General features: G+C 37.7%; 1 pseudogene across 1 annotated transcript; it reads right to left on the bottom strand.

Annotated features, from left to right (window-relative positions):
- Positions 1-6,205: 6,205 nt before the first annotated feature.
- LOC309665133 (receptor expression-enhancing protein 5-like) lies at positions 6,206-119,421 on the bottom strand (annotated as a pseudogene). The gene is made up of 4 exons (XR_014268453.1): positions 118,496-119,421; positions 110,863-110,990; positions 48,768-48,901; positions 6,206-6,948 (listed from the first exon to the last, which is right to left on the bottom strand). The product of XR_014268453.1 is annotated as a receptor expression-enhancing protein 5-like (transcript).
- Positions 119,422-123,991: the final 4,570 nt, after the last annotated feature.

Below are 123,991 nucleotides of genomic sequence, written 5' to 3' on the forward strand. Positions count from 1 at the left end.
TGGCACACCTCCTGACAAGGCATAGATCCTCAGCAGCCATCCTACTAGCAGTACACTGGAGTAAAACAATAGTTCAGATATATAATATAATACTTTTTTTCTACACAAAGATGATTTTCAAGGAGCGGCTAGAATGTGATGAAACAAAATTGCATTATTAGATAGATCCTCTGAAACCATCTAGACTTGAATGTTAAAACCACTTCTAAAATATAATCTTCTTTGCTTTTACTTGTCACATGACTAGCTAAGAGGAATTTGGTCTGAATAATTTCATTAATTTTTCACATAGCTACAGTTTGACTAACTAGGTCACTCTTGCCCATACCTTGTCAAACTTTTCTAATACTGTCATAGTTAGTTTTATGTTCAGATTTTCAATATCTCATAAAGAATGTGATTGAAATCTTTTGGCAATTGAATGCTGAAGAAGAAAGCCATCTTTAAAATAAATTATTTTAGAACAAGTTACCTGCTTGCCTAATGATTGCCTTTAAACCTTTAAACAGCTTCCTTATATGCAAAGTAACTTATCAAATTTAGATTTTAAATTTTATTTAGATTAAGTATCTGTAGAACACTAACAAATTTTATGAAACTTTTCATAACACAAATTTTAGCTATTGAATACATGTTATTTCATACTAGTACTTAAAATGTATTTATTCATTCTGCATTAGTTTTCTATTGCTACTGTAACAAATTACCACAAATGTAGTGGCTTAAATCAGCACAAATTTATTACCTTGCAGCTCTTTATATCAAAAATCCAATATTGGTCTTTCTGGGCTAAAATCAAAGTGTCAGCAGGGCTGCGTTCCCTTTTGGAGTCTCAAGGGAACAATCCCTTTCTTTGCCTTACTCATCTTCTAGAGGTCACCTGCATCCCTTGTCTCCTGGTCCCCTTCCTCTATCTTCAAAGCCAGCTGCAGGGGGTCTAGTCCTCTAATTCCATTACTCCTACCTCTTCTTCAGCCTCCCTCATCCATATCAAAGAGTCTCGTGATTACATTGCGCCCACCCAGAAAATCCAGGATCATCCCTCTATCTTTAAGGTCAGCAAATTAGCAAACTTAATTCCATCTGCTACCTTAATTCTCCCTTTCTGTGTAACTTAACTTAGTCATAAATTCTGGGAATTAGGGTGTAGATGTCTTCAGGGACCATTATTCTAATTACCACACCGCTAGCCTTTAAATTTTCTTGTAATATCTAAAATTTGCACCACATTTTTTTCTGCCCAAGAAAATGCCCCCGTCCATTTAAAATGGATAACCAACAAGGACCTACTGCATAGCACAGGGAACTCTGCTCAACATTATGAAACAATCTAAATGGGAAAACAATTTGAAAAAGAATAGATACATGTATATGTATAACAGAATCACTTTGCTCTACACCTGAAACTATCACAACATTGTTGATCAACTGTACTCCAATATAAAGTAAAAAGCTTAAAAAAAAATGCTCCTGCAAACAATTGTTTGCAATTGTTTTTACCAGATTATTACATATTTGATAGTATTTCTGAATTACTGTGACATGTCATTTATTAATTTAGAGGCCCTAATTCTTTTGTCACTATTATGAAACACATTGTTTATAAGCTATATCTCATTTTATAATTCAGTTTGTTCAATTATGTTGCATAAGATGGTAATTTACATTCAGAAAAGATAAGTAAGCAACACAAAGGCATTTAGGTAGGAATTAAAATGTTCATCATAATTAAAGTTAAATAGAGAATTTGAAATGCTGGTTTATGTAATTGTTTCTCAAAATTTGACGACTTTAAAATAGTTCCACTTATATTATTGCACTGCTCCATGAGATAAGACAGAAATTTGAATATGTATAAATGATTTGACTGAAGAGCTAAAAGAAGGATCTATGAGACTGGAATGCCAATCAGAAGGGGTCTAGTGAAACACAGAGTGGAACACAACTAAGGAATGCACTCATAGTATAATTTCCTGTGGTTTCTGGCTAGAAAGAGCTAATTAGCTCTGAGTTAGAGAATGCATAGCTATGCATAAAAGAATTTAGCAGTACATTTATTTATCAGAAATTATGAAAAAGGCAGTGTATCTTTCAAAAGAGAAAGCTTTGCTAAATGGAAAAAAAAAGAAAAAAAGGAATGAAAAGAAAAGAAAGGGAAAGAAAAATAAAAGAAAAAAGGAAAGGAAAAGAAAGGGGGAAAAAAGGGACATAAAGGAAGAAAGAAATTGTATGTACTATATGTTCCAAATACTAAAAGTAGTTATATGTTGAGAATATTGCAAAATCTGATTAAATAGAATGCATTTTTTAATCACAGAACTGGTAAATTAGGCATGGTGTGTGTCTTATTTCAAAGCACTAAGTTTGTTATTACAGTGATATACTCCTGCTGCTTTGCTTATCAAACCAGAAAATCTATCATGCAGAGTCCCTTTTTCAATCAAATCTAAATCTTTTCTCTTACATCACCAGCCATGTCCATGTTAATGCAATTCCTCTAGGCAAAGCTACCCCACTAGAAATACAGAAACCAAAGCAGAAAGAAATAGCCTTGTAACTAATATGTATTCCAGGGCACTAAAGATGCTTATCTAGAGTTAAGTACAAAAGAAGTCTATTTATATAGTCTGAAAACTCCAAAACACAGATGCTTCTAGGAACAATTCTTGAATAAAAATTAAATTAGGCAGTTTAAGCTTAATATTTCATTTCAAATCCTTTCCCAAGCTTTACAAGGCCTCACATTATGCTTATACATCAACACAGAGTTGACTTTTATTCACAGCTTTACGTACTCATGTTTTGAAGAGCTGTTATTTGGTAATTCTGAAGTTATGTATTTTAATTTTCATTGATCTAAATTTTACTTAACCTCACTCAAATAAATCAATGATAAGTCGTGAATTTATCTTCAGAGTAAATAAACTCAGAACCCAAAGTCTTTTGTTGTTAATGTTGTCATCTCAGCAAAGTTAATGAAGGAACAATTCACGTGGAACTTCAGTCAGTGAGCCAGAAGCATATCTAAAATATTTTTCCTCCTATGTGTAAAGATAACATCTTAAATTTTCATGGAAATAATCATTTTCTTTCTAGGAGTATCCCTTTTCCCAGTGTGAATAAAGCTAGAGACCTGAGAAAGACAGGAAGAATTTTGGGTGAACGTTAAAATGCTGGTGTATTAAAAATAGTGCAAGTATCTTAGGAAATAATTGTAACAGAAAAATTGAAATTTTGGCAACAGTAAACAAGCTAATTTCTTATATTTATGCCAGAGAGTTGATATAAATATCTTTAAGGTTTGGGTGTTGTTATTGTTTATTGGCTTTAGAAACATCAGGAAGAACACAAAGAAATGTAGAGGAAACAATAATTCCCTACTCTGGCTACTTATCTTACTTTTTTCCTCCAAATAATGGATGAAAATATACATGACTATCCACATGTCTGACTCAAGAAAGAAGATGTGGAGTGCTCAGTACTCAGTGGCTGAAAAACTTGACTGTATAATCTGGGAACACCCAGAAATGTATCTGGGAACCACTGAAAATTTTACAACTTTTAACACTTTCTTTAAAAGTCAGAAAATAGTACATATTCATCATATAGATTTAAATGGAAAAATGTCAAAATTTATCAACTACAATAACCTCACAACGGTGGCATGTTCCCTCTTCTTCTATTTTCTACATAACATATTTTTATTAAATTTACTGGTACATAATTCACAAAGAATAAAATCAAAAGATTTTTACTATACAGTAATTAATGTATTCTGGCAAATATATGTGTATACCCATATAACTATCACCCCAATCAAGATGTGGAACATTTTCATCACCCCAAAAATTCCCCATGCCTCTTTCCAGGCTATATCTTGCACCCTCAATCCCAGCAGCCACTGATCTGATTTTTACTATCACAGCTTAGTTCTGACTATTCTAAAACTTCAGATAAATGAAATTATATAGTACATATTCTTTTGTGTCCAGATTATTTCACTCAAAATTATGTTTTTGAGATTCATTCATCTTGTTGCTTGCATCAGTACTTTGTTAATTCTTATTGTCGAGTCATGTGTCACTGTACTACAATGTGTTTACCCATTCTTCTAATGATAGATATTTGAGTCCTTTCCATTTTTAAAAATTGTTATAATTAAAGCTACTGTGAACATTTTTGCACAACTTTTTGAGTAGACGTATTTTAATTTCTCTTGGGTTAAAAACTAGGAATAACATTGCTGGGTTGTTTGGTAAGTTTATGATTAACTTTATAAAACATTGCCAAACTGTTGTCCAAAATGACTGCACCATTTTACATTCTTAACAGCAGTTTACAGGAGTTCCAGTGGCTCCCAATCTTAACCAACATTTGGTATTGTCAGTCTTTTTTTAGCCACTCTATTGGATGTGGAATGGTATTTTATTGTGATTTTAATTTGTATTTCCCTCATGACAAATGATGTTCAACATTCTTTCATGTGATTTTTGGTCATTTGAATGTCATATCTTTAACTGTCTGATCAAATCTTTTCCCCCTTTTCATTTGGTTTTTTAAACTGGGTTTTTATTATTGAGTTCTTTATAGAATATATTCTGTATAAATTTCCTTAATAGATATATGTGTTGCAAATATTGATATTTTCTACAAGCGTGTGCCTTACTTCTTATTTCTTTAATTGTCTTTGAAAAAGCAAGTTTTTAAATTTTGACAAAGTCATATTTATAACTTTTTAAAATTATTGGTGCTTTTGGGTTCTAAGAAATCCTTGCCTACATCCAGATTTCAAAGTTATTCTCTCATAATTTCCTCTAGAAATTTTGTCTTTTACATTTATGCCTATAATGTATACTTTTCTGCTTAATTTTTGTGTATGTCTGAGTTAGAAACCAACTTCATTTTTTCTCCAAGTGGTTAACCAGTTATATCAGCTTTAGCTTTTAAAAAGACTATATTTTCCCTTTCAAATGACCTTAGTGCCTTTAAAGTCAATTGGCCATACACATGTGGGTCTATCTGGACACTCCTCTTCTATTTCTTTATACTTAGGTCAGTATTACATTGTCTTGAATATTATAGCCCGAGAGGATGTCACAAAATCAGGTAGTTTGTTATTTTCCAAAATTTGTTTAGTTATTTTAGGGCTTTTGAATTTCCACAAACATTTTATAATCAGCTTGTTAATTTGTACAAAGTAGTCAACTGGGATTTAGATAGAGATTGCATTGATTTAGTAGATAAGTTTTTTTGAGAATTCATTTCCTAACAATTTCAAGTTATCCAACCTATGATCATGATATGCTTGCTTTGTTATTTATGTATTTGTTTATTTTTTTAATGTCTTCTTTAATGTCTCTCTGCAATATTTTCCAGTAATTATTGTCTAAGTTTTGCCCATTCTTCATTTTATTTCTTAGAGTTTTTTCCTTAGTTTGTTTGATTTGGTTTGTAAGGATATTGGATTTTTTTTTTTCATTTTCCTACTTCAGTTATTTATTCTTAGTATTTGGAAATACAACTGGACTTTGTACATTGACACTGTAATCTGAAATTTTGTCAAATGAATATCTTGGCTTTAAAATTTTGTAAATTTCTTAGGCTTTTTCTATGTAAACTATCATATCACCTGTGAGTAATGACAATTTTACTAATTTTTAATTCTTTATTGTTTCTGAAATTTTTATTTTCTTGCCTTGTGGATGGGTTAAGAGCCCAGAACAATGTGAATTGAAGTAGTGTATGGTTGGCACTTAAAAATATTTTTTCCCTTGGATTTTTAATCTCTAAAAATATTGCAAAAGCTTGAAGCATACTCTGATTCTTAATCTGAGCTGAATAACACATATATTAAATGAGATAAAGCTACTTAATACAGCAAATGAAGTGCCTCTCAGGTCTTGAAAGGCAGTTAGAATTTACACATACATGTAGATCTGTTCTTGGCCCTTGCCCTGCTTATCCATCCACAGGATACATAAAACACATTCACTCTACCATCTTACCTTAGAACTACCCACAAAATTTTTTTGGGGGGAGATATATAATTTTATTTTAAGTTTATATTTCCTACAGGATGGTATGATAGGTCTTTTCCTACCCAGAGGCAAAATATGTTTTCTAAAAACTTGGTCACTGCCCATTGCATTAAATTTAAATTTAAATGCTCCCTGGGTATATAGACAGTAAAAGTAAGCAAAAAAACTTACAACACATTCATTTTTTTAATATATCAAAAATGTTTCCAAGGCAACATTATTAAAATGATTATACCACAGTTCCTAATATAACACCAAGCTCTACTAGGAAAGTACAGAGAGGGCAGAAATGTTTCATCCAGGCAGTGGTTTAGGTGCTTTTCTTTTTCTCACCCAGTAAATTCACAGCAGCTTTCTTGACTTCTTTAAAGATGGCATCTGCTGTCTCTTTGGCTTTGTCCTTCAAGTCATTCACTGCCTTGTCTACCTGGGACTCGTGCTTCAGGAAGAAAAGACAGATGATGCGCTTGTAGAGAAGGTCCACTCCATTGACAGGGCTGGGGGCCATGCACCACAACAGGAAGCTGCACTTCAACACGTAGTAGAAGGGGAACCATACAAGGAAGAGGTCAGAGAAGAATTCAGCAATGCTGAACACACCAAACACTGCCCAGTAGGTCAGCCACTGGGTATCATCTTCTTTGTTGGGGTTCTCTATGGCTTTAATGGAGACATAGGCTGGGTAACCAAATCCTATCAGGTTGCAGAGAAGAGAGGCTCCATAACCGAACACTAGGTACAAAGCCACCAGCCCAATGACACTGAGTGCCATGTAGCTCCAGTTCACGCTGGTGTTGGCCTTGGTGTTTGCCAAGAAGTCAGTCACTGCAGTTCTTCTGATGAAGGAATTGGTAGAACCCCTGCCTCATGGCTGCAGACATGGCTGTCACGCTGCCACCCGGGGCTGCTCCTAGTGCCAGGTGGCAGACGGGGCGGGAGGCAGGCAATTCGATGAGTCCCTCCACAACCTCCCCACGGCCCCCTCCTTGCCCTGCCTACCCATGCTGCCCCCTTTCCCTCCCCCACCACGTGCTCTGCGGCCAGTGCCACACCCAGGGCAGCAGCCCCAGGAGCAGCTGCTCCTGGCCAGGCAGCTGCTCCCCTCCCAAACCCTACCCCTACCCACACCCCACCACCCTCCAGCCCACAAAATTTATGGGATGCAGCAAAACCCGTTCTAAGAACGAGGTTCATAGCAATAAATGCCTACCTCAAGAAACAAAAAGAGTCTCAAATAAATGACCTAACTTCACACCTCAAGGAACTAGGAAAAGAACAAAGCCCAAAATTAGTAGAAGGAAGGAAATAACTAATATTACAGAAGAAATTAATGAAATAGATACTAAAAAGACAATAGAAAATATAAAAATAAATTAAGAGCTGATTCTCTGAAAAGATTTTTAAAATTGAGAAAATTTTAGCTAGACTCACCAAGAAAAAAAGATAAAATCAAATAAATTAGAAATGAAACAGGAGATATTACAACTAATATCACAGAAACACAAAGAATCATAAGATACTACTGCCAACAATTATGTGCCAACAAGTTGGACAACCTAGAAGAAATGGATATATTCCCAGACATACAACCTTACAAGACTGAATCATGATGAAATAGAAAATCTGAATAGACATTACTGGAATCAGTAATCAAAACCTCTCAACACAGCAAATTCTAGGACCAGACTTCATTGGTAAATTCTACCAAACATTGAAAGAAAAAGTAGTACCTATCCTTCTCAAAATCCTCCAAAAATCTGAAGAGGAGGGAACTCTTCCAAACTCATTTCACAAAGCCAAGATTACCCTAATACCAAAACCAGACAAAGATACTACAAAGAAAGAAAATTACAGGCCAATACCCCAGATGAACATAAATACAAAAATCCTCAACAAAATATAAGCAAACCAAATTCAACAATACATTAAGATGATCTTACACCGTGATCAAGTGGAATTTTATTCCAAGGATGCGAGGATGGTTCAACACCCAAAAATCAGTCAATGTGACATACCATATTAACAAAATCGAGTATAAAAAGTATATAATCATCTCAATAGATGTAGAAAAATCATTTGACAAAATTGAACCTCCATTTATGATAAAACTTCTCAACAAAGCCAAAAAGAATAAAAGAAATATATCTCAACATAATAAAGCCCATATATGACAACCCCAAAGCTAACATCATACTCAAAGGTGAAAAGCTGAAAGCTTTTTCTCTAAGATCAGGAACAAGAGAGGGATATCCACTCTTGTCACTTTTATTCAACATATTATTGGAAGTTCTAGCCAGAGCAATTAGGCAAGAAGAATAAATAAAAGACATCTAAATTGGAAAGGAAGAAGTAAAGCTGTCTCTTTTGCAGATGACATGATATTATATATAGAAAATCCTAAAGTCTCCAGCAAAAAATTATTAGAACTACTAAACAAATTCAGTATATTTTCAGGATACAAAATCAATACACAAAAATATGTTGTTTCTATACACTAATAGTAAGCTATCAAAAAGAGGAATTAGGAAAACTATCCCATTTGCCATCATATTGAAAAGAATAAATTACCTAGGAATAAATCTAACTAAGGAGGTAAAAGACCTGTACTTGGAAAAGTATAAGACACCAATGAAAGAAATTGAAGATGACACAGAAGGATGGAAAGATATACTGTGTTCATGCATTGGAATAATTAATATTGTTAAAATGACCATACTACCCAAGGTAATCTACAGATTCAATGAAATCCCTATCAAAATACCAATGGCATTTTTCACAGAACTAGAACAAATAATTCTAAAATTTGTATGGAAACACAAAAGACCCCAAATAGCCAAAACAATCTTGAGAAAGAAGAACACAGTTGGAGGTATCACACTCCCTGATTTCAAACTATACTACAAAGCTACAGTAATCAAAACAGCATGATACTGGCACAAAAACAGACACATACATCAATGAAAGAGAATAGAGAGTCCAGAAATGAACCCACACTTATATGTGCCATTAATCTATGACAAAGATGTCAGACTATACAATAAAGAAAAGACAGCCTTTTCAATAAATGGTGTTGGGAAAACTGGACAGCTACCTGTAAAAGAATCAAACTGGACTACTTTCTCACACTAGGCACAAAAATAAATTCAAAATGGATTAAAGACTTAAATGTAAGACCTGAAACCATAAAAATTCTAGAAGCAAACATAGGCAATATGCTCTTTGACATCAGTCTTAGTAATATTTTTTAAATATGTCTCCTCAGGAAAGGGAAACAAAAGCAAAAATTAACAAATGGGGCTACATCAAACTAAAAAGCTTTCAAGTACCTGTTGTGTATCTTTAGCAGCAATAGTGTAAATTCTTAATCTCAAGACACAGTGAGTAGAGTCATCATCACAGTTCTCCTCTAGCATTATCCTCAGCTGACAACTCAGGAATCCCTTTTCTTTCATAGGACATGGGTTTTCTCAGGCTGTGACTATTCTAGCTCCTCTTCCTCTCCCAGTATGGTATGAAGCACAGACTTTGTAATGAGCACAGTAGTCCCTGGATGTTCAGATGATCTGAATGTGATACTGTGCCTTGAATGTACCTTTTCTGTTCATCTAGTAAATCAGCCCATGGGGATATGATTATTCCATTTATTGCACTGTATTATAATTTGACTGTTTATTTCCATATTCATTTTCTTATTAATTTAACTTCTGCTACATGCAAATAACTGGAATAGGTACTTTAGAGATTAAATATAGAAACGCTAATTCACAGGCCTTCCCAACCCACCTACAACAAAATTCTGTGAATAATACCATGAAATACAAATATAATTCACTTGGAGTAACTGAATATGTAATTGTGTCATACATTTTGCCAAATCAGGTGTTGTATTACAAAGATGTGCCAAAGGTTTAATAAAATTATATGTGACAGAGCAAATTTATTATTTTTCTGCTAATGGGGAATTAGTATCCTTAGTGAAAAAGTTCTTTACTTAAAGAAAAAATCTGTGGAGCAAAACTCCAGATTATGGGATCATTTTATAAATACTCAATCCAATCCCAAACCCTGGGGGTAGTGGTGGATGGTGAGACAAAAGACCTCATTTACATAAAGTCCAGAAATGCAGTGACCTCAAGCCTCCCCACTGCACTGAGAGTACCAAATGGAATATATCTTACTTGACCTTGTTATAGCTTCCACCCAGCAGGACTCAGGACAGAGGGGGAGAAAAGTTTCCTTCATGAATATAAGGAGGAAAGAGGGAGGGAGGGACAAAGGAAAAAGAGGGGAAGGGAAAAAATTTAGTTGTTATGGACTTTAAGAGAAAAAAAGACCAACTCATTTAAAATCAATGATTGTGAATTCACCATTTGACAAATATTTCCTTAGTGCTGGAAACAACTCTTCTGCCCATGAAATTCACATTAAGGAGAAAGAAACATAAAATTAATGATACTCTCAAGTAATATGAATTCCTGTTTTAGTAGTAATAAAGTACTTGGGGTGCAAAAAAAAAGCAAAAGACTTCTTGCTATTTTAGTTTTCTACAAGTTATTTGCAAATAGGAAAAAATTGTAAAGTTTAGGAACAAATTATAAATTTAAAGCATAAAAATAGAAAAAATCTTTGCCGAAGGATATGTACTAGTGAGTGGAATCTGTAATAGCCACAGAATAAAGCACAGTCTGGTTTTAATTAAGTTTAAATTAGCTTTACATGAAAATAAATTGGCTTTGAATCTACAAGATTAAAATAATAATATTAACATCTAAAAGAAATGCTGCTTTTTATATCTTCCCAGTCAAACCCAAAGGCTTAGATGAAATAAAAACAGAAATTGTAAATTACCAATTACTTTAATTGTCGGGTTATTTATGTTCATTTGATTCTTTGAAACATTCTTAATAGGCAATTTTAAAATATTAGAAGTTATCAGTTAGGTATATGTAATGAAAATTGATATTAAAATCAAGAGAGTCATTTGAAAGATATGTTGTTTTCTATCTTGAAAAGCTCAGTTCTGCTAAATCAATAGGAAAGTTCATTTATTATTATTAATGGAATACATTTAATAATTTATTTTAACAATAAATTATTGTTAATTATAAAAAATCTACTCTCTATGTGTTTTGTGTTTTCTTTATTCTAACAAAATTAAAAACAAGTTTCAACTAAAGTAAACATTCCTCCATTACCTGTTTTTCTGTCATCATTGTTCATCTTTTTCACAAGCAAAAATAGAATTTATTATTGACACCTTCAAATGCCCCCCAACACACATTTGTAAATAATTATAAACAATATCATTCTTGTTGACATATATTCCTAGGAATGATGATGGGGCAGGTCTCTTTCTTTCTTTCTGAATGTATTTAAAATTCATGACAGATGTTAAACATTCGAGATGTCTCCCTGGAACCTCTCCCTAATGTCTCTCTTCTTCTCCCACCACTCACATTTCTAAAAATTGTACACAGATGCTAATATCCTCACAGAGCTGGGCAAGCTTAGCACTTGAAAAGCCATTAGACCTAAATCTCACATTTCATATATGAAGAAGGGAAAGCCCACCCAGTATGAATGATGTGCCCATGGTGCAGACGTGCTCAGATCTTGGTTCCTGTGATTCTCAAGGAGTTACACCAGTGGCCTTTCCCAGTGGAGCATGTGAGCACTGGACCCAGGGCCTCATAAGTACATGGCTGGAGCAGAGTAATAATTATACTTGAGCCTCAGTTTCCTCCTAGGCAAGGTTGTGAGGATTGAATAAATAAGTATGTATAAAATTATACCCTGATACCTGGCACCAAAAGGAAAAAAAGTGTTAGTTGAGATAACATAGTCTTTTTAATTTCAAAGAAAGTTTCCATTCCTACTTTAACTGTTATTGTGAAGATTAAATAAATTATGTAATGAGTGATATAACTCTTACACATGTATGAGCATTGAACTCTGGCAGTATCCATGCAAGTAGATCCAATTAGCATCAATTTTGAATTTATTTTAGTCAGAGTTAGTCCTAGACATCTATTTTTCAAGGCCAAAATTGCCTAAATAAATGAATTGTAATTGTCAAATGCCTTTCTCTGTCCCTCTTCAATTCCTTAGAATCTATGTTGTCATCAGCTGTTCCTCTCTTCCACCCCTGAATCCTATCTCTTAATATATCTTGTTGTCTACCTAGTTTTTGCTGGTCCAATTCCTTTCTTACCTCCATCCTTCTTCAGTGATACTACTTGCTGCTTTCTCTAACAATCCCATATGGAAAACGTGAGTTCAATTTTCCTAGAAATTGTAAGTCAAGTTACCCAGAGAGCCAGATAAGAAAAAGAGTATACTGTGAAAGAATGAGATTAGTAATGATGTTAGCTGCAGCAGCTTAAAGAATAATACTTCCCGTTTCATGAATGTCAGCTATATACCAGGTAGTGTTCTTAGAAAGTGTCACACGTGAGTTAATTTAAACTCTTGAGAAACTCGAAGGGTTAATATTATTATCCCCATTTTTAAAATTAGAAATTTGAAAAATGTAAGCGGTTTATAAAACCTGCATGATGTACACAGCTGGACAGTGGCACCCCATGTTCGTGATCTCTAAATGTACCATTGAGATGATGCGCATCAAGGTTTGAATCCAATCAACTTAACTAAGGATGGTCCTAGAAAAATAAACTTTTGAACAAAAAAGTTGAAACCTAATTAACTACTTTGTAACATATTCTAAGTAAACATGTATTAGTAGAGGGAGGGTGGTGAAAATTCTCAAAAACCAAACTTTGGCATTTTTTGTCCAGGACTTTTTAGAGGGTAGAGAGAAAAAGAGAGGCAAAAGCATTTTTTTAGAAGATGTATTCTAATGTATCTCATGAATTATCCATAACATTTCAACATGACTCTGTGAACCATCCCACAGAAATGACTCAACTCTTTCTTTGGCAGAACAAATACCTGTCTAATTAAAAACATGTCCAGGGCTTCCCTGGTGGCGCAGTGGTTGAGAGTCTGCCTGCCAATGCAGGGGACACGGCTCGAGCCCTGGTCTGGGAAGATCCCACATGCCGCGGAGCAGCTGGGCCCGTGAGCCACAATTACTGAGCCTGCGCGTCTGGAGCCTGTGCTCCTCAACAGGAGAGGCCGCGATAGTGAGAGGCCCGCGCACCGCGATGAGGAGTGGCCCCCGCTTGCCACAACTAGAGAAAGCCCTCACACAGAAACAAAGACCCAACACAGCCATAAATAAATAAAATTAAAAAAAAAAAAAAAGAACCGTGTGCTCTGACATATCTCAAAATGGTTCCTTTAAAAAACAAACAAACAAACAACAACAACAACAAAAAATGTCCAGTAGTTCACTTGGAAGCACAACAGAGGATATTCCTGACAATGAACTGACAAGATCTGCTCTATAAAATACAGGTTTCCCCACATAAATAAATAAGATTTTTGTTTTATATATCAAAACTGTTATTGTTGATCATCTCAGACAACCAAATCCTTGAGACTCATTGGGTGGATCAAAAATGCTTTGACTTTAGGAGTAGGTTTAACACTGGTAAAGATAGGAGGGAGGTGGAAAAGGTTGGGTGATCTCTTTCCCCAGATCCCTCCTAATAAGACTGCTGCAAACAGACTAACCACGTTGATCAAGGAAAGCTGGACCTCTCCATGTACTCTCTTTCCTGACCCATGTCCTACATCCATTCCCTCTCAAATGGTCGTTAAACTCATGAAATAATGTTTAAACTCATTAAGCACCAAGAAAATGCAAATGAAGCCAGAAGGAGATGTCGTATCATTAATCACAGAAAGGACTAAATTTCCAAAATGAACAATAAACAAAAAAGAAACAAAGACAAAAACAAAAAAGGCAGGAAAACAATAACAATTAGTAAGGCTGTGGAGTCACATGCATGTTCACACACTGTTGGAGGATAAGTAAATTATACAACGACTTTGAAAACGATTTGACATTATCTACTAAAGTTGGAAATACCTGTACCCCACGTGCCAACAATTTCTCTCTTATGTATAGACTAAACAAAAATAGATGCAAATGTGCACCAAGGGGCACATTCAAGAATGTTCAAAATAGAATTATTCATAATCGTCAAAATCTGAGAACAATGCAAATGTACATCACCAGAAGAAGTGAATATAGTAATACGATCATAGGATACTGTGCAGCAATAAATTTGAAAAATTATAGCTGTCTGCAACAACATGGAAAAATCTCTCAATATGATACAAGCAAAAGAGGACAGACTCAAGAGTATATTATGAATGATTTTATTTGTATAAAGTACAAAAGGTGACAAAATTATTGTGTTAGGATTCAGAATGCTGGATATCTTGGTGAGAACAGGAGCATGGTTATTCATGGGGGGCATAGAGGAAGCTTCCTCGGTGCTGGTCATCTTCCCTCTCCTGATCTGAGATGTGAGTCTCCAACAGAGTGTACTCTGTGACGAAGCATTCATTGAGCTATTTATTTTTGAGCTACTTATTATTTTGAGCTATTTTTTATTTTCTCTCAGTGTGTTCTTCTTAAGAAAAAGAGGTTTTTTATTTTTTTAAGGAAATTCAGCAAATAACTGGATATGTTATAGATATTGGGGTATACATACCTACAGGACCAGCTGGAAAAAATTATTAAATGTTAGCTGAATCCAGACATCTACTCCAAAATTAAATTTTCACTGACAGTGTCATTATACAGCTTTAATAAGTGTCATTTCCTTGGAAGGAAACCCTAAGGATAGAAAACTTTGTTAACCAACACAAAAATATTCTCAAAAGTGGTACAAGACGCAATGCTGAAGGTGTCTGCCAACAGTATAATTGTTTTTTGAAATACCAAAGTGGGAAAATGTATTATTTGTAATATTAAGGAAAAAATAGACAATTCACACCCACACCTATAGAAAATGCTTGAGGGTCAATATTGACCTTAGGAAATGCATGGAACTTGTTTCAAGCTATTTTCCCAACAAGAAGAAAAAATATTTATTTTTGAATCAAGGCACTGCTTTAAATCTCACCTAAAGAAATCCTGTGAAGACCCAGCTGGCTCAATGCTATAAAAAAATCACATAAATTTTATACATATGCACACACAGACACGCACACATATTTCAAATATGTCAATCAGTTATCTATAGAAAGCTATTTATTGAATTTCAGTGAATAAATTCATCTCCCAGTCCAACCCCCTTTCTTTTTTTGAATCAGAGAATGTAGTCACTAAATTTAAGCCAAAATGTTATTTGTCTTATATATTCTCTCAATGGAAATAAGCTATATATACATGACCTTGTCTTGTCCCCTCGTTCTGATAATACCAGAACCAGATTGTTGTGATCGTTAATTTTGTCTCAACTTGACTGAGCCACAGCTGCTCAGATATTTAGTTAAACATTATCCTGGGTATGTCTGTGAGGGTGTTTCTGGGTGAGATTAACATCTGTCTCAATAAACTAAGTAAATCAGATTGCCCTCCCCAAAGTGAGTGGGTCTCATCCAACCCACTGAAGGCCTAAATTGAATAAAAATCTAAATAAGAAAAAGTTCACTCTCTCTGCCTCTCTTGGAGCTGGGACATTGTTCTCCTCTTGACACTGGAATTTGTAACACCAAATCTCCTGGGTCTCCAGCTTACTGATTGCAGATCATGGGACTTTCCAGCCTCCATAATATGTGAGCCTATGCCTTATAATATCCTACTGGTTTTGTTTCTCTGGAAAACCCAGACTAATACACACATGTAGAGATTTTTCTTATTACCGTGTTTTCTTCTGGATGTAGCTCCAAGTCCTCCTAACTCCACTCTCATTGAGATCTACTTGCTCTGTGGTTTTTGCTAGAAATCCAGGCCACCTTTTCATTTACACATTCATACATTCACACACTCACTCTCTCACTGAGCATGCATTAGGTATTTGATCTTATGCTCCATGTTTTGGTTGGTGTTGGAGAGCAGGTATAAAAGGCATCATCCCTTCCCTTCAGGAACTCACATCTAGAGGGGAAGCAGAGAGGAAAAGTGCAATCCAGCCATGCTCCAAAGCTGTAGGGATACAGAGAAAGGGCAGAAAGTGAAAACAAGGTGCTGGTGCAGGGAGGGGAGGCCCCTGGAAGTTCTTGACTTGCCTCTCCCTTGTACTTATCACTTTGCCTGTTTCCTTCTTCCACTCCCAATTCTCCAACTCAATCTTTGTTATCGCAGTATCCAAGTCTGGCCACCAAATATCAGAAATGCCCTAAAAGATAATGTCACTAAAATAGTTCTTCTGGGGCTCCAATAAGAACAAATTAGGGTATAAAGTACTTCAATTGACTTTGTGCCAAACATCTAATTAAACAGAGAAACTGTCCCACAAGTTTCTCTGTCCACGTCTTGTTAACATAAAATGAATACTTCCCCAACAGTATTTCTTTTTCCTTTTAGTCAAGCAGATGCCACAGAAACACTCCTGAAGAACCCTGCTCTAATCCCAGCACGGTGCTAATAATGGTTCAAGTAAAACCCAGAATAGCGGTTTGATTTGTTCTCTCTCTCTCACTCTTATTTATAACCTCTGAAGTGTGTTTCCTCTCAAACCTGTTTAAAAAAAAAAAAAATCTGAGAATAGTACTCTAGAGGAGAAAATATGAGTCTCCTCACAGAAGTGGAAATTACAGCTGTTTTCTTTTCTTTTTTTTTTTTACAGCTGTTTTCTATATTAATCTTATGAACAACCTGTCAATTACTATAACATGTTAGTAAACCATGAGAACATTTCAACAGAGCAAAGTAACTCAGGTTAAATTATTGCTATCCATGGCAAGAGGGGATATACATAAGGTTTCAGATGCTGCTTCTACCAACCTTCTGGGCTGTGAACAGCAAAGTATACAGAATTTCCCTGGGTGCAGGCAAAAAGCCTATGTAATGGTTCCCAGTGAGCACTTTTGTTCCTTTGGGCCCTTACAACAAGTGCAACTGCTTTCTACACAGGGGAAGTTATGGGCTAATTACAGGCAATTTTCCTATCAAGGTCATCACAAGTCCACTACCAAGTTATTCTTCATGATTTCTTTTCCACCCCAGAGAAGATTGTTCTTTTGTGACTTTGAGATGGATTATAACATCTCAAATCCCTGGGTACTGAAGAGAGCACAAAACTGCCATTTCTCCCAGCAGAGTGTATTCTCAACCACCTCCTTCTCCTCTTCACCATCCAGGTGTCCATGCACAGTACCAGTAGTGCCCCAAAGTCCTATCTACTTTCAGATCTTCTCCAATTTATTCTAAAAATAGTTATTAGACTATTATCCCTTAGTTGTGATGTCAGTCGCATAAGCTGTCATTCTCAGTTCCATCATGGGTCCCAAAGACCTCTTAAATCAAAGCAAAACATCTAATTCTGAGCTTATGGACAGTCATGCAATTAGGGGAGAATTGGAAGGTGAATGAGATCCCAAAAGAGAAATTTCCATGGAGAGAACCAAGGACTGTACCATCCCTTAATGCTTGAGTGATGCCCAGTGACATTTCCTAGGCAACCTGTTGCAACAAGTTGCTGCTTTGCTGAAAAGGAAGTTCTAAAGGTTGCATTTCTCAGAATGCTTTTGAGTAGGAAAATGCTACTGTGCCATATTGTAAACAGGTCCTTAAAACCCAGGATGTAATTTGCAACAATTATTCTCTAATTCTTTCCTCTAGTTAGATGATAATTATTCAATCCCGTCCACTTAACGTTTACGCCAAGCTATCAGCCATCTCTCGCCACCACTTGGCCTCCGCAATGTTCAGGACCCACAGCCTGCCTTTGTGGGTGCTCCTCCAACTGCATTTCTCCCCACATTCCTGGAATACTTTTCCAGAACTCCACCAACTTGTATTTTTCTTAGTTTTAAAATAGTGTTTCCAAATTATGCCCTTTGTGTAGCCAATCTGAATTGAATGTCCCGACCTCTATTACTGCATCAACTCCCATGACTTTTGTGAGTAATAGACTTGGTTGTCAATTCTATATTTATTACATATATCCACATAATCCAGTTCTTTCCTCTCCTTCTGTCTTTTTTAAACAATGATTTACTCTGCAATTCTGTTTATTGTCAAACTCCTCAGGCAACTTGTAGAGAATTCTGTACATTATGCAAATTGTAAATATTGCTCACCAACATTATAATACCTCAGTGCTGCATCATTGTTTTCCATCTTTTGATCAATATTTAAGTTTTCAATCATTTTCCTTTTTATGTCAATCAAAATAAATTTTGTATTATCTTTTTAACAGTTTCTAAAATGAGCCAGAGTTTCAATGGAGCAAGATAAAATTCCAAAACTATTCCCATCATTTACCTAAAGGATTCAATCAATAAATAATTCAGATCATCTCATTTAGCAGCTGCTGCTAGTTACATTTCTATATGAAAATATTTTTGTAATTCTTTTTTAAAAATTTTTATTGTAATATAGTTGATTTACAATGCTGTGTTAGTTTCAAATGTACAGCAAGGTGATTCAGTTATACATATATATGTAAATATATATATTCTTTTTAAAATTCTCTTCCATTATAGGTTATTACAAGATATCGAATATAGTTTCCTGTGCTATACAGTAGGACCTTGTTGTTTATCTATTTTACAAATGGTAGTGTGTATATTTTAATTCCAAACTCTAATTTATCTCTCCTCCTCCCTTTCCCCTTTGGTAACCATAAGTTTGTTTTCTAAGTCTGTGAGTCTCTTTCTGTTTCGTAAATAAGTTAATTTGTATCATTTTTTTTAGATTTCACATATAAGTGATATTATACAATATTTTTCTTTGGCTGGCTTACCTCACTTAATAATCTCTAGATCCATCCATGTTGCTGCAAATAGCATTATTTCATTCTTTTTCATGGCTGAGCAATATTCCATTGTATATATATACCACATCTTCTTTATCCATTCACTTGTCGATGAACATTTAGGTTGCTTCCTTGTCATAGCTGTTGTAAATAATGCCGCAATGAACAGTGGGGTGCATGTATCTTTTTGAATTATAGTTTTGTCTGGATATATGCCCAGGAGTGGGATTGCAGGATCATATGGCAACTCTATTTGTAAGGAACTTCCATACTGTTGTTGCTATTCACTAAAAGTAAAGCATCAATGGCCCTAACGCTTTCCTTAGCACTGTTTTGTTTAGGATTGATATTCTCTTCATGTGAGGATCAGAAGGAAGCTATGAGCCTGTTAATCCAAGAAGGTTTGGGGCTGTCGTCTTATGACTCATTTCAAAGGGTGTAAGTTGAGTGTAGAGAAGTTAGCTAAACTACTCCATAATATTGCTGCCTTGGCATCCATTTTGTGTGGCTGAGCAGCCTGCAGGGGCCTTGAACTGACACCAGCCCTCCCTCGAGCCTAGCACATGGCCTGTAAAGTCACAGGTAACTGTAAGTTCCTGATATGACTTCTCCAATGCCCTGCGTGATAAATAGTCTGCCATGCCTCCAAGCTCCTTCCCCATGTGCACCCCTTAGATAAGAACCCATCCCAACTGCATAGCCTACCAAAACACTGTTCTTCTTGGTTTGAATTAGCCATGAAATTCCAAAAGCACTCCACGCTTGGACCTTAACAAAGTCATGTGCCCATGGTCAGCTGGGCTTGAGACAGTCTGGGATGTAGGACCTGGAACCCTTTGCTGCAGTGCTTGCACCTGGACAAATGTCTTCTCAAGCAACAAAATACAAAGAAACTATAAGGGACTAAAAATAACTGCATGCATGTGAGCTGGGGCAAATTATATACAAAAAGATACAAAAAGACCCAAAAGAAAACAACTGCCACTTCCAAAGAGCGGGAGCAAAAGCAGGGGATCAGGAGAAAAAGCAGGTACTGCACATGACCCCTGCACACAACACCAGCAAAGGGGTGGGCAAACCACCTAAGCCACCCCTGTGCCCAATCCCTGGACCCGCCCCTACCTTCACCCCATATAAAGAACCAGCTCACCCCTACTCGGGGAGTGAGTAAGGGGACCTGTTACTTGTTCTCACTCCCCCCCTGTTGCAGCAGGGGCCCCAGTAGAGCCTTGCCTGAACTTCTTGTCTGGTCTCTTATCAATTTCTATTGATTAAGGAAGGCCGAGGACCCTGGTTGGTATCAGGCTCTCTGCCTGCACCTTGCCTTGACCTCCCCGGGTTACCGCTCCAGGCATGCCTTGTACCTCCTCCAGGACCTGGACTAATAAATTTCTCTATTTCACTTTCCCCTGTGGTCTTTGTTGAACTGTGGCTCACCATTCAACTCCCCACTTGGGACTCGACTTTACACATGTTAATTTAACAAAATCACAACACTGTAAAATATGGTTTGAATTGCTCTGATATAGTTTGGGCTGTATCATTTTCCAAAATTTAAATTGTCTTTATTAATGATGTACTTTAACCAAAGAGTTGAGCTAGATAGGCAATGAAGTCTCTCAATAGGAAAAAAAATAATACTGCTTCATTGGCCACTGACTGGTCTTGAAGGGTGGGCAACAGGAGTCACGTGAGATAGTTTAAGTAAAAATTAAAAGGTGGGTGTGCAATCAATCCTCTCACACACTTAGTGAGTGTGTCCATTAATGTGATCTCTGGAAAAGGTAATTTGGAAGAACTATCAAAATCCATATACCCTATGATAGAGCCATTTCACTACTAAGAATTTATCTTGCAAAAGTGTGTTTTATATATATATATATATATATATATATATATATATATATATATATATATATATATATATATATATATATACACTACTGGGAGTCCTAAGTTCATAAACTATGAAAATTATAAAACTTGTGCTGTTAGGATGCTTGAAGCCCTTAGGTCCCTGGCACCAAGGGCAGCCTTCCCAGAATCCTGGAGAAGGACCATGATTGCAGTTCCTGGGGATGAGGGTGCGGCAACTATGACAAACAGGGAAACAGATGTGTCTGGGAAGTACAAGCACCGGTGTTCCTGAGGTCATGCTGTCCTGTTGCCTCTGGGGTTCTCACATCTAAATGTCACCTTCTGCCACATGGGTAGGCAAACAACTTCCCAGGATCAGAGGACAGCAGCCACCAGGGTATCGAGCATGCTGATTCAATTCTTTATTCACCCCCCATCTCTTGCACCAAAGAGCCTAAGATACCATATATAAAGGACCAATATATTGAAATTATTAAAAATAACATCACTATTTAAAGGTTAATTATAAAGAAGTAAAAAATGTTTAAACAAAGTAAAGAAATGTCAACTCTTGGGATGATTTTAGTATTTAGATCCTGGTTCTAATTCACTTACAAAGGAAATCACATCAACACTTCAGGGGAGATCAAGTTTTCCTTAGTTCCTAAAACATTAGAAATTTCTCACAAGGGACAACTAAGAATGCTTATGTTTTCCATAGGAATAGGAATTGCCACATTGGAATTCAGGTGGCATTTCCACTTCACAGCATAACTCCAGGCTGAGGGGGGTGACAAGGAGGCCACCAGCTCCAGGGAAATGAAAGCAGAGGTTTCCTACTGGGAAAGCTTCCCCGAGGGTTGGAAAGTCAGTGTTTGTGATGCTGGGTCCCTGAAGGCTTCTTCTGACTTATTCAAAATTCACCTTTTCAGCCGAAGGGGTGGTCAGCCTCCTCTTTCCTCTCATCACAGAAAATCCTGCACCTCTTTCTAGGAGGGGCTGCGATCTGTATAACAGCTCAGAGAAGTGCTGGTCCCATTGGGACTTTGAAACAATCTCAGCAAAGAGGAATGAGCTCTTCACACCAACCTGTGGTTTCTTTTTTTTTTCTTCTTTAAACTAAACAGGTATCTTGTGACAATTTTCTGTTTAGAGACAAATGCACTCCTGTAAATGAAGGTTTTCAAGAAAATTTCACAGAAAAGATTTGCCACCATGCCATTATTATGCCATGGCAGCTCACTTTGCTGATAGAGAAATGTAAGCACCTTTTGGAAGGAAAGAGCTCTTTGCAGGAGGCCCCTTTTGTCCTGTCACTAACCTTAAAGCAGATGCCCCCATGTTTTACTCATTTCTGACCCCAGCACACCTTTCAAATCCTTTGGTCACACAATACATTGCCTAACTTGTTGGTTCTTTCCACAGATCAAAGAAATAGGAATGAAGGATATGTAATTAACAGATGATCAGATCTCTTTGCTAGCTTCCCCTTCAGTAATGTTGTGAACAAACTGTGTGACCAAACTGTGTGAACAAGATAGCACCTAGAGGAAGATCTCGAGGAGACCACAAACCTGCAGGACGAGCCTGCAAACAGTGAGGAACGGCAACGACTCTGACCTCCTGTCTCAATGATTAACTGAGATTACTTCCCTTCTTCCCTTTAAAATTTTCATGGCTGAGCAGAATCTTTGGAAGTGGTTTTGGGGACACTGAGTTCACTGTCTCCCCAGACTGCTGGCATTCTGATTAAAGGCACCTTTCCTTTCTACCAATATTTTTCTCTCTCTCGAGTATTGATTTTTCAAGCGGTAGGCAGCCAGACCTGATTCAGTCAAAGAAATAGCTTTATATTATGCCTCTTTTAAAAAATACCAATTGAATTAAATAACATAAATGATTAGTTTAGTTTCCTAAAGGAATAGAAATAAATGGATTTGTAATAAATAGGGAAAAAACATTGAGAGATTGGTTCAAGATGGCAGAGTAGAAGGACATGCTCTCACTCCCTCCTGCGAGAACACCGGAATCACAACTAACTGATGAACAATAATCAACAGGAAGACACTGGAACTCACCAAAAAAGATACCTCACATCCAAAGACAAAGGAGAAGCAACAATAAGACAGTGGAGGGGGGGGCAACCACAATAAAATCAAATCCCATAACTGCTGGGTGGGTGACTCACAAACTGGAGAACACTTATACCACAGAAGTCCACCCACTGGAGGGAAGGTTCTGAGCCCCAAGTCAGGCTTCCCAACCTGGGGATCCAGCAACAGAAGGAGGAATTCCAAGAAAATCAGACTTTGAAGGCTAGTGAGATTAGACTGCAGGACTTCGACAGGACTGGGGGAAACAGAGACTCCAGTCTTGGAGGGCACACACAAAGTAGTGTGCACATCAGGACCCAGGAGAAGGAGCAGTGACCCCATAGGAGACTGAACCAGACCCACCTGCTAGTGTTGGAGGGTCTCCTGCAGAGGCGGGGGGTGGCTCTGTCTCACCGTGAGGACAAGGTTCTGGGAAGTACTCCTTGGTGTGAGCCCTCCAAGAGTCAGCCATTAGCCCCACCAAAAAGCCCGGGTAGGCTCCAGTGTTGGGTTACCTCAGGCCAAACAACCAACAGGGAGGGAACCCAGCCCCACCCATCAGCAGTCAAGTGGATTAAAGTTTTACTGAGCTCCGCCCACCAGGGCAACAGCCAGCTCTACCCACCACCAGTCCCTCCCATCAGGAAACTTGCACAACCCTCATAGATAGCCTCATCCACCAGAGGGCAGACAGCAGAAACAAGAAGAACTGCAATGCTGCAGCCTGTGGAACAAAAACCACATTCACAGAAAGATAGACAAGACGAAAAGGCAGAGGGCTATGTACCAGATGAAGGAAAAAGATAAAACCCCAGAAAAACAACTAAATGAAGTGGAGATAGGCAATCTTCTAGAAAAAGAATTCAGAATAATGATAGTGAAGATGATCCAGGACCTCAGAAAAAGAATGGAGGCAAAGATCGAGAAGGTGCAAGAAATGTTTAACAAAGACCTAGAAGAATTAAAGAACAAACAAACAGAGATGAACAATACGATAACTGAAATGAAAACTACACTAGAAGGAATCAATAGCAGAATAACTGATGCAGAAGAACGGAAAAGTGACCTGGAAGACAGAATGGTGGAATTCACTGCTACAGAACAGAAAAAAGAAAAAAGAATGAAAAGAAATAAAGACAGCAAAAGAGACCTCTGGGACAACATTAAACGCAACAACATTTGCATTATAGGGGCCCCAGGAGGTGAAAAGAGAGAGAAAGGACCGAGAAAATATTTGAAGAGATTATAGTCGAAAACTTCCCTAACATGGGAAAGGAAATAGCCACCCAAGTCCAGGAAGCGCAGAGAGTCCCATACAGGAGAAACCCAAGGAGAAACAAGCTGAGACACATAGTAATCAAATTGGCAAAAATTAAAGACAAAGAAAAATTATTGAAAGCAGCAAGGGAAAAATGACAAATAACATACAAGGGAACTCCCATAAGGTTAACAGCTGATTTCTCAGCAGAAACTCTACAAGCCAGAAGGGAGTGGCATGATATACTTACAGGGATGAAAGGGAAGAACCTACAACCAAGATTACTCTACCCGGCAAGGATCTCATTCAGATTCGATGGACAAATCAAAAGCTTTACAGACAAGCAAAAGCTAAGAGAATTCAGCACCACCAAACCAGCTTTACAACAAATGCTAAAAGAACTTCTCTAAGTGGGAAACACAAGAGAAGAAAAGGACCTACAAAAACAAACAAAAAACAATTAAGGAAATGGTAATAGGAACATACATATCAATAATTACCTTAAACGTGAATGGATTAAATGCTCCAACCAAAAGACACAGGCTCACTGAATGGATACAAAAACAAGACCCATATATATGCTGTCTACAAGAGACCCACTTCAGACCTAGGGACACATACAGACTGAAAGTGAGGGGATGGAAAAAGATATTCCATGCAAATGGAAATCAAAAGAAAGCTGGAGTAGCAATACTCATATCAGATCAAATAGACTTTAAAATAAAGAATGTTACAAGAGACAAGGAAGGACACTACATAATGATCAAGGGATCAATCTAAGAAGACGATATAACAATTATATATGCACCCAACATAGGAGCACCTCAATACATAAGGCAACTGCTAACAGCTATAAAAGAGGAAATCGACAGTAACACAATAATAGTGGGGGACTTTAACACCTCACTTACACCAATGGACAGATCATCCAAAATGAAAATAAATAAGGAAACAGAAGCTTTAAATGACACAATTGACCAGATATATTTGACTGATATTTATAGGACATTCCATCCAAAAACAGCAGATTACACTTTCTTCTCAAGTGCGCACGGAACATTCTCCAGGATAGACAACATCTTGGGTCACAAGTCAAGCCTCAGTAAATTTAAGAAAAGTGAAATCATATCAAGCATCTTTTCTGACCACAACACTATGAGATTAGAAATCAATTACAGGGAAAAAAACGTAAAAAACACAAACACATGGAGGCTAAACAATACGTTACTAAATAACCAAGAGATCACTGAAGATATCAAAGAGGAAATCAAAAAATACCTAGAGACAAATGACAATGAAAACACGACAATCCAAAACCTATGGGATGCAGAAAAAGCAGTTCTAAGAGGGAAATTTATAGCTATACAAGCCTATCTTAAGAAACAAGAAAAATCTCAAATAAACAATCTAACGTTACACCTAAAGGAACTAGAGAAAGAAGAACAAACAAAACCCAAAGTTAGCAGAAGGAAAGAAATCATAAAGATCAGAGCAGAAATAAATGAAATAGAAACAAAGAAAACAATAGCAAAGATCAATAAAACTAAAAGCTGGTTCTTTGAGAAGATAAACAAAATTGATAAACCATTAGCCAGACTCATCAAGAAAAAGAGGGAGAGGACTCAAATCAATAAAATTAGAAATGAAAAAGGAGAAGTTACAACAGACACAGCAGAACTACAAAGCATCCTAAGAGACTACTACAAGCAGCTCTATGCCAATAAAATGGCAAACCTGGAAGAAATGGACAAATTCTTAGAAAGGTATAACCTTCCAAGGCTGAATCAGGAAGAAATAGAAAATATGAACAGACCAATTACAAGAAATGAAATTGAAACTGTGATTAAAAATCTTCCAACAAACAAAAGTCCAGGACCACATGGCTTCACAGGTGAATTCTATCAAACATTTAGAGAAGAGGTAACACCCATCCTTCTCAACTCTTCCAAAAAATTGCAGAGGAAGGAACACTCCCAAACTCATTCTATGAGGTCACCATCACCCTGATACCAAAACCAGACAAAGACACTACAAAAAAAGAAAATTACAGACCAATATCACTGATGAATATAGATGCAAAAATCCTCAACAGAAAACTAGCAAACAGAATCCAACAACACATTAAAAGGATCGTACACCACTATCAAGTGGGATTTATCCCAGGGATGCAAGGATTCTTCGATATACGCAAATCAATCAATGTGATACACCATACTAACAAATTGAAGAATAAAAACCATATGATCATCTCAATAGATGCAGAAAAAGCTTTCGACAAAATTCAACACCCATTTATGATAAAAACTCTCCAGAAAGTGGGCATAGAGGGAACCTACCTCAACATAATAAAGGCCATATATGACAAACCGACAGCAAACATCATTCTCAATGGTGAAAAACTGAAAGCATTTCCTCTAAGATCAGGAACGAGACAAGGATGTCCACTCTCACCACTATTATTCAGCATAGTTTTGCAAGTCCTAGCCATGGCAATAAGAGAAGAAAAAGAAATAAAAGGAATACAAATTGGAAAAGAAGAAGTAAAACTGTCGCTGTTTGCAGATGACATGATACTATACATAGAGAATCCTAAAACTGCCACCAGAAAACTAGTACAGCTAATTAATGAATTTGGTAAAGTTGCAGGATACAAAATTAATGCACAGAAATCTCTTGCATTCCTATACACTAATGATGAAAAATCTGAAAGAGAAATTATGGAAACACTCCCATTTACCATTGCAACAAAAAGAATAAAATACCTAGGAATAAACCTACCTAGGGAGACAAAAGACCTGTATGCAGAAAACTATAAGACACTGATGAAAGAAATTAAAGATGATACCAACAGATGGAGAGATATACCATGTTCTTGGATTGGAAGAATCAACATTGTGAAAATGACAATACTACCCAAAGTAATCTACAGATACAGTGCAATCCCTATCAAATTACCAATGGCATTTTTTACAGAACTAGAACAAAAAATCTTAAAATGTGTATGGAGACACAAAAGACCCTGAATAGCCAAAGCAGTCTTGAGGGAAAAAAAGTGGAGCTGGAGGAATCAGACTCCCTGACTTCAGACTATACTACAAAGCTACAGTAATCAAGACAATATGGTACTGGCACAAAAACAGAAATATAGATCAATGGAACAAGATAGAAAGCCCAGACATAAACCCACGCACCTATGGTCAACTAGTCTATGAAGAAGGAGGTAAGAATATACAGTGGAGAGAAGACAGTCTCTTCAATAAGTGGTGTTGGGAAAACTGGACAGCTACATGTAAAAGAATGAAATTAGAACACTCTCTAACACCATACACAAAAATAAACTAAAAATGGATTAGAGAGCTAAATGTAAGACCAGACACTATAAAACTCTTAGAGGAAAACATAGGAAGAACACTCGGACATAAATCACAGCAAGATCTTTTTTGATCCACCTCCTAGAGTAATGGAAATAAAAACAAAAATAAACAAATGGGACCTAATGAAACTTAAAAGCTTTTGCACAGCAAAGGAAACCATAAACAAAATGAAAAGACAACCCTCAGAATGGGAAAAAACATTTGCAAATGAATCAATGGACAAAGGATTGATCTCCAAAATATATAAACAGCTCATGCAGCTCAATATTAAAAAAACAAACAACCCAATCCAAAAATGGGCAGGAGACCTAAATAGACATTTCTCCAAAGAAGACATACAGATGGCCAAGAAGCACATGAAAAGCTGCTCAACATCACTAATTATTAGAGAAATGCAAATCAAAACTACAATGAGGTATCACCTCACACCAGTTAGAATGGGCATCATCAGAAAATCTACAAACAACAGATGCTGGAGAGGGTGTGGAGAAAAGGGAACCCTCTTGCACTGTTGCTGGGAATGTAAATTGATACAGCCACTATGGAGAACAGTATGGAGGTTCCTTAGAAAACTAAAAATAGAACTACCATATGACCCAGCAATCCCACTAATGGGCACATACCCAGAGAAAACCCTAATCCAAAAAGACACATGCACCCCAATGTTCACTGCAGCACTATTTACAATAGCCAGGTCATGGAAGCAATGTAAATGTCCATCGACAGATGACTGGATAAAGAAATGTGGTACATATATACAATGGAATATTACTCAGCCATAAGAAGGAACGAAATTTGGATATTTGTAGAGACGTGGATGGATCTAGAGACTGTCACACAGAGTGAAGTAAGTCAGAAAGAGAAAAACAAATATCGTATATTATCACATATATGTGGAACCTAGAAAAATGGTACAGATGAACCGGTTTGCAGGGCAGAAATTGAGACTCAGATGTAGAGAACAAACATATGGACACCAAGGGGGGAAAGCTGCAGGGGTGTGGGGGTGGTGGTGTGATGAATTGGGCGATTGGGATTGACATGTATACACTGATGTGTATAAAATAGATAACTAATAAGAACCTGCTGTATAAAAAAATAAATAAAATAAAATTCAAAAATTCAAAAAAAAAACAACAAAAAAATTGAATTTCAGGTTAAAATTCTCAATATTGTATAGACCCTAGTTCTTCACTAATTGCTTTTCTTCTCTACAGCCCTTGTGTACTTTCTTTTTCCAGTTTGGAAAATCGTATGGACATGGCTTTACTGTGCTCAAAAGATGCGTCTGCCCAGGAAAAGTCATATACATGAGGAAGAACATAGAACACATTGAAGCATGATAAAAATGGGGCTTGCTATTCAGAAATCTCTCACGTGTTTTATAATCCCACTAATGAGATGAGACAGTTGTGGACGTGTGGTCACCAACTCTCCACACTTGCCAGATAGGGTAGAAAAGCCCTGGACAAAAAAATTCATTCACTGAGCTCAGTGTGTGCACAGAAGTACTGCAATTTAAAAAAGAGCTTAAAAAAAAAATCAAGCTAATATTTATAAAATGGAATAAACCACAACACTGCAAAGATACAAAAGCCCTTAATAAATGGAAAAACCTTGGCAGACAATCTAAAATGCCTTCTGTAATGGATATATGTGTGATTCCCCACAATTCCTTAGGTACTTAAGTAAGTAATGAGTTTACATTATTTTGAAGAGGAGCAGTTTTCAAGGTCACTAACAGTATCTGCAAGGGCAGCCTTTATTTTGATACCAAACTTGAATATGCAAAAAGAAGGTCTTGTGTGAGGCTGATCCATTGCAGTATGGCCTGGAGGGGGAGTAGGCCTCCTCCTAAGCACAGCCCTTTGGAAACAGAAACCTGCTCCTTGAAAACCAGCCAAAGCTCAAGGCAATCAATTCTCATAAAGTGCTGAAGAGGTGGGTCTGTCCTGGATGGCACCTGACATAATTCATCCTGCAGGAACCCAGAGCTGGCATACCTGCCGTTGATCCCAGCAGAGAGTAGTAAAAAGCGACACCCTCAGGGACATAGTTCCTCTCCCCAATCTTAGAAGGGATTCTGCTAGATTCCTGTGTGGTCTCTTGGTGCTGCAAAGCTGTTACAGCATATGCAGGGATTCATTTCACAGATAATCCCTGCTCCAAGTCAGGCTGGTTACCCAGGCAGCCAGCCTGGTTTGTTGCTTATGTTTTAAGGGGATTTTCAGTCTCGGCAAATTAAAATATTATTAAATGCCAAAATAAATCTGAATGCGTAGAAACTTCCCTAAATATATTTCTCTACTATAATAATTTTTAAAGTTTTTGTTGCTGTTTTGTTCTTCTTTTCTTTATAATTAAACCCATGGGTTACTGGCTTAGGTTTAGTTTCAGAATGAGGGCAAGGATTTGCCTTTTGTAGCATAACTAATGATTTTTTTATCTTAATTATTTTAAGTTTGTTGAAACCTCTCCCTTTATATAAAAATGTGAACACTTCTAATGTGCACATCTCAAATTTTTTAAATAAAATAATAATAAACTATGATCTTTAACTCTACAGGAGTCTCTGTGCAATTTGAAATGATAACTCAAGGATGTTGGCACTGCGGAACTAATCCCTCGCCTGGAAGACGTCATTATTCACCAGCTGATTTAGAACAACCTGAAACTCACACAAGGCAGTGTGGGGTACAAGCATATAGTATTTGGAAATGCAGTTTGATGAAAATCAAACACAGAAGGAAGAGGCTGTTAATTGTTATGCTAAATAAAATCTAGATTGGGGCAATGGAATTCCAGCCTTAAGATCTTGATTCATCAAAAACTATGATTAAACAGTACATGACAAAATATATTGTACACTACTTGCTGGCCAAATGCAGTAGACTCGCTCTCTGGGTTTCTGTTCAACCTAGCAAACCCAGCCCTCAATTTATATGGGAGTAATTCATAAAAGAAAGGTGTTCTTTTTACATGATCCCTAGCAGCCCTCTGCTGCAATATACATTACACTCTTTCTATATTAGAAGTGCTTTTAAAATTAAGAGCCTTTTTTTTTTTTCTAATTTACTGCCCATATCTGATTTTCTAGAAGTCTGAAGGTTTTGAAGATTGGACAGTGTAATGCAGAGAGCTGCCCCCCACTCCTCCCAGCCCTGCAACTGCCCAGGCACAGTTTCTCACCCTTGGCACTATTGCTATTTCGGACTGAATAATTCTTTGTGTTGGGGGTTGTCCTGTGCAGTGTGGTGTTTAGCAGCACCCCTGGCCTTTACCCACTAGATACAGTAGCAGCAACCACCAAACCCACAATCACCCCCAACATGCCCCCAATATTCCCAACCCTCTAACACCCCCCAACACTCCCCCATCCTCGCCTCCTCAGGTTGTGAGAACTGAAAATGTCTCCAAATTTTGTCAAATGTCCACCTCTACCGCCCTTAGTCTGAGGCTGAAGAGAACAGCCTTGCTCAAGGTCACATGCTCTTCCAGTTCAGGAAAACTCTGAGGGCTCACTCCCAGCCTCCAGCCTCAGAGCTCCCTGGAGGACCAGTGGAGGCCTTGGCTGTGAATGCATCACCTTCTATATCTCCCTCTTTCCCATCCTGCTTTCTCCACTCCTGACGTTGATCCCATGAGCTCACACTGTTTAATAATCTCTATCTCAGGCAGGTTATGCTTCTCCCAGAACCAAATGGGTAACAAAGTATTTTATCAATTCACAGAAGCACATTTTTATCACATTTTATCATCAGTGAAATCAGATTGTTCTTAAATCCGTGGCATGTTATACCTTAATTGGCAGCATGTTTTCTTTCCTATGGTAAATAAAATAACAGTCTAAAAAAGGAATTCCAACTCTCCTACACTGTTGGTGGGAATGTAAATTGGTACAAACACTATAGAAAACAGTTTGGAGGTTCCTCAAAAAACTAAAAATAGAGTAGCCATATGATCCAGCAATCCTACTCCTGGGCATATATCTGGACAAAACTATAATTCAGAAAGATACATGCACCCCTATGTTTATAGCAGCACTATTCACAGTAGCCAAGACATGGAAGCAACCTAAATGTCCATTGACAGAGGAATGAATAAAAAAGAAGTGGAAGAGTGAAATAACGCCATTTGCAGCAACATGGATGGACCTAGAGATTATCACACTAAGTGAAGTAAGTCAGAAAGAGAAAGACAAATACCATATGATATCACTTATATGTAGAATCTAAAATATGACAGAAATGAACTTATCTATGAAACAGAAACAGACTCACAGACATAGAGAACAGACTTGTGGTTGCCAAGGGAAAGGTGGGGGAGGGATGGAGTGGGAGTTTGGGGTTAGCAGATGCAAACTAGTATATATAGAATGGATAAACAACAAGTTCCTATTGTATAGCATGGGAAACTATATCCAATGTCGTGTAATAAACCATGATAGAAAAGAATATGAAAAAGAATATATATATATATATATATATATATATATATATATATGAATCAGTTTGCTGTACACCAGAAACTAACATTGTAAATCAACTATACTTCAATTAAAAAAATAAAAATAAAATTAAAAAGGAATCTCATTTTAGTTGGTTAAATATAATAGATGAAATAAAATTAAAGTTAAAATTTTGGTATGAGAAAACAATACATTAGCCTCAGGTTATTAAATTATTTAGTAAAAACATTGGCTTCCAAGTGGGAATTTAAATTTAATATCTGTGCTAGCTATTTTTCTTGGTTACTAATAATATTTTGGTGCAGCAATAATTTACTACTTTACATGTTAATTTAAATGTATTAATCTTGAGATATATGCATATATATATATGTCTATGTGTATATATCTATGTGTAGCTAGATTGTAAAGTGATAGATAAAAACAAAGCTGCATTATTTTTCTGAGGTATCTATTTTTTCATTAAGTTACCTTCTTGAAAATATGTATAAAAGAGCCAATGTCCTCTGTTACATTTATATCCTCTAGGTCATCTAGGTAATGACTTTTCTTCAACACAAGGCATCTAAACCTATGACTAACCTATATCATGATTTATATTGTCATTAAGTGAACCATGTAGAACTACATTTTGAAGGACGTGTTGTGAATACTGCCTCTGTTCACCTTTAGCAATCCACACTGCATTGGAAGCAGTTCAATTTAATTGCCGTTTGCTGGTATGTAATTGCCTATGATTTGACATTGAGCAAGATATTTTTTTTTCCTTTCCCAGATCAGTAAAGTACTAATATAATGTGCTTTTTTTCCCAGATTTTACAATGATCTCTAATTAAAATAGATTTGGAATTACTTATGTATTAATGCATCATTTACTTTTTTCAAGATAAAACATTTTTGAGCTACAATAGAACTTTATTTTTTTAATAAATTTATTTATTTTACTTTTGGCTGCATCGGGTCTTCCTTGCTGTGTGCGGGCTTTCTCTAGTTGCAGGGAGCAGGGGCTACTCTTCGCTGTGGTGCGCGGGCTTCTAATTGCGGTGGCTTCTCTTGTTGCAGAGCACGGGCTCTAGGCACACAAGCTTCAGTAGTTGTGGCTCACAGGCTCTAGAGAGCAGGCTCAGTAGTTGTGGTCCACGGGCTTAGTTGCTCCATGCCATATGGGTTCTTCCCGGACCAGGGCTTGAACCCGTGTCCCCTGCATTGGCAGGAGGATTCTTAACCACTGTGCCACCAGGGATGTCCCTACAATAGAACTTTAAATGTTAAACTTGTTAAAGGTCTTCAAAAGAGCCACATGTATACACTTTCAAAATGTAGCGATTATTTTCAGAAAAGGCAAAATTTTTAAAATATATTATGCAAAATGTGGGCTATTTGATAAAGCATTTATATTAAGTGGTCATGGAAATATATTTCCAATATGAGGCGAATACTACGGTTGATCTAGAACAAACTGTAAAGTCAAAAACTAGAAGTTAAAAATATAATTTCATCAGTTGTATCTTGATAATCATGTTGCCTAAACATTCCCTTGTGTATAAAATTACTTAGGATCAACCGTTTTACAATTTCGTTGGTGGCGTAAATTAGACATTGTTACACAAGGTAATGTGTATTTTTAAATATTCAGGGAGCCCAGGTCTATCTAGGTAGGTGTGAAACTTCATCTTCCAAAACAAATGACACATACAGACCTGAGATTTAGGAAATTTTTATTCACAAGGTAAATAGTGGACTCTGAATCCAGCATCTCATTTTCTAGCTCAAATAATGACACAATCAAATGCAATTTAATTATCTTTAGGTCATAATCAATCCATGCACATTACATGATCTTATCAGTTGATTATAAAAAATTCCACAAGACAGAGTGCTTCATCATCTTTTTTTCAGTCTGCAATTACGGCACCATAATTTTTGCTACTAATCATATTGATGGGTGCTGTAATGCTTAACTAACCTTCATAAAATACTATCGACATCTGCTCTCAGGTCACATCACACTATCAGTAACAGCAACACCAGCTACACCAGCTACTTTTAAAACTGTTTATATTGATGCTGCAGGTGGCCCTTGTTAGCTCTGTGATAATACTGATTTAATTGAACTCTAGAATGGAATTAACCAAAGCTCTGAAATGTTTTCCCAAATATATATTGACAAAGGGAAATACAAAATAGATAAGAAAATGACATTTAAAGAGCAAGCAGACTTTCCTAAAATAAAATATTTGGCTTTGTTTGATGAAACTATCCTGAAAAACTGAATAAAAGAGTCTTGGCATATTACATTTTCAGTGTATGCCTATTTCATGTAAAAAACAGAAACAAAAACTAATCAGTATGCTTTTGAAAAAACTGCCAAGTTTTGTGTCTTCACTGGTTCTACTTACTTTACAAAGGAAAAAAAAAAAGAATTTTCCTAATAATTAAAAATTAAAGTTAAACAAGTGTGTTCATCTTTTTCTTTCTTTTTAACCGAACAACAAAGGGCATTAGAAATATATGTTGCAGTGAAATCCATCACTGAACGATTTCTATTACAAAATGTAAATCCAGTAGCTGACAAAAAACCCAATATTTCTTGATGTAGCAAATATAGAATATATTTGTATTAGAGGTTATAGATAACATATATGATATTTGTCAGTCTATCTGTTTTGCTTGTGGAGCTGTTCTTAACTAGGTTCTACAATAAGTGATTTAAATTAAGAGCTGTAACTGGCATACAATGTAACAATTTAAAAAACTACACTTGTGAATGAATTTCAATAAACCCCTGCGACAAGACTCTATAGGTGTAAACTAAAAATAATAAGCGTGTGCAGAATCAAGTAGACTGATAAAAAAAATGTATTATCATATTGGTCTTGGCATTTTTCCCTTTACTTTCCCAGTTGATGTTGTTTTTATCTTTCTCATACAGTGAAAATATATGTAATTAGAAATTATATCAGGAATTATTATAGGGGTTCTTCCTGTGAATAATTAATAAACACATTTAGATCATGACTCATGAGCTTTATCAGAAATACAATCTCAAATTTCAAGTGTTTGCTGTGGCACTTTGCTTAACGCAAACTGGCTCAAGCTTTTGAAGTGTTAAGGGGATTCTCAATTCAAATCAACTTGGATTTTGATTGTAAAATAAAACAATATTTTGGAAGACTTAAGGATGATGAGACTTTTGTAATTCTATAGAAGCAGAAAAAAAACATGATAGCATTTTTTTTTTTTTTTTGAGGAGAGTAAAAGAAAAGATTGATCATCCCAAGCAACACACTACAGAAAGGTTTTCTAGAGAAGGGAGGAATGGCTGGTCAAGCTATTTGTTAGTTTGGAATAGTACAAGGTCATAACCACCATGCATTTTCAACTGCAAATACAGAAAGACTGAAGACTCACTGGAATCCAGGAGGCCAGGCTCTCCCTCCACTGGCCCTACTCCTGGGGTGAGCTGTCTTGCAATGCCCACAGCTGACCCAGAGTAGGTGCTCCCACTCAGTGGAAAGTGGTGGCAGCTGCCAGCCATGAAAGCAGGATTAGAGGGTGGTGCTGTGTCTTTCTCTTGACCAATGCTTTTTTTGTGGTTGTTGAGGTTATATCCACAGTAAGCTTTGACATGGAATGACTTCATATATTTGAAAGTAAATCAAGCCACTAAAGTATAAGAAATTTAAATCCCCAAAAGATAGTCTCTTTAATAAATGGTGTTGGGAAAACTGGATATCCACATGCAAAAGAATGAAACTGAACTGCTATTTTATACCACTCACCAAAAATGCACTTAAAATTGATTAAAGACTTGAACTTAAGGACTAAAACTACAAAACTCCTAGAAGAAAACATAGGGGCTAAACTTCTTGGTCTTGGCAATGATTTTTTTGGATTTAACACCAAGAGGAAAGGCAACAAAAGCAAAAATAAACAAGTGAGATGCCACCAAACTAAAAAGCTTCTCCACAGTAAAGGAAACGATCAACAAAATAAAAAGGCAACATATGGAATGAAGGAAAATATTTGCAAACCACATATCCAATAAGGGGTTAGTATTCAAAATATACAAGGAAGTTATACAGCTCAATAGCAAAAAACAAACAATTCGATTAAAAAATGGGCCAAAGACTTTAGATACTTTTCCAGAGAAGACATACAAATGACCAACAGGCACATGAAAAGAAGCTCAACATCACTAATTATCAGGCAAGTAAAAATCAAAACCACAATGAGATATCACCTCACCCCTATCAGAATGGCTATTATCAAGAACACAAGAGATACAAAGTGTTAGCAAGGATGTGGAGAAAAGGAAACGCTTGGCATTGTTGGTGGGAATGTAAATTGGTACAGCCACTTTGCAAAACAGGATGGAATTTCCTCAAGAAAATAAAAACAGAACTGCCATATGATCTGTAATCCCACTCTGGACATATAGTCAAAGGAAATGAATTTAATATCTCGAAGAGATATCTGTATGCCCATGTTCATTGCATACACAACAGCCAAGACATGGAAACAACCTAAGTGACCACTGACGATGAAAGGATAAAGGAAATGTGCTTTATATATATATATATATATATATATATATATATACACACACACACACACACACAAAACAGACTATATTCAACCTTTAAAAAGAAGGAAATCTTGCCATTTGCACAAACATGAATGAAATTGGACGGTATTATGCTAAGTGAAATAAGTCAAACAGAGAAAGACAAATACTGCATGGTATCACGTTTATGCGGAATTTTTTAAAAAAGGCAAACTCATAGAAGCAGAAAATAGAATAGTTTTTTCCTGGAGCTGGAGGGTGGAGGAAATAGGAAGAGACTGGTCAAAGTGTACAAACTTTCAGTTATAAGATGAATAAAGTCTGTAGATCCAATTATATCATAGTAACTATAGTTGATAATACTTTATTATATAATTGAAATTTGCTAAGGGAATAGAACTTAAGTGTTCTTACAAAAAAAAAGGTAAATATGTGAGGTGATGGATGTGTTAATCAACCTTATGGTAGGAATCCTTTCACAATGTATATGTGTATCAAATCATCATGGTGTATGTGTTAAATACATTACAATTTTGTCTGTCAATTATACCTCAATAAAGCTGAAATAAAAAGAAATCAAAACTGCAGAAATGCCAAATGCATATACGTTGATAAAAATTAAGTAAAAATTTTTAATACTTGGAGGGTATAAAATAGAAAAATGACAAATATTTTGGTAACACTTTTTGCTCCCTATTAAAGTGGAAGATATTTAATTCCAGTGTTTTAAGTATATTTAGCATTTTATGAAAAAGAATGATTTTAAAATATCAGTTAAAATATAGGATTGTTTTGTGCTAAAAATATGACAAAATGCTATATCATTTAAAATAACATTAAAAAGGTAAATTTAAGAATGGTTGATAGGAAAACTGATATCTAAGAGATTTCAGTTCTGAAGATTTACTAGCTAAGGATCACAATGAATGTGAAACGTATCTGTCATTTATTGATTTCACTCTATGTGTTATATGCTTTACCTTCTTTTATCTCCAAATTCTCCCATTCTTATCTCTGTTTTGTAAATTAGATTGAGAGAGCCTGTTCTCAAGGTCACAGTTAACTTTCCTCTTTCCTTGGCAGAAAAATATATATCTAGTAACCTAAATTACAAAGAGTAGCACAAGAATTGTGTCCTACGTGACCTTTAACTAGACGGATAGATGTGCCAAGGTAAATGGAAAAATCCATCTCCAAATTTATATATAATCAGAAAGGATTACTGGAACCAGCACTGCTGATAAAGCGTAGGGAAAATTTTACTCACATCTTCACCCAATATTTCAGATGATACAGTTACTTAACAACATTCTAAGCTGCATAGAAAATCATCTTTGCCAGGCTTTGGGATAATTTACCAGGATACCCAGTTCATTCATGGCTTTCTGATGAGATTAGGAAACTGAGAAGGGTAATCTCAGCATGATCTGGAACTTGCCTCTCAGACAGCACTGGTGATTTTTTTGGATATTGAGTGTTCCCTAAAACTTTAGATCAGGAGCACAAAGAGAAACATCTTCTGTCTCATCTCACACAAACAGATTCTAAATCCCTCTAATTCCTCCATTTGGTACTATTTCTGGGTTAATACGAATTATAAAGTGGAGAAAAGAAAAAGACCAAACAACTGCTGGCCAGGCTAGTAAAGGAAGATCAAACTTAGGAGGGGTCATGCCAAGAATCTGGCAAAGTCGGATACAATTGTGAGCGTCTGGTCTGCTGAGCCCCAGGGTAGCCATTCTTACCCTTCTGAACTGAAAATTAAGCCTAGAAGAACTCTAATTATCTTTACAACATATTATAACATATTGACCTATTCAAATTTCCTCCTCTGGGTAATGTTTATTACACATCTTCATATATTACCAGGGCATTACATTTCTCAAAAAATTCTATTTTATTACCACAAAATATCCTTAACTCTTTCACTTCAATCTCATTCTTATTCTTAATTACTTAAAAAATCTTTTTTATCATTTTTTTTCACTAACCAAATCAGAGTTTTATTTACTTCCAAGACATTTTCAGAAATCCAAATTTTGACTCTGATCATATATATTTTGTTCTAATTTCAGCTTTTATATGTATTTATATCTTACTCTTATTTTATTCCAATTTATTTATTTTATTTTGCAATTTCTTAATTTGAATTTTGGCTTTGGTGTTTAATAAGAATTTTTTTTGTATCAAGAAGAATGATGGATTTTTATAAATCCTCTATGGACATAAAGAATGTGTATTCTTTGTTAGAGGGTATTACATACTATATCTTTATTAAATATGACTTGATTAAATGATTTGAATCTTCAACATGTATGCTTATTTTTCCTTCTTTTTCTTTTTAAGTTCAGTGGTTCCAGAACTTTTAAATTTTTTAAATTTTTATTTGTTTTCTATTCAGGTAACTGCTTTGTAACATTATATAAATTTCATATGTAGAGCATTATACTTCTATTTCTATATACACTATAGCATGTTCATGACCAAAACTTTAGTTTCCTTCCATCACCATACAGTTGATTCCCTTTACCCATTTCACACTTCCCTCCATCCCTTCCCTTCTAGTAACCACTACTCTGTTCTCTGTATCTACATATGTGTTTTTTGGTTTGGTTTGTTCATTTCTTTTTTTGTTTGTTGTTTTTAATATTCCACATATGAATGAAATCATATGATATTTGTCTTTCTCTTATTTCACAAGGGCCATTCACACAGTCACAAATGGCAAGATTTCATCTTCTTTTAGTGGTGGGTAGTATTCCATTGTATATGTATATCACATTTTCTTTATCCATTCATCTGTTTATGGGCACTTAGGTTGTTTCCATATTTGGCTATTATAAATAATGCTGCAATGAACATAGTAGTGCATATATCTTTGTAAATTAGTGTTTTTATATCCTTTGGATAAATACCCAGAAATGGGAGAGCTGGATCATATGGTAGTTCTATTCTTAATTTTTTGAGGAATCTCCACACTGTTTCCCATAGACCAACTTACATTCCCACCAACAGTGTATGAGGGTTTCCTTTTCTCCATATCCTTGCCAACACTTGTCATTTTTTGACTTTTTGATAATAGCCATCTGACAGGTGTGAGGTGATATTTCATTGCGGATTTGACTTGCTTTTCCCTAATGATTTGTGACATTGAGCATCTTTTCATGTGCCTGCTGGTCATCTGTATGTACTCTTTGGAAATATGTCTATTCAGATCCTCTGCCCATTTTTTAATCAGGTTGTTTGTTTTAATTTGATATTGTTCATATAAGTTCTTTATATATTTGGATATTAACCCCTTGTGATTTGCAAATATCTTCTCCCATTTGGTAGGTTGTTTTTTCATTTTGTTGATGGTTTCCTTTGCTGTACAGAGCCTTTTAGTTTGATGTAGTCCAATTTGTTTATTTTTGCTTTTGTTTCCCTTGCCTCAGGAGTGATAGCCAGAAAAATATTGCTAAGACCAATGTCAAAGTACATACTGCCTACATTTTCCTTTAGAAGTTTTATGGTTTCAGGCCTCACAATCAAGTCTTTAATCCATTTTGAGTTGATTTTTATGTATGGTGTGAGATAGTGGCCTAGTTTCTTTTTCCTTTTTTCCTTTTTGCGTGTCACTATCCAATTTTCCCAACACCATTTATTGAAAAGACTATCCTTTCTCCATTATGTGTTCTTTCCTTCTTTGTCAGAAATTAATTGTCCATATACGTGTGGATTTATTTCTAGGCTCTCAATTCTGTTCCTTTTAGCTATGTATTTGGTGGGGTGTTTTTGTTGTTTTTGTTTGTTTTGTTTTGTTTTGTTGTTTGCTTGTTTTTTGCTAATACCATGCTCTTTTGATTACTATAGCTATTTAATAGTTTGAAATCAGGGAATATGATACCTCCAGCTTTGTTCTTTTTTATTAAGATTGCCTTGGCTACTCAGGATCTTTTGTGGATCCATGTAGATTTTAGAATTTTTGGTTTTATTTCTATGAAAAAGGTCCTTGGGATTTTGACAGGGATTACATTGAATCTGTAGATTGCTTTAGATAATATGGACATTTTAATAATGTTAATTCTTCCAGTCCAACATCACAGAATATCTCTCCATTCATTTGTGCTTAGTTCAATTTCTTTCAACAACATCTTATAGTTTTCAGTCGTTCACCTCCTTGGTTAAACTTATTCCTAGGTATTTTATTCTTTTTGATGCAATTTTAAATGGGATTCTTTTCTTAATTTCTCTTTCTGCTAGCTGATTGCTAGCGTATAGTAACACAACAGATTTTTGTATGTTGATTTTGTACCCTGTGACTTAACTGTGTTTATTATTTCCAAAAATTTTTGGTGGAGATTTTAGGGTTCTCTATGTATAAAATCATGTCATCCACAAATAGTAACTGTTTTACGTCTTCACTTCTAGTTTGGATACCTTTTATTTCTTTTTCTTGACTAGCTGCTCTGCCTTGGACTTCCAATACTATGTTGAATAAGCCTGGCAAAAGTTGGCATCCTTGTCTTGTTCTTGATTTTAGAGGGATAGCTTTCAAATTTTCACCATTATGTGTTATGTTAGCTGTGGATCTGTCATATAGGTCCTTTATCATGTTGAAGTATAAGGGGAATGTTAAAATTCCCTACTATTATTGTGTTGTGATCAATTTCTCCCCTTAGGTCTGTTAATAATTGCTTTATACATTTTGATGCTCCTATGTTAAGTGCATCTATATTAATCATTGTTATATCTTCTTGATGAGTTGGCCCCTTTACTACTATATACTGTCCATTTTTGTCTCTTGTTACATTTTTTTGGCTTGAAGTCTATTTTGTCTGATATGAGTATGGCTACACCTACTTCCTTCTGGCTAATACTTGCTTGGAGTATCATCTTCCTTCCCTTTACTTTGAACCTGTTTGTCTATAGAGCTGAGATGAGTGTCCAGGATGCAGCATATAGTTGGATATTGTTTTTTAATCCATCCAGGTACTCTGTGTCTTTTGATTGGTGAATTCAACCCATTTAAAAGTAGGGTTATTATTGATAGTTGAGGACTTAGTACTGACATTTTATCTTTTGTTTTCTGGTTGCTCTATATCTCCACTGTTTCCTTTTCCTTGTGTTTCTGTCTGCCAGTTTGATTTGGTGGTTTTCTATGTTTTCCTCAGTTTCCTTTTTTCATGTTTCATGTCTCTGCTCTAGATTCGTGTTTTGTGGTTACCATGAGGTTTTTATAAAATGTCTCATAGATAAAATAGTCCTTTGTGTGTGAGAGCATCATATCTTCATTTACCTACGTGGGTTCTATCCTTTTCCTCTTCCCCTTTTATGTTTTTGTTGTCTCAAATTATCCCTTTTTATGTTGTGAGTTTGTTACCAAATTGAAGTAGGAATAGTTATTTTTTTTCCTGCTTTTTTCCCTCTAATCTTTGTGCTGTAATAAAGTGTTTAAAAACCTATTCTGATATAGAGTTGCAACTTTCTAATTCTGTCTGTCTAGTTATCACCTCACTCAAAGTTTTGTGTACTTTTGCCTTTTTGTTTCTGAGAGAAGAGTTCCTTTCAACATTTCTTGTAAGGCAGGTCTAGTGTTGATGAACTCCCTCAGCTTTTGTTTTTGTCTGGGAAGATCTTTATTTCTCCTTCATATCTGAATAATAACTTTGCAGGGTAGAGTATTCTTGTCTGACAGTTTTTATCTTTCAGTATTTTGAGAATGTAATTCTACTTACCCCTGGCCTGTAGAGTTTCTGCTGAGAAATCTGCTGATAGCCCAACAGGGCTTCCTTTGTAGGTTACCATCATTTTCCCCCTGGCTGCCTTTAAAATTCTTTCTTTGCTATTGATTTTGACAGCTTTAATACAATATGTCTTGGAGAAGGTCTTTTTGTGTTGAGATAATTAGGTGTTCTGTTAACTTCATGGATTTGTATACCCAATTCCTTCCCCATGTTTGGGAAGTTCTCAGCTATTATTTCTTTAAATAAACTCTCTGCTCTCTTCTCCCTCTCTTCTGCTTCTGGGATGCCCATTACTCTAATGTTGCCCTTCCTAAAAGAGTCTGATGGCTCTCATAGAATTTACATATTTTTTTAATATCTTGATTCTCTCTCCTCTTCTACTTGTATCATTTCTTCAAACTTGCTAATTCTCTCTTCTATATGGTCTGCTCTATTTCCAATGCTTTCCTATGTATTCTTCATCTTATTTATTGAGTTCTTCAGCTCCAGAATTTATGTTTGTTTCTTTTTTAGCATTTCAATCTCTTTGGTAAAGTATTCCTTCTGTTCATTAATTTTATTACTGAATTCATTTCAAATGCTTTTCTGAGTTTTCTTGTAGCTCACTGAGTTTCTTGGTGGCAGCTCTTTTGAATTCTCTATAAGTTAGATTGCAATATTCTGTGACTTTAATCTTGGTTTCTGGAGAATGGTCATTTTCTTTTTGTGGTACATTGTCACTGTGTTTATTTATGGTGCTTGATGAGTTGTTCCTCTTCTGGCTCATGTGAAGTAGTGGACACCTTTCTACATGATTCTAATGATTCAACAGATTAGAAATTAGAGGTCTTCTTTTGTCTTCCAATAGGGGCACTATAGGGCATGTTTTTGTTTTATCTTACCTGAGCTGCCTCTGATTATATTTGGGAGGCACTTTCTATCCTCCACAGCCTCTGTCAGAGGTATTGCCTCATGCCCTTCTTATCAGTGCTTGTACCTCTGGGATTGTTCATGCCTTGCTGCTGCCGGTTTTGCTGGTGTTGCCACCTGGGGTATGGGGATGGTGGGCTCTTCTTCTGTCTCCTGAGTTGCAAGACCCCTGCCACAGGGGAAGGGGATGGGGGGAGCCAGCATCTCATGGGTGCCTCTGCTGTGTCTCGAATTGTCAGTTCCTCAGAATCCGTGGCTGTGGGGTTTGGAGGGGAACAGGGGCCCAGAGTCTTGGACATCTCTGCAGCTGGAGGGAGGGGGTATCAGGCCCCACGGCTGTTGTTGCACAGATACTTGAGGCCATGAATGCAGCTGCAGCAGAGTGGCTGGAGTCATGTGCATCACCTACCCTGCTGCTACCAGGTTCTCTGGGGCTTCAGGCCCAGCTGCCGTGCCTAGAGGACCAGGATTGCAGGTATCACCTCTGCTGTTTCACCAGTTTTGTCTCCTCTGTATGTTTCAGTCTGCCCACCTTTAGATGCACAGATGTGTAGGATTCTCCAGCATCCTGGTGTGTTGGGTCCCTGTTGAGTTACTGGATATAGATTGAAGGGAAAAGATAATGTGAGAGTCTCATTTTGACATGATGCTGACATCACTCTGTCTTCTTTTATTCAGTAAGTGCATTTCCAAAAGAGTGTGTACTAACATTTCAGACTATAATTATTTTTATTTTTGTCAAGGCCTATTTGCAATCAGTATTTGGTCACCCCATTGTTTAATGCATGTTTTGATGTATCTTCTTGGTTGATTATGCATTTCTAATTATATGTCTCACTTAGTTCTTCAGGCAAATCTCTTATTATTAAATATTAACATTATACCCTCTATTTTCTTTTCTTTTAATTGGTATATCTTTATCTCTGCTTAACTTCAATATTACTTTCCATTATATGTGTTATTCTAAAAAGGGCATCTTACTGCATTGTGCTTTTTCTTTCCAAACCTGATCAAACTGCTCCCTTTCAACAAGGGAATTCAGGACCTGGTGTTCCTCCCAGGCACCATGTGCAGCAAGAGAGAAGGGCTCCTTCTGTCTGATCCCCCTCCATGTGTTCAAAGTATCTGAGATTACCAGACACAAGGTTCCTACTTGGCTGCTGTGAGAGGTGGTGAGTGAGGCCACAACTGTCTGCCCTAGAGTTTTATGGACCTGACCAGCACATGGTCTACAGGGCACTGTGACTCAGGAAGGAGTTCTAGTCTAAGGACAGACACTTAGAAGACATCAGAGTATATATGATGATTAACACCATGGAAATAGAGATGACAACCTAGGTATACTATGAGGCATGTATAGGAAGAATTATTGGGCATCAACGTTTAAGGGCAGCTCAAAAAGGGGAGCCTGAGAAACATGCCCAATGAGGTGATCATAGAGGTCACAGTAACACCAGTGCAATATGGAATCATGGAAACTTAAAGGAAGAGAGGTCTTCTAGAAGATAATGACCAATGCTATCAAATGCTGCCTGGAGGTCATAACACAACTTAAAATTATCTAATGGATTAAGCTTCAGGGAGGCCATTATTCATCTTGGCTAGAGCAATTTCTGTACAAAAGGAAGAGAAAACAGATGGAAAGAAAAAAAAAAAAAAACAAATGGAAGTGACTCAGGGTGTACATAGGAGTGAACAATTGCACCCGACTTGATTTGCTGTGGCATGAAGTCAGCACTCCTTAGCAGAGTTTCCAGCTTCCCCACCACCACTACCACCACCACCACAAAATCTGACACCAGTAGGCACTGTGGAGCACTCTCTATTTACTTATCCTTCACACTTACATTTCCTCATTCTGACTCTCTGCTTGAAACAACCTTCCCCTTATCTCTTCCATTTCAGGTCCCAGCACACTTGGAGAGGCAAACCCATTTCACAGTGTTATTAGGATCACAGGAAATCAATCTGATTGTTAGTAAGATAAAAAGGGGTTATTTTATTTTATGTTTTATGTTATACAATACTGCCCATGGGAGATAGGGGGAATGTGGTACTTAATTCACAACATAAATCTTATAATTTACCATTTTAAAAAACCTTAAGTAACTTTTTTTTGTTCTTTGCTAATAAGCTTTAGTTTTTTTAAAAATATGTCTCTTCTCACCAGAGGATGAGATCTCTGACCTCCAAGGAATTTTCTTTCATTCCTAGCAGTGGTTGCTCATGGATTGCTAAGGTCCTTAGAAACCTGTAGTGACATGGGGTAAATGTGCTCATTAATCCCTGTCCCAGGGGGCCCTGTCCTGATGGGGTCTGCCTTTCTATCTCACTTTACTATAAAGCCTTAATTTTCATTTGTCTCAAGATCAGAGCTCCGTTAGCTGGAGTTCCACGCTGAACACTCAAGAGGCTCAAGTCTAATTACCTAAAAAAAAAAATCACTTTGAGAAATGAAATGGGATTTTAAGAACTATTACATGAAAATTACTATTCATAAAAGTGCAGAAATTAATATGTACTTTTACCCAGAAGGAAAAAAATTAAAAATTATTTTGTAATATTTGCTTCTACTTTTTAATCAAAGAAATAAAATATCACTAACAAAGTTAAAATCCTCTTTATATCCCTTCATTTTAGAGATGCAAATGTACTTTTATATATTTCTATGTATACATATCCATCTATATTACTGGTTTGTAATTCTGTTTTAGGTTTAAAATAGAGTCATATTTGGTGAAATATTATGCAACATACTTTATTCCCCCCAATATTATCTATTTTTAAAATTTATTTATTTACTTATTTATGGCTGTGTTGGGTCTTCGTTTCTGTGCGAGGGCTTTCTCTAGTTGCGGCAAGTGGGGGCCACTCTTCATCGCAGTGCGCAGGCCTCTCACTGTCATGGCCTCTCTTGCTGCGGAGCACAAGCTCCAGACGCGCAGGCTCAGTAGTTGTGGCTCACGGGCCTAGCTGCTCCGCGGCATGTGGGATCTTCCCAGACCAGGACTCAAACCCGTGTTCCCTGCATTGGCAGGCAGATTCTCAACCACTGTGCCACCAGGGAAGCCCCCCAATATTATCTTTTAAAGACCTGTTCATGCTGATGAATATAGATCTAGGATATATTTGAAAATAGCATAACATTCCATCATATGAATGGACCAGATTCTAATTGTCCATTCCCTGTTTCAACTTGGAAGCCTTAGATGTTAATCCAGAAAGGCATATTGTGGGACTTCCTTCACATCATAATAGTCAAATGGTCTGATACCATCTACCTAGCAGGCATTTCTCATTCATGGCAAGAATTCTAACCACAGAACACACTTGTTTGGTTATGCATTTGTTCAAAATACAGGCTTTAGGTACGAGGTCTGCCTCAGTTGATCTCCACCTGTGGATTTCTTTGCATGCTTTCTCCTTATCATCAAACCATCAGTGTTCATGGCTGGGATGAAGCTCTTGCTGTTGGTCTTTATGGTGCTGCTTCCTTTTGACCACCATTCAAATCCTCTAAGCTCTGCAGAAGGAGGAGTGATTTCTCTTATGCCTCTGTTTGTAGGAAGAACTTATTATTGCTGAAATTGAAACTCCAATTCTACATATAACACATTATCAAGTATCTCCCCAGAAACAGTAATCCAGAGGTTTTACTAGTTAATCTTTCTTCCGTTTACATTGTATGAGTTACAAATACAATAAACATTACAGAATAGAGTATGATCAATGTTGCCAGTAACTATTAGCAAAAGGAATTTATTGAAGAAATAAGACCGGGCAGGTTTGAACAGGTGGAGAGGTGGAAGGCCTTGTTCTCAGAGGGAAACAGTGGGTGCAGCGCAAGGAGGGAGGTGTGTGGGTGGCAGAAGCAGAAATAAGGACCTCCTTGGGAGAGGAGTAAAGATAAGGAAGATAGAACCAAACTTCGGACAACTATCTAACTGGATACATAGAACTCCCTCCCAGGAGATGCTAGACCAAAACACTGATGTCCTGATGAGAGTAAAAGGAATCCAACAACAACACAGAGAAAAGAACAAATTAGTAACAAATCCGGCTACGGATTCCAAGTTCATTAACCTAACCACTTCCATGTAAACCTGCAGTCAGATCTTCAAGATAAAAATCTTAATCAATAATGGAGTAGAAAATAATTTAAAACAATGGTTTTTGTCAAGGGTGATCGTTTTAAGAAACAGAGGTCACAAGGACCAGTCTCCAAGGCACTGGACAGAGGGGTCCAGTGTGGCACTGCAGCTCGCCCATTGTTACAGCACCACCATCCACCACTGCTGCTCAGAACCCTCCTGCTGCTGCCTGACATATATTTCTCTGCTGCTCCTGGTCACCTGCTCTAGGACTCACTGAACTCCAGCCCCTGGACAAGCGAGAAGGGGCTTCAGAAGGTGAGTCAGAGATTATGGGGTTGGAGCCAGAGGTTGGCTTGGCCTTCCACCAAAACTTACAAAGTGAGGGATTCTCAAACCTGTTGCAAAGATTGGGCCACTAAAAAATTGACAGTGAGTCTTCTCACCTACAAATAAATTGGATATTTTCCTAAGGGAACAATTAACATAATTTAAGTGACTTTTTTCTGATGTGATTTAAGCAGCAATGCTGATGTGGTCCGACACATATGCCTAGACAAGATGAACCCAAGAGTTGCTGGGAGGACCAGGTCTCTAGGTGACCTTGGTTTGCCATGGAGGCTGCAAACACCCGAGTGCTGCCCATCTCCTCACTTCCACAGCCCAGCAGCCTTCCCTGTCTCCTGCCCCCACCTCTAGGCTCAGCCCTCCTTTAGTCCAACCCCACTGAAAGAGCCCCAAGACAGAAGGTGGCACTGCAGCCATCTGGCTGTCCATAGCTCGGTGCTCAGATGCTGTTTCTCTTCAGTTCTGCATTAGGATGGGACTGTGATCTCACCATACTGCCCAGAACTCTCCAAACTGGGTCTTTATTCTCCAAGATGCCAAATACTTGCCAACTGGGCAAGTCCAGCCCTCAGATAGAGCTTACTTTGTCAGCACTGCTTATATGTTAATATTTTAAGTCATCTAACTACCATCATTTAGAAATTGGCTGAATCATCGTTTAGCCAATAACAGATTTTTTGCTTTTCTAAAAAAACCTGAAAGACCCTCACCACCAACCTGGAGCCCATTTTCCAGAATCCTTAAGCAGGGGCTTGGCTTTCCAGTTCTCCACCAGGCTCACATCCCCCCAGGCTCATTTTGCCAGTGGGTGCTCCTCCCTGCCCTTGAGCGATTTGAGCCCCTCCTTCCCCCAACCCTGGGCCCTTGCTGCTGGGCAACATGCCAGATGGAAAGCCCACTGCCAAGGTAGGGAGCTTCCTTGGGTTTTGCACATTGCTGCGTTTATTCTCACAGTGTGAACTCTTTTCCCCCAGCTTGCCTTCTAGAGAAGGGTTAAAGCTAGTTGGTTAAGGGAGTGGGTTGTATATTCAGTGACCCAGACTCTTCAGGTGTCATTGTACCCACCCTGCCACATATCCCCAACATCTGTATGGCCCAAGGCAAGAGTGAAAATAAAGGTTCATGTGTTAAAGGTCTAAAACGTTCAAAAGTTATAATCCTGGCCAATCTAATACAATCTCCTATCTTGATAAACATACCTTCATAAGCACCCGGAAGGCCAGGTTCAAATTGAGAATCCTCCAATTCCTCGGGGTTTCTCTCCAAAATGAGACAGCCCCAGCCTGGCGTGCAGCCCTCCCTCCTCCTGTTGCTGGGGTTTAGGCAGTGCTGCCTGAGAAAGAAAAGAGCCCTTGACATTCAGGAACTTAGTAGCAGCCATCAGCGTGGTTAGGAGCTGGCCTGGCGATCGTCCGTGGGCCGAGGTGTTCTCCTGTGGGACACAAACAAACTGACAAGCACCAACAGCAGACAAGGTCACTGTGAGACCACAACAACGTGAGATAAAACAAGGTACTTCATAATTTTTCTAAACACAGATAGAAACAACCCACAAAACATCAAACATCCTCTCTCCTGGCTAATGAATGTGCTTCTTTACCAATTACCACCCCTTTATCCTCACTCTAGTCGGTTCTCTCTAAAGATCAGATGTATTGAGATATCCAATCACAGAGTTGTCCCTCTTTCTGACAGCACCCATTCTAGAGTGAACCCTGCTTCTTTAGCTCTAAACCCAACCAAAGCCCAAATCCTGTAATAGTTTCTATCTAACCCCCTTTTACTGAGAGGCCCTACAGTGTAGGTAGGCCCTACACTGTTCCTACCACTGGAAACAGTGGTGAGCTTCACTCTCTCTCCAATAAGTAATAAGCCCAGCTCGTTCATACAGGTGTGTTTCTGGTGGTCTTTGCTGGAGCACATTGACACTGTAACCCCAAAGTGTGGAGAAATCTGAATTGGGGAATTCTGTGAAAGCACTGAGCTAGTGCCAGACTGTGTAAGTGGTTTCCGTTATTCTGTTTTTCTATAATGCACCTCAGGTCCTTTTCACAAATCCTGAGGCCTGACTGCATCTGTGCTGAGCAGAGCTTTGCTGAAGCCCTGCTAGAACTTTGACGGCTCTCGAAAGGGCAGAGCCAGCTCAACCATTTCTGGAACCTTGCCTTATCAGCCAATCTTGCTTTCCTAATTGAGACCCAGCCCTGCTTCTGCTTCAGTGAAGCTGCTGTGAAGGCAATTGTCTGGTGCATCCTGGCGAATGACTATGGTCTAATTTTAAATGATGTAGTGACTCTTGGGCCAATTATGTTCAGAAATTTTCCACTGTGAATGTGTCATATCAAAGTGATTTTAAAATGTCTTATGCTTTCTTGAATTTGACTTGGAACTTCACAACTTCAGATATAAGTTGTACCTATTTTAGCCCAAGCTACAAGGCAGCTGAGAGGCAGCGATCCACACCCTTGACCTGTGCCCCGTGAATGCAGTCGGAAAGCTGGGTCCTCACAGCCCTCAATAATATTCCTTGTTAAAAGGAATTAGGAGAATTTAATTCTATTAATTCTAGTTATTCATACCCTTGGGTTGTTTCCCTTGCCAAATAAATAGCTTGAACTGCTTTACCAAGACATATTTTAAGGAAGTAGGAGTAAATAATCAAACACACATACATACACACACACACACACACTCCAGAATGGAAATCAAAGCAGCAAGGGATCTAGGGAGAGTCCCTGCTCTGGGACTAGGTCTCCCAGGCCTTCCCAGCTCCACTGACCAATTCAACCTCACACCAACCTCCACTCTCAACGCCCCCGACTCCCACACTCACAGACCACCTCCCTCTGCTGGAACCGGCAGCACTCCTCTCCTGCCTTTCTCTGTCAGTCACCTCGAGAAGCTCTGGAGCCCCCCAGGTCATCCCACATCACATTCTGTACTCCTACCAGCAAATCTGTTCCCTTTTCTCATCCCTCATGAAACCCCAAACCTGGGACTTCCCTGGCGGTCCAGTGGTTAAGACTCCCCCTTCCAATGCAGAGGGTGCGGGTTCGATTCCTGGTCAGGGAGCTAAGATCCCACATGTCCCCGGGCCAAAAACCCAAAACATAAAACAGAAGCAATATTGTAACAAGTTCAATAAAGACTTTAAAAATGGTCTACATCAAAAAAAAAAAAAAAAAGAAACCCTAAACCTTCCCACTATGTTCTCTGGAATCCATCAGCAAAAACTCATGTTCTTCCCCCATCACCTTCTTGCTGCAATAACTCTCCCAGGCCACTCCCAAGAGAAACTTTTTTGGCCAGAGCCCTGGCACCCTGAGCCTGGTTGTTGGATGATGTTCCACCTGCTTCTCTCCATTGTTTTGAGACCATGTTCCCTCCCACTTCCCTAAAGCTCCCAGCTTTCGATCTCACATCATCAGACTAAATCACCTGCTGACCCTCATTGCTGTGGCCTCCAGCTCTGGCCACTGTGCCACATTTCTGAACTTGAGCTCTGAATTCACAGTTGCTCACATCTTAATGTTGGCAATTTCGATGCGTGCACAAGTTCTCCCAACCCCTGGCCTTTTGGGTGCTGGGAATCCTCTCCTCCAATGACCTGTCCCCAAACCACAGCCAGACCTGGTCTCCCCACTTCAAGTGGAGTTCCCAAGTCAGCAGTGTCAATACCACCTGGGAGCTTGTTAAAAATGCAAAATCTGGGACCTCCCTGGCGGTCCAGTGGTAAGATTCTGTGCTTCCAATGCAGGGGGCGCAGATTCGATGCCTTGTCGGGGAGCTAAGATCCCACAAGCTGCGTGGTGTGGCCAAAAATAAATAAATAAAAACTTTCTTTAAAAATGCAAAATCTCGGACTTCACCCCAGACCTACGGACTCAGACCTGCACTTTCATACGATTCCCAGGTGATTTACATGCACGTGAAAGGCTGTGAAGGGCTGGCCCAGATCCATAGCTGGAACTCCTCCAGGATCCCAGCTTCCTGCCTCCCATTCTCTGACCAACACTTTTTGTTTTTCCAAGTCATTCTCTCTAATCCTCCAATTTCCACAAGCCTTTTGACCCAATGGGACCTCAACTCCATTGATTGGACCAACTATTCACTGCCCCCACACATGTGCTGTCCTCTCCCCTTGAGTTCTCTGGAGGAAGCCCCTGCCAAACACAGCCACCCCATTGAATGCATTCCTTCAAAGCCCTTGCTTTCTTCTTGCTACTTTGCATTTGCTGGGTGACACCACAGCCCTCATACTCATTAAATCCAATAATACACCTTTATTTCATCTGAATCCAGGAAACTGAACATGGCTGGAGAAAACCCACACAATTCCTGCAACAGGTCTCATGTCAGCCATGATCACCTTGAGCAGCTCAACACTGCCTGGCAATCACACTGTGCTTCTCTGGTCCATTCAGTCTCCCAGTGTCCTACACAAATATCCCACATCTTCTCCTCTTTTCTCAGCCTCCAGTACCTCCTTCCCCATCAATAACCTTGCTACTTACTTTATTAAGAAAATTGAAGCCATCAAAGAACAGACCCTTACTTCACACACCAGCATCATGTCCATATGTTGCTCCTCTGCTGGATCTCAGAGTAAGGTGAGGCCAGAGGCATTCAGTACAGAATTGCATGGCATAAAACCCTGCACAGATCTATTGGTGGACAGCAAGTTTGACTCTAGGCCTCCCAACAATCAATACAAATTATACATGATGACAGATTGAAATCATAATGGAGTAAGCAGAGTTCAAGCTTACAAAATGGAGGCGGGTGGCCATTGGGGATCTGGTCTCCGTCACATCCTCACACCACTGAGAACTTGAACTTTCTGTGAACTCAACTGAACCCAGGACACTAGCTTGTTGTAAAACAGCATTTGCTAGCTGCAACCTTGTATCTCAAGGTTATTCCCCCTTGTAACTATGCAACTACTTTGGATTCCAATCAATTCTTGTTTAATGAGCACCCTTACTTCTTTCCAGCTCCGAATATAATTCTTGGCCAAAAAGTCATGTAACTAATTGTGGCCTTGCAGTTTTTGCCTTCATAAGCCTCCCCCATTTTGTAATCAGTGGAACAAAAATTCAAGTGTCTCTTGAATCTGTGCCTCCCAGACCTAATAAACCCAAATAAGCACTCTTCATTTCAATCAGGTCTCTGTTACTAAAATTTTGGTTAACATACAAATGAATTATTCTGCCCATAAGTTACTTTCACAATCATTTCCCAATCTTCAAAGAATAAGTTATGTATATATTTTTTTCACCTACCAACAGGTCTTTCTATCCTGTATACCACTCACATACTTTCTTATGTAGGCAGAACTTGAAGACATATTTTTCTTGAATAGGGGGAGCCCTCTAGTATATTTCAAACCTTCATTTTTCACAAAGGAATAATGGTGACATTGATAATAGAGGAAACACCTCTAGCCAAAATCTAGTGTTATATGTGGAACATACAGAAAATATTTCGGCAGGCTTTTATAACTAAGGTAGAAATTGGTTCCTAAAATTCACATCTCAATCTTCTGTGAATCCTTAGGAGAATTTAGGTTGTCACACTGTTATTTTACATAGTTCCAAGAACATAAAGGGCAGGTCTGTTTATGCAGAGTTTACATAGACATGTAGTTCAGATTAAAGAATGAAATGTGGCTGCTGGATAGGAACTAATCAGAGAGAGAGAGGCGGAAGACGGAGAAGGAGGGCATCCAGGGCTTTCCCGACCACAAATCTCACCTCCACTCCAACTCTCTTTATACATTTCTTGCAAAAATAATAATAGAAATAAGGAGTTGGTGGGGTTTCCAAAAACAAAAATCGTAAACTTCAACCATCTGGGGAAGGCAAAAATCCCATCCACTGCAACTCTCAGTTTGAAAGTAAAGTTGTACAACACACAATCAGGATATTACTTAAGAGTGTTCTTAAAGAACACCTGGTGTGTGGCTGACAGGGTCTTGGTGCTCAGGCCAGGTGTCAGGCCTGTGCCTCTGAGGTGGGAGAGCCGAGTTCAGGACAGAGGTCCACCAGAGACCTCCCAGCTCCACATAATATCAAATGGCAAAAGCTCTCCCAGAGATCTCCATCTCAATGCTAAGATCCAGCTCCACTCAACGACCAGCAAGCTACAGTGCTGGACACCCTATGTCAAAAAACTAGCAAAACAAGAACACAACCCCACCCATTAGCAGAGAGGCTGCTTAAAATCATAATAAGGTCAGAGACACCCCAAAACACACCACCAGATGCGGTCCTGCCCACCAGAAAGACAAGATCCAGCCTCATCCACCAGAACACAGGCACCAGGCCCCTCCACCAGGAAGCCTACACAACCCACTGAACAAACCTTACCCACTGGGGGCAGACACCAAAAACAATGAGAACCACGAACCTGCAGCCTGCAAAAAGGAGACCCCAAACACAGTAAGTTAAGCAAAATGAAAAGAGAGAGAAACACACAGCAGATGAAGGAGCAAGGTAAAAATGCACCAGAGAAAACAAATGAAGAGAAAATAAGCAGTCTACCTGAAAAAGAATTCAGAGTAATGATAGTAAAGATGTTCCAAAATCTTGGAAATAGAATGGAGAATATACAAGAAACGTTTAATAAGGACCTAGAAGAACTGAAGAGCAAACAAACAATGATGAACAACACAATAAATGACATTAAAAATTCTCTAGAAGGAAGCAATAACAGAATAACAGAGGCAGAAGAACAGATAAGTGACCTGGAAGATAAAATAGTGGAAATAACTAGCACAGAGCTGAATAAAGAAAAAAGAATGAAAAGAATTGAAGACAGTCTCAGAGACCTCTGGGACAACATTAAACGTACCAACATTCGAATTATAGGGGTACCAGAAGAAGAAGAGAAAAAGAAAGGGACTGAGAAAATATTTGAAGAGATTATAGTTGAAAACTTCCCTAATATGGGAAAGGAAATAGTCAACCAAGTCCAGGAAGCGCAGAGAGTCCCATACAGGATAAATCCAAGGAGAAACACACCAGGGCACATATTAATCAGGCTTTCAAAAATTAAATACAAAGAAAAAGCATTAAAGGCAGCAAAGGAAAAACAACAAAGAACATACAAGGGGATCCCCATAAGGTTGACAGCTGATCTTTCAGCAGAAACTCTGCAAGCCAGAAGGGAGTGGTAGGACATATTTAAAGTGATGAAAGGAAAAAACCTACAACCAAGATTACTCTACCCAGCAGGATCTCATTCAGATTCCACAAAGAAATTAAAATCTTCACAGACAAGCAAAAGCTAAGAGAATTCAGCACCACCAAACCAGCTTTACAACAAATGCTAAAGGAACTTCTCTAGGCAGGAAACACAAGAGAAGGAAAAGATGTACAATAACAAACCCAAAGCCAATAAGAAAATAGCAATAGGAACATACATATCGATAATTACCTTAAATGTAAATGGGTTAAATGCTCCAACCAAAAGACACAGACTGGTTGAATGGATACAAAAACAAGAGCCGTATATACGCTGCCTACAAGAAACCCACTTTAGACCTAGGGGCACATACAGACTGAAAGTGAGGGGATGGAAAAAGATATTCCACATAAATGGAAATCAAAAGAAAGCTGGAGTAGCAATTCTCATATCAGACAAAATAGACTTTAAAATAAAGAGTATTACGAGAGACAAAGAAGGACACTACATAATGATCAAGGGATCAATCCAAGCAGAAGATATAACAATTGTAAATATTTATGCACCCAACATAGGAGCACCTCAATACATAAGGCAAATGCTAACAGCCATAAAAGGGGAAATTGACAGTAACACAATCATAGTAGAGGACATTCACACCCCACTTTCACCAATAGACAGATCGTCCAAAATGAAAATAAATAAGGAAACACAAGCTTTAAAGGATACCTTAAACAAGATGGACTTAATTGATATTTATAGGACATTCCATCCGAAAACAACAGAATACACTTTCTTCTCAACTGCTCATGGAACATTCTCCAGGATACATCATATCTTGGGTCACAAATTAAGCCTTAGTAAATTTAAGAAAATTGAAATCATATCAAGTGTCTTTTCCGACCGCAATGCTATGAGACTAGATATCAATTACAAGAAAAAAATCTGTAAAACATACAAACACATGGAGGCTAAACAATACACTACTAAATAACTAAGAGATCACTGAAGAAATCAAAGAAGAAATCAAAAAATACCTAGAAACAGATGACAATGAATACACGACGACCCAAAACCCATGAGATACAGCAAAAGCAGCTCTAAGAGGGAAGTTTATAGCAATAAAATCCTACCTCAAGAAACAGGAAACATCTCAAATAAACAACCTAACCTTACACCTGAAACAATTAGAGAAGAAGAATAAAAAAATCCCAAAGATAGCAGAAGGAAAGAAATCATAAAGATCAGATCAGAAATAAATGAAAAAGAAATGAAAGAAACAATAGCAAAGCTCAGTAAAACTAAAAGCTGGTTCTTTGAGAAGATAAACAAAGTTGACAAACAATTAGTCAGACTCATCAAGAAAAAAAGGGAGAAGACTAAAATCAACAGGATTAGAAATGAAGAAGGAGAAGTAACAACTGACACTTCAAAAGTACAAAGGATCATGAGATATTACTACAAGCAACTATATGCCAATAAAATGGACACCCTGGAAGAAATGGACAAATTCTTAGAAAAGCACAACCTTCAAAGACTGAACCAGGAAGAAATAGAAAATACATATAGACCAATCACAAGCACTGAAATTGAGACTGTGTTTTAAAATCTTCCAACAAACAAATGCCCAGAAGCAGATGGCTTCACAGGCGAATTCTGTCAAACATTTAGAGAAGAGCAAAAACACCTATCCTTCTCAAACTCTTTCAAAATATAGCAGAGGGAGGAACACTCCCAAACTCATTCTATGAGGCCACCATCACCCGGATACCAAAACCAGACAAAGATGTCACAAAGAAAAAAAACTACAGGCCAATATCACTGATGAACATAGATGCAAAAATCCTCAACAAAAAACCAGCAAACAGATTCCAACAGCACATTAAAAGGATGATACACCATGATCAAGTGGGGTTTATCCCAGGAATGCAAGGACTCTTCAATATACACAAATCAATCAATGTGATACACCATATTAACAAACTGAAGGAGAAAAACCATATGATCATCTCAATAGATGCAGAAAAAACTTTCAACAAAATTCAACACCCATGTATGATAAAAACCCTCCAGAAAGTAGGCATAGAGGAAACTTACCTCAACATAATAAAGGCCACATATGACAAACCCACAGCCAACATCGTTCTCAATGGTGAAAAACTGAAACCATTTCCTCTAAGATCAGGAACAAGACAATGTTGTCCACTCTCACCACTATCATTCAACACAGTTTTGGAAGTTTCAGCCACAGCAATCAGAGAAAAAAAGAAATAAAAGGAATCCAAATTGGAAAAGAAGAAGTAAAGCTGTCACTCTTTGCAGATGTCATGATACCATACATAGAGAATCCTAAAGATGCTACTAGAAAACTACTAGAGCTAATCAATGGATTTGGTAAAGCAGCAGGACACAAAATTAATGCACAGAAATCTCTTCCATTCCTATACACTAATGATGAAAAATCTGATAGAGAAATTAAGGAAACAATCCCATTTACCATTGCAACAAAAAGAATAAAATACCTAGGAATAAACCTACCTAAGGAGACAAAAGACCTGTATGCACAAAACTATAAGACACTGATGAAGGAAATTATAGAAGATACAAACAGATGGAGAGATATACCATGTCCTTGGATTGGAAGAACCAACATTTGGAAAAGGACAATACTACCCAAAGCAATCTACAGATTCAATGCAATCCCTATCAAACTACCAATGGCATTTTTCACAGAACTAGAACAAAAAATTTTACAATTTGTATGGAAACACAAAAGACCCTGAATAGCCTAAGCAATCTTAAGAAGAACGGAGCTGGAGGAATCAGGCTCCCAGATTTTGGACTATACTACAAAGCTACAGTAATCAACACAGTATGGTACTGACACAAAAGCAGAAATATAGATCAATGGAACAGGATAGAAAGCCCCGACATAAACCCACGCACACATGGTTACCTTAATTTTGATAAAGGAGGCAAGAATATACAATGGAGAAAGACAGCCTCTTCAATAAGTGATGCTGGGAAAACTGGACAGCTACATGTAAAAGAATGAAATTAGAACATTCCCTAACACCACACACAAAAATAAACTCAAAATGGATTAAAGACCTAAATGTAAGGCCAGACACTATAAAGCTCTTAAGGGAAAACACAGGCAGAACACTATATGAAATAAATCACAGCAAGATCCTTTTTGACCCACCTCCTAGAGAAATGGAAATAAAAACAAAATAAACAGATGGGACCTAATGACACTTAAAAGCTTTTGCACAGCAAAGGAAACCATAAACAAGACGAAAAGACAACCCTCAGAATGGGAGAAAATATTTGCAAATGAAGCAACTGACAAAGGATTAATCTCCAAAACAAACAAGCAACTCATGCAGCTCAATATCAAAAAAAGCAAACAACCCAATCCAAAAATGGGCAGAAGACCTAAATAGACATTTCTCCAAAGAAGATATACAGATTGCCAACAAACACATGCAAGGATGCTCAACATCACTAATCATTAGAGAAATGCAAATCAAAACTACAATGAGATATCACCTCACACCAGTCAGAATGGCCATCATCAAAAAATCTACAAACAAATGCTGGAGAGGGTGTTGAGAAAAGGGAACCCTCTTGCACTGTTGGTGGGAATGTAAATTGATACAGCCACTATGGAGATCAGTATGGAGGTTCCTTAAAAACCTGAAAATAGAGCTACCATACGACCCAGCAATCCCACTACTGTGCATATACCCTGAGAAAACCATAATTCAAAAATAGTCATGTACCACAATGTTCATTGCAGCTCTATTTACAATAGCAAGGACATGGAAACAACCTAAGTGTCCATCGACAGATGAATGCATAAAGAAGATGTGTAAAGCAATTATACTCCAATAAAGTTGCTAAAAAAAAAATGAAATGGAGTTGAGGAATAGATTTAAGAATTTTTAAATCAATTGTTCAAATATTAGCTATGGTTTATTGTCCCCCGGTAATATTTTTTCGTTTCCTAAGAAATGATGAGAGATGATGATCAGCCACACTGTTTGGCTTCACCCTGAAGGGGATGGATTATTTATTCCCCTCTGACATATGAGAGAGAAAAAGAGATATCTTTCTCTTACCTGTTAATTTTCTCTGCACTCTATACATAAGCAACATGTCTTCCTGTCTGGTTCCCAGAGGGTCTTTCTCCAAACATAATAGTTTTTAGGTGTCTTTTCTTTTTTATTTTTTTTAATATTATGACTGAAAGTCACAATTTAAGCAATGTAAATTATTAACATTATATATGTAATATATATATAAATCTTTCAGATCAAGAAGTCTTCAGATAATGAGAATTTAAAAGGTCTTATCATAATTATTTCAATAACAAAACTATTTACTTTTTCTTTTATAGGTTGCAGTGGCTCTTTCAAGAGTAGTTTCTTATCTTGCCACGTTTCATTACTTTTTTCCTTATTTTAAAAAGGTATTTTTCTCTCTGTTTAGAGATTGCAATGCCCAGGAGATCCTCACACTTGCCTCCCCAGTCTATGAGCCCTATTTGGAACGTCCTCTAGAAAATATGTAGCGTCCTTCACAAAGAGCAACAGGATCGATTAAAAAAGCCGTGTCTCTTCAGTGGAGTTTTGAAATCAAGTATATAGACAAATCCTATATCACATTCCATCCCCAGTTCTTGTTCTGATTTAATCACATTTACTGGAAACAACAATATTGATTTCTATGGGCAGCTTGTAATAACTTCAGGTACACAACATCGCAAGGAATTGCAAGCCTAAGCAACATTGTGTAACTAATGAATGCACAACCATAAAACACTGTATGGATAGGTTTAGAGTTATGACAAAATTCTAAAAAGATTAAATTGCTTAGAACTACACATCAAATACTCACAGACCTAGTGCAAAGACACACATTGGTTCTAAAAATATATAAGCAATGCTTTCCCTAAAGTACAGTGATAAAATTGAATATTTTGGAAACCTATCAAGGACATTCCAAAAATTAATCAAAGGAGGCATATTTTAAAAAACTCTTTATCAACTATACCCCAGTAAAAAAATAAATAAAATTAAAATAAAAAACAAAAAAATCTTTAAAAATCATTTACAAGAGCTATTCATTAATTCTGAATGTATATACCTTTATTTTTAATCCACTGGATTATAGAATCTTTGATTGATTGATTGATTTTTCCGAGCAGTATCTGCAAAGGATAGTTGAATTAGGGACAAATTACATACTTGAGCAAGGCTACTGGGACAAAGTTTATATCAGTGACTACCAAACAAGCGTGATTTTGCCCCACAGAGAACATTTGGCAATGTCTGGAAACATTTCTGGTTGCCGCAATTGTGGGTCAGAAGCAGGAAGTTGTTACTGGAATCTAGCACATAGAGGCCAGGCATGCTGATAAACATCCTACAATGCACAGAACAGCCCTCACAACAAAGCATTATTTGACTAAAATGCCAATAGTGTTGAGGTTGAGAAACACTGATACAAGTATTCCATTCCTTGGTATGGCTGAACAGTATTCCACTGCATAGATGTAACATATTTTGTTGATCATTCAACTGTTCAAGGCCATCAGGTTGTTTTCAGTGTTTGGATATTATCAATAATGCTACTATGAACATTTGTGTGTAAGTTTTTGCATGGATGTATGATTTCATTTATTTTGCACAAGTAGCTGGAAGTGGAATAGCTAGACAAACAGCTGAATTTTTAAGAAAGTACCAAACATTTTTCCCTCCACACCCTTGTCAGTCATCCTCATTTTCCATTACAATAGGTGTGTAGTTACTGGGGTATAGCAATGTGGTTTTAATTTGTGTTAGAAACCTAATGTTGCTGTAGGCCCCCCAAAGATGTTCACGTCCTAATCCTCGGAACCTGTGACTATGTTATCTTACATGGCATAGGGGAATTAAGATTACAGATTAGCTGACCTTAAAATAGGAACATTATCCTGGATTGTCTAGGTGGGCCCAATGTTATCAAAAGTATCCTTAAAGGTAGAAGAGGGAGGCAGAAGACTAGGTCAGAGTGCAGCTGACACTTGAACAACTTGGGGCTTTGGGGCACTGACCCTCCATGCAATTGAAAATCCATGCATAATTTATAGTTGGCCCTCCAGATAGACAGGTTCCTCTGTACCTGTGGTTCCAAATCCTAGGATTCAACCAAATCTGGATGGTGTAGTATTGTAGTATTTACTATTGAAAAAAATCCACATGTAAATGGACCTGTGAACTTCAAACCTTCATTGTTCAAGGGTCAACTGTAATTTGATGTGAGAAGGGGTCATCATGGCATTGCTGGCTTTGTCCACAGAAAGGACCAGAAATCAAGTTATGTGGACACACTGTAGAAGCTAGAAAAGGCAAGAGAGAAGATTCTTCCCTCAAGCCACCAGAGAGAAATACAGCTCTGCTAACAGCTTGATTTTAGCCCAATGAGGTCCATGAGGATGGACCTGAGAATCTATGGAACTGTAATATAATATGTTTGTGTTGTTTCAGGCCACTAAATTTGTGGTAGTTTATTACACCAACCATACAAACTAATACAAGTGTTGTGCAACTTTCCATGTTCTTATTTGCTATTTATATATGTTTATTGGTAAAGTGTCTGTTCAAATCTTTGGCCTGCTTTTTGTGTGTGTATTCATTCATATTTATTTAAGTTTAATTGAGGTAGAATTTAAACCATTAAACTTACCTATTAAAACTGTACAATTTAATAATTATTTTGAAAGTTTATAGAATCACAACCCAATTTTAGAGCATTTTTATAGTACCTCCACCCCAAAACCTCATGCTTGTTTGAGTTAATCCCTGCTCCCACAGCCAGATCTAGACAACCACTGATCTGTTTCTGTCCCTATAATTTAATGGAGATTTCATATAAGTGGAATCATACCACATGTAGTAATTTAGGTCAGGATTCTTCCACTAAGTGTAATGTTTTCTGAGGTTCATTCATGTTGCACTTATCAGTTTTTTTTTCCTTTTTATTGCTAATTAGTGTCCCATTACATTTATATATGACATTTTATTTATGCATTCACCAGTTGATGGATATTTGGATAACTTTCAGTTTAGAACTATTATGAATAATGTTGCTATGAACGTTTGTTGCGTCGTATGGTATGTTTATATTTAAATTTTTAAGAGACAAACTGTCTTCCAAAGTGGAAATATTTTGCATTCTCAAGATGAATAATAATGAAGATTCCAGTTTCTCTACATCAACAGCATTTGTTGCTGTCTATCTTTTCTTACAACTATAGGGAGTGTGAAATGATATCTCACTGTGATTTCAATATGCATTTTCCTAATGACTAAGGATATTGAGCATCATTTCATGTGCTAATAAGCCATCTTTCATAAAATTTCTATTCAAGTCTTTTGTTCATATTTTAGTTGGGTTATTTAGTTTCATATTATTGAATTGTAAAAGTTTTCAATATATTCTGGATACAAATCCTTTATCAGACATGTGATTTACAAATTCTTTCTCCCATTCTGTGGTTTGTCTTAATTTTCCTAATTGTGCCTTTTGAAACACAAATTTTAAAAAAATTTTATTGAAGTATAGTTGGTTTATGATGTGGTAATTTCTGCTGTACAGCAAAGTGATTCAGTTATACGTATATGTGCATTCTTTTTCATATTCTTTTCCATTATGGTTTATCACAGGATATTGAATATAGTTTCCAGTGCTATAGAGTAGGACCTTGTTGTTTATCTAGATTATATATAATAGTTTGCATCTGCTAATCCCAAACTCCTAATCCATTCCTCCCCCACCCCCTCTCCCCCATGGCAACCACAAGCCTCTTCTCATGTCTGTGAGTCTGTTTCTGTCTCATAGATAAGTTCATTTGTGTCATATTTTAGATTCCACATATAAGAGATATCACATGGTATTTGTCTTTCTCCTTCTGACTTACTTCACTTAGTATGATAATCTCTAGGGCCATCCATGTTGCTGCAAATGGCATTATTTCACTCTTTTTTATGGCTAATATTCCATTGTGTGTGTGTATCTATCTATCTATCTATCTATCTATCTATCTATCTATCTATGTATATATATATTTATCTATCTCACATCTTCTTTATCCATTCATCTGTCAATGGACATTTAGGTTGTTTTCATGTCTTGGCTATTGTGAATAGTGCTAGGATGAACATAGGGGTGCACTATAGTTTTCTCTGGATATATGCCCAGGAGTGGGATTGCTGGATCATATGGAAACACTACTTTTAGTGAAACAAAAGCATTTTAAATTTTAAATTTGATGAATTCCTATTTGTCAATTTTTTCTTTTATGGATTATGCTTTTGCTTACATATCTCTTTGCTTCTTGCCCAACCCAAGGTCAAGATGGTTTTCTCCTAGATTTTCTTACAGAACTTGTATAGCTTTAGTTCTTACATTTAGGTCTATTATCCATTTTGAGTTAATTTTTAAGTATGTTGTGTGGTAAGGGTCAAAGTTAATTTTTGCATGTTGATATACAATTTTCCCAGGATGACTTATTGAAAAAAAAAATCTCTTCCTCACTGAATTATATTGGCACCTCCTTCAAAAATCAACGATTTCTTTTTATAATAATTATAATCTTACATCTTTGTAACTACTTTTTAAATCCTATGCATGTGTTTTTATATTTTACCTCTCTTCAATTCTAAAACATAAAATCCACCATTTAAAAATCATAGTGTAGATTGGCTCTGAATAATCTACTAGGGTAAAAATTAAAAGCAGTATCAATTCTAATTCATAATATTGGGAATTGGAAAATATACTTGGAACTTGGGCTTTAGCTTTTTATTTAAAGTAAAATTATATTTTGTGTTGTGAAATTTTCTTAGATTTGTATTAGTATTTCCTAAGTTTAATTTCTTGAAAATTAGAGCAACCCAACAAGTATTTCACCTCATCATGTATTCAACTTGTACTGAGTGCTTCTCTCACAGTAAACTAAAGGTACATGCACAAATTTCAGATAAATTTTATTTAAATTTGAAGTGAAAGCTAACTGCTGTATGATCTTTAATTTTATCTCGAGTGAAAGGTAACTAGAAACATTGGGAAAGAATGTGACTGATGGTGGATAAAATCCCATAAATATCCTTTCAATCATGGATGTTCAGGATCTGTTCAAATCACAAACCAAAACCAAATACAGTCAAACTGTGTAAGTTAATTAAGATATCTATTTTTCAACTTTTCATCTGGTGGGTGACTTGGATTGGGCATGTGCTACATTCTTTAAACACATTTCACGTTCATTTCATTGTCCTAAACCACTATTGAGATCATTTGCTTTCCTATCAGTTCAAGACCAAATCACATCTAGGTCAAGAACAAGCTTATGTGGTTACTGTCTTTTTGAGAAAAAAAAATCCTTTAACAACAATTTTGCTTTTTTTCCCTCATGAAAATTACCACCTTTTGTCTCTTCTTGCTACCACACCTCTCCTTTCTCCATAGCTGCCTCTCATTTAAATATGTCCTGGTCTCGTTTTGCAAATGCCAACAGTTTAGAGAGCACAACAGAGGTTGTCACATAAAGCAAAGCCCTAGAGTCCTCTAAAACAAAACTCGTGTCTCATTTTTAAGAGAGTAGGGCCACAGCTCAAAGCCTTGGTTCTATTTAAAACCCACAGTGTTTATGCAAATTAAACTTCAGTTTTAGAAGATCAGCTCAGAACAGTCAGTAACTGCCAAACACTGATTAATGACCACACCTAAATCACATTAAACAAATAGATCATGCAACAGCACTGATCAGAGCCTGAAGCAGCATCCTCTCTGAGGCTGGGCATAAGAAAGCTCGAGGCTCTGCAGACGCACTGCCTTTATCAGGAGAACAGGGCAGGGTTTCCATTCACTAGAGACCCTTGTATAGCAAGAAAGTCATGTTGTCATAGTAATAAGTAAACCATGGCTTCCAATCAGAAGAAATACTCTTCCTGACTTTTTCATTATTTTTTTAATTTGAAGTATAGTTGATTTACAATGTTGTGTTAGTTTTATGTGTACAGCACAATGATTCAGATAGATGGATGGATAGATAGATATATAGATAGACAGATATTCTTTTTCAGGTTCTTTTCCCTTACAGGTTATTACAAAATACTGAGTATACTTCCCTGTGCTATACAGTAGGACCTTGTTTTTTTATCCATTCTATATATAATAGTTTGCATCTGCTAATCCCAAACTCCTAATTTATCCTTCCCCCTCCCTTTCCCCTTTGGTAACCATAAATTTGTTTTCTATAACTGTGGGTGTTTCTGTTTTGTAAATAAGTTCATTTGTATCATTTTTTTTAGATTACATATATAAGCGATATCATATGGTATTTGTCTTTGTTTGACTTACTTCACTTAGTATGATAATTTCTAGGTGCACCCATGTTGCTACAAATGGCATTATTCCATTCTTTTTATGACTGAGTAATATTCCATTGTATATATGTACCACATCTTCTTTATCCATTCCTCTGTCGATGGACATTACGTTGCTTCCATGTCTTGTGTATTGCAAATAGTGCTGCAATGAACATTGGGGTGCATGTATCTTTTCAAATTATAGTTTCCTCCAGATATATGCCCAGGAGTGGGATTGCAGGATCACATGGTAGTTCTATTTTTAGTTTTCTTTTTATAAATTTATTTATTTTATTTATTTATTTTTATTTTTGGCTGCATTGGGTCTTCATTGCTGTGTGCAGGCTTTCTGTGGTTGTGGCGAGCAGGGGCTACTCTTCATTGCAGTGTGGGCTTCTCATTGCAGTGGCTTCTCTTGTTGCAGAGCATGGGCTCTAGGGACGTGGACTTCAGTAGTTGTGGCATGCGGGCTCTGTAGTTGTGGCTCGTGGGCTCTATAGCACAGGCTCAGTAGTTGTGGTGCATGGGCTTAGTTGCTCCGTGGCATGTGGGATCTTCCCATACCAGGGCTTGAACCTGTGTCCCCTGCACTGGCAGACAGATTCTTAACCACTATGCCACCAGGGAGTCCCTATTTTTAGTTTTTTAAGGAACCTCCATACTGTTCTCCACAGTGGCTGTACCAATTTACATTCCCTTCAACAGTGTAGGACGGTTCCCTTTTCTCCACACCTTCGCTAGTATTTGTTATTTGTAGACTTTTTGATGATGGCCATTCTGACTGGTGTGAGGTAATACCTCATTGTAGTTTTGATTTGCATTTCTCTAATAATTAGCAATGTTGAGCATTTTTTCATGTGTCTGTTGGCTATCTGTTCTGAGTTTTATTCACTGTATTATGAATACTGAACTCACTTTTAAGATCAGTCTTGGTACTATCTTCATTGTTTTTTTAGATTTTTGACACTTTTTTGGTACTAATTTATGTATTGATAAATGCTTATGGCAGTACTTCTCTAGTGGTGCAGTGGTTAAGACCCTGAGCTCCCAATGCAGAGGGCCCGGATGCGATCCCTGGTCAGGGAACTAGTTCCCACGTGCATGCTACAGCTAAGAGTTCACATGCCACAGCTAAGAAGCACACATGCTGCAACTAAGGAGCCCGCCAGCCACACCTAAGACCTGGCACAACTAAATAAATAAATTAAATAAATAAGTAAATAAATAAATTGTTAAAAAGATGCTTACGGTTATGACAGTGATATAGAACAGGTATACATCTTCTGTCACATCTAGTAAATGAGGAGAAAAGAAAAGTACAAAGTCAGAACATAAATGATAAATTTTGACCCAAGTAGAAACTGTACAGATATCATCACTTAATAAGTCAGGTAAAAATTATTTTCTACATAAATCAAGCATCTACTATATCATAAATAAGAAACATCAAAACTTCAGGAATTCTGAAAGCAAGTGGTATTATAAAACAGTTTACATCTGGATTCCTTTAATCTTAAATTACAGCAGTTTTCTATTCTCTATTTTTCCTAAGAAGATGCTTCTGTTTAAAGGATTGTTACATTAAAAGTAAAAGAAAAGATGATTGTCAAATATATGCTGATACAAATATATATGCAAAAAGAAGCAAAACAAATTTTAATTGCTTAAATCATAAATTTAATATGATATATACAATGGAATATTACTCAGCCATAAAAAGAAACGAAATTGAGTTATTTGTCATGAGGTGGATGGACCTAGAGTCTGTCATACAGAGTGAAGTAAGTCAGAAAGAGAAAAACAAATACTGTATGCTAACACATATATATGGAATCTAAAAAAAAAAAAAAGGTCATGAAGAACCTAGAGGCAAGATGGGAATAAAGCTGCAGACCTCCTAGAGAATGGACTTGAGGACACAGGGAGGGGGACAGGTAAGCTGGGACAAAGTGAGAGAGTGGTATATATGGACATATATACACTACCAAATGTAAAATAGATAGCTAGTGGGAAGCAGCCGCATGGCACAGGGAGATCAGCTCAGTGCTTTATGACCAGCTAGAAGGGTGGGATGGGGGGGTGGGAGGGAGGGAGACACAAGAGGGAAGAGATATGGGGATATATGTATATGTATAACTGATTCACTTTGTTATAAAGCAGAAACTAACACACCATTGTAAAGCAATTTTACTCCAATAAAAATGTTAAAAATAAATAAGTAAAAAATAAATAAATTTAATGTGATAAAAGCATATTATGATTGGAATTCAGCTCATATTTTCAGAATGAAATGCAACATATACATGTCTCTAAGACTGTGTGCACATTTCAAGTTAATAAGAAAGTGGACTTAAATAATTTTAAAAGCATTGTTTAAGACCCATCATAGAGTGATCATGTGCTATTGATAATGAAATTAAAAGTGTACACATTTAAATACATTCCTTTTAAAAACTTTTATGCTGACAGAAAACATACAACTATGTGACATGAAAATTATCAATAACTATTACCAAAATATTGTAGACTACTTGAAATCTCCAGGTGTAAATGTTCTAACATATTGATACCATTAGTTCTACTCATAGTTCTAACCATGGCCATGCATGAGTCCAGTAAAGCAGAATCTATAGGTGGGGGACCTGGGAATCAGCATTTTAAACTCCTCAAGGAATACTAATTTTGTATTTAAATATTATCTTTTGAAATAATTTTAGATTTATATACAGCTGGAAAAATATTACAAAGTTCTCATCTGCTCTTCACCCAGATCTTCCCAATGGCAACATTTTGTATAACTATTTCCTATTTCTTTGTATTACTAATTTTCTTGAATTTTTTATTTTAAAATAATTGTAGATGCATAGAAAGTTGCAAAGATACTACAGAGAAGTCCTGTGTACCTTTTACCCAGCTTACCCTAATAGTTAACATTTTATATAATTAGGTGATTCCAATGTACAGCAGGTTGAGAGCTATCAAGCAACACCACAAAAAAGAATTTATTCAGGAGATCATATTAATAAAGGGTGAATGTAAAACAAACACATATATAAAAATAATTAAAAAAAAAATTTTTTTTTAAACTAGCTTCCACAGCTCTGATCATAAATTTAAGGTGAGTGACATAGACATTATATATATCTGCTCTTACTGACTTAGCAAACACCAACACTATCAAAATATTCATCTGGATTAAAACTTTATTGTAGGGGACCTTCGAGATGGCGGAGGAGTAAGATGTGGAGATCACTTTCCTCTCCACAAATACATCAAAAATACATCTACATGTGGAACAACTCCTACAGAACACCTACTGAATGCTGGCAGAAGACTCAGACTTCCCAAAAGCCAAGAAACTCCCCACGTACCTGGGTAGGGCAAAAGGAAAAAAAAAAAAAGAGACAAAAGAATAGGGACGGGACCTGCACCTCTGGGAGGGAGCTGTTAAGGGGGAAGTTTCCACACACTAGGAAGCCCCTTCGCGGGCAGAGACTGCGGGTGGCAGAGGGGGGAAGCTTCAGAGCCACGGAGGAGAGCGCAGCCACAGGGGGCAAAGCGGAGAGATTCCCGCACAGAGGATCGGTGCCGACTCTCCTTTAGGAAACGTGGAAAATTGATTCTGACGGAAAAAGGAAATACAAGTCATGATGAAATGGAGAAGAAAATACACATCGATGATTTACCTTGTCACATTTTACGTCTAGATATCTAGTGTATCAAAGAGATACATGCCTGATGATGAATAAAGACGGGCTGATGAAAACACAGACAACTATTTGTGGAAGCACAAAACTGTGGCTCTGAGAACTGTAGCCCCATATCAGATTGTCTTCCACTATTTACTATCATGAAAGAGACATGCACATTGATTAGACTCTATGTTTTATCTAGATGAACCCTCTTGCATACATATAAGTAAACTGAGTCCTAAAAAACTGAACTCACCCAAATTTACAGAAATAGTTAACTTTGTCACATGAATGGCTGAAATTCCCAAAGATTCTTGAACAATCTTACTGTAAGATCGTTGGAGAGCCAGCAACTGAGTTGGGCAAGATGTCCAATTCCTCTCCCATATTTCATATGAAAAATATCAGTGGGAACAGAGCTAAATTAAGGGAGTTAATGTACATACTCAAGAGCTGGTGTTGCCCGGTGTGCCATCTGACCATTTTCCTGGGAAGTCTTTTTTTTAAAAGATACTATTTTCAGCATCTTAACAAAGCCTTGCCAATCTCTGCCATAGGCCTCAGAGGCATGGGTTCTGCCTGTGTTTCTACACCAGGGAAAGTCAAGGATGTCGTAGTGGTTGTGCTTGTGTTTTACTGAGTTTGGGGAAGGGGCAATGAAGGCCCCATTTAGTTGTCTCTCACACCCCATCTCAGATGCTGGAGGGGAACAGGCTCAGCTAGAGGCAGCACTGGTCATGGTTCCCACACAGGCCATTGTCTTCAACCACAGTAATAAGCGCAAAACAGTGGAAAGTGAGTAACTTGGGGTTTTGTCATTAGCACCAGAATCATAAGATCTACAAATAACTTTTCCTTTTTTTATTAATTTTATTGAAGTATAGTTGATTTAATGTGTATTAATTTCTTCTGTATAGCAAAGTGACTCAGTCATACATATATATATATACTTTTTCGTATTCTCTTCCATTATGGTTTATCACAGGATATTGAATATAGTTCCCCGTGCTATACAGTAGGACCTTGTTGTTTATCCATCCTATATATAATAGTTTGCATCTGATAATCCCAAACTTGCAATCCTTCCCTCCCTCACCCCCTCTCCCCCTTGGCAACCACAAGTCTGTTCTCTATGTCTGTGAGTCTGTTTCACAGATATGTTCATTTGTGTCATATTTTAGATTTTACATATAAGCGATATCATATAGTATTTGTCTTTCTCCTTGTGACTTCTCTTAGTATGATCATCTCTAGGTCCATCCATGTTGCTGCAAATGGCATTATTTTGTTCTTTTTTATGGCTGAATAATATTCCATTGTGTGTATGTGTGTTTGTGTGTGTGTGTATACACACCACATTTTTATCCATTCATCTGTCAATGGACATTTAGATTGTTTCCATGTCTTGGCTACTGTAAATAGTGCTACTCTGAACATAGGGGTGCATATATCTTTTTGAATTATAGTTTTGTCTGGGTATATGTCCAGGAGTGGGATTGCTGTTTCATATGGCAACTCTCAAATTGCTTTCTCTTCAAGCAATTTTCTAATTTTTGATTTTCTTCAATAGAAAGATTCTATAGAAAACCTATTGTTTCGGTCTTCATTTTTTAAATATTCAATCTAAAAGAAAGTCTATGTCATCACACTGTAAAGTTTTTCTCAGTGTTAGTGACTAAATGCTTGCCAAAATCCCAGGGAGGAATAGCCATTTACAGTGACAATACCCTGAGATCTTGGGTTTTGCTGTGCCACTTTCACTGGATCACTTCTGATAAAATCTCATGACTACCTCAGAAATGCTCAGACTGTCTATTGCATAAAAAGAGGATTATAAGTAAATATTCTTCCTGATGATTTTTAAGCTACTCACAGACTTCAATCATAAATCTACCCATGGAAGTTTCTTTCCTTGGGGAAACTGCATTTCTATTTGGGGTCCCAAAGTAGAGCTGATATGATGACTCCAACTACCCTAATGCCTGCTGGGGAGATTTTCTTCTCAACTTGTCCTCAGGATTTAGCAAAGTAAAAGAAAAATTAAATATTTATATGGTATCTGACCACTGCCACTGCTGAAGAAAACTGTTGTTCCAAACCAGCCAAACAACACAGAAACAGTCCTACTAAAGGATTGTTGTTTTATTTTGGGTGAGCATATAATTATTCTAAGACTTCCATAATTATGGATCTGATCAAGAAATACAGTGAATATTTTTGTTTCAGATCATTAAGAAGAGGATTTTACTAGATGCTCCACAAAGATAACATAAGCAGAGTAATAATGATTCGATTTTGGATTATTACCATTGGACTATGTTCTGAAGATAATGTGTAACACTTCTACTTAAGAATTACATAACTACCAAAATGAACATTTAACAAAAGGGCAAATAGGTAACTCTTCCACCTGGTTTATTATGATGTTGTGTACAAAAAAGAGATATGAATGTGAATGCTTGTTATCATGCCTGTAATGTTGCAATGCACAGGAAATGACCCCAGGGGAACACTTCCATCTGCCTGGAAGAGGAAAGCCCGAGAGGTTTCCTCTGTGCTGTGGGTTTCTTAGATGCTCATAGAAATCTGCAAAAGAACACAGTTCATTCTAAGTGGAATGAAACAATGAATCCTTTAATATTTTAAATTAGGACCTCAAAGGGTTCTCAGTTTTGAATTACTACTCTATGATATATATCAAACATATTTTTTTTGTTAATATGCATGAAACTAGATTTGATCTGAGTAAAAGGAGAAAAAGAGAGGTGTTTTTATTAAGGGAAATCTATTTTATTACCAGAGTAATATGACATGGTTTATTCAAAATGCAAATTTGGTGTATGTTCATAATATAAGGAAAAAGGAAACAATTTTCAGTGTTTAAATGTGAAGGAAGGCATGTGATAAGCATACTGTAACCACCTTGACTAGTGACTATCATTTTGCATTGTCCTTACATTTTCTACAGGTAACTATTCTTTCTTTCTTTAAAATAAGGCACAAGGATTCTAAAGAGTAGGGTAAATCTCAAGAGATATCACTGGGAAACCTGTAGATTTGAACCTTACATGCTATAGAAATGTAAGATTCTTTTCAAAGTCATGGTGTCTGGAGTTCAGAATTAAACCCTATAATTAAGTAAGAAACTCTGATTCTAGTACTGATTCGTGGTAACTGAAGTACATTAGTTCAATCTCCCTAGACGGTCTGTTACTATCCAAGTATTCATGTTGTAATCAATTTTTAAATTATGTAATAATTATACCCTTTGCTTCCTTAAAACCATGTTACAAATAAAATTCCTTTTTAAAAGAGATTAGTGTGATTTTGCAGGCCAGCAGCTCCTCCTTATTAAAAAAATTAAGTTGGTTTAAAAGTTGTTTTCCATAAATGTTCTACAAATAAGAATTCAATTTAATGTAACTGAACTTCAAAAAAAAGAGAACATATATTTATATGAAGGAGCCCAGATGACCATAGCTACCCATCTCACCCTATCCTAGTGTGCACACAAACAGGACTTAACTATATCTGGAGTAACTACCAATCAGCAGAGGGATGAGTGCATTCAGAAGAATTAAAGCCCACATCTTGGTAGGGAGGAGGGGAGAGATGTATTTATAATACTAACGAAATTCGATTTTATACTGACTAAATTATTTACGTTAGTTTACTTTTAAAATATTCATTAATTTTTTCAAATATTTAAAACAAATCCAGGGATGAGAATGAAAACTGTTTGTTGGGTTTTTTTTCTCCTTTCACATAATGGGTAATTTAAAGGAATGTTTCTTTGCACAAGGAAATTATAGAAGGAAGCAACTACTTGGTAAATATGACCGAATATCGACAGAGAGTCGTTTCACAATAATTTGCCCACATCAAGTGCATTGCTATTATCAGTTGGTAGGAGGACATCTGCACAGTGTGGAATGGTTCTCTAATGAGTTTCAATGTCATTCATTATATCCTTGTATACATACATATCATGCTCATAAAAGCATGGAAAAGTTCTGGATATTGATAACAGACATTGCATTTGGGATGGGACCTGGGATTGAGGAGAGGGCTTTGCTTTCACTTATTGTTTGCATTTTTATATAACTATCGACAAATATATCATTTGTATAAATGTTTAAAACAACAATCTATTGTCCCTAGATCTGCCAGCCTCCCCCGCCTCATGATTAGTACTGTTGCTTGGCAAGTTTCACGTCTATTTAGTTTACCTCTTTGGGAGCAAACTGTGGCCCATAGTTGAAGTAGCTTTTTTAATCTTCTAATTTTTTTTCAGAGATGCCATTTTGTTCTAATAACAGCTAATGATCATGCTTCAGCATGAATCATTCATCAGTAGGTGATGCTTAATATACTAAGCTGGGCTAATGAATAAAGCAAAAGAGGATGAGCTGCTGTCCCTGTACCAGCTCTGAGACTCGGCAAGTCACCAGCACCCTGGCTTCTGAGGCTACAAAGTTCCTGAAAAAGCCTTAGCAATAGAAACCTGTCCGCACACAAAATCTACCGGTATTTCAACAGTTAAGGCCAGTGTCCATGTCATCACTCTGGTGGAGTGGGGTGGGGGCCCCTGACTCTTTCCCTCTGCCCAGCCAATGGGTTTCACAGGCTCCTCTGGGAACCTAGCCCCAGGCTCCCTGAGATCCAGCCAACACACATGTAAAGGGAAGTTACAACAATCTGTACCCTGCCTTCTTTCCATCACTTCTGTGAGAATCAAATTAAGGAATTCACATGGAAGAGTTCTGAAAAGTACTAAGTGTAGCACCACATGAGGGGGTGAAGGTGATGGACCTGCCAACTTTGAAAGAACGCCCTTTCCCTAAGGATCCAAGGTCCTGGGAGAAAGCTACAGGGAGGGGTCATTCAGAAGCATCGATGGCAACATGAAAAAAAAGAGTAGACCATTATGTAAACAAAAAACAAATAGAAAACCATGCTGATCTCAGGGGTTCTGCCATATGCTCCTAATAGTTAATGGATTAGAGGTCAATAAAGTGTCAGGCGCTTTAAAAGATAAGAATTATTCCTCAGAAAAGCTATGTGATATGTGATGCTGGAGAGGCATGTGTGTGGCCTGCATCAGAATCTCCTGGGAAGGCTTTGCCTGCTACCTCCTTGTTGAATCCTCTTTGACACTATGCATTTGACACCACTGAGCTACTTTAACCCTTTTAAGAAATCAGGTGATCAAATATACATAAAAATTACCTCGTTGCTACAACAGAGTTGATCCTCATTATTTACAGATTTCATATTTGTGAGTCCGCCTACATGCTAAAGTTTAACCCCCAAATCAATGTTTGCATCATTTTTGTGGTCGTTTGCACACGTGCTTGAGCAGCAAAGATGCACCTGTTTCCAGCTGAAGCTGAGTGAGACAAAACTATCTGGTCTTCATTCTCACACAGAGATGACCAGAGGATGGAAACAGAAGGGGCCAGTACCGTGAGAGCAGAACCTCTGGCTCTGGGGCCAACTCTGGCACCTGCTATTGGAGTGGCCTCAGGCAAGTCACCTAACACTTCTGAACCCAGTTTTCTCTGTTGTAAAATAAAGAAAATAGAATCCACCAGGATGAACTATTTTTTAGGGTTTAAGAAGATAATCTATGTGAGATACGTGTACGTATGTCCCTGAGGAGCAATGGTTCAGTATTCACCAATTCACCGTTGGAAGAGATTTTATAGAATATACGGCGAATAATGAGAATCAACTATACTTCATGTTTTCCCACGTGGTTGCCAATACACAGATGCATATATATACGCGTATAATAAAACTGGGACAAGGAGGCAATCGGAATAGAAAGAACTGCAGTGTGTGATACTTATAGGAATAGCAGGACCCTGCTTTGACCAGCGTTGGCACAGACCCGATGGGCAGGGGCCATTTTCATGGGCTGGTGACCAATGCAGTTGTGCAGGATCCCGGCACTGAGAAGGGTCCTACACTTGGGGTTTAATACTCTGTGGTCACTGTCTTGAAATGCTTGATCATTTTGTCTTTGAATTTGTGTTTTATAAGTGAAGGCTGATGGGAAAAGGGAGCACAAGGCCCTTAAAGACTTGGGGCCTCAGCTTGCTCACAGGACATCCCACTTCCCCCTGCCTCTTGGATGCAGATTCTTTGCCACCTGCCTCTCTGCCTCTCAGACAGCCTCCCCCTCACCAAGCCCGCCCAGAGACCCCTGCTGTCCTGCCCCAAATAGAGGGAGGGTCAGGGTTGGGAGTACCCCACTCAGCAGCAGCTGAGGGTGGGACACATATACATTCCACCAGAGACGACCACCCTGACCCATTACCCAGCCCCTCCTAGTGCAGAGACGACGCAGGCCCTTGGAAGTCACCTGTTAAATTTGGTTTAGGCAGCTGGCAGTGGGAAGGAGAGATGCCTGGCTCAGCTTCCCCACCCCAGGTTGGTCTGGCTGCTTGCAGAAAGAACACCTGGCAACCATCAGGCCCTAGTGCAGGCCCTGAACACTAGTGGGGCCTCAGCACGCAGGAGCCCAGGGGAGTCTGCACTTGCCTGCTGGTCTCCCTGGTTCTAAGGGGTCACCCTTCAACCCCACCCCACACCTGTCGTCCTCCTTCTAACCTTCCTGACTTGTGTTCTCCCTTCCAGCCAGCTCGAGGCACCTTCTGAGGCAAGCCACAAAATGCAAATTGTGTGACTTTGGTGATTTGGCATACATATCAAATGCTTTTATATTTGCATTTAATAGTGACATTACACAATATTAAGATAAATAGTAAAATTAATGATGAAAATTTTAAAGTTTAGAGAAACCTCCTTACTATTTTCCATAGTGGCTGCCCAGTTTAGATTCCCACAATCAGGGCACAGGGATCCTTTTTCTCCCCACCCTCTCCAACACTTGTTATCTTTTTTTTTTTTTTTAAATCATAGCCATCTTAACAGGTATGAGGTGATATCTCATTGCGGTTTTGATTTGCATTTTTCTGACAATTAGTAATATGTGTAGTGGTCAATAGCTCCTGTTATGGATATGTTAATACTACATCAGAAGTTAAAACCTACTTAGGTAAAATTAGACAACTGGCTACAAAGTCTCTCCGAAGTGCCAGTTCCAGACTGGGTTTCAGACTTATTCTCCTGAATTCCTAAGGGAATGAGATCTACTTTTACTATTAAAGTTTCAGTTGTTACCCCTCCTATTTTAAGTGGGTTGGTTGCACCAAAATGGGGGACCAAGGGATTGAGATCTTAATCATATGAGTCTCAGGTCCAGGACTTGGAACTCAAATATTTGTAATTTGGTATCCATTCCCCCAGATTTAGGCAGGACGACCCCGCCCCCCCCCACCCAATTTCAGCAGGAAGTAGCCAGAGCAGTCGTTGCCCTGTTGCCTGAAAGATGTGGGGAAAGATAAAACTGAAGTGGGCATTAAATCTGAGTCACCTTAAAACTGAAACATGAAAGAAAGCCGGAGTAGCAATACTCATATCAGACAAAATAGACTTTAAAATAAAGACTATTATAAGAGACAAAGAAGGACACTACATAATGATCAAGGGATAAATCCAAGAAGAAGATATAACAATTGTAAATATTTATGCACCCAACATAGGAACACCTCAATACATAAGGCAAATGCTAACAGCCATAAAAGGGGAAATTGACAGTAACAAAATACAAGTAGGAGACTTTAAACCCCACTTGCATCAATGGACAGATCATCCAAAATGAAAATAAATAAGGAAACACAAGCTTTAAATGAAATATTAGACCAGATGAACTGAATTGATATTTATAGAAAATTCTATCCCAAAACAGCAGAATACGCCTTCTCAAGTGCACATGGAACATTCTCCAGGATAGGTGATATCTTGGGTCACAAATCAAGCCTCAGTAGATTTAAGAAAATTGAAATCTTATCAAGTATCTTTTCCGACCACAATGCTATGAGACTAGATATCAATTACAGGAAAAAAACTGTAAAAACTACAAACACATGGAGGCTAAACAATATGTTACTAAATGACCAAGAAATCACTGAAGAAATGAAAGAGGAAATCAAAAAATACCTAGAAATAAATGACAATGAAAACACGATGACCCAAAACCTATGGGACGAAGCAAAGCAATTCTAAGGGGGAAGTTTATAACAGTACAATCCTACTTCAAGAAACAAGAAAAATCTCAAATAAACCACCTAAACTTACACCTAAAGCAATTAGAGAAAGAAGAACAAAAAAATCCGAAGTTAGCAGAAGGAAAGAAATCATAAAGATCAGATCATAAATAAATGAAAAAGAAATGAAGGGATCAATAGCAAAGATCAATAAAACTAAAAGTAGCTTCTTTAAGAAAATAAAATTGATAAACCATTTCCAGACTCATCAGGAAAAAAAAAGAGAAGACTCAAATCAACAGAATTAGAAATGGAAAAGGAGAAGTAACAACTGACACTGCAGAAATACAAAGGATCATGAGAGATTACTACAAGCAACTATATGCCAATAAAAGGGACAACCTGGAAGAAATGGACAAATTCTTAGAAAAGCACAACCTTCCAAGACTGAATCAGGAAGAAGTAGAAAATATACACAGACCAATCACAAGCACTGAAATTGAGACTGTGATTAAAAATCTTTCAACAAACAAAAGCCCAGGACCAGATGGCTTCACAGGCGAATTCTATCAAACATTTAGAGAAGAGCTAACACCTATCCTTCTCAAGCTCTTCAAAAATATAGCAGAGGGAGGAACATGCCCAAACTCATTCTACGAGGCCACCATCACCCTGATACCAAAACCAGACAAAGATGTCACAAAATAAGAAAACTACAGGTCAATATCACTGATGAACATAGATGCAAAAATCCTCAACAAAATACTAGCAAACAGAACCCAACAGCATATTAAAAGGATCATACACCACGATCAAGTGGGGTTTATCCCAGGAATGCAAGGATTCTTCAATATATGCAAGTCAATCAATGTGATACACCATAATAACAAATTGAAGGATAAAAACCATATGATAATCTCAATAGATGTAGAAAAAGCTTTCAACAAAATTCAACACCCATGTATGACAAAAACTCTCCAGAAAGTGGGCATAGAGGGAACTTACCTCAACATAATAAATGCCATATATGACAAACCCACAGCCAACATCATTCTCAATGGTGAAAAACTGAAACCATTTCCTCTAAGATCAGGAACAAGACAAGGTTGCCCACTCTCACCACTATTATTCAATATAGTTTTGGAAGTTTTAGCCAAGGCAATCAGAAAAGAAAAAGAAATAAAAGGAATCCAAATCAGAAAAGACGTAAAACTGTCACTGTTTGCTGATTACATGATACTATACATAGAGAATCCTCAAGATGCTACCAAAAAGGACTAGACCTAATCAATGAATTTGGTACAGTAGCAGGATACAAAATTAATGCACAGAAATATCTTGAATTCCTGTGCACTAATAATGGAAAATCTGAAAGAGAAATTAAGGAAACACTTGCATATACCATTGCAACAAAAATAATAAAATACCTAGGAGTAAACCTACCTAAGGAGACAAAAGACCTGTATGCAGAAAACTATAAGACACTGATGAAAGAAATCAAAGACGATACAAACAGATGGAGAGGCATACCATGTTCTTGGATTGGAAGAATCAACATTGTGAAAAGGACTATACTACCCAAAACAATCTACAGTTTCAATGCAATCCTTATCAAACTACCAATGGCATTTTTTACAGAACTAGAACAAAACATTTCACAATTTGTAAGGAAATACCAAAGACCCCGAATAGCCTAAGCAATATTGAGTAAGAGAAACGGAGCTGGAGGAATCGGGCTCCCTGACTTCAGACAATACTACAAAGCTATAGTAATCAAGACAGTATGGTACTTGCACAAAAACAGAAATATAGATCAATGGAACAGGATAGAGAGCCCAGAGATAAACCCATGCACATATGGTCACCTTATCTTTGATAAGAGCCTCTTCAATAAGTGGTGCTGGGAAAACAGGACAGCTACATGGAAAAGAATGAAATTAGAACACTCCCTAACACTACACACAAAAATGAACTCAAAATGGATTAAAGACCTAAGTGTAAGGCCAGACACTATAAAACTCTTAGAGGAAAACATAGGCAGAACACTCTATGACATAAATCACAGCAAGATCCTTTTTGAGCCACCTCCTAGAGAAATGGAAATAAAAACAAATACAAACAGATGGGACCTAATGAAACTTCAAAGCTTTTGCACAGCAAAGGAAACCACCAACAAGACGGAAAGACAACCCTCAGAATGGGAGAAAATATTTGCAAAAGAAACAACTGACAAAGGATTAATCTCCAAAATCTACAAGCAGCTCATGCAGCTCAATATCAAAAAAACATACAACCCAATCCAAAAATGGGCAGAAGCCCTAAACAGACATTTCTCCAAAGAAGATATACAGATTGCCAACAAACACATGAAAGGATGTTCGACATCACTAATCATTAGAGAATGCAAATCAAAACTGCAATGAGGTATCACCTCATACTGGTCAGAATGGCCATCTCAAAAAATCTACAAACAAGAAATGCTGGAGAGGGTGGAGAGAAAAGGGAACCCTCTTGCTGCTGGGAATGTAAATTGATGCAGCCACAATGGAGAACAGTTTGGAGGTTCCTTAAAGAACTGAAAATAGAACTACCATATGACCCAGCAATCCCACTACTGGGCATACACCCTGAGAAAACTGTAATTCAAAAACCACAATGTTCATGGCAGCACTATTTCCAATAGCCAGGTCATGGAAACAACCTAAATTTCCATCGACAGATGAGTGGATAAAGAAGATATGGCACATATATACAATGGAATGTTACTCAGCCATAAAAAGAAATGAAATGGAGTTATTTGTAGTGAGGTGGATGGGCCTAGAGTCTGTCATACAGAGTGAAGTGTTAAGTCAGAAAGAGAAAACAGAAAAACAAATACCGTATGCTACACATATATATGGAATCTAAAAAAAAAACAAAAAAAAGTTCCCATGAACCTAGAGCCTGGTCAGGAATAAAGACACAGACGTAGAGAGTGGACTTGAGGACATGGCGGGGGGAGGGGAAGCTGGGATGAAGTGAGAGAGTGACATGGACATATATACACTACCAAATGTAAAATAGATAGCTAGTGGGAAGCAGCCACATAGCACAGGGAGATCATCTTCATGCTTTGTGACCACTTAGAGGGGTGGGATAGGGACTGTGGGAGGGAGTTTCAAGGGGGTGGGGATATGGGGATATATGTATACATATAGCTGATTCACTATGTTATACAGCAGAAACTAACACACCATTGTAAAGAAAAAAGGATTAAAAAATATCTATTCACAAATGAATGCATAAAGAAAATATGATATATATATGCATATATATGATATAAAATAAAATTCCATTTTAGATATGTAAAATGGAATATTATTCAGCCTTATTAAGAAGGAACTTTTGCCGTTTGTGACAACATGATGGAAAGTGGAGGACAGAATGCTAAGTGAAATGAGCCAGGCACAGAAGGGTACATACTACATGTTACCACTTAAATAAGGAATCTAAAATAGTCAAACTCTTAGAAGCCGAGAATAGGATAGTAGTTGCCAGGGGCCAAGAAGAGGGGCAAATGGGGGATTGTTAGTCAAAGGTATGAAGTTTCATTCATACAAGATGAGTGAACCGAAAGGTCTGCTTACAGCATAGTGTCTATAGTTAACAATACTGTACTGTGTATTTAAAATTTTGCTAAGTGGGTAGATCTCATGTTAAGTATTCCTGTCACCAAAATGATAATAATAATAATAAATAAAGGGGGCTGGAGGGACCTTGTAGAGGGGATGGATACGTTCATGGCATAGACTGGCAATGATTTCACCAGTGTGTATTTATCTCCAAACTCAGTGAGTTGTATACATTAAATATGTACAGAGGTTTGAACAATATTACATAGCAAATAATAAACACCATGAGAAAGCAAGAGAGCACCTACAGAAGGAAGAGAAAGCTTTACCTTTAATGACTACTTTTTCCTGCTTTTTGAACAAGGGGTCATGTTTGCATTTTGTGCTGGGCCCTGTGCATTATGTGACTGGTCCTGGCAGGAGAGTTGTTTACAATCAGCAACAGTCACCTCATGTTTACGACAGTTGGACACACTCTTACTGACCAAAACCAGATTAATGTGAAATGGATGGGGCAACAGCAATGTGAACAGGAAAATTCAACATGATGAGAGATATTGGGGTTGTCCTCAAAGTTCCCTCATCCTGGGACTAAAGTATAGATTAATAAATTCATTAAAATACAACCATTTCATCTGTAATTATAAAAATGGCATTTTCAACCCATATTATTTTTCTTAAAAAGAAAACATGCAACCGTCTAAATATGTACATTATTATACCTTTCTTTGCACAAGTCATATCCTGCACAATAGAACTATCCTCATCATTCCTTCTCTAGCTCCTGAGTCATAGCCTGTATTAATTTCATTACATGTGAACTTGTGCAGTTAGATTCTTATCCACAAATCTGAAGAGATTTTATAAGATAATTATTTACATTTACTCCCTTTATTTCCCAATTTATCTTTCAAAAGACTTCCATTGAATATAAAGTTTCACTGAAACCGGAGATAGTTAAACCAAAATTCATCACATCATTATACTTAAAAATAACAGAAAAATTATGAACCATTTAAGGCCAGACACTTGAATTATTTTCTTGTAAAAAATGTTCAAGAAGCAAAGAAAAATGGATATGAACTGTAAAAAAAGACATAAAGGAAGCCTGAAACTGAGCCAAAGTTTGAGAACTCGTTTCAAGTTAAGAAAGCATGAGAAGCTTTCCTGGGGAACACGGAGGGGAATGGAGCCCTGCTCAGGGGAAAGCTGCCCACTGTGAACATGTGGAGAAGAAAAATACATTCATCTCCTTCTTTATTCATGTCATCTACCCCAAGGGGGTTGACCACTAAATGGAAAAAGTAGAACAAATACCACTGAGAGGGTTGACTGAAAAAAAATGCACAGCCTGAGAGTTGAGAATTATGTTTTATTCAGTGGACTTGCTGAGGACTTAAACCTGGAAGACAGACTCTCAGATCGCTCTGAGGGACTGCTCCAAAGAGGAAAGGGAGGAGCTAGGATATATAGGAGTTTTGCAAAAACAAATCAGGTAGTTGAACATCCAAAGATTTCTGCTAGTTATAAAAAACCCAAATATTTCAAGTTAATGAATTTAGTGCTTTTCTATGTATGGGAAGACGCAAGAGTCTGGGCTCATTGAAATCATTCCCTTGATATGCACCTTAACTACCTAGGGCCAGTATCCTGTTTTTCTCCTTCCTCAGTGCTCGGGGTACGCAGTCAGGGTGGCTACAGTGGCTGATGGCTTGATGGTCACAACATCCTTTGTTTACAGATATGGTAGGAGACATTCTTCAAACACAGAGAAAATTGCTTTCTCCAGGCTTCTACTGTCCCATCCATACACTTGAGATGACCATGGTCACCTGCCTGCTGCCCAGGATTACTGCGAGGACATGGGAGGGGTCCTGTCATGTACATAGGCATGCACATAGCAGTGGGGTAGGTGCTCTCCCCTGGAACGGCGGTGACTGCCCTCAAGCCTGGCACAAACACCCCCACCCTCACCTCATCAATTGGGGTTTGGACCGCTGCCTATGTCTCACCCTCATCTCCACCCAAGGAAATGTTGCACGGGAGGTAAGAGGAAATGAAGGCTCAAAAGGTCACTCTGAGAAGCCAGGGCTGGAAAGGAGAGACTGTGGGTCAGGGGTAGGAGAGGGGCCAGGAGGTCTGAGATGAGACCCCTGGTTGGCAGTGGAGGCCAAGGCCTAAGAAGGAGCTGGTGGAATGGAAGCTGATGAGGCTTCAAGGGCCTGAATTTGCCTGTCTAGGGCTCTCCTGAGGAGGACACGAGGGTCCGCAGCATCCCTGGCCTGCCCAGACCCCAACACCCAACTGTCATCAAGCCCCGAGTGAACCACAACTAAAAGTCTTGGATCCATACATGAAGGTGATGTGGGCTTGGTCCACACTCAAGAGAAGCACAGTCTCCTTGTCAAGAGGGTGTGGCCCCATGCACACCATGCAAGAGATGCTTCTACACTTAAAGAAGACTTTGAACAAAGTGATTGAGTGATGGGGCAGCATTAGAGATTATGATAGTTATTGGAATCAACAGGAAGGGAAGTAGCAGGCACCTAAAACCATGACTGTTCAAATACCTGAAGGACCAAAGTGTGGTAAATTGTGTGTGGTCTGGCTTATGGGTAGAGGGACCATCAGTAAAAGTATAAGTCACTAAGACAGGCAGGTGGGGCTCGTGGGGCTGCAGGAGGTTCCAGCCCCTTGTCCCCTTTTACATAATTGAAATCTTTAAGATCCTGCTTGATTCCGCATATTTTTAAAAGATATAAAGCCATGGTTATATGATAACAAGGGAGATATATATGTATGTATATATATATATTTTTTTAACCTGAAAATATTTTGGGAGAGTATTTTTAGGAACTTATAGAGAATTTATGATTAATAATTATCATGTAGCTATACTATCAAATATTAAAAAAAAAACACCTTAAATGTAGTACAAGATGTCAAGGATATCGGAGATTAGTACAAGGAAAGGGAGTGAGGGGTGTGAAGGGAGGAATGTGGCCTGCTCAGCATGGTCCATGTGTGGCCGTCATCTTCTTGCTCAGGGATGCTCCAGATGGTGTTCTTGTGAGCCCGGGAGCCCATGTAAGCCTTAGACAAATTTCGGTTATCTAACATTTAAAACCTGGAGTCTGAAACACAGTAGGTTTTCTGCTGTCCTCTTCAGGACTGTGTCCCAGGACTGCGTTTCCTGATAAAGCACTCATTGTAACTACTGGAAGAGGCGCACATTTGTTAGATGAATTAGTGTGGTTCAAATTTGTGGTTCTTGCTCTAGTTTAAATTTCAAACATATTTCTAAATTTGCTGTGCACTTTACAAAATAATTTATAGCGTAAATTTAAACCATTAAAAACCTTTTATATTTTATATACATATAATTAAGTTCTCTATAAGGCCTATATTAATTGATATAAACCACCCACGTTTCAGTAGTAGATGTTGCCTTTATCGGCACAGTTGGCCTTGCTCCTAGGAGGCCTGCAGAGGGGCCAGCAGCCACAGTGGTTAGGGCAGGGGCTCTGGAAGCAGAGCCTGGATCTGGGTCTCCCTCTGCCTCTCCTTAGCGCAGAGACCCCGGGTAATTTGCTGGACCTCACTGTGCTGTCTCTGCTTTTGGAAGATGTGAATTTCCAAATTCTGCTTTTGGAAGATGTAACTCATAGGAATTTTGTGAGGATTAACTGAAATAGTGATTCCCTCCCTCTCCTTCTTCCTTCCTGAAGATTCCATTTAATGGTGCATTGGAAATCATGTCAGCAGGTCTGGCATAAAAGGCAAAGAAAAAAATCTTCCTCTCAAGAGTAGGAAAATAAGATAAGGTAAAAGGCGATTCCAAAAGTTAAACCAATCCAAGCATAAAAGAGCAACTTTTTGCGAATCTATCTGCCATCTAAAAGACTCATAGCTATTTTCCATTAGCTGAAAGTTTTGTTCAAAAAATAATAATAATAATAACTTAATACCCAGGTCTATCCTAAATTGGCAAATATCCATGAAAATCCATTTTAGGCTTGGTACTTATATATTTCTATTTTTTTACTTTTAATCTTTTTTTCTTACTATAAGAGCTACACGAACAAAGCAGGCAATATGGATTTCTTATGTAAAACATGTAATTTATGGTATAGAAGGATCGCAAAAATGTTGTGAGTAAATCATATTTTATGAGTGAACTGACAAGAAATAAAGTCAAAATCAAAGTACTATTGTACAAGCAGGGAAAGTTACAATTGAATTGCAGCTGAATGACAGCTCTCCTCACTCACAATGTGGGTGGACCAGAAAACTCCTCCTGGTTCCCAACAAATGAGTGGGGCTGCCCCCGGCCCTGTGAGCAGGCTTCCCAGCGAGCATCTGGAAACCTTTCCCATCACCAAGGAAGGCTTGGGGTTCTGGAGTTGGTGTGGGGATGACTAGTGGATGCAGATTGGGTTTGTGCCAAGAAGTCAAGAAAGAGGGTTAGTGGGTGAATTATCACTTTACACATCCCTTCTCTTTCTATTAATATTTTAATACAAATCAACAGAATGTGCTCATGTAAGAAGATTGCTCTCTGTTAAAAAAAATAACTTTATGTAAGGTAAATGTTTTTCTTGGTGGAAATCTTATTTTTTAAGTATATCTACATATTATTTGCAAACTACAGCTAATTTAGCTGGACATGATAACTTTTTAATAAATATTAAAAATTAACATTTCTCTATAGGTAAAAAACTTCTGAGATCTGTGCAGAAAATAAAACATTTATTCCATGAGGCTTTTAATATTTCAAACATAGACAATATGTTCAAATGTCTATGTACCTCAATCTAAAAAAATGCATTTTCTCCTCAATGATATAGAAATTAAATGGAATCAGTTTGGGCAAGGAGGATTTCACTAACATGATATTTGGGACTTATGACTGAAATGGTCTTGTAATTTTTACTAAAATAATGTTTTGCTTTAAAAATATGTGGTGTAATTTATTATTCAGTTTCTTCAATTTTCCTCTGAGTGTTTCTAGAACAGACATGAATATACAGACCTAAGTATGACAAAACAGTGAAAGAATGACACAGGGGTCCACACATCCCTTGTTCTATCACATCTGAAAATGAGGATCGCATTGGAATAACATATATGTAAAGCAGTTGGCAATCCCTCAGCAGCTGGCTTGTGACTTTACAATACAGGTACCTGTTTTGAATTTTTGTTTGCTGTTATTAGTGAATTATTCAGTTTTTTGAACACTCATTCTGCTTCCTTTCTAAAATTGTTATGTATCACATTGTTCCTTTATTTCTAGATTGAAAAGAAAAAAGAGAAAACAAGATGTAGGCCAGTGTCTCACTAGCCAGAAAATTCTGTTGATATACATTGATAAAACATAAAAACATACAAAAAGTTAGTACGTGGCATGATTGGGTAAAAAACTTAAATAGAACTAAATAGTTTTTAAAAAACAGGTGTCCTTTTCCCTAATCCCATATTTACCCACTTTTCAGTGTTTAATGTGATTGTCTTTTCCTTCTGCATTTTCTGTGTTCATCTTAACACTTTTTTCTTTGCCAGTAATTCATTTTCCACTATGTCTATTGTGTTCATTCTTTTATATAGTTTATTAGTTCTGTGATGGTGTTGTGGCAGTTCAATCTTAACTGAAAAGTCTGCTGTATCTCTTCAACTCATTGATTTTATCGTCTCACCTTTGTTCCCCTTTCTAACTAAACATATTATTCTCTAATTTACTATGACCTGAAATATTTATAAGGAATTCTTTTTTCCTCAGTTGCACCATCTTTTAGAATGTTCTCATCATTGTGGATGAAAAATGTCACCTGCCATATCAGCAAACAAAGGATGTTGCAGCCATCAAGCCATCAGCCACTGCAGCCCAGCCGACTGTGTACCCTGAGAGGAATCAGGATGGTGAAAAGAAGGACACTCGCCCTAGATAGTTAGGGTGCATATCAAAGGAATGATTTCAATGAGCTCAGAGTCTTACATTTTCCCATTTATAAAAAAGCACTAAATTCATTAACTTGAGATGTCTGGTTTTTCTTTGATTATTATCTTGTGGTGTTCTATCTGTTTTGTTGTTGTTGCTGTTTTCTTCTGTTTTGTTTGTTTGTTTGTTTTGTTTTGATTTTTACAAAAATTCCTATATATCCTGGCTCCTCTTTACCTCTTCAGAGTAGTCCCTCAGAGCTATCAGAGAGGCTGCCTCCTGGACTTAAGTCCTCAGCAAGTCTGCTGAATAAAACATAGTTATCACCTTTTAAACTGTGCTTTTTCTTTTCCAGCTGACATCATGACCACTTACGTCTTCTCCCTGAAGTGTGTTTGCATTGACTCCATGCTTTTCCCTACCTTGTTCTTACTCTAACTAGGGAAGGTCCCTTCCTTTGTTCTTTGTTCCTTTGTGAGGTGTGTGAATGCTCCGTGCTCCCCTCTCTACCTTTCTGGAGATTACCCTGTGATCTGCAGCCTGGGGAAAGGAGCCACTTTTCCCCTTGGAAAAGGCAGCCTTGACCCACTGTTACCTGTTGCGCCCATGCCCTGTACTGGCTCATTCTGTCTGGTCTGCATTTATCTACTTCCGTGTGGTTTAGCACAGGGCTCCAGCTCGGGCCAGCAGGAGAGCCAGTCTGTGCAGCACTGGGCACCTATAGCTGTGTCCTTCCCCAGAGGGAGGGGGGCAGAGCCTGAGGAGGCTGGTTTGGGGTCTGTTCATCAGAAACCACCAGGTTGGGGGGCAGATTTCTCCGGAGACACTGGATGCATTTTCCAAGGATCCTGGGTTCCTTTAGAAGACCTTTTCTCCCACCTTCTGTCTGAGTCATACCTCACAGCTACAGAAATGTAAGTCATCTGCTTCTCCTTTTCTTTTCTTTTTTTTTTAAATTTCAGTGCAGTTACCAATATATCCTAATTCAGTGTCCTTTTTCTGTCACTGATTACAATAGGAAGTGCTTCTACTCTCAAAGAAACTTCTAAATCTCTTCCCTGAACTGCTTCATTCTTTCTCCTTTTACCTCTCCCCATTTTGGCACATAAAAGTGACACTTTCAGTATTAGAAAACAGAAATTCTCCTCACCCTCGCACCTCACCTCCACCCTCACTAGAATGTGTGTGGGCAGAGGTTAGCAGGCACTGGGCCCCCATCTGACATGTACAGAGTACAAGCGTCGGGTCCCACAAAGCCCCACCTGCTACCTGGGTCATCTTCATAGGACCACTGCCCTTTTCGTACAGCCATGCTGAATTAGCTCTGAGCAGAGCCAGCTGTGGCCATATTTCTGTCTTCCACCTGAGAAAGAGTGAAGGGAGACAGGGAAGTGATGAGGGATGAAAACTGTGATGGCTCCATGAAATCCAAAATGTGCAGGGCATTACGTTCGGAGCAAGCCTCAGACCGATCTCAGCACAGCAAACAAAGAATAGGCTGATACATTCTGTGTGCAATTCCAGCTTCTCCAGTCTATTCATCAGCTAGGTGAATCATGGGGTGACTTAGCTGGGTCCCTGTTTCCACATCCAGTGACCAGGATAATATGGCCTGTCCCTCAGAGTGTTTAAGAGAATTACACGTGATAAATGTACATCACCCTGGGCAGGGCCTGGTGCGTAAGCGCCCCTCTTCTAACTGTCCCTCCCCTTTCACTCCTTACCCATGTGGCTTCCCTTTCTCCTCCTCATCAGGCTTGATGACATCCACTTCCAGAAATCAAAACTGGGGCCTATATTGTAAGTATGTTCTAAACTCTCATTAATAGAGACCTTTTCCTCTAATATTTATGTAAAGCAGTGGGAGCAAAGCTGACGGTGACTGTGAGCCATATCCCAGAGCAAGGCAGCAGCAGGCCTGTCTGCACCCTCATTGTTTGTGTATATTCCCTGGAGCAGGGCTCCTTTTATCTGATCACAGATAACTGAGGTGCATTCTCACACCATAGGTTTCTTTCTGCTATTCAACCTTAAAAAATCCATTGAGTTGATCATTTGCCCCAAACATAAGGTGTTAGTTCATAGTCTAAAGCTTGGCTTTTACTTAGTCTTACCCTGAAACTCATTCCCAGCCCTGACACTTCAAAAGATAAATGATTTCATTTGGGTCTTTCTACAGAGAGAGAATTATGTCACCCCATGATAAGAGCTGAAGCACAAGAAGTATTACTGTTTTAAAATAAAGGGTTTTAACGTCATATAAGTACTAGAAAATATAAGGCATCAATGTGAATGACTTACAAAAGTAGAAAAACAAGTTTGTCTAGGAAAGAATTTTCCATCTACATCTGGGTAAGTCTCACAAAGAACTCAGTCTTCTGCAATTGTTCATTTTGAAGTTATGTGTTCACAATTATTAATCAACATGAAACAAGAGGATCTCATAAATAAGTGCATGCTTGGGAAGTGTCCAGAAAACTGCTGTTGAAGACATACAGATAGCCAAAACGCACACGAAAAGATACTCAACATCACTAATTATCAGAGAAATGCAAATCAAAACTACAATGAAGTATCACCTCATACCGGTCAGAATGGCCATCATCAAAAAGTCTACAAACGGTAAATGCTGGAGAGGGTGTGGAGAAAAGGGAACCCTCCTACACTGTTGGTGGGCATGTAAATTGGTACAACCAGTATGGAGAACAGTCTGGAGGTCCCTTAAAAACTACAAATAGAACTACCATATGATCCTGCAATCTCACTCCTGAGTATATATCTGGAGAAAATCATAATCCAAAGATACATCACCCCAATGTTCCCTGCAGCACTATTTACAATAGCCAAGACATGGAATCAACCTAAATGTCCATCCACAGAGGAATGGATAAAGAAGATGTACATATATACAATGGAATATTACTTAGCCATAAAAAAGAATGAAATAATGCCATTTGCAGCAACATGGATGGACTTAGACATTATCATACTAAGTGAAGTAGTCAGATAGAGAAAGACAAACATCACATGATATCACTCGTATGTGGAATATAATTTTAAAAAATAATACAAATGAACTTATTTACAAAACAGAAACAGACTTACAGATATTAAACACAAATTTATGGTTACCAAAGGGGAAATGTGGGGGGGAGGGATAAATCAGGAGCTTGGGATGAACATACACCCGCTACTAAATATAAGATAGATAACCAACAAGGACCTACTGTATAGCACAGGTAACTCTACTCAATATTCTGTGATCACCTATATGAGAAAAGAATCTAAAAAAGAATGAACGTATGTATATGTATAACTGAATCACTTTGCTGTACACCTGAAACTAACACGACATTGTAAATCAACTAGACTCCAATAAATTTTCTTTTTTAAAGTGCTGTCCAATAGAACTTTCTGTGGTGACAGAAAAGTGCTTTATCCCTGATGTCCAGCACAGCTGCCCCCAGCCATATGTGGTCAGGGAGCACCTGAAATGTACCTAGTGTGACCGAAGAACTGAACTTTTAATTTCATCCATTTGTAAGCAGCTTTTGGAAGGAAAGAGCTCTCTGCAGGAGGCCATTTTTGTCTTGTCACCAACCTTAAACCAGGCACCCCCATGCTCAACTCATCTCCAGCCCTAGCACACCTTTCAGATCTTTTGATCACACAATACCTTGCCTAACCTGTTGGTTCTTTCTGTAGATCAAAGAAGTAGAAATGAAGAATAAGTAATTAACAGAGGACCAGATCTCTTCCCTAGCTTCCCGTTCAGTAATCTCACAAACTGTGTGAACAAGGTAACATCTAAGGAAAGATCATAAGAAGTCAACAAGCCTGCACTCAGTGGGGGATGGCGAGGACTCTGACCCCCTATTTCAATGATTAACTAAGATTACTTTCCTTTCTTCCCTTTAAAAACTTTCATGGCCAAGCAGAATCTTCAGAGATGGTTTTGGAGGACACTGAGTACACCATCTCCCAAGACTGCCAGCATTCTGATTAAAAGCAACTTCACTTTCTACCAACATTTGCCTCTCTCTCGGGTATTGATTTTCAAGCAGCAAGCAGCTGGACCTGAGTTTGGTAACACAGTTATGACCAGTGGCTACAGACTGGATGCTTTTCTAAATGAAGAATATTTGGGGATTTTTCCTTTTGTTTTTGTTTTTAAGCAAGACAGTAAAAACAAAATTTGGGGATAGAGAAGAACCAATTTCCCCATAGAGAAAAGTCCAGTTTTACTGTTAATTTTTTTCAAAAGTGAATTTTTTTCAGTTTGATTTAGTGAAGACAATTTTTAAAGAAGGTCTTATTCATCTACAATTAAGAAACCATTAGGTAATACATATTATGAAATTCTAATTAATTTATTTAAATTCAGAGGTAATATTTACTATTTTTCACTGACCAGACATTTGCTGAATACCAGAAAACTAAGGGTCTTGCTTTTTTTTTCACATCTTCACATTTTCACTGCAAGCATGGGTTTCACAGAGACTAATTTTTGCTTAAGTACACTTTATTTTAAACTGTGAATTCAGTAGAACTCTTATTAAATTCTCAAGTGAACTCCAGAATTCCTATTCCTTCCAGAATATTTTACCTTGCAATTGGTATTATTTTCATTAACACCAGAATTTTAATCAGTCAATTAACAGTGAGCCTCAAAACTTGTTGTCTACTATGTTTGAACAACCATGTAGGATAAGTTACTGATTTTTTAAGAAAATATATGTGCACTATGCATATGCGTGGACTGTCTAGGTCTAACCCACAGCTTCAGTTTCCTTGATGAATAGAACATGTTCTGGTTTTCTGAGATGCATGAACAGCAAGGAAGCTTCTCATGAAGCATTACAGGTTCTTGGGTAATTCTCCCAACAGGGTTGCTCCACCTGCATCTGGTAACTGCCCAGCCCATCAGTTCTCAGGGATCAACCTCCATCACTGTGACCACAAGAGTCACCTGGCTGGACCACTCCCTTGCCACTTCTGCTCCCATGAATCACTCATGTACTCATCTCCATCTGAGATGACCTTTCTTCTTCACCTTAATAATGTGCTTATTCCTGACTCCTGGCATTTAGACTTACTCTTCATTCTAGCTTATAAATTCTTCCCCAGTTGTACCCTGGCTGGCTCCTTTAACCATTCAGGTTTTTTTTTTTTTTTTTTTTTTATGATTTGAATAGAATAATTATACGGTTTCTTTTTTTTTTTTTAACATCTTTATTGGAGTATTATTGCTTTACGATGGTGTGTTAGTTTCTGCTTTATAACAAACTGAATCAGTTATATATATACATATGTTCCCATATCTCTTCCCTCTTGCATCTCCCTCCCTCCCACCATTCAGGTTTTAAATCAAACAGCACCTCTTCTGTGTGGCATCCCTGATCCCCTGACTAACACTCTCTCCCCATTCCAAAAGTCATGCTGTGCCATCACTCCCCATTGTGGTGGTTGTTGTCTCTTTCACTCTCAAGAATGGTCATACTGGTGAATTTGTCCTGAGAAACAGAATATTTCCTGCCATATCAGCAAACAAAGGATGTCTCAGTCATCAGCAATTGCAGCCCTCCAACATGAGCCCGTGAGCCCTGAGAAAACTTAGGAAGGAAAGAATACCTGCCATCTAGCAGCCATCAGACTGCAGCCACTGCTATCGTGAGCCCTGAGGAAACTCAGGATGTGAAAATACAGGATACTGGCCCCAGATACCTGAGGTGCATATCAAAGAAATGATTTCAGTGAGCCCAGACACTTGCATCTTCACATACATAGAAAAGTGCTGAATTCCTTAATTTGCTATTTCTGGTTTTCTTTTATTAACAGTAATATTTTGATGTTCCGACTACCTGCCCTTTGCTGCAAAACTTCTGTATAACCTGGCTCCCCGCCTCGCCTTCTCGGAGCAGTTCTCTCAGGGTTAGTTAAGATGCTGCCTCCCAGACTTGGAGTCCTAAAAATTCCTGCTGAATAAAACATAACTCTCAACTTTTAGGTTGTGAATATTTTTTAAGTCAACAGTCCTCATGTTTACTGACCGCCTCTCCCCAGTGCTCTTTGCTTTTTTGACCACTGAATACCAAACCTAGCACAATAGCTACTACATAGTGGGTGCCCAGGAAATAGTTGATTAAATTAAGATACATTAAATTGTAACTGATAATTAAACCTTATCAATTGTGATGGATATTTTCCAAATTAATTTCTCAAATATGTTCTGCTTATCACATGAAATAAACGTCTCACTGGAATTCTAGGTGGTGTGTGGCAGGAGATGTGTGGAAGGAATCATGGTATACAGACCCTACTTGGAGGAGAAAAATAGAGGCCAATATAACTTCCAGCCTCCCCACTGTGGATGACCAAGTGCCACATCTAAGTATCGATACTTATGATTTGGAGGCTTAAATGTTTTTCAGGTTCATGGAGTTTCTTACTAAAAATGCAAAACCTCTTTCATGGCGATTCTTCTCCAGCACTATGTTAAGCTCTGGAAAGTAGATGATGAAGAAGAGAAGACATGATTCCTGCCCTTGGGGGAGCCTATATTTTAGCCTCATTTGCTCCTAACTGAGAATGACAGATATAAAGTAAATTTTTTTAAATGTGGGAATTAGCCAGACTCATCAAGAAAATAAGGGAGAACACTCAAATCAATAGAATTAGAAATGAAAAAGGAGAAGTAACAACTGACACTGCAGAAATACAAGGGATAATGAGAGATTACTACAAGCAACTATATGCCAATAAAAGGGACAACCTGGAAGAAATGGACAAATTTTAGAAAAGCACAACCTTCCAAGACTGAACCAGGAAGAAATTGAAAATATACACAGACCAATCACAAGCACTGAAATTGAGACTGTGATTAAAAATCTTCCAACAAACAAAAGCCCAGGACCAGATGGCTTCACAGGCGAATTCTATCAAACGTTTAGAGAAGAGCTAACACCTACCCTTCTCAAACTCTTCCAAAATATAGCAGAGGGAGGAACACTCCCAAACTCATTCTATGAGGCCACCATCACCCTGATACCATAACCAGACAAAGATGCCACAAAAAAAGAAAACTACAGGCTAATATCACTAATGAACATAGATGCAAAAATCCTCAACAAAATACTAGCAAACAGAATCCAACAGCACATTGAAAGGATCATACACCATGATCAAGTGGGGTTTATCCCAGGAATGCAAGGATTCTTCAATATACGCAAATCAATCAAGTGATACACCATATTAACAAACTGAAAGATAAAAACCATATGATAATCTCAATAGATGCAGAAAAAGCTTTCAGCAAAATTCAACACCCATTTATCATAAAAACCCTCCAGAAAGTAGGCATAGAGGGAACTTACCTCAACATAATAAAGGTCATATACGACAAACCCACAGCCAACATTGTTCTCAATGGTGAAAAACTGAAACCATTTTCACCAAGATCAGGAATAAGATAATGTTGCACGCTCTCACCACTATTATTCAACATAGTTTTGGAAGTTTTAGCCACAGCAATCAGAGAAGAAAAAGAAATAAAAGGAAACCAAATTGGAAAAGAAGAAGTAAAGCTGTCACTCTTTGCAGATGACATGATACTATACAAAGAGAATCCTAAAAATGCAACCAGAAAACTACTAGAGCTAATCAATGAATTTGGTAAAGTAGCAGGATGCAAAAGTAATGCACAGAAATCCCTTGTATTCCTATACACTAATGATGAAAAATCTGAAAGAGAAATTAAGGAAACACTCCCTTTTACCATTGCAACAAAAATAATAAAATACCTAGGAATAAACCTACCTATGGAGACAAAAGACCTGTATGCAGAAAACTATAAGACACTGATGACAGAAATTAAAGATGATAGAAACAGACGGAGAGATATACCATGTTCTTGGATTGGAAGAATCAACATTGTGAAAATGACTATACTACCTAAAGCAATCTACATATTCAGTGCAATCCCTACCAAAGTACCAATGGCATTTTTCACAGAACTAGAACAAAACATTTCACAATTTGTATGGAAACACAAAAGACCCCAAATAGCCAAAGCAATCCTGAGAAAGAAAAATGGAGCTGGAGGAATCAGGCTCCCTGACTTCAGACTATACTACAAAAGCTACAGTAATCAAGACAGCATGGTACTGGCATGAAAACAGATATATAGATCAACAGAAGAGGATAGAAAGCCCAGAGATAAACCCATGCACATATGGTCACCTTATCTTTGATAAAGGAGGCAACAATATACAATGCAGAAAAGACAGCCTCTTCAATAAGTGGTGCTGGGAAAACTGGACAGCTACATGTAAAAGAATGAAATTAGAACACTCCCTAACACCATACACAAAAATAAACTCAAAATGGATTAAAGACCTAAATGTAAGGCCAGACACTATCAAACTCTTAGAGGAAAACATAGGCAGAACACTATGACATAAATCACAGCAAGATCCTTTTTGACCCACCTCCTAGAGAAATGGAAATAAAAACAAATATAAACAGATGGGACCTAATGAAACTTAAAAGCTTTTGCACAGCAAAGGAAACCATAAACAAGATGAAAAAATAACTCTCAGAATGGGAGAAAATATTTGCAAATGAAGCAAAAGACAAAGGATTAATCTCCAAAATTTACAGGCAGCTCATGCAGCTCAATATCAAAAAAACATACAACCCAATCCAAAAATGGGCAGAAGACATAAATAGACATTTCTGCAAAGAAGATATACAGATTGCCAACAAACACATGAAAGGATGCTCAACATCACTAATCATGAGAGAAATGCAAATCAAAACTACAATGAGGTATCACCTCACACCAGTCACAATGGCCATCATCAAAAAACCTATAAACAATATATGCTGGAGAGGGTGTGGAGAAAAGGGATCCCTCCTGCACTGTTGGTGGGAATGTAAATTGATGCAGCCACTATGGAGAACAGTATGTAGTTTCCTTACAAAACTAAAAAGAGAACTACCATACAATCCAGCAATCTCACTACTGGATTTATACCCTGAGAAAACCATAATTCATAAGAGTCATGTACCACAATGTTCATTGCAGCTCTATTTACAATAGCCAGTACGTGGAAGCAACCTAAGTGTCCATCAACAAATGAACGGATAAAGAAGATGTGGCACACACATACAGTGGAATATTACTCAGCCAAAAAAAGAAATGAAATTGAGTTATTTGTAGTGAGGTGGATGGACCTAGAGTCTGTCATATAGAGTGAAGTAAGTCAGAAAGAGAAACACAAATACTGTATGCTAACACATATATATGGAAAACAAACCAAAAAAATGTTTCTGAAGAACCTAGGGGCAGGACAGGAATAAAGACGGAGACGTAGAGAATGGACTTGAGGACATGGGGAGGGGGAAGGGTAAGCTGGAACGAAGTGAGAGAGTGGCATGGACATATATACACTACCATATGTAAAATAGATAGCTAGTGGGAAGCAGCCGCATAGCACAGGGAGATCAGCTCGGTGCTTTGTGACTACCTAGAGGGGTGGGATAGGGAGGGTGGGAGGGAGACGCAAGAGGGAGGAGATATGGGGATATATGTATATGTATAGCTGATTCATTTTGTTATAAAGCAGAAACTAACACACCATTGCATTGTAAAGCAATTATACTCCAATAAAGATGTTAGAAAAAAATTTAAAAATGAAAAAGTAAAACTAAAATTCGATGAAGAAAAAGACAAGTACCTAGCAAAAAAAATAGCACATAGGGTATTATGGATGACAATAAATATGTGGAAAAAACAACAGGAAACAAATAGTTGCTTAGGGATTTCTCCATATTGTGATAAAGCTATCCTTAATATGCAAAGATGGTAAGTAACTGTGATATTGTGATGTAAAAAAATATATGTATTCGGTCTTCAAAAAAATGTGGGGAAAGGGAAGGAAGGTAAGAGAAAAATTGCAAAAGACTAATTTTGCCTACATCACTATTTTGTCTAAAATTGGCCCCGTAGAACATAAAATATGTGTAAAGACTGTGCCAAAGTAAATGGCTCATATAGTGAGCATTTCTAAGAGAGTATTATGGCTCACTCTATCAATTTTATTGTTAAAGTGTCTGCTTCCAGTACTTCTCAGAGACAAATCTTGAGCAAGCAGTGTGATCAGAAGGGCATTTTGATCTATAAGATCTTATCACTCTATAGATCTGTAAGATCTATAATTACACCCCTGAGGTTTTAGCCATTTCACACTTTTCACGTTGAGCCTGTTAGGAGTCAGACTGATTCAAGGAGGTGTGTAATCTCTCTTCTGAGTGTTTCTACATGAGACTATTTTTCTTAAAATAGTGTAAGCTGTAACTCTAAATGAAAACACTGAAATAGATTTCACTACTTTTGAACATTAAATACTCGAGGTAGAGCTGAAGTATGGAAAAAATAATTCCTCTGTTGTTCCCTTGCCACCTAAGGAGGCTTTTCTTTTGCTGATTTTGAGTTTTGAATTTACAAGTCTTAATTATGTTTAAGACAGATGTCTCTTATGCACAACCTGATCTGATCTAGAAAGTTCTAAACCTAGGAGGACAGTTCCAGCTCAACATGGTACCTCAAATATTCCATTAAATACAGAATGGTAGCCAACACCCTCAGCTGCTTGGGTGCAGTGTTTGGTCTCTCACAGAGCCCCTCCGTACAGCCACAATTTATAGGAAGCTGGTGAGCTTACCCTCTAAGTTGGACCCATTAGGGGAGCCCTGGTAGCCACGGAGCGTCCCGCAGGAGATTCATCATTCCCTGCAGAGTCAAAGGGAAGGCCAAGGGTGATGAGAATTCTCAGACCATTTTACTTCCCATATAACTCACTGCCCCATGCTTCCTTCCCATGGCAGCTCTCTGGGCTCTTTCCCTAAACCCAAGTGTGGCACTGCCAGGGCTGATTCTCAGGAGTGACGTGGTCTTCAGAGATGATGAATTTTTAGGACCCTTCTGCCCAATTTTGATCTACTCATAAGCTTAGGATGCAGCACTAGATTCTGCTGGGGAAGAAAATTAATAGAGTTTAAGATTAGAAGGTCTAGATCAGAATTCCTGTCCTGTCTCTTCCAAATCCAGGTTTAATTCACTTAATCTTTTTGAACTTCTATTTCATTAATAATGGAGATACTCAGGATTGTTCCAAATACTTTATCCAAGAGAATACAACTAAGTATTCTGTAAACACAACACATCATAAGACCACAAGTGATTTACTCCTCAGATCTGTTTAGAATGAGGCAAGGTGGAAAGAAAGAAAAATAAGGAAGGAAAAAATATCTTGCACTACTATTGTTTGCACTCTGATAAATGCACCTGGGAGTGTTAAAGGTGAAAGCTACTGGATGCTTTGTAGACAAACCTCCCAAATGTCTGTGGAAAGCTCAGTAAAATGCCACATTTTAAAAACATTCTATAACCATTAATACCAAGAACAGAACACACTATTTTTCTCTCTTTAACTTTCTGTGAACTGAAAGGCTATGTACAGTATTTCAAAATTATATTGGGCATGATCAAAATAAGATCTTGTTTTTCTCACTCTGAAGAAGGAAAATAAGGATGAGAATGAGGTGATATTGGCAGAAAATTGATTTATTTTCGTTCCAAATACAACCAGTTTAGGAAAGCACAATGTTTCCTTACTGTCTCTTTCTAGACGATTTCTCTCGGTCTTTGAAAGTCACTACAGAATCTGTTTCCTGGTCATTTGCTCAGTGACTCCGTTCCCTGAGGGAGGGGCAGTGAGCAGGGTCTCACCTCCTCGCCTGGATGCAGCTCACGGAGCTCTCAGGGGGGAGGGCGAGCTCCCTGCCATCTTCCACGGTCCCGAGCCCTCGTCCTTCTCCAGCCCGAGGTCAGAGAGGTGAGCGGTCCCTCCTTCCTCAAGGGCACAGCCCTGCCTTCCCCTCCTCAGGAGTGTCTCCTGGGATGAGCCCTGGGTGTGGGGCCCTGAGAGGCTGCCCCCGGCAGCTCCCTGCAGTACTAAGGGCTCCTCCCAGCGTTTGCCAGCAGCTTCCGTGCTGGTGCTTGTTAGGGCCGCTGGGCTGGGAGGACGTGACCCACAGAAATGTGTCATTTAGTGCAGGGGTCCCCAACCTGGGGTTTCTGTTAGGAAACGGGCAGCACAGCAGGCGGTGAGCCGAGGGCGATTGAGCGAAGCTTCATCTGCCACTCCCCATCACTTGCATTACCGCCTGAACCATCGCTCGCATTACTGCCTGAACCTTCACACGCACGCATGCACACACACGCGCGCGCGCACACACACACAACGCGCGCGTGCACACACACCCCCTTGTCCGTGGAAAAATTGTCTTTCACGAAACCAGTTCCTGCTGCCAAAGAGGTTGGGGACCGCTGAGTTAGTGAATCCACAAAGTAGCATCACTCAGCCCAGGTTGTGGAATCACATCCAGATGGCCCTCAGGAAACGTCTGATAGAAAATGGTTAAGTGTAGGTCCCCAGAAATGCGCCTGGAGGGAGCAGATACTGGAGCAAGGAAGGACTTAGGGGACTTGCAGAGCCAATGACAGAGGGACGCTGGATAAAACAAGGCCTGGATGGATCAACAGGGAGACGTTAGATGAATTAATTGAAGGAACATGGGGTCACTGCTGGTTCCTAACACATCTTGGCCACATACTTCTTGTGCGGAGTGAAGAATGCTTTAGAAACCAGCATGTTTCTATATTTACAATACTTCTGTCATTTCCTGAACAAGTATTGGCCTGGGAGCACGTCAGCACCCTTTATTTTTGTGGGGTGTCCAGGCATGCAGTGTTCCATTTCCAGCAGCATCTGGAGAGACTGACACCACCCTCAGCAGAGGGAGCAGAGCTGTGTTTGAGGGGAAGCATCTCCAGTTATACAAGGTCAATTGGTTCTCTGTAAAAAGTGACAGTGTCCACGTGCAGTCCTAAGGGCCCTTTTATCCATCACACGTGACAGGTTGGCAGAGTAAAGACCCTTTTCTTCCAGCAGTGACTGGAATCTATTCACATTTTTGTTTTAATTTTTAAAAATATTGAACAAGGCAGGAAAATTGCAGAACACTAAAATACACCCATCAGTGCGTTTTGAAATGAGTTTATTTTACAAAACTGACTTCAAAAATTATTTTTTAAATGAAGGAAATTTTCATTAATGTGATGGTTGCCATTAAGGCCCAGACTAATTTGTGATACAGGGAGAAACACCGAGAGTTTCCTGCATATCCAACTCTCTGTGGTGATAGCGAACTCCACCCGTCCCAGCCATAGGTGCAGACTTCCCAGAAACTATAGCAAGTAAATGGTGGAGGCCATGTGCGAATTCACTTAATCTGAGCCTGGAGTCTGCATTCTGATCTGCCTTGCTGCCCTGCCTTCTATCTCCTCTGTATTTACTAGCTACTAAAATGATATTTTGCCCTGATTTGACATTCTTACCAATCAAGTTACTCTAGGGTTAAACAGCAGAGGTAGGGCCATATTCTCAGAAAACCACCACTAGAATACATCATATGTTAATAGTGTCCTGATGGTTTTCACTAAACTTTGTCCACTAGCACATTAGCTCAGAGTAACAGTCACATTTTCTGGGCCTCCATCCAAGGAGCCTAGACATCGAGGAGATGGACAGCCCAGCACTGACTTTCTATGGAGCTCTGGCAGAGAGCGCCTTGTTCTACAATGAGATCCAACAGGACCTCTGACAACTGGAAACCCCAGGTAATGCCCAAGCAGATATCACAAAGGTATTTAGAAAGAGATGAAGCATTAATATGCTTTCCTAAATATAGATATTACCTAGAGCATACCATGCTGGTTTACATTCCACCAATGGAATTACTTCGGGGCAAAAGCTTTCTTAAAATAATTTGAGTCATAGTTTAAATGGAGAATTTAGCTCAGACAGAGAATAATCTCTGAAGACTTGACTCTAACAACAACAGCTACGCATACTGAAATAGCTATAGAGAAACTTAGTATGTGTGTATCAGAGATTTAACTATGGGAAATCAATTCCTTTCATTTCAGAGGTGCTCTGGTGTCTCTAACAGGCAGGTTTGTCAAAAGAGCCTGGATATCACTATGAGCTTCCTTAAGTATTAGTAAGTATATTTATTTAATTTAAGGATCACATGACTATTGGCAATGTAATTCACTGATCATTTTGCTATTATTATGGGATGTAAGAATGGAAAAAAGACCGCCATAGTGATGTTGCATTGAGTTTAGAGGATATTTGGGGGCACTTCCTTATAATAAATATAAGCCTTTTCCTGTATCTGAATTTTCCCTTTGTAGGAATTTTAGTAACACAACTATTACTGGAGGTATCATGAGAGCTCCTTGAGGTTCCCTTCCTACTGCTCAAGCAATTTATTTTTCTCACTATTTTTAAAAAAAAGGATATTGAATTTGAAGTGCTGAAAGGAAGATAAGCTGTGCAGTTCGAATGATTAATGAGGATATTAAAGAACAGAAAATGGAAGACAGAAATTCAAATCCAAATAAAAATTTTATTTGCTCAATGGAGACCAAATGAGGTTCTTCTAAACTTCTCTTTCTGTTTTATAGACACAGCACTGGGGCTTTGTTCTGCTATTTTCACTGCTGATTTTTCTCCTTTCAAGCTCACAGCTACTTCTGGACAATTGCCCTGACCCTTCAATTTTTTTCAAAATTTATCTCTTCCACTGTATTCAAAGGATTCCCCCACAGGCATTATATCTCTGTGTTAATGAGTTCAGAAGATCTGCTAAAGAGGCCGCAGCCCACTCTGCAAGCTTCTTTCAGATTTCCCTCCTTCAGGATATTGTAACACAACTTTTTTGCTAACTTTGTATTCTCCTGCAATATTAGCATGAGGAAAAGGTCTTAATGTGTGATATTTAAAAAGAAAAAGGTAAATATATTTACTAATGAACTTAAGATGCATTAGGGAATTTAGGATCATTTATTAAGTTGAACTATTTAAAACTGTCATTGTGCAAGTCAAGTTGTTTGGATGTTGGTGATTTCATATGGTTCAACCTACAGACAGCCCTGGGCCCCGCTTCCTCCCTTTACTTTTGCAATCAAGGAAAAGGAGTGACTTACTTGTGATCACATGACTTACTGGGAATCAACTTGGGAACAAGGTCCAGCTGTGCCTTAGCCAGTGGCTCATCCACCACATTACAAGATGGTCAGAGACAAGGACAACTATCAGGAATGATTGAACAAGGAGAAGAAGATGGTTATTCATTCTTCCATTAGCACCACACTGAATACGGAATATTAGGGCTTATACCCCTAGTAAGTATCACAAACTTACAATAACATATAACCTGCGGGAGATGTATGTTACCTACTTATGATAAAAACTGAATGACTGGATCATGTTCCGTCCATTCTGCTCTAGCAGGCTACCCTATCCTCTTACCCCTCCCTCTTTTTCCCACTTTGCTTGAAACCCCACGAAAGTCTCTTCTTCAGCTGAAATTCAGTGATGTCTCGCCAACTACCCCCTACTCTCTCCCTTGCTCTTGAAGACCAGTCACTCGTTATTTCAGAGAGTGGTCCATGTTCATCAGTGCTGAGTTTACCAACTGGCCTCCATACTGTCAGGAATGGTGCAGGATGTCTGAAGGAGCCAAGATTTTGTCCTATTTACAAATTAGCAAACTACCCTACAACTGTTTATGGATGCTGCTAGAAGACATGAGATTCCTAGTCAGAGACAAAGAACTTTCTTACTCCTGGAAAAAAACAGTAGCCGGAGCTTTCTGTTGATTTGTGTAAGTTTCCTGTGGGCTCCATCATTCCCATGGGGACGTGCAAAGGGTCCAGGATGGATGCCGGGGCACTGTGTGGGCTGCATTACAGGAAAGGAACAAGCACTGAACTTCAGGGATTCACTGCTCTTATAGGGAACAGAAAAAGGCCTGCTCTTTTTCTTGGGGGAGGCAGGACCTCATCTCTCACGATTGTTGCTGAAAGCACAGCTGGCCTCACTGAAGGGCAGCCAGGGTCTTGCATTCTTGGCCTACCCAGCAAGCACATGTAGGTTTGTTCAGGGTCCATGATAGATTGCCTCTCCTTACAAATCTTGAAGGTATGTCAGTGCGTAAGGGAACCAAATAGAACCACTATTTAGTATTTTTTTTAAATTCTTGCAAAACCTAGAATTGTTTTTTGAGGTAACATTGGTTTATAACATTACATGTTTCATATAATGTGTACAACATTATAATTTGGTTTCTGTATACACTACAGTGTGCTCACCCCAAAAGTCTAGTTTCCGTCCATCACCATGCAGTTGGCCCCCTTTCCCCAGTCACCCTCCCCCACCCCACATCCCCTCTGGCAACCACCAATCTGTTCTCTGTATCTATGTGTTTGCTTTCATTTTGTTTTTTTTAATTCATTTATTTTTTTTATATTCCACATTAGTAAAATCACATGATATTTATCTTTCTCTGTCTCACTATTTTATTTAGCATATTACCCTCAAGGTCCATTCTTGTAGTCACAAATGGCAATACTTTATCTTTTTTAGTGACTGAGTGGTAGGTATTCCATTGTGTGTGTGTGTATACATGTATATATCATCATCTATATCCATTCATCTGTTGATGGACACTTAGGTAGTTTCTATATCTTGACTATTGTAAATAATGTTGCAATGAACATAGAAGCACATACGTATTTCTGAATTAGCAAAACCTAGAACTTAATTGAAAATCAACTAACAAACAATAGAAATGATCCGTGATGGGTTAAAATGACATTCATTTAATAATTTTAGGCCACAGACCCTTACCCAGAGAGAAAAAATGCTATTAATGATTTCTTGTATATCCTTCCAGAAATATCCCACTCATGTATATGTGTATTCATTTGGGAATTTCAAAGAGGAACATAATATATATATTGTTGTGTACCTCACTTTTTTAAAAGATTATATCTTAAAGTTTCTTAAATAAATAAATATGTATGTATATACTTATTCTTTTCACAGAAAAGTATTCCATATTATATTGTTTCATGGAAGCATCATGATTTATTTACCTCTTCATCTACTGACAGAGAACTAGATCATGATTGTATAAATAATGTGATCAATTTTCTCTCAAGCACTTTCTGTGTGATTAATTCCTAGAAATATAATTGCTACTTGCTGTAGACTGTATATTGAAGGGACTTAAAGCACTACTCCCTTTGGATTGTCATCTCCAGAGCTCTGAAGAGTGGGTGCTTTTAGAGATTTTAATTTTATAGAAATCATCCTTCAAGGGCTTGTGCCACTGCTTCCCACAGCCTAAGGAAGAATTCCCAATCCTGTATCATTTGAGTTTTACCTACACCATTTCATCTCCAGCATGAATCACTTGTACTGTGGTGAAGTGGTTTGAGTGTGGGCCCTGCAGCCAGACCACCTTGGTTTAAGTCCTTGTGACATAATTAGTAGCTCTATTCTTTGAGGATAGTGAACACTTCATGCCTGTTTCCTTGTCTGAGAACTGGGCATAAAAGTGTTATCGTGAGGATGTGCTGAATAAATATGTGTATAAAGCATATGACATACGATCTGGCACACGCTGTGTAAATGTCAACCCTTAATATTTATTTAACATTTTCTTTATAATTATTATTTTTTTCCTAAACTTAGCCTTATTCTAAGCAATACCTATGGTATGATAGATCTAATGTACTACAGTTGATCCTTGAACAACACAGGGATTAGGGGCACCGACTGCCTGGCAGCTGAAAATTCATGTATAACTTTATTGTCGGCCCTCAGTATTTGTGGTTCTGCATCCTTGGATTCAGCCAACCTGGGATCGTGCAGTACTGTAATATGTATTTATTGAAAAAAATCCATGTATAATTGGACCCCAGCAGTTCCAACATGTGTTGTTCAAGGGTCAACTGTATTCACATTTTACACTTAGAGATAGTAAATGCATAACTATAAAATCAAAAGAAAAAAGGGTTTATACTATGTCACAATTTGGAAAGTACTGTCCTCAGCAAGAGCATTATTAGCAAATGTCTTGAGCTGTTCAAATCAGATGGATTTAGAAGTAACACACTGGGACTTCCCTGGTGGCACAGTGGTTGGGAATCCGCCTGCCAATGCAGGGGACATGGTTTCAAGCCCTGGTCTGGGAAGATCCCACATGCCGCAGAGCAACTAAGCCTGTGCGCCACAACTACTGAGCCTGCGCTCTAGAGCCCGCAAGCCGCAACTACTGAGCCCGCCCGCCGCATACTACTGAAGCCCGCGCACCTAGAGCCCGTGCTCCGCAAGAAGAGAAGCCACCACAATGAGAAGCCCATGCACCACAATGAAGAGTAGCCCCTGCTCGCCACAACTAGAGAAAGTCCATGGGCAGCAACGAAGACCCAACACAGCCAAAAATAAATAAATAAATAAATTTAACAACAACAAAAAAGAAGTAACACACTGATGTTACAATATTCATTTCTTTAAATATAAGTAAAGTTATAAGAACATTTTTCATATGGTCATAAACCATTTTTTTTGGAAATGGCCTTATTATATTTTTACCTGTTTTTATATGAACTTTTGGTTCTCATCCATTGGTTTGTAAGAGGGCTTAATAAATATAAAAGATTAGCTCTTTGTCATATACACTAAAAATTTTTCCTTATTCACATTTGAAGTCCTCAAATAGCAGCGTTTTTTTTTCATTCATCTGCTTTCAACTAATCTAATTTATCAATTTTCTCTTCCGTGGCATCTGGGTTTGGGTCTTGCTCAGAAATACATTTCTTCTCTGATGGCTGTGGCTAAAACTTCCAAAACAATGTTGAATAATAGTGGTGAGAGTGGGCAACCTTGTCTTCTTCCTGATCTTAGTGGAAATGGTTTCAGTTTTTCACCATTGAGGACGATGTTGGCTGTGGGTTTGTCATATATGGCCTTTATTATGTTGAGGTAAGTTCCCTCTATGCCTACTTTGTGGAGGGTTTTTATCATAAATGGGTGTTGAATTTTGTCGAAAGCTTTTTCTGCATCTATTGAGATGATCATATGGTTTTTATTCTTCAATTTGTTAATATGGTGTATCACATTGACTGATTTGTGTATACTGAAGAATCCTTGCATTTCTGGGATAAACCCCACTTGATCATGGTGTATGATCCTTTTAATGTGCTGTTGGATTCTGTGTGCTAGTATTTTGTTGAGGATATTTGCATCTATGTTCATCAGTGATACTGGCCTGTAGAGAAGAAAAAGAAATTAAAGGAAACCAAATCAGAAAAGAAAAAGTAAAGCTGTCACTGTTTGCAGATGACATAATACTATACATAGAGAATCCTAAAGATGCTACCAGAAAACAACTAGAGCTAATCAATGAATTTGGAAAAGTAGCAGGAAACAAAATTAAGGCGCAGAAATCTCTTGCATTCCTCTACAATAATGATGAAAAATCTGAAAGAGAAATTAAGGAAACACTCCCATTTACCACTGAAACAAAAAGAATAAAATACCTAGGAATAAACCTACCTAAGGAGGTGAAAGACCTGTATGCAGAAAACTATAAAACACTGATGAAAGAAATTAAAGATGATACAAACAGATGGAGAGATATACCATGTTCTTGGATTGGAAGAATCAACATTGGGAAAATGACTGTACTACCCAAAGCAATCTATAGTTTCAATGCAATCCCTATCAAACTACCAATGGCATTTTTCACAGAACTAGAACAAAACATTTCACAATTTGTATGGAAACACAAAAGACCCCTAAGAGAAAAAGCAATATTGAGAAAGAAGAATGGAGCTGGAGGAATCAGGCTCCCTGACTTCAGACTATACTACAAAGCTACAGTAATCAAGACAGTATGGTACTGGCATGAAAACAGAAATATAGATAAATGGGACAGGACAGAAAGCCCAGAGGTAAACCCATGCACATATGGTCACCTTATTTTTGATAAAGGAGGCAAGAATATACAATGGAGAAAGACAGCCTCTTCAATAAGTGGTGCTGGGACACTGGACAGCTAAATGGAAAAGAATGAAATTAGAACACTCCCTAACACCATACACAAAAATAAACTCAAAATGGATTAAAGACCTAAATGTAAGGCCAGACACTATCAAACTCTTAGAGGAAAACACAGGCAGAACACTCTATGACATAAATCACAGCAAGATCCTTTTTGATGCACCTCCTAGAGAAATGGAAATAAAAACAAAAATAAACAGATGGGACCTAATGAAACTTAAAAGCTTTTGCACAGCAAAGGAAACCATAAACAAGATGAAAAGACAGCCCTCAGAATGGGAGAAAATATTTGCAAATGAAGCAACTGACAAAGGATTAATCTCCAAATTTACAAGCAGCTCATGCAGCTCAATATCAAAAAGACAAACAACCCAATCCAAAAATGGGCAGAAGACCTAAACAGACATTTATCCGAAGAAGATATACAGATTGCCAACAAACACATGAAAGAATGCTCAACATTATTAATCATTAGAGAAATGCAAATCAAAACTACAATGAGATATCACCTCACACCAGTCAGAATGGCCATCATCAAAAAATCTACAAACAATAAATGCTGGAGAGGGTGTGGAGAAAAGGGAACCCTCTTGCACTGTTGGTGGGAATGTAAATTGATACAGCCACTATGGAGGACAGTATGGAGGTTCCTTAAAAAACTAAAAATAGGACTACCATACGACTCAGCAATCCCACTACTGGGCACGTACCCTGAGAAACCCATAATTCAAAAAGAGTCATGTACCACAATGTTCACTGCAGCTCTACTTACAATAGCCAGGACATAGAAGCAACCTAAGTGTCCATCGACAGATGAATGGATCAAGAAGATGTGGCACATATATACAATGGAATGTTACTCAGCCAAAAAAAGAAACGAAATTGAGTTATTTGTAGTGAGGTGGATGGACCTAGAGTCTGTCATACAGAGTGAAGTAAGTCAGAAAGTGAAACACTTTCTGAAATACCGTATGCTAACATATATATATGGACTCTAAAAAGAAAGCAAAAATGGTCATGAAGAACCTAGGGGCAGGACAGGAAGAAAGACGCAGACCTACTAGAGAATGGACTTGAGGACACAGGGAGGGGGAAGGGTAAGCTGGGACAAAGTGAGAGAGTGGTATGTACATATATACACTACCAAATGTAAAACAGATAGCTAGTGGGAAGCAGCCGCATGGCACAGGGAGATCAGCTCGGTGCTTTGTGACCACCTAGAGGGGTGGGATAGGGAGGGTCGGAAGGACGGAGACGCAAGAGGGAAGAGATATGGGGATATATGTATATGTATAGCTGATTCACTTTGTTATAAAACAGAAACACACCATTGTAAAGCAATTATACTCCAATAAAGATGTTAAAAAAAAATACATTTCTTTTCCAGCATTATATACGCAAACATTCTCCCTTGATTTTGTCTCATTCTTTCTCTGAATTTGTTTTATTTTAAATTTTTATGCCATTATAGATCTATTTTAATATAAGGTGTGAAGGATGGATCCAACTCAATTTATGTATTTCTAGATGGCTATTTATCCCAGTACCATTTATTGAATACTCTGGTTTTTGTCACTGAATTAAACTGCCATATTCATTATATGCTAAACCTGTATATGTATTTGAATTTATTAATGGACCTTATTATGTTTCTTCACTGATATCTGTATTAATATGCTAGTATCTAACAGCTAGAGTCAAGCTTTATAATATATTTTCTATACTTGTAGAACTAATTCTTCTTCTTACTATTACTTTTACTAATTGCCTTGACTATTCTTGCATATAATATTTCAAGGTAAAAATGGAATAATCTCATTGTACTTAGGTGTTAATTTAGGGAGAACTAACATCTTTGTAGTATCAAGTCCTGATATCCAAGGTCAGGGATTTTTTAAAATTTTCTATTTTGCCCTGCAATGGTGTTTTGAATATTTTTTCATAGAGATCTTGGAACATTTCCTGTTAATTTTTGTTTCATATATATATATATATATATATATATATATATATATATAATATTGATTTTTTAAATTGCTTTAATAGGGAAGGACTTTACTGAATTCTCTTAATGTTTATTTATTGTTTTTCAGGATACTGTCTTGCATTTTCAACAAGCAAATAATGATAATTTTATTTTATTTCTAAAGTTTATGTTTCTTGTTTTTTGCCCTTCTCTAATTGAATGTGCTTCATAACTTGAGAAAGTAAGAATAGAGACTTAGGAAGGAGGTTTGCAATATTGGAATAAGGGTTTAAAAAGGAAGTTATTGCCACCAAAATAAAGGATACTCCAAGTTCATCCTCTCTGGGATCAAGTTATGAGGAAAAAATCAGAAATAGAAGTCTATGAGTTTAGAGCAATATAGAAGACATGGGGAAATGTGCCCATGGTGTAGTATATTGTGATATTATATGAGACATGAGTTTTAGGACATTTTATCATCTCCAAATAATGAACCGCATCAGGTCCTTAGACGTGTGTTTATTCATTGGAGTGCATCAAACACGATCTCATGTTTCCTTTGACTTTTTTCTCTACGAATTCTTTTTGATTTGCTTTTTCAAGACTAAAAGATTTGGAGAAAATAAGGCAAGATCAACCATTTTCATGACATCAGTTTCATTACATGATGTATATATTTATGTTATGACATTTTGTATATATGAGCAAAACTGGATAGAGGTAATATAGACCAACTGTTTGATAAGAAAAGCTGCCCTAAACAACAAAGACCTACTGCACAGCACAGGGAAACTATACTCAGTATCTTTTAATACCCTATAATGGAAAATAATATGAAAAAGATTATATATATATAACTGAATATATATATATATCTGAATCACTTAGCTGTACACTTGAAACTAACAAAACATTGTAAATTAACTATACTTCCATTTTTAAAAAAGATATTAGAAAAAGAATAGCTGCCCATTTTTTAATAGTATTAAAATGTGAACAATGAAGGGACAGATAATTACAGTAATATTAATACTAATAACAATATAATGCTAAAAAGAGGAAGAAAAACAGCATTGAAAACTCTTACTGTATGCCAAACACTGAGCACAACTATTTAAACAGCTCTTCTTATTTAATCGCCACAAAAATTATGTCTATTTTATAGATGAGGAAATTAGAGTTTGCAGAAGTTGAATTGCCCAAATCCACAGTTTATAACCAGTTTTTATTTTCAAAGCCTGTTTTGTATGACTCTAAAGTCCCAAGTCAGGCATTAATTTAGTCTGAAAACTGTGCTTTTACTTTTCTGTGATATTAAGAAATCATAAATATTGGTCCCCAAACCAATTCATTTTTTAAAATCCATCAATAAAAGCAAGCTGCTAAAAGATTAACTTAAACACCTAGTGAAGATTAAAAAAAAACACAGTCCAATCAAATAAAATGTATTGAGTGCCCACAGGGACATTTTCTACCAATGTACACACAGTGTCTCTATCTGAAAAAGAAAACTATACTTCAGGGAGTCTGCTCTGAGAAATTCAGGCATCTACTGCCTTTCACATAGAATGTTCACTGGTGAAATGTTTTAGATAAAAGCTGATATCCAGAATCTGAGGGCTCTTTGCCTGAAAGCAGTGTACATGGCCAGCTTTTGGCAGTTGGTTTCTTCCTAAGGCCATGTCCTTCCTGAAAAGTCTGTCTACGCCTGGGGCCTTGTGAAAGGTACATAGGTCAAAATGACATTATTAATGGACTCCAGAATTGGCTCTACATTTGCTGGGCCCTGGGCCCTATAAAAGCCAGATAGGTATGAATCTGAAAGATAAACTGAAAGGCCCAGGTACCTAGAGGAGAAAAATTCACAGTTGAAAAGGTTTCTTTCCTCTGGAGAAAAGGGGGGCATTTTTTCAGGTGGTAGCAGGGAGAGAGGTGGTGGGAGATATTTTCAGGCAACTAATATAGTCCAGAAAGGCTCTGAATCACTGCTGTCCAAAGTGAGACTCACGTAGGAGGTCACATGCAACTCCACAGGGCTCATGTGTTTGCTCAGAACAGGAACAAACAACAGTCACACACTTTATAATGTAACCGAGAGCTTCTTAGTTCTTCTATCAACGTTCCCCATTCCTTTCACCATCTAGTTAAACTGAGAAGCCAGTGTCATGCATAGTGATTGTACATTGTACTAGTCAGGGTTCTCCAGAGAAACAGAACCAATCAGATACATGTGTGTGTGTATGTATATATATATATATATATATATAATCAGATAAGTGTGTATATTTACATATATATATGGAGATTTAATAGGAGAAATTGACTCACATGATTACAGAGGCTGAGAAGTCCCACAGTCCACAGTCTGCAAGCTGAAGGCCCAGGAGAGCTAGTGGTGTAGTTCCACTCGGAGTCCAAAAGCCTGAGAACCAGGAGAGCTGATGGTATGTCTTAGCCTGAGAGCAGAAGATCAATGTCCCAACTCAGCAGGCAGGCAGAGAGAGAATTCAACCTTCCCCTATCTTTCTGTTCTATTCAAGCCCTCAGTGGATTATATTATGCCCACCCACATTGGGGAGGGCTCTCTGCTTTGCTGAGCACACTGATTTAAATGCTAATATCATCTGGAAACACCCTCACAAACTTACTCAGAATAATGTTTAATTGGGAAACCCCATGGCCCAGTCAAGTTGATACATAAAATTAACCATCACAGTTACATAAGTAGCTTTTTAAAATGCAAAATAATAGCCAGAAGTGTTTAAATACAATTAAACTCCAATTTCATTTACTTATCTATTATTGTCAGTAGATTATCATAAAGAGTGCTCAGGGGACATACTGATGTCACATCCTATATGTTTAAAACAAAATTTGATCAACTTACCTTAAAACTATTTCACATAGGAGTGTCTAAAAATAAATTATTGACAAAAAGCATTAAAAAAATTTCTACAGAGTCACCACTTCTTAAGGCAGGGAGGGCGACAGTTCAAAAGACAACATTCTTATTTATAAGAGTAATACATAGTTAAGATTCATCTCATCTTAATGCTATTGAATATCTATTTTGTCTTAAATAGAGCTGTCAAGGAGCATTTTGACTACAAAATGTCTGAGCCTTGTAAAAAACTTCCAGGGCTAATCTAAAGAAAATTGTCAAGAATACAAGGGGCAGGTCCATTTTGCCCCTGGGACTAAAGTGAGGTGACAGCAAGGCTGGGCGATGCTTAAGGAGCTTGCCTGATGGAGGTAGGTTAAGCCTTTCATGCTTCCTACTTCTATTTACTACAGAAAAGAGAGGAATGAGTTTCAAACAAATGGGTGGAGGAAACTGTAAGGAAGCTCATGAAACAGGTCTAGTTTATTCCTTTTCTTTTATCTGGGAGAAGTAGATCCAGAGTTGCTTGTCATAGACCCTCCCTGGGGGAGGCAGCACAGTTCACAATTCCCTAAGTGCTACCTTCCTGCCCTGTGGTTATCTGAGAAAAGCAGAATATCTAATCCAAGCTGGCCAACTCCCATCCTCTCTACTAGAATTTGACCCTTGAATGCAGAAAAGCAGCAGCTCAGTGAGTTAAATGCCAGTGAACTTTCTCCAGGCGCAGATGCCCAAGCCACTTGCTTCCCATCTTCCTAAACTCGGTGTTCACAGCGTTCTCTGAATGGCAAGATATTTTAATGTCCTTTAAAAAAGAAACATTGACAACCTTAACTTCTGTTACTTATATCAAAAGAACCTGAATTACTATCCTCCCTAAGTGAGTAATCTGTTATCTTTCTTTTTTTAACTTTTTGTTCTACTTCTGTGAAAAATGCCATTGGTAATTTGATAGGGATTGCATTGAATCTGTAGATTGCCTTGGGTAGTATGGTCATTTTAACAGTATTGTTTCTTCCAATCCACGAACAAGGTTTATCTTTCCATCTGTTTGGGTTGTCTTCAATTTCTTTCATCAGTTTTTGGAGTACAGGACTCTTGCCTCCTTAGTTAGGTTTATTCCTAGGTATTTTATTCTTTTTGATGTGATGATAAATGGGATTGTTTCCTTATTTTCTGTCTTTTAAAGCTGTGTCTTGCAGGACCCTGCCATATTCCATTCCATTTATATCAGAGACACCTTTTTCAGAAAGCAGATCTTGATCATTTGCTGTCTAGAGTTATACCACTTCAGTGACCACACATTAGATAAAAAATTAAAGTTATATTTTTGATGAACATGATTTGAGATTGCTATATTTCTTTTATTACATATTTAAACTTCTACCTCCTGCTATCCCTATCCCACCCCCATGAACATACGTGACAATTCGGTTTACTTAGTTTTTGTTAACTTTGCAAAGCAAGTGATTAGGAACCAGGACTGGAGAAATAAATAAACACGTCCCTTGCCTCAATGGAGCTTAGAGTTTAAATAAGAGAATTTACATGATCCATATAAGAGATGGATGAGTATGGTAAAAGAGAAATAAATGTGAGAAGTAAAAATAAAATACTAAAGTTCAGGAAAAGAAAAGAGTGTGTTAAGACAGTTATCTGGAAGAGTGGGGCCATCAAAGTTGGGTAGAATTGTAACAGACAGAGATGGAGGGACATTTCACAGAAAATCCCACAGGGAGAGGCATGAGGGCAGTAGCCACCTGGTTTGTACAAATCTCTGATGATTTTACTTTTAGATGTCCTTCTGTCTCTCTCCCCCAACAGGTAAGTGATTCTCCTACAAGGTGCTCCCTAGGGGTTTTTTATCAAGTCTTGGCCAGAATTTATGCCAATGGCCCTCATGATCTGCTGCTGGTAGCAAACTGTTCCCCCTTCTCTCTTATATTTCCATGACCTCACCCTTTTACATCGTCTATTTTTTCCCTCTTGTACCTGGAGTTAGTGCTCCAACACACATGCAACACACTCTGTTGGCTAAGTGTCCTGTATCCCCTCACTTCTGTTTTGGGTTGAGATGCATTTGAATGCAATAACTTTTTCTACATTTATCTCAACATACCTTTATTACAGAACTATAATGAGCTTGAGGCTTGGGGAATATCAGTTCCAGAATGCACATGGAAAAATGGCTGCAGTTCACGCTAAGCGCAATCATAGGTGTGTTTGTTCTCAAGGTACAGAAGTCCTACAGAGGAGGGACCCCCTTGGCTCCCTGTGGTGAGTCAACCTCTGAGTCTTTATGGCCTCATAATGCTTTAGTAGTGCTCTGTGAGGGCATATTAAGTGGTCAACCACCAAGTCTGGAAGTAGGGCCTGGAGCTGGTAATATTGGCTGTTGACACCCAAGCCAGGCCTTGAAGATGCAATGGCTGGGGGGAGCTTCTGAGAACCTCCCCTTTCTGCAGCTTCTTCCTGGGATGTGAGATTTGGAGCTCTTTGAGCTGTGTCTGAGTCAACAACTCATTATCCACAAAAGCAAGGTCACTCAGAAACCCCAGCAGGTAGAAATGAACAGGAACTCTGTTAGAGTAATTTAGCATCCTTGACTTGAAATAACCTTCTCTATTTAAATGATCAAATAAATCATGACATCTCTCTCAGATGAACTTCTCTCTCCCCCAAAACACCAAATTGGCTTTATTTTTAGTTGAATATCTACTACATTCCCTTATATTTAACTACAGTTTTTTCTCACCGCAATTTGACTTCCCCTTTTTACTACAAATATATGGGCCATATGAGCTACCTAGTCACATGAAGTAAACTTATTAGCTCTTTCAGATCTGCATTCAATATATCTCTTACCATTATTTTAAATTATGGGATATTTAAACCAACCCCAAAATAGTGCTAGCATGTTAACACTTTGGATCTTCTAAAATTCACAAAACATTGCAGATATAGCTAAAAACTGATTCCCCATCTCTTCTGTTTTCAATTTTTTGTGTGTCATTTTGGTAATCTAAATCTTTGTAACTACTTTTATAGCTTTCCCAGACACTGAAACTTTCTGTGTCTCTTTCAATATAGTAACTCGGTTCATTCTAGTAATAATCTTCACTTTCTATTATTTTCTCTTTTTTAATTGAAGTATAATATAATTGATCTACAATGTTGTGTTAGTTTCTGGTGTACAGCAAAGTGATTCAGTTATATATATACATATATATATATATATATATTCTTTTTCATATTCTTTTCCATCATGGTTTACTACAGGATATTGAATATACTTCCCTGTGCTATACAGTAGGACCTTCTATTATTTTCTTGTTTGCAAGTCATTTACAAAATAAGTTGCAAATGATTTACTAATAATATTTACTTTTGTTCCAAGAACCTACTAGTTTATATTTCTTCAAGTCTAAAAAACAATAAAAGAACATTTTAAATGTAACACTTTTTAAAATTAAAACATATATATTTAAAGTAATTTCTTTATTTTCCTCAAATATATTTTTCTAACCTGTTCTTAGAAAAGAAAACTTTTTCTTACATGTAGAAACTACATAAGAGAATCCACTTAAATTTTACAAGGTCAATGTATTCAGAATAATAACTCCCATCTTGAATTCGTAAGAGCTATAATAACCTTTTAAATTAGAGTTCTGATGAGTTTTTAATGAAAACAACAAAGCCCTAATTACTGCAGAAAGTACAGATTAAGGATTAAATAATGGTTCTCTAAAGTCTTCAGCAGCTGGCTGTTATTTATTGATTTCTTATGCCCTGTGTTCCAGGCTGATGCCGACCAGGAGGACACAGGCTTCTGGCTGCTGCCCCATCACAGGAGCAGGAAGGTTCCTTAGGTCAACTGCAGTGAGAGTCATCTGCTTGGGCTGACAGATGGACAGAAGGAAACTACTTCCTAAAGTGGGCATAATAATTCTTATTATTCCAGGCAGCTAAATGGGGAATTATAGGAACAGAATTAGTTTAGATGTCCTTGGTAGCCTAGATCTGTTTCATTGTACAAGAAAGAGGAACAGGGAGGAAAAGAAAAATAATCTATTTGAAGAAGGAAAACATAAAATAAAGAGAGGAAAGGGCAGGATGAGAGAAAGAGAAAGAAAGAAAAGAGCATGTGATGCGATGGTGTCGCCTCTCAGCACCCAGCCTTTATGGTTAAAACCGCTACCCCTGCCCGTATGCATAGGGCTACAATGTTCCTAGATGGCTTCCCAATAGCCACATGTGCTTAAACCAAGGTGAGGTCAGACCGGAGCTGGCCAGTCTTACTACCCCTTCCTTTGAAGTTTGCTTTCCACAAAGGCTGAGTATGCAGAGTGTTCTTCTAAGATATTTCTAAACCAGAGGAGAGCAAGAAAAGATGCCTTTCTGGTAGTGGAAGCTGGAAGATGTAAAACTCAGAGCTTGCAAGAGGCAAGACTCCTACCACAGGGCAGAGACTGAACTTCAGGAGGGAGGGACTGAAAGATTGTGTGGAGAACCTTGCTTCCTGCTGCCCCTGAAGCTCAGCTGGGTCTTCCCATTCCCACTGTACAGCAGAATTTCCCATTTGCCTGTACTAATTTGAGTTGGTTTAACTTTGGAAATCATAAATGCCACAGCATGAAAGTAGAAATGAAAGAGAAAAAAAATAGACAAGAGAGGTTAGGAGAAGACATATAATGAAGGAATGGAGTAAAAAAAAAAAAAAATAGGCATGCACTACAGGTTTTCTCCCCTGTTGGCTTTCATGAAGTATGTGATCATTTTGGGGAGACCCCATAGCCAGGAGTTGAGAGCAGCCCCCAGCTAACAGCCAGGAAGAAGCTGGGGCCCTCAGCCCCACAGCACAAGGAAATAAATTCTACCAGTAGCCTGATTGAATTTGGCAACAGATCCTTCCCTATTCGGTCTTCCAGATGAGAACCCAGACCTGGCTGACACTTTCACTGAAGTCTTGCAAAGGACACAGATAAACCTGACCTACAGAAGCTACTAGCTAGTAAATATACGTTATCAAGCAGCAATAGATAATGCAGATTTGGTACCTGGACATGTTATCTTGCTGTAACAACTACCTAAAAATGTGAGAGTGACCGTGGATGCAGACAGAAGGAGGAGGATGAAAGAATTTTAAGGAGCGTGAGATAACAGCTAAATTGCCTGGAATAGACTGTTAGTAGAAATTTGGGAATTGAGGATGCTGTTGGTGAGGGCTCAAAAGGAAGTGAAGAGAATGTTACTGGAGTCTGAAAGAAGTGGGATTCTTGTTATGTAGTTTCAAGAGCTTGCAGGAACTGTCTCTTGCAGTTATTTGAGAAGTAGAACTTATAAATGATGAACTTGCTTCTATAGCTAAGGAGATTTCCAAGAAAAGATGTAGGTTCCTTCTGGTGTGTTCTTGCTATTTACAATAAAATGTGAGAGGAGAGAGATAAATTAATTGGGAGAAGAACTATTTTAAAAAAGGAGCCAAGTTTTGATGATTTTGAAAATCCTCCAGACGGCATAGCAAAAAAGCCAATTTTTTACAATACTTTATAATTTTTTACAATCCATTTGAGCAATACTCAAATGCTCAGAGTATTCAAAAAGCCTTTCAGGTGTCCTCAGATCCTCTCAGTGACACCAGAGGCCTCTAAAAACCTAAAGTATATTGTCCCTCAGCCTTCAGAGCAGAAACAAGAGGTAAAGAAGGGCTTATCTAAAAAACACATGAGGGCTTTTAAATACAGATGTCAGCCCCAGGGAAGTCCATGGGAGACCCACAAGTTCTTTTTTTTTCTTGTTGGTCAATTTATTTATATTTTTAAATTGAAGTTGATTTACAATGCTGTGTTAATTTCTGCTGTACAGCAAAGTGACTCAGTTATACATATATGTTCCTTTTTATATTCTTTTCCATTATGATTTATCATAGGATATTGCATATGGTTCCCTGTGCTATACAGTAGGACCTTGTTGTTTATCCATTCTATATATACTACTTTGCATCTGCTAATCCCAAACTCCCAATCCATCCCTCCCCCACCTCTCCTACCCCTTGGCAACCACAAGTCTGTTTTCTATTCTGTGACTGTTTCTGTTTCATAGATAAGTTAATCTGTGTCGTATCTTAGATTCCACATATAAGTGATATCATATAGTATTTGTCTTTCTCTTTCTGACTTACTTCACTTAGTATGATAATCTCTAGGTCCATTCATGTAAGTGCAAATGGCATTATTTCATTATTTTTATGGCTGTGCAATATTCCATCATATATATATACCACATCTTCTTTATCCATTCATCTGTTGATAGACATTTAGGTTGTTTCCAGGTCTTGGCTATTGTAAATAGTGCTGATATGAATATAGGGGTGCATGTATCTTTTCGAATTATAGTTTTGTCTGGATATATGCCCAGGAGTGGGATTGCTGGATCATATGGCAACTCTATTTTTAGTTTTTTGATGAACCTCTATACTCTTTTCCATACTGGCTGTACCAATTTACATTCCCATCAACAGTATAGGAGGGCTCCCTTTTCTCCATACCATCTCTGGAATTTGTTATTTGCAGACTTTTTAATGATGGCGACTCTGACCAGTATGAGGTGGTACCTCACTGAAGCTATGATTTGCATTTCTCTAATAATTAATGATGTTGAGAATCTTTTCATGTGCCTATTGGCCATCTGTTATGTCTACTCTGGAGAAATGAGACCCACAAATTCTTGATAAAGTTATATCAGTAAAAATCTTGCCAGCTTGGACTGAAAAAGACATAGTACAAAATAAAAGGAGGTGATCAAAACGCTAAAATTCTACTGGCAGGAAACAGGCTGCTAAAACTTATGGCCCCAGAAGGTTTGTCTAGCACTGCTAGGCTGGATTTCTGAGTCATCTTTTATCCTATTGCTACTTCTGAACATTGGCCTTATTAGACAGGTAGTTCTTTAGATGAACAAACAACAAGCAGAAGCACAATTACCCACGTCTCGCACACATCTGCCGTTTCTCTTAGTGTAAACAGTAGTTCTATAGTGTTTGAATAATGACATGAATGATGCTTAACCGAGGTTACTTACCATGCACTTCATAAGAGTATGTGCCGGAGGTAATGCTGTTGCCTGAAATGTAATAGATAGTAAAGTTTCTTGAGTAATTAAGAAAAAATTACACACTCTTATTTAATAACAGGGTCTTTCTTCTGAACATAGCATTCGTAAGTGGAGATTTCATACATGCTTTACATTAATTGCTTTAATCGCAGTTAGTGTAAAACATTTATTAATAAGTAACAGAGGCCAAACTACAATCCATATGCACAACTGACTTTCAGTGATTGGTAGGTTAGGTCCACAGCCCCTGATCTGAAGTACTTGGTGCCAAATGTGATTCATACTTCAGGGTTTTTCATGTGTTAGAATGGTCACATCATGTATATGCACATATTGATTGCTAGGTGGTAATCATATACATTATGATTTCTGCAAAAACTTATGAGTATTTATATTCAACAGGATAAAAACTTTATAAATATTATCAAGCAAGTTAGGCTTTACTGTTTATTGAGTTCAGGTCCAGCCAGGTTTTTACATCGTGACAGTCCTTGTTTCTTTTAGAATATTTTGTAATTCAGAATTGCAGACAAGGGATGTGTACCTTTAATAATAGTCATCATTAACATGGATGGTGGATAGACCCAGACAGACAAATACTAAAGTCATTTACAAAAATAGGATAAGGAGAGCATCGGGGAAACATATAAAGCTGGAGAATGAGCTTTTAATGTGTTCTTATTATAAAAGTGAAAAAAGTAGGCCTCCTACAAGAGAACTCCATTCTCCTGGGGGAAGGAGATTAATGCAATGAAGCTAAAAGCAGGTGGCTCCGTTGCAACTTAAATCTGTCATAGGAAAGAAGGTGGAGGAGGATGATCTCATTTTGGTCTCTGTAGTGAAAACATAATACCAACTGCAAGACAGAACGGTCACATAAGGCAATTGGATTATCCTATATGTCATTTAAACAGTATTTTTAGATCGAGTGACACGTGTTTGGAGAGGGAAAAATATATATAAGAAACATACAAATATGATATTATAGGTTGAATTGTGTCCCCAAAATATATGCTGAAGTCCTAACTTCAGAACGTGACCTTATTTAGAAATAGGGTCACTGTAAAGCAATTAAAGATGAGGTCATACAGAATACAGTAAACTTTTAATCCTATATGACTGGTGTCTTTTTTTTTTTTGGCCACGGCCACGCGGCATGTGGGATCTCAGTTCCCCGACCAGGGATTGAACCCGTGCCCCCTGCAGTGGAAGTGTGGAGTCTTAACCACTGGACCGCCAGGGAAGTCCTTGACTGGTGTCTTTAAGATAAGAAGAGTAGCAACACAGGCAGAGATACACAGAGGAGAAGACTACACGAAGACAGAGGCAGTGGCTGGAGTGAAGCATCGATAAGCCAAGGAATGCCCACGATTGCTGGCAATCAGCAAAAGCTAGGAGGAGGCAAGGAAAGAGTCCCCCTCTGGAGCCTTCAGAGAGAGCCAACACCTTCATTTTAGACTTCTTGCCTCCAGAACTATGGGAGAATAAATTTCTGTTGTTTTAATCCACCCAAGTTTGTGGTAACTTGTTACAGCAGTCCTAGGAAATAAATACATATGTTGATGAGGCTTATAAAGGTATATTACTTTCACTATTTAAGAATACTAATATTTTCAGTAGTACGAATAAATATCCTAACTCATGTTAACCTCAACCACTTTTATCTAACATTAATGCTCCAGGAAAAGGCAGAATTTATAAGTAATTTATTCTGTAAATTATTTACAGAATGTAGGGGACCAGTAAATATCTGGCTGTCCTTTTGAAAGAAATAGTTAGTATAACATTAGCAATTATCCACTACAGAGATTTACTTCAGTAAAATAAAAATGGTCGTGGTGAGAAAATGTTAACCAAGAAACCTATCTAGATGAGAATCTGATGACAAACCTGGTTCCGTTCACATTTCTAAGGCTATGTTCCTAGAATTCAACTGCAAACCTACTAAATAAATAAATAGAGTGATGCTTCCAAGAAGGGCTTGAACAGAGATGCTGGTGTAGCTTTCCAAGAAATTCTCTCAAATATTTTCAGAAAACTGTGATGATCCAAATGTGAAAGCCTTTGTCCCTGCAATTTACAATTTATGCTTTTCATCATCTCGTAGTTCTCTTCTAATGGAATATTCCACCCCAGTCTCCAAGGTCATCTCACTGTTTCCTGTGCTTTCAGTATTCATGCTTTTGTTCATCTTATTCCTGCTTCCAGAAACATTCTCCTTACCTCTTCAACCTGTTGATAACATGAGGCTTTCTTCACGGCCCATCTCAGGCCTACATCATGACTATCTCAGCCTGCAGTACTCTCTGTATTTTGTGAACTCCTAAATTCCTGTGCCTCATATTTGAACAATCATCAGGGTAATTTTCTGACTATTTTCTATACAGGGTTCTGTATTTTTTAATGGGCAATAGCATTAACATCTTACAAAATTTTCTCCAGTGACTATTTGCCAGTGATGGATGCAGGAGATGTGAAGATAGAGCTATTCCCTAAAGGAGTTCAAAATATAGAGAAACACTCACTGTTTTTCCTTCAAGTACCACTGGCCACGGGCAAACCAGGGGCTCCGGAAATGCAGAATTGGGAGGAATGACTTTCATTCTGGGTGATCAAAAATGCATCCTGTGAGAGCTCTGAAGAGTCTAGATCCAGAGTCATACACATGACTTATCAGGATCAGGAGAGATGCCCCTGTGCAGGGATGCCAGACTGTACCAACTTTGGTACCCCATTAACACTGGGATGTCAATAAGCTATCCTCCCCAACCACTAGGGGTCCTAATTGCTTTGAGGATGTCACACAACCTTTGTACCCTTGCCTATCTTTATTAAGCCATTCTTCATTAAACTTTAAAATGCTGAATCTATTTAAAAAAATGCATCCTGGGAGAGAGTACGCTTGACTCATTCATTCATTATATAAACACTTACTGGTGTCCAACCTGCCCCCGGCTTGTTCCGCTCAGGAGGCACATGGGGAAAGGCAGCGTGGGCAAAGGCCACACTCTAATAGGGGGAGTGGCTAACTGAGAGTGAAAACAATTTTACAGTTAGCAACTGCTCTCATTTTATTGTTTGGGAGGAATAAGGATTTTATTTGTGATGTTATGTTTTTTCCCTGAGCACTGGCCCTTTCAAAGTAAGCAAAAGGTAGATGACAATGTGTGGATATGGTGCTTTCTTCGACCTGTGTAACCAGAAAATGGGAATTTCATGATCACTATCATTTAGAATTTGTGGGGGGGAGTCATGTTAGAATGTTTATAACATTCCTTTATTCCAGCATCTCTTTTGATAGGAACTCTGGCCACACATTTTTAAAGTTGTTAATCAGAGCAGAGCAAGATATTTAACTATGTACTTATTAAATGTGTAATAAATTAAATACCTTTATAAATATCCAAAAAAGTTAAGCCAAAAGAAAAAGCTACTTTCCTCAAAGAGACATGACAATTCATGTAATTAGAAACAGAAACTGTATCACTGCTGCAAGATAACACAAAGTGGTTAAGGCTCCAATGAATCCCAATGTGTTCCACAGCCTGTAGATTCCTTCACATAACCAAACAGCAAAGGGCTACATAGGACTTTTCCTCCCAGGGAAGTGCTGTGCCCCTCCACATGCTTGTTCATGTACTATACATTTAAACATCCAGCATCACAGAATTCCCAGATTAAATCAGGAAGTGAAAGAATAAACAAATTTTACTAATGTGAAGCAATGCAGACATCATGACAAACTGCTGTGTAACTGAAAAACATAAAAATAAAAATAGATAATGACTTTTAAAATTTTCTTAGACTTCCACACTAAATTCCCATTCAGAAATTGCTTTACCTTTGTTCCCCTCCTAAATTGTACTTGTGCAATATATTTTGAAGTGCAATATGCACCTTGCTGTCTCTTAGGAATATTTTCAATTTAAGTTGGTGGATTTAGTTTCTCTACTTGACATAATAGGTTTAAAATGACATGTGTGGGTTTTTTATAGTATTTTTTAATTTAATTTATTTTTTTATTGAAGTATAGTTAAGTTACAATGTTGTGTTAGTTTCAGGTATACAGCAAAGTGATTCAGTGATACATATGTGTGTGTGTGTATATATACATATATATATTCAGATTCTTTTCCTTTATAGGTTAGTACAAAATATGCAGTATAGTTCCCTGTGCTATACAGTAGGTCCTTGTTGGTTATCTATTTTATATATTGTAGTATGTATATGTTAATCCCAAACTCCTACTTTATCCCTCTCCACCCACTTTCCACTTTGGTAACCATAAGTTTGTTTTCTATGTCTGTGGGTCTATTTCTGTTTTGCATTTAAGTTCATTTGTATCATTTTTTTAGATTCCACATATAAATCATACGCTATTCGTCTTTCTCTGTCTGGCACTTCACTTAGTATGACAATCTCTAGGTCCATCCATGTTGCTGCAAATGGCAATGTTTCATTCTTTTTTATGGCTGAGTAATATTCCATTGTGTGTGTGTCTGTGTGTGTGTGTGTGTGTGTGTGTGTGTGTGTATACCACATCTTCTTTATCCATTCATCTGCCAATGGACACTTAGGTTGCTTCCATGTCTTGGCTATTGTAAATAGTGCTGCAATGTGATTTTTTCAATAGAGGAATATACCCAGATGCTGTCTTCTCCTCAGTATTACTTCCAGTTCCTCTAGCCATCACTGGACATCAGGAACTGGCTGGTCATCCTGAACTGGAAAGAAGAAGGCAGGAACTATTCAAAATACTCTTGCTAAGTGTTTTACAAAAAATATAAAACACTCTAATTCTCAATGTTTCCAATGTTTTAAATTACAGTATGCTAAATAAATACAGTTTTCATCTGGCATAGCTGTGTAAACAACCAGTTTGACTATGTGAACAGATTAACATAAAAAATCTCACTGGAGATTCTGCTTGAACTTTCTCAAATCCAAGATTCGTTGCACAGATTTGGTGGTTCAATCAGAGACAAACATGTCTGTGTGCAAATAAGAACCCTGAGGAGCTTGTGCCTGGACATGTTTCAACCCTCAGAGCTTTCCTAACCTATTTTTCTCTTGGTGCCCTGTATTCTTTTGCTTTAAATTAAAAATGTACACGAGTATGCTTAATAGAGTCCTGTGTGTCCTTTCAAATAAAAAAAGTTGTGAAATCTTCTCACTTACCAAATACATATGCCACATTGCAAGAGACATTATTATGACTCCAACATTTAGAATGTGACTTGAGATAGCATTCCTAAAGTAAACTTCTCCAAATATAATTATGCATATTTCTGGTGCCATATATGCAACAATATGAAAGTAAAGCTATTGAAAAGAAATGAGAGAATGAAAAAAGAGAAAAAAGAAAACTCATCTCTCCATTAAAATGCTCCTTAGACTAATGTTGCTCACTAAATCTATTGAATTAGAAGACAGCAACATTTTCTGATTTTAACATCTTTCTCT

The sequence above is a fragment of the Balaenoptera physalus genome, assembly GCF_965194825.1.
Source record: "Balaenoptera physalus genome assembly, chromosome: 7".
Lineage (NCBI taxonomy): Eukaryota > Metazoa > Chordata > Mammalia > Artiodactyla > Balaenopteridae > Balaenoptera > Balaenoptera physalus.